At 39.7% G+C, this 143062-nt stretch overlaps 9 protein-coding genes, 3 long non-coding RNA genes and 2 pseudogenes across 13 annotated transcripts; 6 read left to right on the top strand and 8 right to left on the bottom strand.

Annotated features, from left to right (window-relative positions):
• Window positions 1-10612: 10612 nt before the first annotated feature.
• LOC129355607 (leukotriene B4 receptor 1-like) lies at window positions 10613-13998 on the bottom strand (the record flags this gene model as incomplete). The annotated part of the gene is given in 5 exon segments (XM_055025193.1): window positions 10613-11339; window positions 11983-12256; window positions 13547-13895; window positions 13898-13929; window positions 13931-13998. Coding segments are annotated over 5 exon segments (1110 nt in total), but the record flags the coding sequence as incomplete, so codon positions are not given.
• A 4094-nt stretch (window positions 13999-18092) lies between these two features.
• Window positions 18093-23896, bottom strand: LOC129355638 (leukotriene B4 receptor 1-like). 2 transcript variants are annotated; one of them, XM_055025228.1, is made up of 5 exons: window positions 23602-23896; window positions 19743-20291; window positions 19451-19651; window positions 19319-19362; window positions 18093-19009 (listed from the first exon to the last, which is right to left on the bottom strand). In XM_055025228.1, exons 1-5 carry the CDS (start codon window positions 23617-23619, stop codon window positions 18748-18750), a joined length of 1074 nt encoding a protein of 357 aa, XP_054881203.1. In that variant the 5' UTR covers window positions 23620-23896; the 3' UTR covers window positions 18093-18747. The 2 variants fall into 2 exon arrangements, with proteins under 2 accessions (XP_054881203.1, XP_054881204.1); XM_055025229.1 differs by lacking the exon at window positions 23602-23896 and adding an exon at window positions 23334-23575.
• A 1304-nt stretch (window positions 23897-25200) lies between these two features.
• On the bottom strand, window positions 25201-33225 carry LOC129355634 (E3 ubiquitin/ISG15 ligase TRIM25-like). The gene is made up of 8 exons (XM_055025224.1): window positions 33173-33225; window positions 31625-31880; window positions 30490-30855; window positions 30316-30411; window positions 29397-29630; window positions 26445-26592; window positions 26308-26367; window positions 25201-26216 (listed from the first exon to the last, which is right to left on the bottom strand). Exons 2-8 carry the CDS (start codon window positions 31874-31876, stop codon window positions 25687-25689), a joined length of 1686 nt encoding a protein of 561 aa, XP_054881199.1. The 5' UTR covers window positions 31877-31880; window positions 33173-33225; the 3' UTR covers window positions 25201-25686.
• Window positions 33226-34342: 1117 nt separating this feature from the next.
• LOC129355633 (uncharacterized) lies at window positions 34343-42142 on the bottom strand (annotated as a pseudogene).
• Window positions 42143-48610: 6468 nt separating this feature from the next.
• LOC129355637 (GTPase IMAP family member 7-like) lies at window positions 48611-51832 on the bottom strand. Its single transcript, XM_055025227.1, has 4 exons — window positions 51602-51832; window positions 51294-51512; window positions 50874-50931; window positions 48611-50494 (listed from the first exon to the last, which is right to left on the bottom strand). Exons 3-4 carry the CDS (start codon window positions 50905-50907, stop codon window positions 49410-49412), a joined length of 1119 nt encoding a protein of 372 aa, XP_054881202.1. The 5' UTR covers window positions 50908-50931; window positions 51294-51512; window positions 51602-51832; the 3' UTR covers window positions 48611-49409.
• LOC129355606 (uncharacterized) lies at window positions 51472-54001 on the bottom strand. The gene is made up of 5 exons (XM_055025192.1): window positions 53548-54001; window positions 52672-52793; window positions 51962-52204; window positions 51602-51836; window positions 51472-51512 (listed from the first exon to the last, which is right to left on the bottom strand). The coding sequence occupies exons 1-5, from the start codon at window positions 53747-53749 to the stop codon at window positions 51472-51474; spliced, it is 843 nt and encodes a 280-aa protein (XP_054881167.1). The 5' UTR covers window positions 53750-54001.
• A 2574-nt stretch (window positions 54002-56575) lies between these two features.
• On the top strand, window positions 56576-57461 carry LOC129355641 (uncharacterized). Its single transcript, XR_008605293.1, has 3 exons — window positions 56576-56625; window positions 56820-56866; window positions 57363-57461. It is a non-coding gene; the product is annotated as an uncharacterized LOC129355641 (long non-coding RNA).
• Window positions 57462-61866: 4405 nt separating this feature from the next.
• LOC129355640 (uncharacterized) lies at window positions 61867-63290 on the top strand. The gene is made up of 3 exons (XR_008605292.1): window positions 61867-61952; window positions 62879-62929; window positions 63228-63290. It is a non-coding gene; the product is annotated as an uncharacterized LOC129355640 (long non-coding RNA).
• A 552-nt stretch (window positions 63291-63842) lies between these two features.
• Window positions 63843-64710, top strand: LOC129355604 (GTPase IMAP family member 7-like; annotated as a pseudogene).
• A 5883-nt stretch (window positions 64711-70593) lies between these two features.
• Window positions 70594-74467, top strand: LOC129355636 (GTPase IMAP family member 7-like). Its single transcript, XM_055025226.1, has 2 exons — window positions 70594-70699; window positions 72868-74467. Exons 1-2 carry the CDS (start codon window positions 70693-70695, stop codon window positions 74040-74042), a joined length of 1182 nt encoding a protein of 393 aa, XP_054881201.1. The 5' UTR covers window positions 70594-70692; the 3' UTR covers window positions 74043-74467.
• Window positions 74468-76090: 1623 nt separating this feature from the next.
• Window positions 76091-77126, top strand: LOC129355639 (uncharacterized). Its single transcript, XR_008605291.1, has 3 exons — window positions 76091-76180; window positions 76313-76440; window positions 76613-77126. It is a non-coding gene; the product is annotated as an uncharacterized LOC129355639 (long non-coding RNA).
• Window positions 77127-87196: 10070 nt separating this feature from the next.
• Window positions 87197-89206, bottom strand: LOC129355603 (GTPase IMAP family member 7-like; the record flags this gene model as incomplete). The annotated part of the gene is made up of 1 exon (XM_055025191.1): window positions 87197-89206. A coding segment is annotated over one exon (1212 nt), but the record flags the coding sequence as incomplete, so codon positions are not given.
• Window positions 89207-103097: 13891 nt separating this feature from the next.
• On the bottom strand, window positions 103098-107427 carry LOC129355631 (myeloid-associated differentiation marker homolog). The gene is made up of 2 exons (XM_055025221.1): window positions 107329-107427; window positions 103098-104454 (listed from the first exon to the last, which is right to left on the bottom strand). The coding sequence occupies exon 2, from the start codon at window positions 104344-104346 to the stop codon at window positions 103498-103500; it is 849 nt and encodes a 282-aa protein (XP_054881196.1). The 5' UTR covers window positions 104347-104454; window positions 107329-107427; the 3' UTR covers window positions 103098-103497.
• Window positions 107428-111008: 3581 nt separating this feature from the next.
• Window positions 111009-134339, top strand: LOC129355630 (rho guanine nucleotide exchange factor 11-like). The gene is given in 47 exon segments (XM_055025220.1): window positions 111009-111057; window positions 113118-113132; window positions 113385-113467; window positions 113572-113676; window positions 115433-115482; window positions 115575-115632; window positions 115707-115906; window positions 116016-116087; window positions 116168-116272; window positions 116393-116441; window positions 117039-117076; window positions 117195-117241; window positions 117243-117285; window positions 117604-117672; window positions 117774-117878; window positions 118915-119013; window positions 119179-119221; window positions 119317-119413; window positions 120229-120351; window positions 120775-120798; window positions 120890-121016; window positions 122223-122316; window positions 123094-123142; window positions 123144-123224; window positions 124024-124085; window positions 124088-124226; window positions 124378-124394; window positions 124397-124424; window positions 124653-124801; window positions 124891-125031; window positions 126026-126102; window positions 126319-126444; window positions 126584-126701; window positions 126962-127110; window positions 127195-127270; window positions 127347-127529; window positions 127617-127698; window positions 127822-127893; window positions 128009-128049; window positions 128313-128426; window positions 128429-128461; window positions 128542-128766; window positions 129035-129064; window positions 129067-129153; window positions 129269-129630; window positions 130516-130648; window positions 130763-134339. Coding segments are annotated over 47 exon segments (4305 nt in total). The 5' UTR covers window positions 111009-111022; the 3' UTR covers window positions 130813-134339.
• The last annotated feature ends 8723 nt before the right edge of the window (window positions 134340-143062 follow it).

The following is a 143062-nucleotide window of genomic DNA, read 5'->3' as shown; positions in this document are numbered from 1 at the left end:
CCCTCCCAGCCCATCCCCTCACAAAACAAATCAAAAAGAAAACCAAAACAAGCAGGTCAGCGCAAATCATATCAATAACAGTTTCACCGAGAATTGGCATATACAAATATCCTCAATGTTCGCAGAAATAACCATAATAAACAGGTTTACTGTAAGCAGCATTTTCCAGAACAGCAGTTCGTCAGACGAGTTTACTTGTCCAAGTTTTGCATGAGAGAAAATAGTTCCAGGATTTCTTGAAGTTTTCTACGTCATTATTTAGCTCAGCCAACATTTGTTCATATGACACCATTTTCAACATTAATCCCAACCAGCTGTTAACTTTCAAAACAGTTGAAGATTTCCATAGTCTGAGGATTATTCTGGCGGCTGTGACTGTTCCCACCTGCACCACGGTGTTTGGGTGTTTTGATATATTAGGCATCAACGTTTGATCCCCCAATGAACACAGACTTGGTGACATGGGTGTCCCCGCACCTATTCACTATCCAATGTGTTGTAGTACTGCTTTCCAAAATGTGGAAATGCATTTACATTCCCATATGGCATGTCTAAAAGTTCCTGCTTCTGCTTTCCATTTCCAACATAGATTATTGGTGAGCAGGCCCATTCAATGGAGCCTGGATGGGGTGAAATAAAATCTATGTACAATCTTATAGTGTGAGAATTTCCCTCTCGGTTCTTTAATATATTTCCCGTTATTTGAAATTACTTTCAAACATTCTTCATTACTAAAAATGCAGCCAAGGTCCCTCTGCCAGACAGTACCTAGACTTTTACATAAATCCTTTCTCATGCTATGAACTTTCAGAGAAGAAGAGCTTCTCCTGGTCTTCAGGCTTTTCATGCAAGGCAACATTTCCGCTCACATAGTCCAGTGGATGTCCACGTTTGTGTTTTGGTGTAAAACCAATCTCTGGACTTGGAATGAAAGAAATTCCAGATTTTCTGACTCCACTTGGATCTGGGGCCGTTGTGGAGTTTGCATGTTATGGACTCGCGGCTCTTGACCACCTTGAAGAAGGAGAGACACTGGAGGTCCTGAATGCCTGTGGGTTTCTACAAATGGACCGGAGAAAGGAGAAAGACAAGAGCTTGGCGATGATCAAGGACATGTGGGACAAAGGAACAGGATGTGATATAACAATACTGGGGAGAGATATTCAGGTAAGATGATACATCTTCCAGTTATTTGTTGTGTACTCCTTCCTACAATTATTTCCCTGAACTGACCAAACATTCTGTCAACAATAGACTTAATGAATCATCTGCTGTCCTTTTAAAAAATAGACCACCAGTGAAGTGAAACTTTATATATATATAAACATATATATATATATATATATATATATATATATATATATATATATATATATATATATATATATATATATATATATATATATATATATATATATATATATATATATATATATATATAAACCTTTTTTTCTTTTAAGTTTTTTTTTTCTGAACCTTATATACAGTTTTCTTTAAGACTGGTGTTAAGTAATTTATACCTCACAGGAAGCATAATTACCTTTAAAGTCATTTTTTTACATTAAAAAAAAGTGAATTTTTAATTGCAAAATGAAATGCAAAATTAAAGTGATCAAAAATTAATCCTTTGCTATACTTATGATAATAATTCATATTATTATTAATTATATTTAATAATTATTATTTCATAATGATGAAATAATAAAAACTTTGTAATAAGTGTTAAATATAATTAAATAATAACTACATCACAATAATAAAATAATAATCGATATTACTATTATCATAATGATACATATTATTAATAATTTGTCAGATTAATAATAACTATTATTGTTATTATTACTTTAATTAAAGCAAAACAATGAAAATATTTTCATTGACAATCATCTTTAAATCATCCAAGGTCACCTTGAGAAGCAGAACTAACACGAGGTGAAACTATAACAGCGATGGCGAATGCATAATACGTCAGTAGAAACTGCAGAAAAATCCAAACAGGAATTGATGTTTGAATGGAGTAGGGAAGTTTGAATACGCATTATTAAGCAACATTTAAAAAGTTACGAAAATCCTAGAACTGCAGGATTCTAGCAGAGAAAGGAAGCGCTGCATGAGGTAAGGTAGCTATTTTTAGTTTGCCTATTTCCAAGATACTGTAGCTTTCGCTATGTGAGACTACCAGCCAGCACTGATATTATTGATTCAGACTTAATTGCTACATGTGAGGAAATAAAATATTTTAAACATGTTAATAGGGTTCTCTTAAAACGGTTTCTGTGTAAAATGAATTACCTAAATTTAGAGGGTTGTTACTAAATGTTCTTGTTGCTGTTTCAATATTTAGAACTGATTTTGGGGGAAACAAACGTGATTAAAAAAAAAATGAGACAAGATTCTTGTAAACTGACCCACTTTCCTTATGGCAGCCGATCCGAGGGACGTACAATTGATGACCGAAGAATGTAACATTAGGACATGCTTTTACTAAATACTTAGATATCTTAAAGTATGAGATCAACAGAGAGGAGTTTAAGTGAAACAGACAAGGTGATTCTCAGTAAAGATAAAAAAATAAGATGTTCTTTTGTGTGACCTGATGATTAATCTTTACAACTGTTATTATCTAAAATAAGATATTTGTGGATCCGAATAGGCAGAAGAGTATAAATCAGCTTTCTCTTTTCTTTTGTGCAGCCTCTATGATTTAAATTAGAATCATTAGAAATGTTGTGACGACTTGCAATAGGGGAAAAGGTTGGATCTGAATGTAAGCGAGTGCATCAACCTTCTATAGAAACTTCTGTTTGTAAATAATGGCATTGTTGAGAATAAAACGGTTTTAGGATCACAAGGTGAAAGTAGTTCTTCTCTGCCGTCAGGTTCTGGTGTTGGTTGGAGGAGACACTGTTGAGATGTTTCATTAGCACCTGGCTAAATTTGTGGGGATGATTTGGATGGTGCATGTTTTAAAAAGCAGCATCAATTGACCCGGCCGTTTTGTGGACCCGCCGGCTCACTCAGTGCACGCAGGGCACCGTCAAGAGGTACAACAAAACCTCAAAATTGCACAAATTGGAGTTTGCTGAATGGAAGACATTTGCGGAATGGAAACGTGCCCATTTTGAGAAAAACAATCACATGTTTCGATCAAAAGTTTTTGCACTAAGACGAGGTGGATCCAGCATGGATTCAATGTCCATGCTCTCCACATGACAGTGAATCAAGCACAATGATCAACTAGTCATCATGACAAGCAGGAAAGATTGTATTATAGTGAGAATTCCTGGGCAAGAAGGGAAAAAAATTGGAGTTTCTAAAGGTTCATACACAGAACATGAAACTTGATCCTCATCCTGCTATGTGGCTCATGCGCCACTAGGGGGAACTGCTAAGCAATCAAAGGAGCAAAATGGTCCACAGCTAAAACTGGCTACCTATGCCATGCAATACATTTTGTGACTGAAAGACTAGTGACTCTTTCACACGCTGACACTTTTTCCATTTATGTTGTCGTCTTCCCCTGCAGGTCGGCTCGCCCCCTGGAAGCGGCGCTCCGTGGTCTCGCTGCAGCCGAACTGAACGCTCAAACCTGCATCTGATGCGGCTGCGGCTCCTCGCTGTGGACCTACCACCCTTCTCTCGGCTGCTTTCCCAGAACTCCAGGAAAGAAGTGCATGAAGGAACCAAGGCGACACTCCACTTGTGTTTTTAATGAGAGAATAAAATGAGAACTTGATGTAAAAGCTCAAACAAGTTGATTTGACATGACGCTGCCCCTTTAAAAGAGAAAAATTAGACTAAACACTGCATGTAGCAGTCAGGTATGGGACGTGTCTCACATCAGGACGGCACTGCTGACTGACTGCTGCCATGGCAACCGGTATTTCAACCGGCACTGGGCAAGTTCTGGCGCTGACGGCACCGACCGTATGAAGGCTCACCACAAAGGGCCCGATAATAGAGATTGAATCTGTGTGAGCCACATGTGGGCCGATTGTGGGCTGAGCAACTTGTGCTGCCCACAACCTGCATGTGCTTATCATGAACCTTAGAGAATTCATTTCTACTTCTTTTTTTGTTTGTACCTTAAGTTGCAGCTCACCCAATGAGGAAGAGAAAACCAAACATTGTGGGTTTTTGCGTGGGTGTCTTCAGTGTTTGTGTTTTTCATCAAATGTCCGTCTGTGATCTGCCGTAGTTATTTTTTGTGCTGCTTCTGCTTTATTTTAGATCCGTCTCCCCGGCTGTTTGTTTACTCACGTCTACATTTCCTTTTGTTAGTCATTTCTGTCGCTGTTAGATGATCTGAATGGTTCGTGTTTACTCCCAGGCTTATTGTGACACGCTAACTGACAATGTGGCTTTGTGAATGAACGTCGCTCTTCTTTAAAATTTGTGGGAAACACCACAAACCTAATTCCCCCAGTGCCTGAGGGTTGCTTCAATACATGCTAACCTGTACTGTAAGCGGTTGTTGCGTAACAAATAGAAGCAGTGAAGGAACTTTGGGCTCTTTGGAGAGAGAACTTGACCTTCAGGACGAAGCGCTCGCTTCCAGGATCCATCCAAATTATCAATTTTTGAAAATGTACATGTATTTTCTGAGAACACGCCATCATGGTGTTTGTGGGTGAAGTTCACAAACAAAGTTCCATCATCCGTATTAAGTGACAGAAACAGTTCAGGTCGCTCACAGAGCCGCCATGACACGTGACGAAAACACACGGGTCGCAGCTGGAGCTCACAGATCAAGGCCTTTTTTCTATTTTCTTTTGTCCATTTCATGAATTCACTGATTGAATGGATACATTTTTAGCTTAAATTGAACAAGAAGAGCTGCTGCAGTGTGTGTGGAGCTAACTGAGACTCGAGTCCTGTCGTCCTGCTCAAAAGGGTTGGATCGCTCGTGAACGTCGCCTCGCTAAATGGCACCGTCTTCATTTTTGCTGTCACATCTGACTATTCAATTACAAATAAACATTTGTGTCCGTCCGTGTTGGGGAATTGTTAAAACTCTATTAGAAAGGCTTCATTAAGGGGCACACCTGGCTGACAGCTGGTTCCCCTGCTGAAACTGTTCTGGGCCAACAAAGAGCCACCATCAGCAAAGCAGATTTAGGCCACCAGAGAACTGTTTTCTTCGCGGTATGTCTGCATAGTGTACTTTGTGGGCCAGAACTGGGCCAGACCACTTTTCCAACATGACTGGTGCCCCAATGCTTTCTCAGCTAGTTGAGTGAAAGTAGCTGATCTGTTAAAGTACGGGTGAGTCTCTAACCCCCCACACGCCTCTCTGAGGCTTCACCATCCATCGCTGTTATTTTCATAGACCACCTGAACACAACGAGAGAGCTTACGGCTGCATTTATACCAGCCTGTTGAGTCCACTTTCATCGAAATCTGGTTTGTTTGGGGAATGGTGAATGCAAAAAAATAAATAAATAAGAACGAAAAAAGAATCAGTCTTGTCTGTTTAAAACTGGTTTGGGTTCGAATAAATCTGTGACCGTCCAGCTGACCAGAGACCGCTCCTAAAGCACGAAGCAAACTGCAGCGCAGGGCATTCTGGGTAAATAAAACTAAAGCAAACACTACGTCGTTCCGCATCAAATTTTGACTGTTCTCAAAGCCCTTTTCTTTAACACATCAGTTTTGAAGACAGAGATGTTCAATAGTTGACCAATATAAAGTATAATTCCAAAATGAACATATTAAAAGCATCATCTCAATGAAGGGGTCATAATATTATGCCTTGTTGGAGTTTGTTCACTCTAAACCTCAGTAGAAAACATAGACCTGAAGTGATAATATTGAGAATTTAAACTTTAATTGCAGATGAAGACTGAAAAAAATCAAATTATTCCTCTTGACGTTGTAATCAACAACAATCTGTCCTTCAAAAACTAATCAGACAACTGGATCTTTGACTATCTTAAATGAATAGTTGATGCTATTTTAATATGGTGAAAGGATTTCATACTGGGTGAAAAACTCTACACTATGAAAATGTTACTTTTTCTAAGGCGCAGAGCGATAGCTTGGTGGTCGCTTTCAAAAAAGGAAAAAAAAAAAGATGATTTCGAAATAAGATACTGCATCTAGTTTAGTTTTTGGAAAACTAGATAGAGTGAGGTGAAACTTTTCTCTTGAATCATCTAATGTTGGTTCATTTGTGTGTCATCAACTTTGGGACATTTGAGGTTTGATCTGGGCTTTGTCACAAATTTATGAGATGTCTCATTCATCGGGCCACACGTGTGGGCTGCACAGTGGCTCTGTTGCCTTGCTGCAAGAAAGGTCCTGGGTTCGATTCCCGGGGTCTTGCTGCATGGAGTTTGCATCTTCTGCGTGTGCATGCGTGGGTACCTGACAGTCCAAAACCTCAAGGTGTGAGTGTGTGTTCTTCAAAGTTTAAGCTATGAACGGTACTGGAATATTGCGTGCAATACGACGGTACAAAAAAAGTTTTACTTGGAATAAGAGCTTGTAACAGAAAAAAAATACCTGAGTGTCAAAATCTAAGGACATCATCACTTTTGTATAAAAAGCTTTCCAAAAGCTGAACCACTTCCTGTGAATGTTGCTAAATGAGATCAGACAAACCACAGTTGTTTTTTTTTTTGTTGTTAGTACTGTTTTGCATATGTGCCATGGCCTATTTATTGAACTGTGCGCAGTCTTAAGTAGCGTCTTGTTATGAGTAATAGTCGTCTGCTGGCTTGAATATGTTGACCTTGGAAAAGAAAGCATTTTTATTCTTCACATAATGTAAATGCTGGCCACTTGTTTTTTTTTTTTTTGTTGTTCTTTGTCTTTTCAGAACATATGTCAGACAGGAACTGCTCGGCATTTTGGCCGGGATTTTTCATTCATTCATTTATTTATTTATTTATTTTTACATTTATGGGTCAAAGTAATTTCCTCAAATGTTAAATTGCAAAGTTACACGTGCAAAAAAAACATCAAAACTGTGTCACTCAAAAACCACCTTTCTGAATTCTCTTGACAGCACCAGTGAATTCTGTGGATTTCCCATTTTCATGCGTTTCGTCTTTTCTGACAACACGCTCGAATCTGAGCCGCGAGGTTTTAAAGATGCCCTCAGATGTGAGTAAGTTTGGTAAACACATAACGATTCATCAGAGTGTACTTTCTGCCATCGATTGTTCTTAGAGCCGTACTAATTTGACTTAGAAATGATTCTTCTTCAGGTTTGTTTTGCAGCAGTCCAAATACTAAACGAAAAACAAACTTGTAAAAATCTATATACCAGTAAAAATAAAAATAATGAAATTGACTAACGGGGGAAACATTAAGAAACATACAGAGTATATGTAATCTGAAGTGAAGTGACTTCAGTTTATTTGGTAATAACTCAAAAGAGAACAAGGAACATGGTCTTGCAACAGTGTTGCAAGACCATGCAGGACTTTCATGACTTTCCCTTCTATCTATTGTGAAGTGTAAGGGACGCATTTCTTTAAACGGTTTACAAATGAAAATCTGAAATGTGTGGAAAGCCTTTGTATTTTGTATTGGATGTAAATTCACAAAGTCATGCTGTTTTTGTGGTTTTTGGGGGTTTTCTTTTTTTGTTTTTTTTGGGGGCTCGCAGTCTTTACCATAGCAACCATCCAAAAAAAAAATAGATAAAAAGTTCAGTCCTCCCAACTGTTCCATTAACTTTCAACACTTTCTATTTGAAACTGGCACCTTTATTTAGAGAGAAATGTTTTTCTCTGCTTAAACTTTGTCAGGCCTTTGCTGGATGCAACTGTCCCGCCTGCATCTCACAGAAGCAATAGTTTCATTTCTTTATGCATAAGTTGCATAAAACTTGTCATTATTTGCTATATAAACTACAGCATGTCGTGAAAGGTTCGTTGTTCGCTGTGAACTTCTATTGGCTCCACTGAGGATTCATGATTCAGGAAGATTCCTGATTATCTTCTGGTTCAACACATCAGAAGATAATTACTTAAACATGAATTGGCTGCGGTCCACATTATGATATATTAATATACTGGCTCTTTCTAAATTAATGAATCAATTTGGTATTGGATGAGTCAGTGCAGAAAGAATGCCATAAAAACTGCAAGGAAATTAATGAGCCATATTTCTGACCTAGCTTAACACTATTCGCTATTTAAAAGCTCACAGTTGGGCAATAATGAAATTATATGTAACCAATACTTCTCTACTAATAAACTAGTACTTGGAGGCATATAAATGGCACATTTCATAGAAGAAGTCCGTAATATGCAAGACTTTTCTTATTACTAATGATGTGAACATGTTTAAGTAAAGGAACGCATCCTGTTTCCAAAACTAATCCAACTCATAAGACCCCAGTTTCACTGCAGCTGATGAGTTTATACCAAAAGATTTTTACGCAAAAAAGAAAGAGATTTACTCATCAGGTCGTGGAAGATATTGAAATAATTGATAAATTCTTCTTCTTTCTTGGTGAGTCGTACAGCTGCAGGGAATGTCTGGTCTTGCAGACTTTATTGACAGAGAGTCAAAAACAGAATGTCATGATTTTCCGCTGATGACAGCAGTAATGGAGGAGTACCTGGCAGTCAGTATCAATTATCTCGTCTGTTGCGTATGTAGCTTGTGTGACATTTTACACCGCAGCAAAAACTGGATGATGTCATCAAGCTAGTGAATCCATGACAACCTCTAAAAGCTCTGTCCCCACGTAGTGCTTTTTACACACTCCCTGGTTTTGTCAAATTTAGCTTGTTTTCAAATTTGACTTGGCTTACAGCTGTTTCATATTATCTCCGGCTCACATCTCTTTAACCACAGCACAACCTTTTGAAGTGTTTCTGTATAAATACCACAGATGCTAAAAATAGCAAATGGCATCTCCAAAGCACTGCATTGCAGATGGCAATGGACATTCTTGTCCATTGCTGAATGTCCAGCAATGATTGGATATTCTTGCTATGTTCAGTCATTGCTGCAGCATTTATTCCAATGTGTATTTATTCCAACCTCAGACAAAGCTGGCATTGGAACCTGCAACCCAGCGGTTGCAGGTTGAACTCCTTCAACCTTAGCCACCAGAGCCCAACAACAAACTGTAATGTATTTTATGTAACAGAGCCAAACACAAAATACTCTGTCATGATATATGTTATGATGGAGGATCAAAATGCAGAAAATGCAGGCAGAAAACTTAGAACGTCAAATGACCAAAAATAATTAAAAAAAAAAACAAAACCTATTCAAGTAAACCTAGAGGGAACACAGGGAGCCAGGGCAGGACAAAAACAGGAATCCAGGAGCAAAACAGGAAATCAGCAGGGAGATAACAAGGTTCAATGTGATAAAACAGTATTAGACAGAAGGATCCAGCAAGGAGAAACTGGGAATGAGTAACTGAACAATGAACGTCTGTTCATTGTTCAGTTATGAACAGAACCTCCACTCGACAGAGCACTGCCGTGTTATTGGTCAGAATATCACTGTAGGCCATCGTTGTGACGACGTCCTGAGGGGGGAGTGCTGGAAAGGACTGGGTGGTTCAGAGACAAAGGCCAGTATCAAAGTGTCAACTGTAACTGATTAGAAATGAGTTACAGGATTGAGGGGAGAGAGACAGATTCAAGGGACTAAGAAATAAATCTAAAACTTAAGAATAACTAGACCGAAGAGGAAAAACAAAGTGTTAACATGAACAATAAGCATAGCAAACTAATCACTAAGGAAGAATTGAACATAAAACTGAAAAAAAAATTGTCTAATAAAAAGGAAACCAAGGAATACAGAACAAACATCAAAACAACATACGATCATAAGAAAACAACAAGGAATACATTACTTTAAAAGCATAATCAGAAATACATTGAAAAAAGAGATATTTTTGACAAATAAAACAACTTTAAAAAAAAGCTGGCAAGCAATAAATGTAAATTTCTTTGGACAAGTTTCCAATCGTCAGCTGTTAAGCTGCACATCTGAACTGGTAACCCCCGGAAGCAAAACTATTCCTGATGTCTTTGTCATCAACAAGCGTGACTGATGAGGTGGGATATCATAAATCTTTTTTTTTTTTTCTCCGTTTTGAGTGTCGGATGTATTTCTAAGCTTCGGTACTAAATCAGCACTTGGAATGTCGGGTTTTTGAGACCGCTTCATGAATGTGACTCATGTTTCCAGTGAAGTTGCTCCATTTTTACATCTGTGTCAACGGGTCCACCACAGTGTGACAGCAGCTCTGAACATCGGCGGAGTTTAACCACAAGGTGTAAGCAAAACGAACATCTCACTCGCGTTGAGAAACAGAGGGAAGAGCGATGTATCAGAACGATTACGGGAAGGATGGTTGACGAAACGATTCTTGTGCAATGTTCTGTTTGTGCAGCAGAACGTCATGAATCAATCGGACTCTTACCAATATAGATGCGTAAATAGATTGTGAAAAAAATCCAGAAAGTCACCCCAAAAAATCTCGACACAGATTTATTGGTATTATTACTATTTAAATATGTTTAAAATCTATTTTTTCCCCTTTAAAAAAATCAACTCACGTACTTGAAGAATATACAACTCTAAAGTTCTGATGTTTAAATTATAATAATAAATACAGAGAATAAGGTGTTGGGATGGTAGTTTAATATCAAAATGTTTTTCTTTTTAAATAATAAAAGTAATTTCAGTCTTGTGTACACAGTTTGATAAAAAGAAATATACATTCAAAGTTTGAATCTACTGCTCTGTTACTGCTATTTCACATGAAATCCTGTTGCTAATGCATAAAAAAGTTCATTACAGCATCAATGTTTATAACAACATTTAAATAGATTATAACTTACGCTGTTTGAGGCACAGTAATATTTAACAAAAAACAATGAAACTCAACAACAGAAGGTTTAATTTTTTTTTTTTTTTTCAAAGTTACGTTCCTCTTTGTAGTATAATGTAAAACAGCTCCAGTGCTATTCTAACTGTTCGACCATGGCAAGAGTTTTGAGCTCTGGTTCGTCAGCTTCCTTTCCCGCCACGCTGCTGCTTCTCTCCTTGCCCTTTCCTTTGAAGGGCTTCCCGATTTTGGTCGACAGCGTGTACAGGACGGAGCTCTCGTCCGGCGAAGAGCCGCTGCGGCCGCTGCGCGTGACGGTGGACGTGGTCCTGCTCTCCGAGTAGGTGGCCTCGAAGAGCCGGCCCATGAAGCTGAGGCCGGCCTGGCGGATGTGGGAGCTGCCGGCGAACACGTAGAGGATGGGGTTCACCGCGCTGCTGAAGTAGGCGAAGGCTGTGACGTTGGGCCGAGCGCTGGGAGTGCAGCGCATCCCCGGCTTGTCGTTCTTCAGCAAACAAGCCACCTGAGGAAGTGAGAAGAGAGACATTTCTCAAATAATCCATGCCAACAGGAGGATGTGGACTTCTTTTAAAAGTGGGCTTCTATGAAGAAGTTTGGGTCTTCATCCTAATTTGGAAAGTGTTTCTTCAATATTTAGGAAACTGTTCATGAAGAATTCCAGTTAATCGTCCTGTAATGCCAATCAGCATGAGAGGCATCCTCCACTCGACAGAGCACTGCCATGTTATTGGTCAGAATATCACTGTAGGTCATCGTTGTGACGAAGTCCTGAGGGGGGAGTGCTGGAAAGGACTGGGTGGTTCAGAGACAAAGGCCAGTATCAAAGTGTCAAAGAGGGCTAACGATGTATACAGCATTTTCAGAACAACTGTAGGCAACAGTTTGATTGTTCGATGGAATGGCGCAATGTCCCCGGAAAACACATCACGATTAATTGAATTTGTTTGACGTCGCACTCTTTGAAAATTTCACTGCTCAGTTCTCAGAAAAAGTCACAAAGGAGTTTTGAAGGCACTTGCGCCCGACATGTTTGACAGTTCGAAGCGTCAACTGACCTAAACGCATTGAAAACCAAAAATAAACAGAAGTAAATGTTATACAGCGTTTTCAGATGCTACAACTAACAACTGCATTAGCAGAATCACCTCAATGATGTTGACGATGTGATAGGGAAGCCAGAAAATGGCAAAGGTGACAATGATCAGCAGGATGAGACGACTGCCTTGTCCTCTGCGCTGGAACTTGGCACTTTGCAGTCTGCATATGACGGAGGAGTAGCAGGTGCTGATGAGTGAGAAGGGAACCAAGCAGCCCATGATGGTCTCAAACAGGTACTGGAAGACCGGGTGACCCATGCTCCCCCAGTGGTATGCCATGCAAATGTTCAAGCTCCTGTTCCCTATAGGTTTCTTTATAATACTGTGAAAAAGACACAAGCAGAGAGAATGAGGCGCCTGGATACCGTATACACAGGCTATGCATTAGGTATGCAACATTCAGTTGCTGATTATATTATTGTGTCCTTGCTGATAAAAACTATATAATCAGTGATTGTTTCACTTACATTTTTTGTGAAGTCAAAACTCTACAGTCAAAGGTCTATGACAAGTTGTCAAAAGTATTTCATGAAGCATTAAAATCTTTCTAAACTTTAAAAATATACATATCATTGGCAGATGATTAATAAAGCGACAAAGATAAATATTAGCTTTCCTTACCTCTTTAAAACTTAAGGTTTGTTACATGAACAAAGAGAACAAAGGTAATTGGTGGTGCAACTTGTTGAGACCATGAAAAATTTTACATTTTACCCAATAAATTGAAGCTGATTGAGAAGTTTCCCCAAGCTTTTGTACGTACAATGAAATCTACAGATTTGTTTGATTCATAAAATTACTGTATGAAATTAAACAGTTTTCATTCACAGAAAACATTTAATTCAAACAAGATCTTAACTCCACAACAGAAGACCAATGATCATGCGTTGTCAACTCAGGACTGATTGAAAGACAAATGTAGGGCAAGTTATGCAATGTGTTTTGTTTTGTTTTTGCTGGAATATTGCGTAATTTTGAATCATGGCAGACCAATAATTGCTGTTCTGACAAATGTCATTGTCACTGTTCCCTTTTCTGTTCTTTGAAGTTGTAAAAATGCTATTTTTTTAGTTCAATCTGTATAAAATTTATCGTACTATGGCCTTTGATGATGAACTCCAAGTCTTTGAGATTGGCATCATCCTAATGTTTAGTTCCCTCAACATTATCTTCAGATTGACATTACGATTCTGAAGGTTTAGAAACCTGAACCTTCTTTAGGTTTCTGAAACCTTGTTTCTAAAACTGGGTTCAGTCTCTAGGGTGGTTAGTTAGGGTTGCCCTAGAGACTCGATTGTGACGGCCCCTAAACTAGTCTCTGAAACTAAACTAGTCTCTGGATGTTAAAAGCTTGTTAGTCTGTAAACTAGAGACTAGTTCGTAGAGACCCTAGAGACTAAAGTACCCTTGAGTAGATTAGTCTCTAGGGTTTTAGAGACTAAACTTCTTGGAAGTCAGTTTAGTCTCTAAAAACCCTTCGAAAAGGGGTTTTAGAGACTAAAAAATGTTTCCAACATTTTGAAACATTTCCAAGGGTTTTTCCATTGCGTCACAATCAGAAATACCTCATTGTACCATTGCACCAAAATACCTTTGTCTGTGTTGGTCTTACCTGCGATAGAACGGCATTGGCAGAGACAGGAGGAAAGCCAACACCCAGACCCCAAACAGGAGGACCAGAAGGGAGCGCTTGGTCCTCATTCTCTGAGACACAAAGGGCCTCGTGACGGCCAGCCAGCGGTCCATGCTCATGAGACAGATCAGGTAGATGGACACGTACATGTTCACGCTCGACAGGTAATGCACCAGCTTGCACGCCGCCGAGCCAAACTCCCAGTGCAGTCCTGCCGCCAGGAACCGAATGAACAGCGGGGCGCTGAGGAGCACGAAGCCGTCGGCCAAGGCCAGGTTCAGCACCAACAAGCACGTCACCGAGCGCTTCTTACCCCGGCAGAGCAAACCACAACAAACATGTTACCAGGGAAGCCCAGGAAGGAAGGCCAGGATGGCGATGCCAATGCGAGCCGAGACATCGCTGGGAGGAGGCGAAGAGACGGCGGTAGTGGTTTCATACTGGATCCCAAAGAAAAAATCCTCTTAAGACTGGGAATTTGGCTTCAGCTCGCATGAAACCGCCAAACCTGTCAGAAAGGGAGGAAAGGGAGGAAACATGGTGTGCTGTTTATCCTCACTGCAAAAAAAATATCTTACAGAGTATTTTTTTTTTCTCTACGTTCCAGTGCATATATCTTGAAATAAAACTTACAGGTAACTTTTTAGCAAGATACAGGAGCTTGTAAAAATCGAGTGATGGCGTAAGATTGAGTAGAAAAACGTGCCACTTCCACTGGCAGATAATTTCACTTATAACATGGGAAATGTGTTTTAAGTGAAAAAATCTGCCAGTGGAATCAAACATATCGATCTTTTTTTCTTTTTTTCATTCAATATTTAGCTTCTATGTCTTGCTTAAAAGTTACCTGTAAGTCAGTTTTGTCTTATGTAATATTTGGTCGAGAAAATAAACATTACAATAAGCTATTTTTAGTAATTAAAAACTTTTTTTTAATCTATTCAGGAACCTTCTGTTTGCTTTAAAGGCATTGAAATGAATGAAATAAGAGGAATAAAAAAGAAGTAATGAAATCATTCCAGCCCACCACCAAAACACACAAGTTGTTCAAAAAGTAAAATTAAATACAAATAACAGAATAAAATAAAACAACACACATGGTAAAGCTTTCAATTAAAAACTCCATACTGTACGTTGAATGAATAGCAATATCAAACCTGAGCAGCCCAACATTTTTAATCCCTTTCTCAAAACTTCAAGACTGAAAATAAGGCAATATTAATCAAATAATTGTCTGCATTTCAATCCAAAGGTCAAAGTATCAATCTCATGAAACTCACCTGGAAATGATCTCTTCAATTCACCACCATAACTCCACTGTATTCTGTCGTTATTCTCCACTTGCATGAACTTTGCTGCTCTCTCTCTCTCTGTCTCTCTCTCTGTGTCTCTGACTGCCGTTTCTGTGATGAGCAAACCAAGCGCATTGCGAAATGTTGGTCACGTGACGTGAGGGGAAAACCATTAACAGGAAGCCAAGAGAAACCCCAACTGGATTTCTATGTTGTCCTTGCTCCTCTTCCTCCTCCTCTTTTCATTTTGCTCAGACAGTTTTGGATTCTTGCAGGAAGATGCACCTGATATCTTCCTGCACTTGATATCCGATAGCGCCGACAACTCCAGACTGTTGGCATGCGAATGAAGTAGGTCTCTGTCAAGAAGTGTCTGTATGGCGCAAGAAAGTAAAGTCCAATCATAATAAATGAATAAATTCCAGTCTGGTTGAAGCTACTTTGCCTTTCATAATTTCATTCTATAAAAGTAAAAGAATACTTCAAAATGCCTAGTTTATGGCACAAAGGCAATGGCCAGCTTGAGATGTCATCATTTGGGGGAGAAAATACATGAGGGAGGTGGATATTCCAGTAAACTGACTGACTTGTTCGTACACGAGTTCGGATCACGGAGCATTTGTATTTTTTTTTTTTTTGCTGTTGCAACACAGCTTCCCCCCTTCTTTCCACATCTGTGTAAAGCCTATGGACAGGATGTATTCAGTTTCATAAGCATCGGCGATGTGTCAATTGTGTCATGGTTTGCATCATACAATCTACTTTTCTGTCTGAAACTGCTCAGTTGAGGGTTTTGTTGTTTTTTTTAAGACATTCAAAGTCATTTTTTTAAACAAGTGAAATGCATATATGTGCTTAACTCAGCTTTCAGTCCTAGAAAATAATTCTTCCTGCTATTGAGTTAAGAGTATTTAACTTAAACGGCAGTGGACTTTTAAATTTGCGCACGGCCTGTTGGATAAAAATACAGTGTGTGATGTCAAACCGTTTGGGCCTTAACTGCTTTTTTTTTGTTTGTTTTTTTAAAATAATAAACAACATCTCCTGCCAGAACCAACTTCTTGTCAAACTGGGCCGAGTGAGAAGAGGATTTCTGTAACGTTAAAAGTCCAAGAATGCCTGTCGCAGTTCAGCCCCTTTCCATTGTCACATTGTCATAACTTTTGGTTTAGTTTCTTTCTTTCTCTCTCTCTCTTTTTTTTTCTTTTACGAAAAAATGACCTCTTTATTAAAGCTAAACCGCCAAACTACAGTTGCTCTGACCCCGTTGTACCCCAGCTCTAGCTACGTTAGCATTGAGGAAAGTACCGCTTCGGAAATGGGCGGAGATTGCCGTTATCAGCTACAGGCAAACCTGTGTGTGTGTGTGAGACTGCATTTGCTTTACCACACAGCGTTGGATAACATCGAACTCGTGTTCACCAGTAATTCAATTCCAGTTCTGATTGGTCAATAGAATATCGAGCAAGTTGAAGGCTACATATACTGCTAGGTACAATTCAGCAGACAAGCAGCCAGGCCAGCTCAATCGGAACAGCGACTTGCTGGGGGTTACAGAAAGTGAGGTGAAACTGGGCCAAAAGGTTTAGCGACGGCAAAAACCTGGTTTGAACCAGGGCCTTGACACAGTAAACTTCCTGCCACAGACCTTTTGCTATGTGCCTGTGTGTTCCTTTACTGTCTTTTTAGCTACCTCAAAATCAGAAAAGAAATAAAACATAATGCCACATAGACTGTTTAAATATTTGAAGCCAGCATTAAGTGGTTCACAGCAGGAAAAAAAATTGAAAATCAATCTACTAGAGCTACTATGAATGTTATGTTCTGTTTTGTGGGAAGTGGCTAAAATGGTAGGGTTGTCATTCACTCTACCAAAAGCTTCCTATATTACCAGATAATTATTTGATTCAAAACTGACAGTAGTCTAAACGTTTTTAAAATATGAACAGAAAATAAATGACCATTGTCAAACAGTCATCGTTACTCATTAGCAGGTCTATACTAAGAGCCATTAACTCATCCAGGCTAAGACGTTTGGGGTTTGGACTGACCTACTGAGAAATGTGCAGCGTCCTCACATTCCAAAGCTGCAGGCTGCCATATAGGGAGACGCGCCTGGCGCAGAGCACCGCTTCAAGGCTTTTGTGTACACGAGTGAGGGTTTAAACATAAATAATGACAAAAATATTAAACTGTTAGAGTTGTGCTTCCGCTTCTCACAGAGCCTAATCTATCTGTCTGTCTGTCTGTCCGTCCGTCCGTCCATCCGTCCATCCATCCATATTTTGTTAGATCTCAAGATACCTTGATATCAGCTAGTGAGACCACCAGTTATCTTGATATTCAGCTCACAAGGAAATAAGGAAACAAAAAAGATTGCCAAAGGAGATTTCTGGCTGTGGTTCAGCTACATTGCAAAAATACTTTGGAGCATGAAGGATATAGGTGTATTTCAACACACACACACAGTTGGGATCTGATTTCCCAGATCAGTTTCAGGGAAATATTTCTTTTGATGGAAATCCATGACTCGGTGCAGTTTTTCAGTCACTTTGGTGCATTTCTCGCATCTGTATGAGCATTTCCTGTTCATTTCTTAAGCAATTGCCATAGCTGATGACCTGAAAACACCACGACACTTGCTGATCAATCCTAAAAGGCAAGCATTCATGTCCATGACAGCATGAGCGTCGTCAAAAATGACTTTTTCACGATGATATCTAACTCTGTTGGTGTATTCAATGCAGAAGAATCAGATCTTGATATTCGAGACAGAACCATGCACCACTAGCACAGCTGTTACTGTAAGCTGCAGATTGTTTCTATTTAAATGAATACCAAGGACTAAATATATATGGTTCACATTGTTATTGCAGATATTTTTGGGGTATTTTAATTTGTTCACAACATTCTGCAAAAGTAAAGTACAATCATATGTACAACAAACACACTTTGGCTAAAACTGTAGTGCATAGCTATAACTCAGTGAAAGTTGTGAGAATTTGAATGGCATTTTCTTGAAAAAGATGATAAAGAATTCAATTAAATTCACAGATATTCATTAATGCCACTTTTTTAGAAAGAAAGAAAGAAAGAAAGAAAGAAAGAAAGAAAGAAAAGAAAAAAGAAAGAAAGAAAGAAAGAAAGAAAGAAAGAAAGAAAGAAAGAAAGAAAGAAAGAAAGAAAGAAAAAAGAAGAAAGAAAGAAAGAAAGAAAGAAAGAAAGAAGTGGAAATGGTGACATCTAGTGGCATGTATTGTGAAACTAAACATTATTGTCCTGGAGAGGGAATTACAAAATCATGTTTGGAACAGCCATGTAGTGCAAACATGAGAAGGACGCTAAAGTGATACCAGTACTCTCTTTCAATGTTTTGATATGATGAAGCACACAATATTCTTTTTTATACAAAAGCTCTAAAAATTCACATCTATTTCAATGACTTCTTAAAAATGGTTTTATGCAAAGATAATAAAAGTTGATGCCCCAGGAAAAAGACATCAGCAAGCAAATTAATAGCAGACAATGTATTTAAAAGCACGTAGAAACAGAATGTACAAAGTTAGAGGACTTGAATTAGACTTCTTAGACGTCTAAGCATCCCAGGCTATGACTCTCAGTTTGTCTGATATTCCAAGGTTCATATGGGTGTTGGGCCCGTTTTCAAATACTTCTGTATGTATGAAGCATCACCATCTTAACAGGTTTTTGTCTGCAAATGTATCCAAGAGTTCGTCTTCGGCGATCCGCTGAATCTTTCTTGGTGCTACAGACTCTTCAAGTCTTTGTAAAACTTGTTTTTTAACATTTGGACGGAAGAAAGATTTCAAGACCGGAGCGGGGGTTCACTTCTATTTTTCCGTTTTTGTTGATTTGATGTTAAGAGTTTCAGGTTGTGGAAAAGTCTCCGTCCTTGTCTTGCAGCACGACCTCTGCGTCTTTGTCCTTGTCCCGGCTGTTCTGGCTGTTCATTCGGCTCTTCCTGGAGAAGTCCAAGCCCGTGCCCTCAAACAAGCGAGCCATGAAAGCCACGCCCTCCCGTCTGATGTAAGACTTTCCTGCGAAGAAGTAGAGCACCGGGTTGGCACAGCTGCTGATGAAGGCGACTGTGGAGGTAACGGCACGAAACTTCTTCCATATTTTCTCCAACCTTGTCGGACAAGACATGAACAGATGAGTGAGAGTTGGGAAAGAAGAATGAATTATTAAAAAACTCACAGCCAGAGTTCTTATTTTTGTCAGAAAATCTGAATATTTTTTAATGGCTCAATACCCTGAACAATAGGGCTGGAGTTATAGTTCATGAGAGCCATTCTTTAAGCCAATCAGTTTCTGTCTCTGTCCTCAGTCCTTTCATTGGTACAAAAAAGGGTTAATTTATCCTTGGAGGAAAATAGCTCGGTGCTTGTTTGAGTTGTTTTTCTAAGATGAGTGCATTTGCAGACAGAGGATCACTTACACTACTCTTGTTGGTGAACATCCTGGAAGCAAAGCCGATGCAACCTGAGGGGAATACAAAAACGACATGATTATTAATCCGCTGACTGAACTTATTCAAAATCATATCATGCTCAGAAGAAACGTGACGTACTTGCACCATGTTGATGATGTGGTAGGGTAACCAAAACAGGCAGAAGGTCACCACGATGGCCAGGATTAGCTTTTCGCTGCGGATCCTGCGGCGGAATCTGGTCTGCCGGATCCGTCTCAGGATGCAAATGTAACTGACTAAAATGATTCCGTAAGGTACCACGAAGCCCAACACAACCTCCAGCATGTACTGCAGAACTGCCTGGGATACAGGTGGGCAAAAGAAGGGAGGAATTAAAGAAAGCTCACATGTGTTCACAGAGCTAAGAAAGAAAGGCATTGTCCAAACTTACATCTGGGTCTTTGTCGTGGAATGAATCACAAACCGTTCTGTTCCCTGCATTAAGCCTCGCTTCTCGATAGATCAGCGCAGGAATTGATGCAACCATGATGAGCAACCACATGACAGCCAACACACGTGTAATCGTCCTCTTGCTGGTGACCGCGCTGATGCGCTGGGGCCACACAATCGACACCAACCTGTAAATGCTCATCAGCATGATCAGGTAGATGGAGGCGTACATGTTGGCCAAGCAGAGGTAGAACAGAACCTTGCACATCACAGTCCCCATTTTCCAGTCCATCATAGCCAGGTAGACGATGAAGAACGGGGTCAGAGCCATCAGGGAGCCATCCGCAATGGCTAGGTTGAGGATGAGAAGGGTCGTGACGGATTGCTTTCGGGCCCGCGCCAGGATGCTCCAGATGACGAAGAGGTTTCCGGGGAATCCCAACAGAAACACCATGGAGAGAATGAGAGTGCCCGTCACTGTGGCAGCTGGAGTACTTACAATACTCTCCTTGGCGACACAGCTGCCATTACTGTGGGGCATCTCCATTCCCTGGTAAAGAGGAAGTATTGGAGAGTAATTTGTATTAAGGGTTGTTGCGTTTATTCCTTTCCCATAAAAAAAGAACCACAAATTAGCAACTACAAGAGTGGGAAGGTTCTTTGATTCTATAGCACCGTTGAAACAAGCACCTTTTCAAGATTGCCTGATGGAAGAACAGGACCTCAATGTTTTTTCTGCTGTGGGCGTGAGATTCATAAGTATGAACTGCTTGCGCTGACGCGTATTAGAGCGGCACAAGTGCGACGGGTTTTAACTGGGACTGTTAATTCCTGAGCAACGAGACCAGACATGAGTATAGCGCACCGTTTAGCAACAACTGCTTTCAGGACTGCAGCGATGATTTACAGCTAGTTTTTTATTTGCATGCCTGATGAGACAAAACGTCCTGCATCATTAAAAATCCAAAGCAGAACTTCAACTCAACATTTTACAGGAAAAGGAGAGGGAAAAAAAAGCAACACCGCAGAATATGACAATATCTCATCCTGCAGGAATGGAAAACAAATAAGAAACTGAAAACTGTGGTGTGAAAAAGTCAGTACTTTGTTGAACCACCTTTTGCTTCAATTCCAGCTTCAAGTCTTTTAGTTTTTGTCTAGTTTGCACATCTAGTGACTTAAATTTTTTTGTTCATTCTTCTTTGCAAAACATCTCCGGTTCGGTCAGATTAGATGACGAACAGCAGTTTTCAGATCTTGCCACAGGTTCTCAAATAGGTTAAAGTCTGGACTTTGACTGGACCATTCTTACACATGTATACGTTTTGTTTTAAACAGACTCAAAGCGGTTTTCTTCAATGATTGCCCTGTATTTGGCTCCATTCATGTTCCCATCACCACCCACCATCTTGGTCTTCTCTTCCATAAACAACGCAGTTTGTGCAGTGCATGACTAAAAGTTTTCCCGTGAACAGATTCCTCCACCTGAGCTGTGGATCTCTGCATCTGGTCCAGAGTCACCATGAACCTCTTGGCTGCATCTCTAATCAGGACCCTGATTAGAGATGTTCAGCCTGGAAGTTTGGCTGGACGGCCTCGTCTAGGCCGGCTTACAGTTGTGCTGCACACTTTCAGTTTCTGGATGATGATCTGAACAGAGCTCCGTTCAAAGCTCGGGAAATCTTTTTATAGCCATGTTTCTCCCTGTCCTGTCTGGTTCGTTCCTTGGACTCCATTATGCCATTTGCTCCCCAGTATTCTCTTAGCCTTTGAGGCGTCACAAAGCAGCTGGATTTATAGCAGTCGTCAAGTAACTTCTGGAGAAAAGGGGCTTGAACACGTTTGCACACCACACTTTTCATGTTTTTTTGTACGTAACATTTTGAATCTTGCATAATTTTTCCCACCGCTTCACACCTGTGCACTTTGTGTCGGCCTTTCACATAAAATTCCAATGAAACATATTTATGTTTGTGGTTGTATTGTGTGAAGGGTATGAATACTTTTGGAAGCTGCATACCTCAGCAAGTATTCATTTTCCTAATGTGACTGAAATCAGTCGTCGAAGCATAAGAAGCAAATAGAAACTGCGGCAGCAGTGAGAGCTGCCATATTAGCTGATGAAAACCTTCGGCTTAAAAATGAACAGCTATTTAATGAGACCGCTTTCGATAAGTTACACACTGCTTCATATAAAGCAGGAATAACCTGTTAGTGCAGCCGAAGAGCCTAAGAGCTTCTTTCCAACGTAATCAGTTCCATCATCTCTATATTCATTGCTTTCAGATTTTACATTTCATGTCAGTTTTCCAGCTGACTTGTTCAGTGACTCAGGAATTACTGTTTCTCAATCAGACAAGCATGTGCAAAGCACTAATGGTTACACTTCGATTAACGCTCACAGAAGGCCAACTCAGTCTGAAAGAACTCAACCTACAGTGATTTACTGGGAATTTGCTGAGGAAAAGTCTTAAGGGCAGCGACACGCAACAAACCACAACGCTAAGAAAAATTCTGAAAAATAAATTTACTGGAATTAACTTGTGACTTCATTCTCGTCATACAACGACTTTATTCTTATTCTTATTTAAGTAGGGATGCCATGCATATGTATGAAGTCTTTTCGACAAAGCGCAGAAAAAAAAAAACATGTAGACCACAATAGAGTAGAATAGAATAATCCTTCATCGTCCGTCAGTGGGAAAGTTCAGGTGTTCCAGCAGCAAAGAGGTGGAATCAGACAGATTTGTACAAAAAGTAAATAAAAACAAAACAAATGAGATAAAAATAAATAAATAAATAAATTGCAGCATGAGAAATATACGGTATAACCATACTAAGATCTTTAAAAAACGTGCTGCTGGTTAGGAAAATAAAACGCTTTATATTTGTAAAATTCAACTGTAGAACAAGTAAATGTAAAGGCGGGAAAAAAGCAAAAAGAAACTTTGATTCATTCTCAGTACTTGGTCTGGTACATGCTACATCTTGACTTGACAATATTTCCCAACTCTAACTCTGCCTGGCAGAAGTTCTTCAAATCAATCAGATCTTACCTCTTCAGGTGAACACAACAGATTTTTGATTTTTTATCATCTTTTTTTAAATTAAACATAACTCAAACGCATGATGTATAGGCTACATTTTGTTTCTTCAGGCAAAATGTCATTCTCTCTACCAGCAGTTATTTTTTTCTCCAACCAAGATCTCGTCTCAACCGGCTTCGTTGATTTTTTGATTAATTCACCATCATCACAGATGATCGTGTGAGCAAATCAAATCACTGTGTCCTTGGTTTTTGGAGACAGACTTTTCAAGTGCACTCAGAGATGCAAATGCACCTGAGAGAGATTTATCGCCATTCATTTTCAAACAGGTCCCTGACGGATGCACACAGTCCAAAACGGATTCCACAGGGTCAAAGTCAACTTTGAAGTGACAGAAAGTCTTATCCATTTCTTTCAACCCTATGGCACCCTTGCTGCTGGCCATCAGTAATGACTCAGAAGGTGTGTTTGTGTACATTTTGACAAAGAGACATGCCTTCAGAATGACAGCTGCTGCACCTATGGAGGAAAGTCTACACACTCACCCGAAACTGCACCTCACGTGGAAGGCACGGATTCAGCTGGACAGGATTTGTTTGGATTTCTTTCTCTCTCTTTTGTTTTTAAAGTTCTTCATCAAGCGTCAAATACCAAATTTGTTCGATCCAAAGCTGACTTTGACATTTCTTTAGAAACATTACAGCGGTATTACAGCGTTCGTGTGCGCGTGAGCACGTCTCGAGATTCTTGTCGCGCGTAAAAACTCTGGGGGGAAAAAAACAAACAAAAAAAAAAACACGGACGCGTACTCACCGAGTGAGAGGACCCCATGAGCGCAGGCGAAGCTCGACCGGTTCTCTTTCAGGTGAACGCTTTTTCTCCTCTCCTCCTTTTACCTTTCCAGTTTGCCCACGCGCTCCGACCCACCCACGTCCTCTCCGCGCTTTTCTACCCGCGTCTCACGCCAAAGGCTTGCTCTTCTTGCTTCGACACGTTTTGACAGAGGATGGGTGTGTCCTGCTTCTGTTTGCCTTGACGGTCTGATAATGTTCACACGTCTACGGGAACATATTTCTCCAGTTAGCGGTTCGAAGTCGTGGTTTAACCGTTAACCAAAATTCTTCCCGTCAATTGCTTAGAGCTTCCGGTTCCGAAAATAGGGTTCGAGTCAAGTCTGTTTGTAGCATATTTTAGCTCCAAGGTAGTTTAAAGTGGGTTACGTCGTAAAAACGCAAGAATATTTATTTTTGTTGTCGCTGTTTTAATTTACTTGACTGGTCTGGTTTTAGCAAATATCATGCTAGGTGTTTTCCAGCGCTAGCATAAACCCGAGTTAGCTATTTTTTTTCTTCTGATGCGTCAAACACGTCACAATTGAAAAGGCTTGCAGCTGCATTGCTTTCTTTGGTCCAATACTGATTCTAGCACAACGTTCACTAATTAATTACAGTCCACACGCTGCATGTAAATAGGTTGCTTGAGCTTTTTTTTAATTATTATTATTCGTTTAGTTCATTGAAATGTCTCTCCTCTCCAGCTACAGTAACAGGTAATGTACTAGCTTGTACACTGTTCACCTTTTTCACAGGGACAGGGGTTAAAGGTTATAAGTGGTATCGGGGCTAGAGCTGCTGCTGACTTACTCATCTGCTGTTAAGTGTGTAAAGGGTACAGAGACAAGTTACATATATGAGTATGTTGTTAAATTATTTCCTTAATTCATTAAATGCTAGTGAAATGGAGGCTAACGGTACTCTTTAGCTAAGCTAACTATGCTAAATGTTAGCATAGTTAGCTGATCTAGCATAAAACCTGATCTTGCTCCAAAAAGATCAGGAACACGTCGATCTTTTTGGAGCAAGAGCCTGGTACTTTCGTATCGACATCATTGTGTCGAAACGTCAGGGTGTCTCCTGAGCATTCTAGAGTCCATGGTTGAGAATCTCACAGTCTGCCCACCTCTGTTGGAGAAAAACTGGGCTATAAATTGACACTCAGGTCTTTTCTCTCTCATTTTGAAAATCTGACTTGATAATTTTTCTTGGCAGCATAGTAACAGCCACAGTCGTTCTGGTCTTCCACTGACTGCTGCTGAACACCGTCACCATCAAGCGCACTTATAGATGTGCTTATAGGTATAGATAGATGTGTGTTTTGGTCTGGGAGTGGGAATATTTCATTTATACTGTTAAAACCATTTTAAAACACTATGTGATTAATTTTGTGACTGACAGGGACCCCATTTTTTTCTATTTCCATAAGAAAATTTAAAACAAATTTTGTGGGTGGGCCCCATGTCGGTCAGGGGGCCACCAGGATAAGAAAATAACAGATAACTGTTATTAGGTGAATCATTTCTGAAAGCAACAAACACTAAAACTGTATTACCAATAACCATGAATACATAACACCTTCAAATTTGTTAAAAAGATGTTTATTCCCCCAAGATCAGTTTTACATATTAAACACCCAGAGCAACTTGACTGTCCAGTTATATTCAAAACTACAAAAGTAGAAAATCCAGTGCCAGAAAATCTGCTCTCTGCATTTCTCTGATGGTGTGTGAGTTGGTTCCACCATAGACCGATGCAAAATAAAACTGATTTCACAAGTTCAGGTGGATTTGCTGATTCTTCTCTTGATGATGGATTTTGCAAGAAAAACAACATGAACGAATCAATGAAATTTTGGCGAATTCAAAACACATCAAATCAAGTGAAAGTACTTCCTCATATTTTCCTTCCACCACAGAGTTTAATTACTCCTCCCCTTTCACCTTTAGCTTTGGAGACTTTCCAAGTTCTTGACAGAAATTCTGTTACACGGAATTGTTTTTGCCACACCTGCAAACCGCGACTCACTAACATTTTCAGAATTATATTCTGTACGAGTTCTGTACTATTTCAATTTGGCCAATCCTGCAAATACTCCAGTATCATACCACTCATAGTTCAAACCAATACCAGGATAAAGAGGCTCAGTGAACGTGGTCTGGACTTCAAAGATTTGCAGCATTTGATCAGAAGCTTGATAAAATCTCAAAATTCCTGCCTGGTAATCCAGGAACACGCCGATCTTTTTGGAGCAAGAGCCTGGTACTTTCGTATCGACATCATTGTGTCGAAACGTCAGGGTGTCTCCTGAGCATTCTAGAGTCCAAGACTTGTCGTTTCTCCCAAACTCTGACTCGTCCGAAGTTCGGTTGGCGTCTTTGTAAGCTACAGCCGCAGAGAGAGTGCGAGCGTGCCACTTCACCTCCCAGTAACACCGCTCTGTTAAAGCCTCTTTGCAAAGGACCTGTGGGAATTTTATGAATCTGTTTGGATGAGGAGAATAGGGGATGGGTGAAGGCCTCATTTCTTGGTTGTTGTCCATGAGGGTTAGCTTAGGGTAGTTTGACGTATCATCCAGTGTTAAGGGACGCCAATCTTCCAAGCAAAGAAGAATTAGTCACCACAGTAATAATTCTGACAATATTTGTGACCACATAAGAAAGATATTTGTAGTTTGATTTCTTACAACGCAAAAACTCCTCTCTGCTGTTGGGTGCAGGTGAAAGGGAGAAGTCAACGTAAGAGACTGTGAGAAGACACAACAGTCATTTTTAAGCGACACTGGAAGAAAGTAAATCTTATACACACAGAAACTCTACTTACCCGTAGTTGAGATCTTGGGCCATGTCTCCTCCAGCAAAATGTCTGCTTTGGCTTTCAGCTCAGTCACACAAGCAGTCACATCTGTGAAAGAACGTGGAGGACCGGCACCCGGTGCAAAGTCTTGAAATGCGACGGAAATGGGGTTAAGCTGAAAAATATAGAGAGAAAGTAATTAAAACTATCCAGGTAGAAACCAGCCTCTCACTCTAACTTTTGTCTCGTTCAGAGAGTCTGGATCCTCGGAGACTGAGAAATGATTCCTCGTTGGAGGCATGGATTCTGTTGTCCATGCCTGTTTCTGTCTTAAATTTGACCCATTTGCTAACGTTTGGCCGTGATGTATGTGATGTGCCAGTTCAACGCTGTGAAGCTTACCATCCTCCACTGTGAATTGAAACATACCGAGTCAAATAAGATGGCTGTTAATGTTAATTCAATATTTGGAAGAGTGGCCAACACGGACTTAAGGGGTTCCTTCACTTCCTCTAACATCATTGCCAAACTACAGGCAGACTACAATTCTAAAATACAGTGGAAAACTTCTTTTCTCTAGAAATTCTGCCAGAGAAATCCAGCACAATGGAAGAAAACCCAGACAGAGCAGTGAGAGGAAATTGGAATCAAACGAACAGAATTGTGTAGGACAGAAAGTTAAAACAGTTAAAACAATTGCTCTTTTACAACCTTAGGGAGGCAATAATATTATTTGAAAAAGTCCAACACTCATGATGAGTGTTCATTGTAATCACAGAGGTTTCATTTTATTCACTGGCACATCTTAAAGAAAAGCAATAGCATCTAAAACCATTTTGATTATCAATAGAAAAAAATGAATAAATCTTTGTTGCTGTAACAGTAACCAGACCCCAATTTCCGACCAGATGGTTCACTTTTCCACTTATATTTTTTTATGTGTATCTTGGTTAATATACAGTTAGGGCCAGAAATATTTGGACAGTAACACAATATTTGTGAGTTGGGCTCTGCATGCCACCGCATTGGATTTGAAATGAAACCTCTACAACAGAATTCAAGTGCAGATTGTAACGTTTAATTTAAAGGGTTGAACAAAAATATCTGATAGAAAATGTAGGAATTGTACAGATTTGTTTACAAACACTCCACATTTTAGGAGCTCAAAAGTAATTGGACATATAAACATAACCCAAACAAAAAAGTTTTTTCTCAATATTTTGTTGCGAATCCTTTGGAGGCAATCACTGCCTTAAGTCTGGAACCCATGGACATCACCAAACGCTGGGTTTCCTCCTTCTTAATGCTTTCCCAGGCCTTTACAGCCGCAGCCTTCAGGTCTTGCTTGTTAGTGGGTCTTTCCGTCTGAAGTCTGGATTTGAGCAAGTGAAATGCATGCTCAATTGGGTTAAGATCTGGTGATTGACTTGGCCATTGCAGAATATTCCACCTTTTTGCTCTCATGAACTCCTGGGTAGCTTTGGCTGTATGCTTGGGGTCATTATCCATCTGTACTGTGAAGCGCCGTCCGATCAACTTTGCAGCATTTGGCTGAATCTGGGCTGACAGTATATCCCGGTACACTTCAGAATTCATCCGGCTACTCTTGTCTGCTGTTATGTCATCAATAAACACAAGTGACCCAGTGCCATTGAAAGCCATGCATGCCCATGCCATCACGTTGCCTCCACCATGTTTTACAGAGGATATGGTGTGCCTTGGATCATGTGCCGTTCCCTTTCTTCTCCAAACTTTTTTCTTCCCATCATTCTGGTACAGGTTGATCTTTGTCTCATCTGTCCATAGAATACTTTTCCAGAACTGGGCTGGCTTCTTGAGGTGTTTTTGGGCAAATTTAACTCTGGCCTGTCTATTTTTGGAATTGATGAATGGTTTGCATCTACATGTGAACCCTTTGTATTTGCTTTCATGGAGTCTTCTCTTTACTGTTGACTTAGAGACAGATACATCTACTTCTCTGAGAGTGTTCTGGACCTCAGTTGATGTTGTGAACGGGTCCTTCTTCACCAAAGAAAGTATGCGGCGATCATCCACCAATGTTGTCTTCCGTGGACGCCCAGGCCTTTTGAGTTCCCAAGCTCACCAGTCAATTCCTTTTTCCTCAGAATGTACCAGACTGTTGATTTTGCTACTCCAAGCATGTCTGCTATCTCTCTGATGGATTTTTCCTTTTTTTCAGCCTCAGGATGTTCTGCTTCACGTCAATTGAGAGCTCCTTTGACCGCATGTTGTCTGGTCACAGCAACAGCTTCCAAATGCAAAACCACACACCTGGAAACAACCCAGACCTTTTAACTACTTACTTGATTACAGGTTAACGAGGGAAAGGCCTTTTGAGTTACTTGCAGCCTTTGGAGTCCATTGTCCAATTACTTTTGGTCCCTTGAAAAAGAGGAGGCTCTGCATTACAGAGCTATGATTCCTAAACCCTTTCTCCGATTTGGATGTGGAAACTCTCATATTGCAGCTGGGAGTGTGCACTTTCAGCCCATATTATATATAAATTGTATTTCTGAACATATTTTTGTCAACAGCTAAAATAACAAAACCTGTGTCACTGTCCAAATATTTCTGGCCCTAACTGTATGTCTTTAAAGTTGGAAGGCATCCTTGCCATCACCTTAATCTTTACCTTTCACTATATATTCTCCAAAACAAGTAGTCACTTGTCTTTTATGTGCCTTTGTTGTAGAGAAATTCCTTCTTTTCTGATTTGTCACCATTTAATTTGCACAAAATGATTAGGTGGCATTAGAAAATGGAAACATGGTAAAGTGTCATTAGGAAGTAACACACACAAAAAAGAAAAACAGGGAAGCATAAAGGAAGCCTAAATTCTTCCAAATGTTTTGACCTGCTAAACAGGTTGACGGAGCATTGTTGGTAAGCCGGCTTTATTCAAGTCAGAAGGAAAAAAGAACTTCAGCAAGTGCACACAAGTCCAAACGGCGTCTATACCTGTGTTAGGTGGACAACGTCATCGCTGCTTGAAAGCCGCAGCAGCTGACCTTCCTTCCCTCTCAGCTCGCCGAGCTCATTCTCCAGCCGCTGCTTCAGCTCCCCAGCCTGAGCGAGGGCGCTCTTCTCCTGGGCCTCAATCAGCTGCTCCAGCTTACTGCATCTGTTCTGCACAGACGAGATCAGCTCGGAGAAAGCCTTGGCACAGTCTGCCTTTGAGGTCTGGGCACTGCTCTGTGGGAACAAACGCAGCTGTTAATTAAAGCGTGGTTACATTTATAAAAGCTAGACTATATTCCCTTTAGGGAGATTCAATCAAACCTGTGGTTATTTTGTGTTCAAATTAAAATGACAATTAATTAAAAGATAAAAACAGGCTTTTGATGATTTTGCTTCGCTTTTGCCAGCGAATACTGCGTGCACCCAACGTTATGTTTTGGATTTGCTTTAATAAATGAGTTAAAGTTGCAATTCTTTTAAACTCAAATTGGCTGGCAGGTTGGATCATCTCTTAGTGATAACATTAGAGTCTATAAATTGTTGCGCTTCAGAAGAATTTTGAGTTTTTCAGCTCTCAACGTCTGGCTCCGACCTTGTAGGATTTCTCTCTGCTGCCATCAAGTGGCGGAAGGAAGACATTGTTACCCATAAGACTCGGATGGAGGTCTGGCACCATATCAGACAAACTAAATACTTAATTAAATTCCAGCTGAAAGGTTTCAGCAATACATCACTGAGTCACATCCGGGGGAGACGTGCTGTTCCTGCTTAAACCTTTGATCCTTACATTTCACAATAAAGATCAGTCTTTTGTCACAATTCTTTACTAGTACATTCAGTTTTACTGATTACATCTCTTGAAACAAACAAACAAAAAAGAAAGTCAATTTTAATTGTTTTGTTTTTTATTAGACTATACCTTAACATTTTTCTCAGCTTGTATGATCGTCTCCAGCTCTTCTTCTCTTTGCTGGACTTTCTCTTGCACTTGCTTTCGAACTTTCTCCAGCCGTTCCTGGAAGAAACCAGAAAGCTCCCATTGAGTATCTTTTTAATTGGACTGGGGAACTTTAATTACATCATTTGTTTTTACCTTTGTGGTCTCCTTTAACTCCAGAATAGACACAAACTTGTGACCTTTATGTTTGTCCATCGTGCACTTGGTGCAGATGAGCTGCTCGTCCGTCTGGCAGCAGAGATCCATCAACTTCCGATGCTCGGTGCACACCTTGTGCCCTATTGGCATCGTAGCTGAGATCAGTTCATGCTCTTGCAACACGGAGACAGTGTAGTGAGGCTCTACATGTTCATTGCAGTAAGATGCCAAGCACGTCAAGCAAGACTTGGTGGCTTTGTTTCCTCCGAGACTGCAAAAGTCACAGGCGACATCTGGCGGGGCGGCCACGGTCAGAGACGGAGGCGGTGGTTGGGGATATCTCATCTTAAACTTCTTCACAACCTGAAGAAGCAGGAAGGGAAGTCAGTTTGGACAGAAAATTTGATTCTTAAGGTACCCTAGGGACCTTATTTTGCATTGAATTGCTCTTTGTTTACCAGGCTGTGAGCTTGTCAGTTGCTCTTTATGGTATTTGGCCGGTAGAGTTAAGTTTCACTTCCCAGAGAAATTTTCCGTTTCCATTTGTCAAAATTCACTTACACAAGGACCACACGTCAATACTAATAACAGCAGAATGCCCAATAATAGTTTCTTCTCATATGTTTTTTTTACAGTCGTGGATATTTTAAAACAAAACTGAAGGTTCACTTACGTCTCTCAAGCTTCTTACAAAAGGTGTCTATGTCGCAACACAAGAAAAAAGCAATCTTACTGTACCTTTGTAAGATCTATTCAGAGCAGTGGAGTCCAAACGTTTTGTTAAATGTACATAAATTGTTAAGTCAAAAGTATCCAACAGATCCAAAACTAGAAAAAGGAAACAGTGTTTTTCACACTTTGCTGATTAAAAGACAGAAATCCAGTTTGGACCAGACTAAAAACATAGAGGAAAAATATTCTCAGTAACAAGAACACAATTCGGGTAACTGCGCCCCACTCTTTGGAAACCACTGGGTTAACCTAATGCAGATAACTAAATTACCACCTTAAATTCTCCCAGTTTGTTCATATCTGTTGAGTTTATAAATGCAGAACACCAGCTCCTCTTCGAGACTTTGCAGGCTAGTCCAGGTTTAGTCTGATTAGCTGTCACGCTAGCACTCCTCCTCACCTCAGCCAGCATGTTGTTTCTCTTCAGGACAGGCCTGGGATGGAAGGTCTCCCTGCACTGGGGGCAGCTGTATTCCTCCCTCTCACCCTGCCTGTCCCAGCTGCTCTCGATGCAGCTTCGGCAGTAACTGTGTCCGCAGTGGATGGTGACGGGCTCATTCAGCAGATCCAGGCAAACTGAGCAGCAGAACTGCTCATGGTCCAGATTGACTACGTACTGGTTGTCCTGCAGATCTTCCTCCTTACTGGTCATTTAGCTAAAAATGATAGCAACACAAAAGGAACGAATCAGAGCGGTTTTTGAGGTTTGAGGTTTTGAATTGCTGGAGAAATAAATGAGAGAGATTTCAATGTCCAAACTGCAATAACCATCTACTGCTTGTGCTGATAAAGTGTGGTGGGCTGATGGAGGCATTGCAAGTGTAATCAGTCTAAGATAATGTTGATCATAAACGACTTCTGGGGAGATACATAGAACAAATACAGCATTCATAAAATTGAGAGAGTAAAATATATTCTGATAAGGTATACTTCTAATTTTCTGATTCTGCAAGATCAAACAGATTCTGAAATGCTTTTTTTTTTTTTAATCTATGAACTACTTGCTGATTCACAGTTATGAAATCTAAATTCTGACAAATTGATTGAAAGCATTCCAACTAGACACATGTTTTGGTCTGAATGTGCTCAAAGAAAATGTTATTTTTTTTTAGCACAAGTTCTTCAACAAAATTCAAACGGCATAGAAGAAAATGTCTAAGACATCGCTAGAAAACGTGGAGTTCTTAAATGATGGGAATGAAGCAAAGTTCCTGATAGCCATTCTTTGACCAGAAGTTTATTTCCCAGGAAATTTGTGCATCTTTATGCAAAACAACAACCATTGTCCATGGTAGATTTTACAGCCTTCTAACTTTACTCAGAGCTAGTAAAACAACAGAATCAGAATTTTAATGTTTATTGTGATTGAACCGGGCATTATGATCTATATATTTAAACTGCAAAACAAAAAGAGAAACAAAACAAATTAGGACAAATACCTGTATACCTGTATAGTACTTAGTACTAGTTTATTTAGTATTTAGTACTAGTACTCTAGTACTGAGTTTTAGTACTCTGAGTACTAAAACTATGATGTTTCCACCAATTTCAGCATCATTCTCTGGTTCTACAGCTGTGTTATGCAGTGGCTTTGGTTCGAGCAGCACAACCAGGAACTGCAGTTTGTATTTTTGGATGGTATTTTGCATTGAATTGCTCTTCGTTTACCAGGCTGTGAGCTTGTCAGTTGCTCTTTATGGTATTTGGCCGGTAGAATTAAGTTTCACTTTCCAGGAAAATTTTCCGTTTCCATTTGTCAAAATTCACTTACACAAGGACCACATGTCAATACTAATAACAGCAGAATGCTCAATAATAGTTTCTTCTAGTATGTTTCTTTTTACAGGCGTGCATATTTTAAAACAAAACTGAAAGTTCACTTACGTCTCTCAAGCTTCTTACAAAAGGTATCTATGTCGCAACACAAGAAAAAGCAATCTTACTGTACCTTTCTGATTTTTGAATGCTGTAAACGTCAGCAGCCACTTTTGTCAGTGAATAAATAATTAAAGACTATCAGTCATTATCAGTCAAAAAGCACCATTAAGATCGATTGCAGTCTCCTCCGCAGGACCGTAGAAAACTATCAGTGTTGCCAAAATGAACAGCAACACTGGACGGGTTTCCACCCAATGGGTGGAGATTCTAATACACATAGTACATTAAAACTGTGTTGGAACACGTATTCAGAAGCACGTATTCAAACATGCCCTTGAACACGTTTGGCTGTAAAAAAGTGTTCAGAGGCTATTTTTGAAATAGTTACTGTGTGACAGAAGAGTACAAAACTTTTAATAAGCTTTGTTATTGCACTAATTATTTTTGAACTGTCCAGAAAATGAACATCCACGTGTCCTGACACGTGGGCGGTTGTGTTACTAATTATGTTGCCTATTGCGTCGTCAACCTTTGATCCAAAGCTCCCGGGAAGATTAAGAAAGATGAATGTGTCATTTCCATCATATTACTTAAAATACATATATATGATTTTTCAGAGTTAAACTGAAAGGGAAAAAAAACTATAAAAAGCAAACAAATGGAATAAAAATGAAAATCAACAAGACAAAACAGAACAGTGTCAGCTTACTGGAGAACCGATAAAAGAGGACGAAATATGTGCACATCAGTCCATAGAGCGTAATCAAGCATACTTTAAAAATATTTGGAGACCGTTTTTGAAATGATTGTGCACCACTGGTCTAACCAGTGTAAAGAAATCTATAAAAAGAATGTTTCTCATACTTGAAACAAACAATGGAAAGTTACAGGTGATTAGAGTTATCTGTTATACAACTGATTAGGGTGATGTGAGTTATATGTTTATATTGTTTGTTCTCCCTTCCCCCATAATCCCTTTTGACAAAAGTGACTTAGGTCATTAATGTAGGAAGGCGACAATATGCAACTGTCGTGATATTTATTTCCACCAATTACGTTGAAGTATTGGAAAGCCAGCTCACGTTCAATTTAAGTAAAAGAAATATCAAACTCCCTTTTTCAGGAAAATAACACCCCACTTTTGAAGTAAATAAGCTTAAAAATCATTAGCAGTCAAAAAGTACCTTTAAGACTGATTGTAGTTAAACAGTGAAGCAGGCGGATGGCATGCTTTTATTTTGTAGAAACTTTATTCAAATGGTATGTACTGTATGTTATTTCATCAATCAACAAACAGAATAAATGTGCAAAACACCAAGTCAAAATCTTTTACATTATGTATAGTTACAATCATTTTACACAACAAAATGTAATATGCAAAACAGAGAGTGATTGACACATGTTCTTATATCATGACAACTTTTGCAATGCTTTTATTACTACTAGTGGTTTAAGTCAAACAATGACATCAACAGACATTTTTGTGTCTCTTGAAATACATAAATTTAGTGCTTCCTCAAGTTTTTTGTTTCTCATAAAGTCTCACCATAAAGTTTTGGTTGAGATAAAAATGTGCTTTCAGTAACAATCTTATTGGAGAAACAAAGCAAGAACAGCTTGAATTACGAATAAATAAGAGAACCCACACCAAGTGTCATTTTTACAAAGAAATTAAATAACGTGCAAATCTTCGAACAAGGTAACAGTGACGACAAACCCTGTCCGTCTTTAAAAGAATGTCCTGTTGAAACAAATAATACTATCACCAAAAGTGCATCAAAAATTAGAATGAAAAGAGTATTTAGAAAAAGCAGCTGTAGGATTTGTAAAGTACCTTAAAAAAAACAGAGGATGCCCCTAGTGCCTCGCCAATACAGGCTAAGAGTAGAAATTCCTATAAAAAGTAGTTTGTTTGGCGCAGCAGCACAAACCAGGAATTTGTGCAGCGTTTGTTCTAAAAATATAGTGCTATCTCTCATCATCACTGGTTCCACAAGATGCTATGTAGCTCACATGAAACATTCCTTTGCTGTTCTGTGTCTAACATGATCATTTCTGCAGACCTGCCAGCTACACATTGTTGCTGTAATTTCCATACAAGGCACTCAAAATGCCTCAACAGGGCAAAAAACTGATTGTTTAAGATAAATGCAAAGAATAAAACCATTACTCAAAACTTCAATCTTTACGATTGCCAATGCCAAATGTTAGGTTGTTTTACCACCTTATAGTCCAGTACACTGGGTACAATTGCACAAAGAGTTATGTTTTCAGCTGGTGCAGTTTGCTGATCTGATCTGTGTCAAATGACCTAAATGTTTTGAAGAACCTTGCCTGTGGTGGCGTTACACCAAGAGCCACTGAAAGAAAGGGCACAAAAACTTTAGAAGAAAACCATTGCACCTACATTCTTCACAAAATGTAAACCAAAATGGAGTGGCATCAGATTTTAGTGGTTGTAGGATTTCTTTTATTTCTGGTGGAAGACCATGAGCCATTTCTCCTTGTACTTGCTAATTTGTTTTTGTTCTACTGACCCAGAATGCCCTGCACTATAATTTGCTTCCTGCTTTTGGAGCAATCTCTGGTCTGTTTGCATCCAAAACCATGCCAGAGTTCAATTTAAGCAAACTAAAACCTGCATTTTTAGGCGGACCAGAGTTTTTGGTTTGAGTTCAATTGTGCATTCACGGCTCCCCAAACAGACCAGATTTTCTAGACAAACTATAGTCGGATTAAAGTGGACTCAACAAGAGCTGGTTTGAACGCATCTTTAATTTTGTGGAAGCATCCTAAATTTACTTCTTTCCTTTATAACAGCATCAAAAGTCTTCTCGATTGCCTCCATCGGAGTTTTTGCTTCCTTAGATGCTTCCTGACCAATACCAACACCTCGTACTCCTCCTGCGGCAGCTGCGGTTACTGTGGCCACGCCTGCCACCACTCCAGTGGCCACGACTGCCACCTCACTTCCCGCTACAACCGCTGCAGGTGCCATCGTTGTTAGGGTTTTCACGCGCTTCACGATTTCGGTGGGATTTTTCACAACTTTCATTACAACTTCCAATAGCGCTGCCACTCCAAAAAACGCCCCCAACAAAGCACCGGTGGCAGTACCCGCTAACTGGATCAGAAATTCATCAGACACGAAAGTTTTAGCTTTCTCCCTGACCTCCTGTGGGGGTAAGTACACCTCCATCTTTCTAATCTCATTTTCTTGCTTCTGGATCCTTTCTTCTACATGCTGCAGAACGTCATTGGTGTAGTAGGATCCGTTTTTTTCCACCATCATCTTGTCTACTGTTTGAAGGAATGCCTCTAACTGGACCTGGTTGTTCCTGTAATCATCTTGCCCGTCCACTCCAGTGTTTATTATCAAAGACATGGCACCGACCTCCGCACTTCTTCACCAGATTACTCAGATTCTGATTCTTACTGACAAACTCCTCGATTTTCATCCCTTTTTGGAGCTGCTCGCCGTGAGTGAACACGATCACAGCGTATTTCAGAGCATCCTCTGAGAAAAGATCGCATATCTTAGTGATAACCTGCTGCTCTTGCTTTGTGAATCTGTCAACTCTAAGTAAAATGAGAAAGACGTGCGGTCCAGGTGCGCACTCCGTGAGGCAACGCATTATCTCCGGCTTCAACTCCTCTTCCGATTTGTCGGTGTCGAAGAAACCAGGCGTGTCGATCAAAGTGAGGCGCCTCCCATTAACTGCTCTGGTCTCTGATTCACATCTTCCTGTTCCTGCATTCGGAGAATGGTAAGAAGTAAAAACTTCCTCCCCCAGAATGGTGTTAGCCAGGTGGCTTTTCCCAGCTCCAGTTTTCCCCAGCAGAACCATCCTTGTTGGACTGGAGTCTGAAAAGATTCAGATTGAAAAGAATACCGAATTAAATGTCGGAAATTTTAGTAATATTAATTTTTCCGTTGGATTTTTTAAATAAATTATTTTATCATATTTTCACAGAAGGGAGAAAACAACAGCACAACTTCATTTCAATCTTACAGGTTTCCTATTGTCTATACTGACCCTGATGTCGATCAATTCCAGTACATCGGTTGTACTTCATATCTTCTTGGACAGATTTGAAGTCCTGTGTAGGCAATATTTTCAAGTTTAATACAAGTCCAAACATCCACCACTTCAATACAGATAAATACTGAATTTACTAATGGGTTCAATTGCATTTACACACCCAAATCTATTGACATCATATTTTTATTACAAAGGTTACAAAAACTGTTGCCCCATCTTTTTCAGAAAAAATATCCATTGGTTCTTTCAGGAGGACTGTCTGCAATGTTTAGACGTACATGTATGGTAATTGTTTTTTTTTACTATTTTATTAATTAATTTGTTATATCAGACACTGATGTTGGACTGCAAGGTGAGCAGTATTTCAGTGTGAATAAACCAAAAAAATCTACAAACAGGCATGAATAATTTGGAGTTATGTTCCACAAAAAAAAAAAAGTCTGTGAATAGGTAAATTGTGAATAGGAACTGCGGATAGATGGGGTTTCACTGTGGTTAGGACTCAAAGAATGTGGCTGTCAAGAAACATAAAATGCTAAAATATTACTTTACATAGTTCAGCTTAATATGTCCACTTTTTAACAGTTAAAAAGCCCCTTTGTTGTGAATCATTTAAGGGAAAAACATGTTTATTGTACTTTACCTCCACATCCTCTTGGTCTGGTAGAACAAGGAGAACTTGAACTGGTGCGCTGGTCGTTCTCTCCTGTTCAAATTTTGAGATCTCCTCCAGTAAAACCCTGGCTACCAGAGTGACTGGAAATTTTAGGGCAGAGCCAGCCCCAAGAGCAGGAAGGGCTACAGATCCAAACCCTTTGCTCTCACAGGAAGTCAGAATTTGGTTGATGCCCAATCGGAGAACCTGTAGAAATTTGTATTAGAAACAAGCTGAACATTATTTTTAAACGATCCGGACAAACTAATTGTGGTAAAAATGCTCAGCTATCTCACCTGAACTGCGGTTCCATTGTCTTCTGCATCCCACCGAATCAGGTTGAGGAAGAACACTGCACCAAAAGGAGGTCCAGTCAAATCTTCCTCTAGTATGAAGTCACCAGGCCCCATTTCACTTTTTGACTTTCGTTTAACACTTTGAGTCACTTGTGAACCAATTGCTTTACTGAGAATGTTTCCAACACAAGTAGACAGAGGATTGTTGAAGACCATTGGAGATACCACTGCATCTGTCTAAAAACAGTTCAAGACCAAAGGTTATCAACTTGCTTATGCTGACAGGCAAAATAGTTACATATTAACAGTGGCATACACTGCAATAATCAATCCACTTTAGAGAAAATAAACTTAAAATTAAGGAATTCTCACCTTCTGGCTTTCAATGGTCCCCTGAACAATCTCAACCAGGACAAGACCTTTGGGAGCTCCAGCCTTGACTATGTTTTGTCCAGCAGACTCAAACTCCCTTCCAAGTGAATCTTTGTGTTCTGTAGGGTGAGCAGCACTTTGTCCCAGAAGATGCCTATCACATGCTTCCTGCATGGCCCTCACCACCTCTCCTCTGTCATCTATCAGTGTGAAATTGTCTTAAGACTCTTTCCACCGTGGCTACAGAACTCCTTGACAGCACACACAATGGCGTCGGAGCAAACTGTGACGGGAATGCCAAACACTCCTGAGCCGATACACGGCATGGCGATGGACTTGAATTTCATCAATTCTGCCAAATTCAGAGCACGCCGAATAGTTCTTTCCAGTAACATCCTCTCCTCACCAGCTGCTTTTCCAGCCAGAGGTCCAACAGCATGCAGCAGTCTTTTGCAAGGTAAATTACCCCCAATGGTCACTACAACTTCACCTGTAGGGATTTGTCCTTTACGTTTCCTTAAAGACTCAATCTCAAACTGTACGTCAGGACCCCCAGCCTCACTCAAAGCAGCAGCAATGCCTTCACAATGATTGAGATCCGCATTGGAAGAGTTCACCAGGGCATCAGCCCCAAACTTGGTGATGTCTCCCTGATACACCATCAATTGAAGATCATCAATAAGGTTGTAAGTGGCTACTGAAGTTTTTTCAGCCACATGCAAAGCTCCCAAACTCTCACTTAAACATGGCTTACCCTCTGTATCTAACATCTCTGATTTCACCAGAGCACTTTCCACAACTGCTGTCCTCACTCTGCTGACTTCATCTTTGTAGTGCTGTGCTGCAACCTGATGCAGATCTTTATGAGAGTAGTCTGGAGTACCATGACACTGTTGGTCTTCCTCTCCTTCCCAGTAACTAACTTCACCCACAGCGTCAGTTTGAGATAATCGCCTTACTAAAGTCCCTTCCTCCTTTTGGTAATGCTCATTAGGGTAAAAACCAGAGGTGAGCAGTTCCTCAGCATCAGGCGAGTCCTTCAGCGCAAGAGGATTGTGTTCTTCTGGTTGTTCTTCAACTTCTTTACCACTCAGTGGGGCAGTTATCTCAGGAATGGACTCCTGGTTCTGATAAAAGCACAACAATAACAGCGTTTACAAATATATATATCAGGGCAACATGTTAAAATCTTAGCAGGTTCCTCATTTTCTGACTTTGCTTTCAATGAGAGTAGTTATATTTCAAACTGTAACAGAGGTATAACATTCTATGTATCTGAGAAGTTTCTTCTTTGTCAACATCTTCCTTTTGCCTTCTCTATATATCACTTTTCTATCGACATACTGCAGAAGACAGCAACAATACAGCAAACCTCTAATACAGGCTTTTACAGCATTACTCAACAAGTTGGGTAATTATGAACAATCAATCAATTAAGTTGATTGATTGATTGATTGTATAGTGCATTTCAGCAACAAGGCATTTCAAAGTGCTTTACATCATAACAACACAAAAACATCATTTTTGTCAAATCATCAATGCAAAGATGCTGAAGGCTGTTTTTCCATGTTTGGTTCTGGTTCTAGGGATGCAGAGTCAGAACCTATCAACCTAACAAACTTCAGTGATTTACAAATTAGCAGTATTTTAAAGTCTATTCGCTCGTCTAAATACATCAGAACTGGGGTGATGTACACCATCTTCTGATTTTAGTGAGACTGTGAGGAGCAGCAGTGTTTTGGATCAGCAGCAGGTCTTTTATTTATTTATTTATTTTAGACCAACCTCTGTAGACACAGCAATCAGTGTGACTAGAGATGAAAGTTTATTAGTTTAGGATTTTTCTACAGTAAATGTCAAAGATCACTTTTTTATGTAACCTTTTCCAGGTTGTCATGGTCACGTGTAAGCTAGGTATTTGTTTGAATTTAAAATCATTATTTTGCCTACTTGTTTTTCCTTTGAGCAATTTACCTAGATGTTTTTCTGTAAAGAGAACTTCTTTATGAATGGCACTAAAGAAATAAACCTGCCTTGCTTTAGCTTAGCCATCTGTCATGCTCAAAGATCAAGAGTTTTAACTCTTCAGATATTACTGTACCAGTGCTAAATACGATGCAATATGAGCAAAAGAAGTGCTCATATAGCATATGAACAGCCTGTATCTTTCAAAATCGCTGATACTTTTCAACACTATCTGAAGGAAAAACATGAAGAATTGAGTTGTGGATCAGATTTAGCAGATAATAAAACATCCCTGAACAGGAAACCCAGAAGGAAATGTGCTGACCTCTGCAGCGGTGGTGTCATGTGACGAGCTGGGAGGTGGCAGGTCACTCCTGACACTGAACACCAGACGACCATCAGTGAGCTCAACGACATGCTTAGATCTCTTCAACACTTCCTGTTGATCTGTGGCACAAAGCATAACAGGGGCTACCATATGAATATATATGCACATATACACAATATAATATATAAGAATTTGGCTTTTACTGTCAATCTTGGACCAGCTCAAACATCTGTTCAAATAATCAAGATAGTTTTATGGAAATAACCATGCAACGAGAACAGGGCACCAGCACTGAGTTTAATGTGAAAATCTGGAAGCTAAGATTGTAACCAGACTCCACAGGCAACAACTAATATTTGTCTATGCAAACAAGGAGTTGTTGACATCTAACTGGCAGATTTTACAGCCCAATATCTTCACCGGAGCTCCACCTATAAAAATTCCTGAACTCTCCTTTGAGGCTAATGACTGGAAAGCGAAACCGAGATCACTTCTGTGATTGAGTTATACTGCGGTGATTCCCCACCTTTGTTACAGTGCACCACTTGACCACACACCAGTTGATTTTACTTTATCTTCTTGTAGTTATTAAAAAGCTTAGAAGCTGGACTAACTGAGCTAGGAATATATGTTGTCAAATATTTCAAGCCGCAGAGAGTTTTAGGACACTGGATTCCGTGTACATTTATTTCAAACCATCACAGTGTCATATAGAGCCCGCTTTAGTGGTAACCTAAGCCAAATTATGCTACATTTTTACTGAACATTTTCAAAAGTGTACCAAATAACATGCAAATACGATTCAGATGGGATATTTTAAGATTTGCTTGAGATTATGATCTGGCTTCTAATCTCTAGTTTTGAGTCAAGTCAGGTTATTTAATGATTTTTTGTTTTTGTTGTTTTCCAGTGCATTGCTCCTCGCCCCTCTGCCAGCTTCCCAGCTGCTCTTCATGGCTTTTTGGTAGCTCGAGTTAAGTTTCACTTTCCACAGAAATTTCCCGTTTCAATTTGTCAACATTGATGTTCCTCCAGGCTGTGTCATCCCAATTATTAACAACAACAACAACAGTAACACTAACAGTAACAATAACAGTTTCAAAACTTTTATGGTGTTTTGAAAGACATCTTAAAGCAACATAAACATAAACTCTTTCTGCACCTTTCTGGTGTTTGAACGCCACGCTGTAGACGTCGTCAGCCGCCGTGGTCAACGGACCGCAGTCTCCTCCGCCGGACCGTCTGTGGACGCGGAAGTAGCTCTCGGTTTCTTCCTGTCCTTTTCCACTAGAAGCTCCCGGCACTGGAAATAAACGGGGTACGGGTAGTTGTCCCCCATTTCCGTCGCTTCTCGCCCGGACGCCAAACGTGAACGTTCTGCACTTCTTCGAGACGCGACGAGGCGTTTTTTAATGTAGTTCGGAGCGGCGCCCCCTGGCGTCAACAACTGAAAACAACAATCCGCATTTTTTTTTCCTTCTTTGTTTTCTAAGCCTTAATCCAGAAGTCAAGTAACGTTTGGTCATTTCCGCCATCAAACTATGTTGTATATTATCTTAAGTTAAAAATAGTTGTTCCTAAAAGTTGGGGTTATGGATGCAGAAGTCTGGATTCTTCTAAAATGAACCCAAATGCTAAAAATAAATAAATAAAAAAATGAAATGTGTATTTCACACAGAGCACAGATTTGTGTAAAAAATGCTTGTTTGCTCAGAGTTGGGGGTCCTGATGAACCGCTTATATTATTTGTGGGCGAATAATTTGGACTAACTATAAAAAGGGACAAACCTAAGCTTGGAATTTTGAAAAACTAAAAGAAAATCGCTCAGTTCAGAAAAAGAAACTCATTATACAGATCAACTACAGAAAGTGAAATATTCCAAGCCTCTTTGTATTGTTATTTAAACAATAATTGCATACATGTAGTGAAAACCCATAATTGAGTCTCTCAGAAAATGTAAATGCTTCATATCATCGACAAAGCTGGATGTTTCATATGCACTGTATTCTTGCTTCGTACTCCTTCTAAATGAATTACTGCGGTCGTGTGGCGTGTCATGGCAGCGTACCAAAACCACCCAGGTTGTTTTCATAGCAACCATAAGGTAATCTGCATAATGGGTCGGCTGACTCACCTTCCTCTTGACAATCAGGTCAGGCCAGTTTGCTGCCCTTTAGAGCACAATAACACCAGGTCATTTAGTCATTGAGCAGTTCTTATATTTTTAGCAGTGACCTGTTGGACAATAAAAATCTGAATTTCCATAAACCCCCCCCAGCAGAATGTTCTGCATTAACTGGACTTCAGAAAACAGTCGACCAACACCAAGTCACTGCCGACTGAAGAATTCACTTTGGATATTAATCAATGCTGATCCGTGTCTCTCTACTCTTGAAGATTCTGGACAGTGAGTTTAAAGTAAAACGTCAACTATGCTGTCTTTTCAGAAAAGGTCTTTGGACCACAGAGCAACGATCCAGTTTCTTTTCTCCTCGGCCCAGCTAACGCACCGATTGTCCTTGTGTAGGATTCCCCTGAGTATGAGTTTTTGATGCACTGATGAATTTCCATTGTAAATGTACGCCAACCTTTGTACATTTAGTTGAAAAAAAAAACATTTCGCAATTGTAGTGTTTCCATCAAGTAAACACAAAATCACACGTGGTTAAGTTAATTCACTCGATAGGTTATTAAAGAACATGTCCGGCTATTTCCCTCCAACCACTCCCCGACGTCGTCTTTGTGGTTTGCGCCACATCCAATAATTGATCATATGACTTCCATTGCAGTTTTGCGAGGTTGAACCAACTTTGATCCAAGGAAAAAAAAACGTCTTATTCCTGCACCAAAACGCTTCGATCAACAAAATTTGTCTTATCAAAATTTGGACTTGCACTCAACTTTCTATAAATATGCATCTTCAGCGATAGGTTTTTATGGCCAACCCTCCATGTGACTGACTTCTGGACATTTGTCCAGTCTTCCACTCGATTGTGCAGCCTGCTGAACTACCTTGACCATTTTGTGTTGCAAAAAACTTTGCAGGAAATCAGTGAAGACGTTCATATTGAGGTGTTCATATTGAGATTTGCTTGGAAAAGAAACACCTATTTTCAGTGAAAAAACTGCTGAAGTAGCTAAAAGTAAGCTGCAAAACATTGTCGGTTGTCATGATGTAATGGGATTTTCTAGCAAATTTCAAGTAAAGAATACAATAAATAAAAACAGGGAGTAGTTGGTTTTTAAGTTACTTGAACTTTATTCAGACGTATCATTTTAGTTGTTTTGTACGTTCAAAAAACAAAACAAAAAGAAAATAGCTGCTCAGCTATGCGTCAGCATGAAAACTTCCTCAGTTTTGCTTGAACATCGTCCTTCAGCCCAAGGCCAGGATAGAGAGGTTTAGAACATGGTCTCTCTGTGGAGCAGCACCATCTCTTTGGAGATGCTGTAAAGCCAGGGTACCTGCCCTGTAATCCAGGTACACACCGACCCAGGAGGTCAGAGGACCCGACACGACTTTCTTCTCAGAACAGTCGGAAAACGTAGGTATTCTTGGAGCACTCCAAGCTCCATGACTTGTCATTGTATCCGAACTCTGAGTCGGACGATGATCTTCTGATGTCTTTGTATGCCGCAGCTACTGCGCAAAAGGAACCTTCCCAGGTGACCTCCCAGTAGCAGCGCTCTGACAGAGCCTCGCAGCACAGCACCTGCTTCACACTCTCAAACATGTTTGAGCGACTGACATAGTAGGGGACGTAGTGGGACACACTGACGTCGTGCGGTTGCTCTTGGGAGATGGATAAACTCCTGTGGGCGGTTTGGATGTCGAGGGTGAGGTCACAGCCATCTGCAAAAACCCCAAAATGAGCACTAGCCCTCATCAGATAGCAGGCATTTCATTTAAAGTCTTATTAGAAAGTAGGAGGATTAAACACTTTGCTTACAGAGTAAGAACTGCTCTCTGGTTTTTGGCAGAAGTGGCGCACCACGTTAACAGCGGACACTGCCAACAGAAAGAAAATGCTCAATCCCACACAGTCCAAAGGAAAACAGTACAACATATAAGTCAAAATTTGTATGCAACAGTGAAGTACCAGTGGCAGAAAAGTTGGACCAGGAGTCCTCCAGGATACCCTCTACTTTATTCTTCAGGTCATCTAAAAAGCGAGATGCAGCTGCCATTGACTCACGAGGGCGAACAACAGCACCGGGCGGCAGGTCTGGAGATTCACAGGAAGTGGAGAGAGCTGGGAAAGTCTGGAGGAAGGAGATCAGATGATCCATTCAAAAGAAGCTCAACCAGGACATCAGATGTTACCAAGTGCAATTTCTGAATTACTAGAGCTTCTGCAGTTAACAGTGTGAACTTTGGCCGACACTTTGAACCTTAATGCCTTGTTTTCCTCTAAAAATGATTATTTTAATCATTACTCAGAATAAAATCTGATTATAAATGCATTTTGTTCCATGCAGATTTTTATGTAGATGAAAAAGTTCAAGCTCGTACGCTACTTTGCGTTGGGCAGCCGCATTAAAACACATTTCTGACATGTTAAATCATCGGCAGAAAATTTACTAAGGGCTTCCGATGTTTTTAACGCGACACTTTACACAATTCAAACTTGAGGTACCTGAATGAAATGAACGTGGTCGCTGGAGAGAGAGCTTGTAAAGGTCACCGTTCCGTTCCGCAGCTTGGTGATCTCCTCCTGTAGCTGGAGTTGCAGCTTCTCAGCCTCGGCGACCGCCAGTTTCTCTCTCGTGCTGATCATCCGTTTTGCCGAGACGCGTCTCATTTCGATGGGGAAATCAACGGGTTGATGATCTGGTCGACGCTGTCCACTGCAGTCCGGCCACAAGCCTGTTGAACTGAAGTTGTCGGCGCTCTTCTTTGAATTATAGATAGCGTCAACAACTTGGAAAGCCTAAATATGCTCTCATTCCACCCCTTCAAAACACAAGGCAAATTAGTGAAAACAACAAAGGTCAATGCACGGTTGAGCGCAAAATTATTCATACTGTTGACAAATTTAGAAGAAAGTTTTACCACGCTTCTTTTGACAATTTCACATTTCTGAGCAAGTCACTTCAGAATTGAGAGCAGGAAGTAAAAAAAAACTGATTAGATGAGGGAAATGATGGACGAGGATTTCTCATCTCAAAGACTTTGAGATCTTCACCCAAATTAAAAAGAAGAAATTGTCAAAACAGAAGTGGAAACAAGTAAACTGTTAGCACTGTAGCAATCTAACCTTTAGGAATGGCTAAAATATCTTACTTATGAAAGAATAGTGTTTTTTTTAACATTTCTTTTAATAAATAAAAGTGGCATTGTTTTTCTCAGAAACCGCTACTACTAAATGTAAAAGAGCAAACATTTTGATATGGACGACACGGCATATTTAGTTGATTTGTCAACTTGATTTGACTTAATTAATCATCAAGTGCATTCTTTTTTTTTTTTAAGCAGTGGCAATGACACCGTCAAAACTCACCACTGTAGCAGTAGTACAAAATTTTATGGGACCCTGATAAAATTTTACGTAAAGCCCCCAAAAGCTAGAAACAAATCTGCATTTTTGTTCTTAACGCCTTAAAAGTGAGAATAACCACTGCTGAAGATCGTATGGGAACAGAAATCTCATCAAACATACATTTTTTCATAAAGATTATGACAAGTTATGCCGTTATTTGTCACGCTTCTGGTGGAGGCAGGTCTCAAACATCACTGCAGGTCGATACGGTTACTACATAAAACTGAAATTGTCTTGATTTTCCTCCCCTACCTTGAAATCCTCCAGCGCTTTGCCCAACTCCTTCAGCTCATGCTCTCTATTCTGCAAACTCCTCTGGACACTGAGTTGATTCATATTCAGCAGCATCTTAAAAAACATCAAATAAAAAGAATAAATCAACTTTGAGTTAAGAACTATTGACCTTCGTTAAGACTTTTAACTTCTTTGCACCTCCCTACTTTGTGCCCTCTGCAGAGTTTCTGCTGCTACCTGCTCTGTGGCTCGTTCTGCTGAGGCCGGGACGGTGAAGTGTCCCCGGTGTTCATCTATTGTGCACAGATAGCAGATGCATCTCTTGTCAGAACGACAGTACACCTCCAGCAGCTTGTTGTGCTTCTTGCACAGCTTCTCCTTCAGCGGGACCGTGACGGACACCAGCTGGTGAGTCTTCAGCGCGGGAACTGTGTGGTGAGGCGCCAGGTGGAAACCGCAGTACGACGCCAGGCACGTCAGACAGGACATGGAGGCCTTGTGTCTTGTGGCCTCGCAGCAGAAATCACAAGCAACGTCATCTGGGCGCGCAGCGCTCACTCGGCAAGAGAGGGGTTTCCTCAGTGCAAGTCACCTTCAGCTTCCCCATGATCTGAATCAGATCGTCGGTTGAGAGATGGGACGAATTAAAAAAAAAAAAGAAGAAATTGAGAATGGCTTAAGTAACCAACTAGCAGATTTCCTTCTAAAAGCAGTCAAGTATGTTTGCTTTTAGATGACATAACTATCTTTTTAACCGACAGTACATGGATTCTTTATGGATTTTGCATTGCAAAGAATTAACCCTTCCCCAAAGACTTGTGATATGTCAGGGGTTCTCCCAGTATATTATAAGCCTGGCAGGCTGCCAGGCTTCACTTGCCCCCTCCAGTCGCATTTAAACAATTGGCCTTTCTGACCAAGTTAACCTAGAATTTGACTGCTGGACCTTTAGTCAAAGTGAACCAGTGTCTGGTAAAACACGCCGTGGGGAAGTTGCAAAAATGTAAAACTAAACAGGTTCACCTTGTTGGTGAGACTTATTTCAAGTAGATGGACTAATGTACAACTAGTTTCAGAATTTTACTTTAAAAGTAAAAAAAAAAAACTACTCATAAAAATCTGTTATCAACTGAGGTACATTTCTAAACTCAGCTGCATGGATTTCAAACGGCATTATTCTCCAAAAAAACGACAGTTTAACTGTGAACATGCCACCTCAGCCAGAGTGACGTTTTTCCTCAGTGCAGGTCGAGGCCGGAAGTCCTCCCTGCATTGCGGGCAGCTGTAAGGGCCCTCCGCCTCCTCGTCGCGCCGCCAGCAGGCTTCAATGCAGCGCCTGCAGTAGCTGTGACCGCAGGGGACGGTGACGGGCTCCCTGAACAGCTCCAAACACACCGAACAGCAGAACTGGCTCTGGTCCAAGTCGAGGTTCTCCGCCATCTCGAAAGAATCCGTCGTGCGTCGCTAACCGAGCAGCGCGCGCGGGCTTTCTTCGAGCATCCGGAAGCGGGAAGCCGCGAGAGCTTTCCTATTGGTGCTTCTCACCTGCTCGGAAATAATGTTTAAGTGTGTGGCAGGGATAACCAATAGGAAAGCATCTTGTATGATATTATTTTTTTCTTAACTCAGCTGAATTGTTTAATTGGACGAGTGCAGTTATGGGAAACCTCACGCCGCTTATTGTTTTAATGAACACTGATCTATAGAGTTTAATCATTTTGATTTGTAATTGTGTTCTGTAACTTGTCATTTTTTTTCTGTATGTGAGTCTTTTTATGATGCAAATCACTTTGAATTGTCTTGTTGCTGGATTGTGACATACAAATAAATTGATTGATTCAACATGAAACATTTTTTAAACTGTATTATTTACACACACACACATTTTCTGAATATATATATTCATTTTCAAATATAAAATAGACAGTTCTTGTGAGTTCAATAATGTTTCTGTCTGGGATGTAGACATTCTGGTGTTTCTGTCTTATGATTAAAAATTTGGCTTCAGTTCTTATGGTATAAAAAGACTGTACACCAAGGCAGACAGATTCAAAATAAAACCTCAGTTTATGGTTCATATTTTATTGTGGCAGATTAAAACAGTGAAAAACAACCAGAAGAAAACACTGTTAAATATAAAGGGAAATAATTTTGTAAAATTGTTCAGCACATTTTAAGGTTTGTGTCCAACAAATAAAATAACTCTTGTAAATCAGTGCAAAATTGAGAAATTCCACATATGAGAAATAATATTAGTGTTTCAATAATCGTTTCAAAAGAGAAGCTGTAAAATATTTCATATCTGTATGTGCATATCAGCAAACTGACTAAATATTCAGTTGTATTTTAACAGAGAACAAAGCAGCTAGTTTTAACAATTTTTTTTGTTGTTTTTAAGGGAGCCTTGCAACAAAATTTTGCTCAATATGTATACTGTGAATGTGCAGCAGAATGACAAAGTCTGTCTAAAACAAGTAGTACTATGAACTACCTACATGACGAAATAAAGTGTCTTTACAAAAGCAGGAATTTAAAAAGATAAGCGATAGAAGAACTAGGGCCCCTTGAACTTGCTAGTTTAGTTTAAAAATAGAACTTTTTACATAGAAACAAGTAAAGTATTTTTGACAAAAATAGTGTTGGTTCTAAAAATATAGCCTTATCTCTTATTGGCACTGGTTCCACAAGATGCTATGAAGCTCACATAAAACATTCCTTTGACATTCCAGTGTGTTTATGTCAGCAATATGCACCTGTTAGCTGCACATTGATGCATCAAAATGCTGCGGATGATTACACAAAATATTGTACTTTTATGGAAAGTGAAAAAAAAGACTGACAGTGTAATCATTAGGATTACACTAACAACAATATTATTTTTGTGACGGCATCTTGAACATATGTCTTTTCTTCATGACAGCGTCATAACTCTTCTCGATTGCTTCAATCGGAGTTTTCGCTTCCTTAGATGCTTCACATCCAATAGCACCACCTTGAATTCCCCCTGCAGCAGCTGCAGCCAGCACAGCAACACCTGCCACGACTCCACCAGCCACGACCACCGCCTTGCGTTCGACTCCTGCAGGTGCCATCGTTTTTATGGTTTTCACGTGCGACATCACCTGGGGTGTCTGCACAACTTTCATTACAACTTTCAATAGCTCTTCCACTCCGAAAAATGCCCCCAACAAAGCACCGGTGGCAGTACCCACTAACTGGATCAGAAATTCTCTAGACACAAAAGTTTTAGCCTTCTCCCTGAACTCCTGTGGGGGTAAGTACACCCCAATCTTTCTAATCTCATTTTCTTGCTTCTGGATCCTTTCTTCTACATGCTGCAGAACGTCATTGGTGTAGTAGGATCCGTTTTTTTCCACCATCATCTTGTCTACTGTTTGAAGGAATGCCTCTAACTGGACCTGGTTGTTCCTGTAATCATCTTGCCCGTCTCCACTCCAGTGTTTATTATCAAAGACATGGCACCGACCTCCGCACTTCTTCACCAGATTACTCAGATTCTTATTCTTACTGACAAACTCTTCGATTTTCATCCCTTTTTGGAGCTGCTCGCCGTGAGTGAACACGATCATAGCGTATTTCAGAGCATCCTCTGAGAAAAGATCGCATATCTTAGTGATAACCTGCTGCTCTTGCTTTGTGAATCTGTCAACTCTAAGTAAAATGAGAAAGACGTGCGGTCCAGGTGCGCACTCCGTGAGGCAACGCATTATCTCCGGCTTCAACTCCTCTTCCGATTTGTCGGTGTCGAAGAAACCAGGCGTGTCGATCAAAGTGAGGCGCCTCCCATTAACTGTTCTGGTCTCTGATTCACATCTTCCTGTTCCTGCATTCGGAGAATGGTAAGAAGTAAAAACTTCCTCCCCCAGGATGGTGTTAGCCAGGTGGCTTTTCCCAGCTCCAGTTTTCCCCAGCAGAACCATCCTTGTTGGACTGGAGTCTGGAGAAATGTTGAGATTTTTGGACCTTTTTTAGAACTGTCAGTTTTTTTTCTTGCTTTCTAATGTTTATTTGATAATCTTCAATCTGACTAAAAACAGATTTTATGGTAATTTATTTGAAGGGTTGTGCATAAGACTGTCATAAACATGACATAACACCTGTTGTGAACATGAAGGTGGTCTTCATGAATGTTTTTGACTGTTGTCATGAAGTGTCTTTTGGTAAATAATGACACTTTTAATGCAAATTTACATAAAAAGCTGTATTGAAAGAGTCAACTTTGCACAGTTTATGACAGTGTCATGTTATGCACACCTTTTCAAATAAAGTGTTACCAATTTTGTTTAAATCTTACTATCCCCATATTGTCTACCCACCATGATTATTTTCAGTGGATCTGTTGTACTTCATACCTTCTTGTACACACTTGAAGATCTGTAGAGAAAAGATATTCAAATTTAGTATCATTAACAAATTACAGGAATCCTCTGTGCAATACAGACATTAAAGCCATTTTCATTTACACACACCTAAATAGAATGACGTCCAATATTTATTTCAAAGGCTGCAAAATAATTTGTACCACCTTTTTTCAGCAATAACCACCTCAGTTCTTTCAGAAAGACTGTCTCTGATTGTTAGACGTGTCTAAAGGAATGTTTGACCGATCTTACGCCAAAACAATTGTGCGATCAGACAAGAAGGTGAGTATTGTCCTCGATGTGATCGGCAAATGAAAAAAATAAACCCCTTTGTTGTGAATCATTTAAGGGAAAAACATGTTTATTGTACTTTACCTCCACATCCTCTTGGTCTGGTAGAACAAGGAGAACTTGAACTGGTGCGCTGGTCGTTCTCTCCTGTTCAAATTTTGAGATCTCCTCCAGTAAAACCCTGGCTACCAGAGTGACTGGAAAATCTAGAGCAATGCCAGTCCCTAGTGCAGGTAGGGCTACAGATCCAAACCCTTTGCTCTCACAGGAAGTCAGAATTTGGTTGATGCCAAATCGGAGAACCTGTAGAAATTTGTATAAGAAACAAGCTGAACATTATTTTTAAACGATCTGGACAAACTAATTGTGGTAAAAATGCTCAGCTATCTCACCTGAACTGCGGTTCCATTGTCTTCTGCATCCCCGAACCAGGTTGAGGAAGAACACGGCACCAAAAGGAGGTCCAGTCAAATCTTCCTCTAGTATGAAGTCACCAGGCCCCATTTCACTTTTTGACTTTCGTTTAACACTTTGAGTCACTTGTGAACCAATTGCTTTACTGAGAATGTTTCCAACACAAGTAGACAGAGGATTGTTGAAGACCATTGGAGATACCACTGCATCTGTCTAAAAACAGTTCAAGACCAAAGGTTATCAACTTGCTTATGTTGACAGGCAAAATAACAGCATATTAACAGTGCAATAATAAATCCACTTTAGAGAAAATAAACTTAAAATTGAGGAATTCTCACCTTCTGACTTTCAATGGTCCCCTGACCAATTTCAACCTGGACAAGGCCTTTGGGAGCTCCAGCTGTGACTATGTTTTGTCCAGCAGACTCAAACTCCCTTCCAAGTGAATCTTTGTGTTCTGTAGGGTGAGCACTTTGTCCCAGAAGATGCCTATCACATGCTTCAGAATGGACTGGACCATCACACTGATGGTCACTAGCTTCACCCGCTGCATCAGTTGGGTCAGGAATGGTCTGCTGGCTCTGAAAGCATAACAATAACAGAATTTACAAAGTATACATATATAGGGAGGGTCCCATGTAAAAATTGTAGCAGATATATAACTAGATTTTCTAGTTATATTTAAACTGGAATAATATTTTAGCATCCTGGAAGTCCTTTCTGTGAGCATTAACAGTTTTATTTGTCATTCTTCTTCCATACAACTAAAATACAGCAAACTCCTAACACAAGACCTTCACCCAGGCTTCAGACAGACAGAAAGACAGATTTACTAATGCAAAATACCACTTATTCAATGCTTATCAAACATCAATCTAACCAAATGTATTTTTCAAAACTGCTGTGCTGGTTATTTTTCAACTCGTCCTGAAGGAAAAACATGAAGAATTGAGTTATGGATCAGATTTAGCTGATTATGAAACATCCCTGAAGGGCCTGTTGCATGGTTGTTTTGTGGAACAGGAAACCCAGAAGGAAATGTGCTGACCTCTTCAGCGGTGGTGTCATATGACGAGCTGGGAGGTGGCAGGTCGCCCCTGACACTGAGCTCCAGACAACCGTCAGTGAGCTCAACGACGTGCTTGGATCTCTTCAACACTTCCTGTTGATCTGCGTTATAAAGCATCATAAAGTCATGCATGCATACAAAATTGTATGTGTATGTGTGTGTGTAATACAAAGATATCATTGTGGACCTTGGACGAGCTCAGACTTCTGGGAAAATAATCACGGAAGTTCCATATGGAAATGACCCTCCAATGCAAATAGAGAAGCAGTGCTGAGTTTCATGTGGAGCTCCAGAGACCCAAGACTGATTCATGGGTGAGATATAACTTAGTTTCAGTCCTGCTCTGAGGCTTTGTAATTGGTCACAGGAGGATCAGACTCCACCTCCAGCAGCAACTAATCTCTATTTGTCTTTACCAACAGAGCAGATTTTACAGAACAGCACCCAGAACTTCCCTACAATAAATCTTGAACTGTCCCTTTAAAACTAATGACTGGAAAGAGAAACAAGATTTCCTCTATTATTGAGATATACTGGCTTAATTATTCCCAAGCTGTGTTAAAGTAAACTGCTTTGACAACTCAATCTTTAGTTTTATCTTCTTCTAGTTATTTAACAGAATTTTGCTGTGTAGAAACTGAAATAATGAGAGTACTTTAAAACTACTAAGCACATCAGAATGAACTTTTATCTCTAATAATCGACTGCAGCGCTTTAAGAGAACAAACCAAGTCGGAGAAAGTCAACATTAACAACATTAACGTCATTAATAATAACAAACACAACGTTTAGGGGGACGCGTTCCGGGTCTCACGCGCTTCTTAAAGCGAATCTACGTTACAAACGTTTCTGCACCTTCCCGACGTCTGAACGCGATGCTGTAGACGTCACCAGCCGCTCGAGTTAATGGACCGCAGTCTCCTCCGCCGGACCGTCTGTGGACTCGGAAAAACCTCTCCGTTTTCTTCTTGTCCTCCCCCGAAAGAAGCCCGCGGCACTCGAAGAAGACGGGGAACTGGTAGCTGTCCGCCATGGTTATGGCTTCAGGACGGAACATAACAGTCTGCGCTGCCCGAGGAGACGCGGAGGAGTCTCAGCTGTTCTCCAGAGCTGCGCCCCCTGGCGGCGACAACGGAGGTAAACTGAGAGGTTCCACCCACCTGTTCTCTTGTCTTTTTCTAGATAAGAAGTTCAAGGCCTATTAACCCTTAATGTCGCAGGAGGAAAACAGCCTCCTGATAAAAATTTCATAAGATCTTGGATTATGATCCAAATGGTTCAGTAAAAACCTCTGGATTCAAGTGAAAGTCACAAACAGTTGTTCCTACAGTTCTGGTCATGGATATGGAAGATCCCATGTTCTCTTCACGTCCTCTCCGAAAATGAGCCCATACCAAAAAGAGAGAAAATAAAAATAAATTGAATTTATTGAAACATGTTTCTAAATCCACAAAGCAACTTGAAAACAAACAAGGCAACATATAAGCCTATATGCAAGACCGGTGTTGCATTGCAGATTGTGCACTTTTCAACCAGTTTCTGTAAAAATGTTTGTTTTTAATCAAGTTTATTTTTATAGCACACTTCAGCAACAAGGCAGCTTAAAGTGCTTAACATGATAGAAACGTGAAACACAATTTGGCAAGTGCTGCCATCACACATCAAAATATTGGTCGGTTTCATTTATGATGGTTAAAACTCATCAATAAACAGATGAGTGTTTAGTCTTGATTTAAAGGCAGTCGGTGTTTTGGCCGTTTCACAGTTTTCAGGAAGTTTGTTCCAGATTTCTGGTGCATAGAAGCTGAGTGCTGCTTCTCCATGTTTGGTTCTGGGGATGCAGAGCAGAACCAGATTTATGAACTAAACAATATTTTAAAGTCTATTCTCTGAACTACAGGGAGCCAGTGTAGGGACTTTAAGACTGGTGTAATGTGCTCCATCTTCCTGGTTATAGTGAGAATGTCAGCGGCAGCATTCTTGATCAGCTTCAGCTGGCTGATAGAATTTTTAGGCAAACCTGTAAAGCAAATATGCAGCAATGTGACTTTTCACCTGCTGCCTTTGACGTCCTCCATCATCTTCCTTGTTTGATATGTGCACGGACTTATAGGACGTGTTTACCATTTTTTCAAAATTAAAGCCAGAAATTATTATTATTATTATTATTATTATTATTATTATTATTATTGTTATTATTATTATCATGAAATGTGCTGTTTTCTAAGATAGATAGATAGATAGATAGATAGATAGATAGATAGATAGATAGATAGATAGATAGATAGATAGATAGATAGATAGATAGATAGATAGATAGATAGATAGATAGATAGATAGATAGATAGATAGATAGATAGATAGATAGATAGATAGATAGATAGATAGATAGATAGATAGATAGATAGATAGATAGATAGATAGATAGATAGATAGATAGATAGATAGATAGATAGATAGATAGATAGATCAAATTCATCCTGCTTTATTTTCAAATTTGTCTTTGATTGGAAAAATTGGAAATGAACTGTTTCTTCCATTTAACAACATGCTACTTTGTGTTAGTCTGTCAAACAAAGACAAAGCAAGATACATTGAAGTTGACAACATGCCTTCATTAAAGAAACACAACCAGTATGATCACTTTGGGAAGGAGCTGCAACAATAGACTGCTGTGTGGTTAACTGAGCTCCACTCCTTCGTATTGTTTTAAGGGTGGCAAGTATTTCTCTTGTGCGAGGTCAAACACCTTGAAATGAGTCATTTCAAACCAATTTATTTGTTTCGCTGGTTGTTTTGCTCAAAGGACACATCTGTCTAAACAAAAGCAGAAGCAATAACCCTCCTGAAATTCAGGTGTGACAAAATACAAAGCTGGACGTTCAAAGGTTTGTTTTCTGAAGTGTTTTGTAACTCTGTGAAAGAATTTCAGTTGTTAATACAAGGAGATAAACATTTTAGATAAACAGAACAGAGCAATTCTTCAAATTATCATCAAGAATGTATATGTTATGCTTGTTAGCGACTATAATGCTTTGTTTGGCATTCTGTGCATTCAAAGAGGGACATATATCTTCCATTTTGAAAAGTTTTGTGCGATTCCCCTTTTCGTCGTCAGCAATGTGTTGCTTTCTGTTGTTCAACACTTTTGCCTGTGATGCAACAACATTGAGATTAAAAGTTAATACAGAGTTTGAAAAACAACAAAAAACAAACAAAACAAAGAAAACCAAGATCTATCTTTAGCTTAGTCTTAAACCTTTTGTTGTGTATTTGCTGGCATAAGTATCCATGAGGTCACACAGATTAACTCCACTTTTAAAAGACATTAAAACACGCCCTCCTGTTCTCCTGACTTTCTCTGTTGATGCCTTTTTAAACTAATTTAGGAAAAAAACACAAAGAAGCTTCTGAATATCCTCATTTAATGAGCATTTGCAAAGTAGTGCAGATATTTTCAAGACAACATATGAGATGCAGACTGAGTGCTATCAAAGAAAAGCTGGAATTGAATCTGAAATTGCTCTGTTACCAACCAACACTGTCACAAAGCCCTGACTTCATCGTCGTCTCTGTCCTGCAATATATAAACGGTTTATAATAACCTGTGTGAATCCTCTCCAAGGGAGTTAGTGGCTGAAATGAATATAAGTACAACTTAGTCGAACATCAATGATTACATTTGAAGTGGAATTATGAAATATAATAAAAAGGAAACTGTTAAGTTGACCTAAACATTTTGAGTTGCTACTTTTATTTCTTAATCACTCTTTTTAGGTTGAAAAATGGTTCTAGTGTCCACAAGAGGGGGTGCAAGAGCTGCTTCTCGTCATAACAGAAAGTGAAAGTGGTCTAGATCAAGCTGTTATTGCAGCAGAGAAGAGTTATTCCCACCCTGGACCGTTACAAGATCCACATTAAATACCAGTGTTGGTAAGTTATGGTCACTTATTTGCAATACATTACATTTACTACTAGATATGAAGACTCTTGACTTAAACTAGAGGCAGAACAATTTGTTTAGGTCTCTTTGTGTGTAAAGAATGAGTGACGTCTAGTATAAATGCAACTTGTTTACCAGTGAGGTGGAAATTTACAAGTTTCACTTTCTGTTTGCTCTCTTTCAGAGAGGTGCAGAGAACAATACACTTTCAAGACTGACATTTTTATTGAGGTAAGCTCTCATTCTGCTCCAACTGGAAACTATAGAAAGAGTATTTACCTTATTTCAAATGGGATTAAACTCACAAATTCTGAAGAAGACGAGGCAAAGAAGTTTATTTCACTAAGCTGATATTCTAAGAAGGAAAGAAAAGACAAGATGCCGTTGAAGAATAGCAGATTTATGATGATCTCTACATGTTTGGAAATATGGCAATGCTCACTTTAGCTCAAATCTACAGTTGGAGAGACAGAGTACACAGTTTAAACTGTGACTAAACTTTATCTTTCCACACCACAAATACCAAAAAAAAAAAAAAAAAAACACAAAGAAAGTGAAAACAATTCCAGGATTGACTGGTAGAAAAGGGAATTTTAAATGTGACACCACGGAGTCATGAGAATAAACCTTATCTGCTTTATGTGAGAGTTTTTGTAAGATTCCCTAAATGGATAGCTAAGGCGATCCCTAACTTTTTATGTTTCTTACTGTGCTATATAATTTCCAGGAAGAGCAGAGGCTGAATATATAGGTGAAGATGGTAACGCACACCAACAAAAGAGTACCTGCCACTCCACTGACAATAAGGCCGACTCCTGTGTCCACAACAAAGCATGGATGAAAATAACAGGCCCTGCAGCTGCGTCGCTTGGCGACGTTTTCTTTGGATCGAGTGTTGTGGTTCAACCAGAAATCACGGCTGCAGGAAGAGAAGAAGAAGTTGAGGTTCAAAACATCACGGCTGAGACTGCAGAAGAACGCTCTGTAAATCTAGCTGTCTATAAAGCAGCGGGGTCAGCACCACAAGGACAACAAGCAGCGGGAGTGAAAACAAAGACAGGTAAAGACCCTTAGTCGTGGTAAACAGAAATGTGCAATTATCTTAAATCCATCCCTGTGAAGCTCAGGGACAACAAAGCAATAAACAGTGTAAGAATTGTCTTATTCTTTATAATTTTCCTTCCCTGGTGGCAGCATCAAAGCTCATCATCAAAGGAACAGATGGAGTTCAGAAGTGCATCAAAGGTAACTTAGAGATCACAGTGATTTGCAGTTTTCTGTTATCCTTCTAAATGAACATGATGATTTCATTTTCATCATTGCTTCATAGTGCTGAGAGCCTACAGGATCGTCCTGTTGGGAGAAGCCGGGGCTGGGAAAAGCACCCTTGGAAACTCCATCTTAGGAGAGGAAATGTTTGAACCTGGCAAGACGACCGACTATCAAATTCAGTCCAAATCTGCCCACGAAAGAAGATTCACTGTGTTGGACACTCCTGGTTTCTCTCCTCTTGACCAATCTGAGGCAGAGCTGAAGGATGAGATAGCGAGGTGTACCGCAAGGTGCAGTCCCGGTCCCCATGTTCTTCTGATTGTGCTGAACGCAGAGGCGTCCTCAAAGCAACAGTCGGCTGCACTTGACAAAATCTTCCAGTGTCTTCCGGAGGAAGCATTCAAATATGCCGCAGTTGTTTTTACTCATGGCCCTGATCGGATGGCAATTGAAAAGCATATCAATGAGAATCAACGTCTTAAGGATTTGGTAATGAAGTGCAGTGGCCGGTATCATGTAGCTGATCATCAGAACAGCACAACGGGTGACGAAAACGATTCCCAAGTGTCCCAGCTGATCAGCATGATGGATGAGATAGTGATAGAAAACAAAGGAGGGTGTTACACCAACGAAATCCTCCAGGCACATCAGAGAGACAAAAATAACACAAAATCAAGTAACCCAGAACAATCAAATGACGACAACAAAGGTAATGCCAACAACAACTTGTGGATTAGCTTCTCAGGTCCTGGGGGGAACTTGGTGGCAAAAGCTTTCTTTGGGTCAGATGTGGCAGTTTGGCAAACAGCACAAACATACCCCAAAACTGGAGAATGCCCCACTAGAGACCAGAGAGAAGATCAAGAACCATGTTCTGAGCCAGAAGAGAGACCTGAAGAAAAGGTCTCTGAGGAAGAAACTGATGAAAAGATTGATAAAAAAACAAATGAGGCATCAAATAGGTCAGGCAGTAGGAGTAAAACAGCAGCGGCAGAAGATAAAGGGTCGGAAAAAGGAGGTTTATGGGAATTTTTAGCTGGTTTCTTTGTGGGAGTAATAGGAGGTTTAGGGGCATCTTTAACTGGTTTATTTGGGGGAGGAATAGGAGGTTTAGGGGCAGTTATATCAAGTTTAACAGGGCCACTAACGGGAGGTTTAGGGGCAGTTGGGAAATTTCTTACTGGGGTGGCAGAGCGAGTTTTAGGGGCAATTAAAACAGGTTTAACTTGGTTGGCAAAAATAACTGCAGGTTTAATAGTGTTGGTAGTAGGACTATTGTTCAAAAAACTGTATGACCTTTATAAGATGATCAAGAAGAACATCTGGGTCGTCCTTCTGATTGTTGCGTTTTACTTCCTCCTGTTCCTGTCGTTTTGTGACAGAGTACCAATGGCTGGAACCATTTTCCTATTAAGTGGAATATTGGTGATGTTTTTGGTCATACTGTTGTTATTTGTTGTCATTATGAAACGACGATAGTTTGAGACTCTGTCCCCAGTTTAATGTATTTTGGGAATTGGACCCAAAATCTAAAGATATGGAAACGTAGCCGTTGGATTTTAAGACGTGTAATCGTCTTCAGTGAATGTGGAGATTTTAAAAAAGATCTCCAAACTTCATTCCAAACATTTCTGCTTTTTGAATGAACCCATAATCAATGCATCTGTGTGTTCTCTTCATGAAACGTGATTCATGGGTTAAGAAGGAGCAATTAGTCTTAGCTGTTTTATCTAGGAGAACTTTAGTGCCTATTTATATATCAGTAGATGTTTTAATCCTTCTCATTACCAATAGTTTGTTTCTGTTAATTGCTGGACCCTGTCATGTTTCCCCCTCTGTCTTCTTCTCTGGTCATGCATTTGTGGACAGAATTTTGAACTGTTGTTGGTTTTCAGTTTGGTGTTCTCTCATTCATCATAACATGAGAACTTTGAACGCATTCTGGATTGGTTTTTTGGTCACATGTAAAACGAAGAGATGGATTTTTAGGGGATGGTGCTGTTGCTAGTTTGGTTGGCTTATAGCAAGAAGGTTCTGGGTTTGAGTCCAAACATTGGGGTGTTTCTACATGGAATTTGCATGTTCTTCTGGTGCTTGTGTGGGTTCTCCCCAAGAGCTCCAGCTTCCTCTCCCATAATAAAAAAAAAACACGATTGTTGGGTTAATTGGTCTCTAAATTTCCATTAGGCATGGCTGTGTGTGTGTGGTTGCGTGTCGGAGATATTTTAGACATATCAAACCACAAAGTACTCTCTGAAATATATTTACATGAGACTAGCTATTCATGTAAACTGCTGGTATTTGTCAATGGAGGAAAAATTTAGATGAAACTCCCAAGACACTTTGAAGCCACTGTAGTTGTGTGTGACGGAGGAGCCGCCACGAGTTAAGACCTAATTAAAGAGTCCGCGTTAGGACGCCCATACACATACACAATCGCTAACTTGCTTTTTGTTGCAGCTTAAACTGGCGCGGTTCATTGTGATAACATTAATCCTTATCTGCCATTTTGAAACATTTTCCCGGCTTTATTTTCAATTGGCTTGTTTCCGGATCGTGGCGCACCGGGGGAGAGTTGCGTGATGTGGTGATGTCATCAGAACGTACTGAGTGTTTGCTGTTTAATTGATTATTGTATTTTTTTAATTACAAGTTTATTTTTTCTTATTAATTATTTTGTATACTTTTAAGAATTTATTTGAGTTAGGAGTAATTGCTTAGTGTTTGTTTTGTTTTCTTGATTGGACTTTCTGTGGGAGGAGCTTGTGGCTTTAAAAGCTGGGTTCTGTTCAACAGGGAGGCAGTCTGCAGCTAGAATCTGGAGAACTCACACTGAAGGTGATACATGCTGAACTAAGATGCTGCTGTGTTGATTTTAACCTGCCTTGGATGTCTTCTGTATATACTTTGCACGTGCCATCTTTGTTCACTGAATAGATAATAAAAAATTCACTGAAGTGATCTCTGGCCTTGAGAAGTCTTTTTTTTTGTGGGTTGCCCAAGTCATAAAAGAACCCTGTCACATTGTGATGCCAGGCCACTAGATGGCACTGTGGCCAAGTTAAAGAGGACAACACGGCTCAGTGGTTCACAAAATGTTCTGACTACTTTGTCTAAATATGCAGCTATGTGTGCAACAACCTTTGGCAAAGCAATAAGGTGTAAATAAAATGTCATTTTATTCATTTGGTTTGTGGTGTGAAGTTTCCCAGTGCCCAGCTTGTTTATGGAAAGTGATGTCTGTTTTTGTGACAATAACAGTCTTGTCTTTTATAGAATATTGCGTCATTTCAGCTCTGCATTTGTTTCATCTAATTTCTCATTTATCTCCGGTCTGGCTGCCATTTAATGTTTTCTAAATAAAAGTAGGTAGAAACACCAAAATTTTCTTTTTATAAACAAAAAATGATAATACTACTAATAAAAAACAGATGATTTAATGTTCTGGTTCCTAATTATTTCCTTAAAGAAATCGCTTCTAATGAAATTTAAGGTACTAGATTTAAGATGGGAGCCATCAGCAGATCAACGGAAAGTAAAAGTTAAAATACTGATCGACCATCTGTAAATACTTAAGTCCAATTCATCGAGATTATGAAGTCAATATTACCTTGATTAAAACTAAGGTACTTTTTAGTTATTTATTTGCTAATGTTTCTTTTCTGCTTCACAATTGTACACCACTTTGTGTCAGTCTATCACATAAAATTCGAATAACATTTATGCTTGTTGTCGTGTGTCATAAAAACGTGTTCTAGGGGTGTGAATACTTTGGGAAGCCACTGCGGCTCCGATGTCTGACAACATCTCAGTTGTCTTATAAGACCAATGTTAACTACACCCTGATTTTATGTTAAGTTTATGCTTGTTGTGTCAAGTTTGCTTGTGTTGCGTAACCAGTAATAAAAACAAAAGTGAAATCAAGCACTCACCTAATTTTGAGTCAGACCGTCGACGAAAGAAGCCAAAGAAAAAAGTCGATTCGCCTTGGTGAGAGGCTTTTCTGAGGGATTCCTAAGCGATTCTTTCTTCAACATCATGGAAGGTGAGATATAATAACTAATAACAAATGTTCACTCTTTTTCGTCATCTAAACTTGCTGTTTTTGCTTGCAGTGTAGATTATGCTTTCTCTGACATTCTAACACAGAGCAGAAGTATTTCTAACATGTAATTTCATTGTGAGAACGACGAATGAAAACAATTTGAAGTGGTTCAACAACGTTTGGGATATCAACTCAATAAAAGAAATAGAGGCGATCTCATGTTCACAATTTAGACTTGACAGAATAGCAAAAAAGGGAAAGAAAAATCATCTTTCTGAGAGATTTTGTTTTTGATGTCCATGTGCGATGTGTGGTGAAGTAAACTATGAGCACAAGAGGGATTTTTATGTTACTGCAGAGAACCAAATAGTATAACTTGGTTTTATTTCTTGACATTCTTAGTTCTGCCTGTTTATAAAACTATTTGCATGTTTAGGCTTGCCAAATTTCCCTGGGGCTATTATGAACATTTTTGAGTCAGAATCCCCAACTGGAATCTAATAGAGAATCTAATAGAGTCCTAAAGATGAGAAAACCCACTGCTGATGATTTCGACTCATTACTAGTACCATTTTTTGATTTGATGTATTGAATCATTTTACAAGGTTGTAATACAAAAAAAAAGGTTTGAACAGGGGCAGTCGGTGATATGGGCGACACGGGCAAGCGCCCAGGGCTGCATTGTGAAGAAGGGCGTCTTCCGTCAAGTTCAATCTGATAAATTAATGAAGTCGCAAAGAAAATGTTGCATCTTAACGAGTGTGGATAAGACATGTCTGTGATAAAACTGTAGTCATTCAAGCTCAAAAGAGTGATCTCATCCATTACCGTTATTTGCCATTCTGTTTCAGAAAACACCAAAATTTAAGCTGCACTTTTGCTGCTTTTGTCAACCGGTGTCTGATCTGTTTCTCTCTCATTTTCAGGCTCTCCAGCGGCTTGTTGTGGGTTGGGAGCAAGACAGAACAATTCCCAACGTAGGTCTTTCTCCACCATGTCTAAATGAGTTTCTGCAATTTATGACAAAGCAGATGTTGTATGACAATTCTAACTATGAATAAAATAATGATGAATAATATATATGACATAAAACAACTTTTAACTGGAAATTCGTATTGATAGGTTGCTGTGATTTCGAATGTCATGGCGTTAGTAGCCACGTTCCCCAGCTTTAATTTTTCTTGAGTTAGATTCGATAAATATGATGCTTCTTGAAGAGAAATCAACAAAAATAAATGTTTTCTCCTTGTCTGAAAAAAACTAATTCTCTCTTAGTGCCTAAAAGAAGAATTGCCATCATTGGACCGCCTGGAGCAGGAAAAAGCAGCCTTGGAAACACCATATTTAACCCTCCTCTTGTCTTCGGGTCATTTTGACCCGAAGACAACAGGAGGTTATTCTTATTTTTTTCGTCAAGTTCACATTTGAATTGCTCCAGCAGAAAATTCCATCTGAGTTGTGAACACTGTAGGTCTGATTCAGGACTGTTAGATTTCAAGTTTCTGTATGCAGTTGCAATTAAAAAAATGTTTTATAAGGGCTTGTCCTCGGGTCATGTCAACCCGAGGGCAACAGGAGGGGGGGAAATTTGAAAAGATATCAGTTTTACGGAGATCAGTGATGCCATTCCATACTGTTTGCCTGTCCAGCTGTAATTTCCTTAGTCTTCCGGTCAGTCTGACCTGAGGCCTGGGTTTGGTTATCTTTATTTCTTTTGTAAAGTTCACATTTGGATTGCTTGAGCCTAAACTTCCCCCTGAGTTGTGCACACCGTAGTTCTGATGCAGGACTGTTAGATTAAAGTTTCTGTATGCAGCTGCAATTGAAAAACATATTTTTTAAGGGCTTGTCCTCGGTCGACATAAGCCGAGGACAACAGGAGGGTTAAAGAGAAGAAGTTCAACGTCAACCATGACGAGGATCCCGGGATGAGAAGATGTGACGCCAAGACCAAACGAGTTGGTGGGACAGAAATCACTCTGATCGATATGCCCGGTTTATTTGATCCACAGAAAGACGAGAAAGAGCTGAAGGCTGAGTTACTGAAAGGGATCACAGAGTGTTCGCCTGGGCCTCACGCTTTCCTCATCGTGCTCAACGTGGAGAAGTCTGCAGATGAAGACGACGACATCGTCAGCAAAATGAATGAGCACCTCTCTGACGAGGTGCTTAAATATTCAACTGTCGTCTTTACTCACGGTGATCGGCTTCCAAGACGGCAACGAATCCAAGGGTTTGTGAAGGGAAACAAGTCCCTTAGCGACTTCATAGAAAGTGTGGAAATCGATGCCACGTCGTAGACAACGATCGCTGGAACAAGCGATGGAAGTACGGATACAGAAGCAACCGCTATCAGGTGAAGAAGCTGCTCAAGTCAATAGAAAAGACAGTGGAAGAAAACGACAGAAGCTTCTACACCAATGCCATGCTGCAGAAAATAGAGGAGAGTATTAAACAAGAAGAGGAACACATTGCAAAGTCTTCCAGGAACATACCATTGGAAAAAATCAGAGAGATGGCTAAAGAAAGGACGTATGCTGATTTCTTAAACAAGCTAGCAGGCATCACTGCCGGTGCTTTGCTAGGAGCTGCTTTTGGTCTAGCAGTAGCTGTGTCAATGGTTGTTGCATTGCTGGCAACAACTGTTAGAGTCATCACCTCTGCAACCAAATCATGGAGTGCAATGTTGACAAAACGAGCTCTGGACGTGACAGAGCAGCACCAGACAAAACAAGGGAAGCAGAAAAAGAAGCGGTAGAAACGGGAGAACCACCAGCAGCAACAGCAGGAAAAGAAGCAGCAGTTCCAAATGTGACAACAGCAGAAGTAGCTCGGAGAAGTGTCTTCTCAAATAGGAGGAGTGTTAACACGAGTAGTAGGTGTGGCTACAGCAGCAGCAGCATTTCTGGGGGGTGACAGGATATAGCAGCAGAAAATACAAAAACTCCATGGGAAGCAGCAAAGAAGGCGGCTCAGGCTGTGAGATCTTCAGGATTTACAGCCGTAGAGAAATCTCAGAATTTAGCGTCAGATCTTGTAAAAGCAGTACTTAAACCACTGAGTCTTAAAGTAAATGATTTAGTTCAATACTGTTCAACAAGTAATTGTGATTTTTAAAGGGATTTTGTGTAAAATAACCATTACAATAATAAACAAATGTGGGAAAATAGTCAGTGTTGCAAATTTTATGCAACCTCTTATTTGTGTTAAAAGATTAAATAAATTCACATTTGATTTGAAATAAGTTGCCACAAATTTGCATTTTAATGATTGAATGACATAATTAAATAATTTACTAAACAGTTGATTCATTAATCATTTATTTAGTTCACGATCATGGTACATTTTACTAATGACATTATGATATTAGGATATGTTAATTTAATTTTGTCCCTTTTAGCCCTCCATAGAAGATTGCACCTATCACAATAGCAAAAAAATCTATATAAATATCGAGCAAATACAAAAAAATATTTCAATAAACAATATGGAGGAAATAATCTGACTTTATCACAGCACATAAACCTGAGTTTATGACAACTCAGACATAAAGTCAACTAACAAATTTGGAGTTCCATAGGTTTCCAAAAGCATTGCTGAAATTTACTCTTATTTTTTTCTTGTGAACCGATGATAGTGTGATGTTTCATCCTATTAGCTGGATGAATAACCTCTTTATATTCAGAGAACACTCACCTCAAGACATTCTATATGTAGATTTATTTTATGTAATCAGATCCTTTTCTTGGACTAACCAGTCTCCCAGTTGATGATCATGATGACAGCAGGTTGTTTTGTCTTCAGCTGTTGGGAAAAATCTTCAGGATTCTACAAATGTAGTTGGTTCTGAGCACATGGCTTGCCAAAAGCACACTGAACTTAAACAATGAAAAATTATGGCAGTTTTAGATTTATTGGGACTTTTGACTTCTTCTTAGAGATATATTTTTATAATTTGCTGTTGAGATTTTTGCCTCACATCTGATTTTTTCCCTGCGTGTCCAGTCTTTGTCATTCAAGGATGAAGAGGTGAAGAAACCAAACAGGCAATAGAAGCACTCTGACAACAGCCTGCATGTTGCTAGGGATCCAACCCAAGCCCTTTGTCCTTGGATGTTTCAGGTCATTTTACTGTTCAGTTTAAGTTATCTCAAACAACGTCAGGCTGCTTGTAGCGAACTGGGCATTTAGTCCAGCATCGGGCAGCCTAATTAAGTTAAAGTCAGAAGTTTCCTCTGCAGCCAAAGCATTTCTGTGTTTTGGGGCAAGTGTTTTTTTTTTTTTTGTTTTTTTCGTCCAGCCATGCAGAGGACAATTATAAAAACAGTTTTTCTAACTTCAACATCACACCTACATTTTTATTATGAACAGGTGTATGTTGAAAAAAAATTATTATCGTCTATAATTTGATAGTTAGAGGTGCAGATCTGCCCCCTTCCACCTTACCTGAACAACATGGAGGCAGAGGAACAGAGCATCCTCAATCATTATTAGACAGAGGGCAGCCAGACTAGTTTATTTTGCTTAGTTAGTATTGTTGAGGGGCACGAGCAGGCCTCCTGACACTCAAATAATTTAAAAACAACTCAAAGGGCTTAGGGGCATGAAGGATAAAAGAGACAGGGGCTAAACCAGTATTTAAGTATCCTTCCAGGAGGTCAGTTTGAAGGTTTTGTCAGTTATGTTTTTACTTTTGCATTTTGAGTTGACCTCTATTATTGTCATGTCCTTTTAATTGCTGTTATGTTAATCATTTTTCATACTTTTGGGGGTAAATAAATACCCACTTTTTTTTTTAATTCAACGCCTGTGTCCTCCATTCTGTACTGCTTGGTCCCTGACAGCATCTAAAGTGCTGTTGAGTCCACCAACCTCTGCTGGGGCCGTGGAGAATCTGCTGCTGGGAGAGTCATAAGCTGGTGGTTTGTCTGTGACAAGAAAGCCCAGCGGACCTGAGAGTAGCTCTACCGCGTGCTCACGTCTCCTCAGGGCTTCCTTTTGGTCTACAAAACCGATAACAGTAACTATTTTGAGGGAAACATGAAACAATTTCAACCATATAGACAGAGAATAGTAAATATGGTTACTACAATAGTTGATCCAAACGTGAAGGTATATATATATATATATATATATATATATATATATAGGTATATATATATATATATATATATATATATATATATATATATATATATATATTATATAATATATATATATATATATATATATATATATATATATATATATGCTTATATATAGATATCTATAATAGATATCTACATATAGATATACTTATTGTAGTCCTTCATGTGTTCATACATCTACTCGAGATTTAATAATTACTGTTATGTTAAAGCTATACTTCTGTTCAAATTAATCATAAAATATCCTCCACACTGTCATTTTTAAAGCCTGAAAAAAAAAGAAACATACAAAAACTTTATTCCCTCTTTTGGCTATTTAGAAATTTACAGATGAGACTCTAATTCTTAATCTTACTATATGAAGACCTTGAAGCTAAGAAGGTATTTTATGTCACCAGTACCTACTTATCTCTGCTATTTCTAATGAAACAACACAATTTTTCTTCTAACAAAGTAATTCCAGACAAAAACGTCCTTAATTTTGACTGCAGTGCTGGTAGATCTGTGCCTTTTAGCTCTTTTATCACATTTTTTTTTCTGTGCTCTTATCTGTAACTGGATGCTTTTCTTTTAATTTTCTCACATTACACAAATGGGGACATTTTGACATACATCTATGCAAATGAATCAACGCAATTCTTACAACCGGTCAAATATGTCAAGAGCCTGACAAACCTACGCCACGGTCAGAAGCTTCTGTAAGCTTAACTGTTGTACGCAAGAGATGTCAGTAAACAGCAGAACTGACACAGGCAATATATTTTAATTTTAGGAATTTATTTTCATAATTTCTTATGCAAAATCTCTGTCCATCAAAATTGTGTCTAACTTTTCAAACTGGATAAATACATACATAAATTGTTAAACTAATGTGATTGGAGTCAAACATACATAGATGAGATTGTTAAATCTCTTGTCATGTTACTTTATTGTCCAGCTTATACATGTTTCCATGTTTTCTGGAGTCAATCTAACATGACAAGAGGTTTAACAATCTAATCTATGTATGTTTTACTCCAATCAGATTAGTTTGACAATTTATAGTTAGATTTAATAAATGTTCTTCCTGCAACAGAAATTCATGTTGGACGTTCAGAAGATACTTTGGTTCCTTTATGCTTTATGAAATGTTTCATCCTATCTGATGATTGATCTGAATATCTCTACGAACAAATGACGTAATTTGCCAGGAGAAAATTGTAAAAAAAAATTGGGTGATTGTATTATTTATTTTCTCACCATGTGAGCTCAAGCAGACTCGTTGCCATGGCAACCAATAAACAATAGCCCCAGGAGCTCAGAGGAAAGATTACGTTCAAGTACATCAGAAATCAATACTAAAAAGAAATCCCACAAAAACATTTCCCATACAAAAAAAGTAAAAAAAAAAAAAAAAAAACACAAAAGACAAACAAACGGAAAACGGAACATTCCGTTCATTGCAGATTTATGTTTCTGAATTTCCATTTTGCATCATTAGGAAGTGATCCCAAGAACACTGGAGATGATTGATTATCTAACTTAAACCACTGCACTTCTGATTATCTGTAAAAAAATCTGTGTGGGTAGCCTTATTTTTGCAAACTGTGCAGCAAGAGCATGTTAAAGTGATAAAAGTTAAGCTATCATCACTAACCTATTCTCCACTTTCAATATTTTTTAAAAGCTTTTTACTGACCTGTGAAATGTCTTCCCTTTGGATCTTATTGTCTTGCTACCGTAGTGTTGACAATCAATATAAAAACCTTTTGCCCCCTTCTCATTTCCCCAACCACAGGTATTCCTCACTCAATGCAGAACGACAACTCATACAGCGCACAGTAAGTGGATTGGACAGTGATGTCCAATTGTACAGTAATGTCCAATCCACTAGATCACTAAGCAGCCCTGTCTCCCCCACTGAACTCCCTCAGACTAGCTAGCAGCAATTAGCAAACACCTGGTGTAACTGCACATCAGCTGAGCTTGTTATAAGATTTGATGGTCAGTTAATCTGTCAGACACTTGAGATCAAAGAAGGTTTGAATTTAGCGAATCAAATAATATTGGTGATTGTAATTAAGTCACAACGAAAAACCTTTGGTTGGATTTAACTTGAGACAGAGATTAAAAAATATGTGTTTGTCTGTAAATAAACATGTTAATTTACAGACACAAACACAAACATTGTATGGAACCTGTGATTTCGTGCATTACAGAGAGCAACACTGACAGCTGAATTGTTTCCAGGGTATTTGTTGGGACAGCTCCATTTATTTACATATTTTTATCATTCTGAGTAAAAACAAAAGTGAAAAAGAGAAGAGCAACACGTAAATAAAGTCACATGAAGCAAGTGCATCTATGAAGCTTATGAAAATTAGAAAACAAGAAGTATATTGGTTAGGATACTAAATAACAGAAATGTTTGGACAAAACTTACTCTTACTGTGACCTGATAATTCACAAATGTGCTTGTAAGGTTGTTAACATTAACACGGAAAAATAATTATTCTTTTCTCAAAACATTTTCAGTGAAAGTAGAAAGTGAATCTCTGAGCCCTTTTTATGGAACCTTTGCTAGGTCAATAATACAACATTAAATGTTAAAAATAATAAGGAAGCTTCTTCTAGACCAGATAGTTTCAGCCCCAAGTTAAGGGCCTGATAGGCTAGTTAGAGTGCTAATCCCAAATTAGCTGCTTTGTAGTCTTGGACTGTTTTATAAAATATCTCTTCATTTGGAGAGATTTAAAATGTCTAATTTATTCAATGGAATTACAGCACTTATCAAAACATTTTCAAATTGGACTGAAATGTGAAACACAGGCACCACGAATAAAATCAGGCAGAGTAAGAGGGTGTTTCAGATTTAATTGAGGGAATAAAACTATTCTGATTAGTAAATATATGCAGCTTCCGTGTTGGAGACACTTTTTCTTTAAAATCTACATTCTAGAAATCACTTTATTCTGTAATAAACATTTTGTAATAACATGGAAAACTCGTGAGAACATTTTATCACCCTGAACGAATAACTCACCAATAAATTGCTAAGAGTATTTTATTAAATATATATCTTAGTTTCTTTATCCTATGTGTTAACTGCATAAAACATGATTTATTCAATTCTTCTTCAGGATATTTCTAGTTTTTAAAAGAATCAATATATTAAGCACACCCAAAAACCACACAGGAGTTGTTTTTGAGATTAAAAACTTCTGATCTTTGTCATAAATGATACAATGTGGTTTGTACAGAAACATCTGCTTTAAGCGCAGTAGCTCTGCACAAATGTGTGGTTTCAACCCACTAGGTTTCTGTTTCCTCTCATTGTGCTGACAAAGAAGAGAACTGTCATTCTGCAGATAAATTCTTGCTGAAGTCTGAACATTGTATAGTCAAAAAACTGACAGAGAGAGGAAGGGTTAGAGGAAGTTCAGAAAGAACATGTAAAATTATGAACACACCCAAATCTGGGCTTGGCTGACTGCAGAAACAGAAAATACATCAAAGCTACTTGAACATTTTGTCTCAGACGGCAAATCTCTAACAAAGGACATAACATCTTCATTTTAGAAGACTGATCCTGCATCTGAACTTTGACACTTATCATGGATGGTGAGTAAGGTTTACCTTAAAATCTTTTACAGTCAAATTTTAACTATTTTAAAGATAAGGTTTCACTCTTTGGGACTGTAATTTATAGATCCTTTTAAGGCACTTTCCTTCTATGCATTCACATTTTCTAGGACTTCCGTTATACTTAAATGTGACTAAACAATACTGAACTCTTCTCACTTGTCTCTGTCAAGATCAGAGATCAAGATCAAGCAATAAGAAAGAGTCTGGGCAAAATGGCATCCATTGCATGTCTCACATTTAAAAACCAAAAACTTCTTGATTACGGTATACCCTAAAACTTAGCGCACATTTTCTGGGGAGTGCATAAGGAATGTGTGTGTGTGTGTGTGTGTGTGTGTGTGTGTGTGTGTGTGTGTGTGTGTGTGTGTGTGTGTGTGTGTGTGTGTGTGTGTGTGTTCGCGCATGTGTGTGTGCGTGCGTGTGTGTGTGTGTGTTCGCGGATGTGTGTGTGTGTGTGTGTGTGTGTGTGGGTGTGTGGGTGGGGGGGGGGGGGTGCGTGTGCGTCTATTGCAGCTTGACATCTGATGTTAAGCTGCAATAGAACATTATTGCTAGCCATCAAACCAGTCAGGCCGCTTCCCTGTTTCAGTGTTTGACATATTAAGACGACCAATCAAAGACAATACTTACTGTAACTGCACAATTGCCCCAGAAGGAAAAGTCTGACGTACAAAGTGGGGCTTGGATACCTCTTTGTGCAATTTATATTTGCTTATTGGCTTCTTATTTTAAAATGAAGGTTTCCCTGTCTTCTAAGTTTATCAGTTTATCAGATTCTTTCAGTTCAACAACACTCTTGGCAGGCCAGTTGGGATTATTGTTAGTTTTGTCAACTTTTTATCATCTTCTTTACTAATAGTGTTTTTGTGTTTGTTGTATAAAAATAGTTTTTTATGCAAAATAATAACCAGTATTGGGCAAGTTACTTTTGAAAACTAGTTATATTTTCATAAAAGTAGCTGAGTTAATAACTGAATTACTATATTGTAAAAGATACCAATTACCAGGGAAAGTAACAATTTTATTACTTAAATAACATGCTAGAATATGTTAAACTATTTTGGATCTCCTCTTATTAGAACTTTAAAATATATGTTCAAATATTTATCATTAAACTTAATTAATAAATGTAATCTTAGGAGAAGGAACTATTACCAGGAAACTCTGTCCACAATGGCTTGGCTGCATGTTGCAACATCAAGCTTAGACTGGTTGGACTTTAACCACCTGCTTTGTTCACCAAAATTATTTTAGTTTTACTTTAGACTGTGTCTGTTAACAGCAACACATCCATTCATGGTGACCAGTTTTGTTGCAACATGTGATGTTGAAAGGAAGTTTGTGAGAGTCAAATTGTTTATAATATATAACTGTTGCTATGAGGGCAAAAATTACATGTCGCATTTTCACCTTTCTCTTCTAGACTAACATGATATATTCTGTCCATGAAAGTAATGAACAGAATCAGTGACAAAGGGCAGCCCTGGCAGAGTCCAACCCTCACCGGAAATGAGCCTGACGTACTGCCGGCAATGCGGACCAGACTCTGACACGGGTCATATAGGGACCTGACAGACCGTATCAAAGGGCCCAGTACCCAATGCTCCCAGAGAACCCCCACAGGGCTCCTCGAGGGACACGGTCTATCAAACATTTCTAAATTGGTACCATAAAATTTGCAAATTTTACTGCAAAGAAAACAGTAAAACAATCACAAAATCCAGAAGGAAAAGCTATTTATTGACATTTTAACAATTGAATTGGTTTTATCCATTGTGGTACAACCGGCCCTTTAAGAACATTCAAATTTTTGATGAGGTCCAAAATGAAAACGGGTTTGACATCCCTGGTCTAGATGAACAAACATCCAAACTTTGTAGAGGAATTGAATTGGATGATGATAAATTAAGACATTTCTCTCATTACTTTCCCTCTTCATTCCAATAGCAAGAGTGGGTGTCTGCATTATGTCTATTACACTTTTAATTAGGACATTTTTGTGAGTTTCTTTTTTTTAAGTGTTATGGATTTTCAAGAAATCATGCATACATGTAATGTTGAAAGCTAAAGATTCACAATTTTCACACGTACAGTGTACAGGAAGCAAAATACAATTAATGAGCATTACTCTCTTTTGGTTGCAGCACCAATTAGAATGGTCCTCCTGGGAAAAACCGGATCTGGTAAAAGCAGCCTGGCCAACACAATATGTGGAGACCAGCTGTTCACGATCAACCACACAATCAACTCTGAAACAAGCCACTGCGAAGCCATCACCAGGTCCGTCGGTGGGAGAAACCTCACGGTCATCGACACCCCGGGTTTCTTTGACACAGACCGGTCGGAGGAGGCGCTGAAGCCTGAGATAGTGAGGTGCATCACAGAGTGCGCTCCTGGGCCCCATGTGTTCCTCATTGTGCTCAAGGTGGAGAAATTCACAGAGCACGAGAAGGCTATTATCGAGAAAATCTGCACGTACTTCTCTGAAGATGTTCTTAAATATGCCGTGGTGGTGTTCACTCATGGCGACCAGCTGCCTGATGGGGAGCAGATTGAGGAGTTTCTCAGGGGCAATAAGCTTGTGAGTGAACTGGTGAAGAGGTGTGGCGGCCGCTGCCACGTCATGGACAACAAGTACTGGAACAATAGGCAACAGAAAGAATACAGGAGCAACCTGTTCCAGATGGAGAGGCTTCTTGAAACTATTGACACTTTGGTAACGGAAAACAAGGGCAAATGCTACACCAATGACCTGCTGCAGGCGGCCGAGGAAGAAATAAAAGAAGAGGAGGAGAACATTCGACAGGTCTCAGGAAACCTGCCGGAAGCAGAGATCAGAGAAAAGGCCAAGAGAAGGGTTGCTGATAAACTCTTGATCATGTGTACGGCCCTTGGTGTCGGTGTTTTGTTAGGGGCGATTTTTGGTGTGGTGGTCATGGTTGGAGCAGTTCTTACTGTTTTACAGGAATCTTCAGAGCCAGTAAAGCTGAGGAAGGCGGTTGGGAGAACAGTTGTAGCTTCAGCAGGGATGGCATCAGCACTAGTGGGCGGTGTGATACCAGCAGCGACATCTCTTAGCGTTATAGCACCTGCTGCAGCAGTAGCTGCAACAGGTGCTGTTAAAGGGGCTTTAATTGGGTGCGATGTGGCTGAAGTAGCAGAGACTCCAAAGGAAGCAGCACAGAAAACAGCAGAGGCTGTGAAGAATGAGGCTCAGGTTCACTTAGATAAGATTCACCAGGGCTGGAAGAAATTAATTGATCCACAATGTGAAGAGTCACAGGAGGAGAAGTCATTACTTGGTGACACGATTTATTGAAATCCTCTTTAGTGGCTGTGTGGATCATTCTGGTTAACATTTAAAGTGTTTAAACTTCCAACATGAATTTCTGTTGCAGAATGAAACTGGACAAGAGGGATGATGTGTCATTTATTGGATCTAACTATAAATTGTCAAACTAATCTGATTGGAATAAAACATACGGAGATGAGATTGTTAAACCTGTTGTCATGTTACTTCCTTGTCCAGCCTGTACATCTTTCCATGTTTCCTGTAGTCATTTCAAATCTACATTTATCCAGGTCAAAATGTTCACTGTTTTGATGGACATATGGACATTTTGTGTAAGAAATTATCAAAATGAATTACCAGTACTATAAATAAAAATGTTGCAATTTACTCGGTCATCTGATGTGTAATGATAGGTTATGTTAATTACAAATAAAAATACGTAAGCACTGAGAGCTCTTTGTTTGCTTTGGGATGCATGTTTCTTTTGTCTCTGGAGGAGCAGAAGTGACAAATGGACAACATGTCATGTTGGAGTCTAGGTTTCTAGCCGACATGCAGAACACAACATAGTAGAGTAGGTTTAGTGAAAGTGAATTTATTGAAAAACACAATAAGTGGAGGTTGTGAGGTGTTGGGTCGGGTCCAGGAAGTCATCTAGTGGCTGAAAAAAGGAATAGCGGCACAAAAGAAACAGTAAATTTCGCAGTGTTAAATATGCTGTGTTAAAATTGATTGACTCTTTCAGAGCTAATACAACAACAGACTGAGTATAATGCCACCTAGTGTTGGTGTAAATTTCCAGAGTGTATTCACGTCGTGTCAATTTGACTCTGACAAGCTCCGCCCACCTCCTCCTCTCAAACCAACAAGTCTAACCGTTGTGTGGACGCCATTTTTCTCCTGCTTGAGCGACTGCAGTAAGTTTCTTTTTATAAGATAATAATACAATTTGAATTGTTTTATAAGAATATTTTATTTGTTCCCCGGTATATGAGTGGGCTAGATATCTAAATACTTAGTTTTATACGGCTAACCTGACCGAGTGAATGCCTAGCTTAAAATGTCCGCCTAAAATCCGTGTCCGACTAACGGAGCCGAATCTGAAGGAGTTTTTGACAGCAGGTAAGACACTGGGAGCTTTACACAGGAAGCTCTGAGGCGCTTGTAATGTTACTTGACATTGTTTATTCAAAAGTATTGTTCCAGAATTTATGTGCACATGTGAGTATTAGAGCAACATAACCTCATAATTGTGGTTTAGACAAGCATTTGTCTTTTTCTCTAGCATTTGTAAAATTTGGCCTGCCAACTGTAACAGAGGGCGTGAAGGTTGTTGACAGTTCAGGGACTGAGTTGGATGAAGATGTTGTTAAGGATCCTTCTGCTGGAGTCCTAACCATCGAATATGAAACTGGTTTGTTATATTTGTAATTCATTTTAGTATTTAATAAGCTTGCTATTTCATTGTGATTACTGTTTTTTGTCTTTCATCTGCTTCTCTTATGGTTAGAATTTGTCTCCATGATGGAATCGCCTGAGGAATCTCAGCCAAGCTCATTCTTGTTTTTGTAAGTTGAAAGATTTTCTTATTTTTACTAGCATCATCCGAAGAAGGATCTTGTCAACAAGGGCTTGGAGGACCAGCTGCTAGACGAGACACCAAGTTTGTTCCAGAGACTGTCCTGAGTGAAGAAGAGTGCAAGGAAGCCATCGCACTGATTAAGCATTCAGCTGATGAGGACACAATCAAGAAGAAGATGAAGCTCACATTTGACTTCCGGCGCAACATGGTCCTTGACCCCCAACGGTCAAGCAACATACTCTCTGTCTTTCCACGTTTCAAAGATGTCAAAGGCTTGGTAATTATTTATTTTGATAATTTTACAGTCATGTAAAAATAGTGTATTTTTGTGACAAGTCAAAATGAATACAGTTAAAGTGGCTGGGAAATTTTTTAAGCTTTTTACTATCTACATCCTAGGTGGAGCAGGATTTTGTCCTGATGTTTGGAGAAGATGTGCTGGCAAGTTTCTGGAAAAATGGACGACCACGTTCAAGAGAAAGATCATCCAACTGCAGGAAGCTTCCAACCACCAGTGACCTTGAAGAACTTCTCCTGGCAGCTGATACTCCTGAGGATAGCACTGAAGTGGATAATGACATGAGTAAGGATGACTTTCAACAATATGTAGAATTTAATTATTGTGTGAGCTTCACTTAGTGATGTACACCTAATTTAAATTGTGTAGTCACTAGGTTTTGATGGTCAATTCAACATCAAATGTTTCTTATCACAGGTTGGGACAGTGACCTCTCATCGATTTTGCTGCTGCTACACCTGATTCCCCCCTCTGCCTTGGGTCGTAAGAGACCAGGGAAGGTATCTGCCTCCCAAGCAGAGAAGCGTCTTGTGGTCTTCAAGAAGGTTTGTATTTGTTGCAAATTTTATTTTATGTTATACTCGAGGTTGTTTCACTGGGAGAATTTCAGTTTTACAGTGATATCACATAGTTAAATGCTGTTTTTCCATATATCTGTTTTTTGTGGAACATTGCAGCTTTGTAATTATATTGTTCTTTTCTTTTTTCCCCCCACAGATAGGAACCAACATCCAAGAACATCTTGATGCCATCACGACGAGCACACAACCCTATCTCCTTGCTGTGGACGGAGGAAGAAAGTAGCCCACCAGTTCTTCATCATCCTTGACAAGAATGCCATTGCTTGCAGGTCAACATCCTCTCTTGGTGCTTTTGATGAACTGTTTAAGGCACATTACGTGTTTGCCACAACATACAACCCCATACTATGCAACATGTTCACATTCATCCAGACCACTGTGTACAATATAGACGTAGGTAAAGTGAAAGAAAGTCCTCGTGTGGCAGAAATTCGGGCTAGGTTGCTTCAGTAGTACTTGAACAAATCTGTTTGGCATTATGTGTTTTATTTGTTGGGCAGAGTTAAGTTGCACAAATGCACTTGTTTGGTATCTACAAATAGTTCGTTCATGGTTACTTGGATGGAAAAACTCTTTGCCTTAAATGTACTCTGTCAACTTCGAGCCGTCAATGGGATGTACACCATGTGATGTTACTGTGACAAAAGTTAACAATGGATATCAAACCTGCTTTAATTCAATAAATAAGTTAAATGCATTTCTGTGGTAATGTGATTTTTATTCAGTTGTACATTTCACTCTACAAAAGTGTAAAAATAGCACTTCATATTTATCTGTGCAGAGTTGTTTTTTCACAGCTAAAGAGTAAGTTATCTACACAGTGGAGTGTCAGTTTAACACTCATAGGAGTTATATGAGCCTCCAGTGTAAACTTTCAATAACTCGATGCAGTGTTAAATAACATGAGAACCAGAGTAGTTTTTTCACCATTATGGAGTAACTTATTAACTCTGATTAGAATCATATTTACTCTTATCAGAGTTATTTGACTAGGAGTGTTAAGTTTTATTAACACTGCACAGTGTTAGCCAGTGTAAATTTTTACTCGATTTAGAGTTAAATTTAACTCTGAAAATGTAACACTGTTGAAAGAGTAACTTAACACCAATTCCGATAGGGAACATATAGACGGAAACAGTGTTAAATTCGACTCTATAGGTGTTGCTTTAACACTGCCAAATTTTCTTTAAAGAAAACAGTGAACCCCAGAACACAACACAACAGATGCCAGCCGCCTTGGGGTGAAGAGCTGACATCTACTGGGATGAAAGGGTCATTAGTTTATGACCCAGAGTCCCGGTAACTGAAACTTATGACCAGAGGGAGGATCATGAGAACTGCAATTTTACAACCTCAGATATGCAAAGACAGGAATCTTCTTTGTAGTAGAAATAATTACAACTGTGTGTTGACAGTTGTGTTTTCTGTTTGTCTTTCCCCCTACGCAAATGATTTGTAACCTAAGCAACGCCTCAATTGTAATAAATATGCAATTGCAAAGGAGTGTGGCAGAACTGATTTAGAGACAGACAGAAATGTCTTTGGGCAGAATTCTCCATTCAGTTGGATTGCATTTGGGATTTCAGCCGTCTCGCTGTGTTCTTATCAATGTCGAGTCAGAATGTCAGGTTATAGATCTGATAAGCTTTCAATCATTTCGGGGCCTGGTGTAAATTTTTCATGATCATTAATATTGATTCATGTGTTAATTATTTTGTTTCTGATCTATGTCAGAACATCATAATTTGAGTAATGTGAGAAATCAAAAGTAAGGAATCATTTTATAGTTGAGAGCGTGGAAAAAAATGCTAAGATAACAATTGCTGTACTCTAATAAAACATTTACAAGAATTTAATGGCATAAGTAGATAAAACCTACATAGAGCAGTCAAATTGAAGGACACTTGTTCAGTTTTTTGAATGAAATTACTTTGATGGAAGATTTTATTTCATTAGTAGAGATAAGTAGGAAGTGACAATAAATACCATTAATGTTCCAAATGTACATACGGTATGTACCTATTTCTGAGGTTGATGATGTCCATCCACCTGATGACTTTGTGTTGCAAACAGAAAAAGTCAAGAATGCTTTTTTGTGCGTGAGAGATATTTAACAGACATAAAAATGAGTGAAGCTATTTAGTTTTTGATTTTATTGCTATTTTTCAGACAATCACTTGCCTTCCCAGACATCCATTGATATACAAATAAATGATTACATCAGTCAAGGCTGCATAGTGGAGCAGTTAGAAGCACTGTTGCCTTGCAGTAAGAAGGTCCTGGGTTCGATGCCCAGCCCACATGTTCTCCCTGTGCGTGGGTTCTCTCCAGGTACTACGGCTTCCTCCCACAGCCCAAAAACATGACTGACAGATTAATTGGTCTTTCTAAATTCTCCCTAGATGTGAGTGTGTGCGTGGTTGTTTGTCATGTCTGTCTCAGTGTTGCCCTCCAACAGATTGGCGGCCTGTCCAGGGTGTACCTGGACTGTCCAGGTACACTGGCGACCTGGACACAGTCCATTAGCTGGAGAAAGGCACCACAATAACTTCTTGTCCTTCTGGGTACTCAAGGAGTCCAGTTAACTTAAATCCAGAAGCAAAGTGGAAGTCATCTATTGTTAGTGTAACCCAGTGTTAAAAACACAAGTGAAAGTTAATTATGTTAATTTGATGTCTTTTTTTTCACAAGATTTGTAAAGTCTAAATAGATTTTGTGTTTTGTTTTACTTAGAAAAATATATCAAAAAGTGCTACAAATCTTTAAAAAGCTGTGAGGTAGGCCTTTAGTGATTGTTTTGCTGATGGATTGGGCAACCAATAGCTGGCGTGGTCTGATATTGAGTCAGCCAATGGGGTTGATTGTCCCGCCCCTTTCACTACTGCGCTGTGTTTCTCCTCAGTACGCGTCAGACACGGTTGAGAGCTAACAGCTAACCGTTGTTTCCGTTAGAGCCTGAAGAGCTTATAAAATCTGGACAAACGGTAAGAAAAACAATATTGGTATAGTTTCTCAAATATATAATTGAAAATAGTAAATTCGGTTTGTTTTTTTTTATCCCTGAAAGTTTCCATGAGAGCAGCTGAGACTGAAAAAAAACAAAATCTCCGTTAGCTCAAACACCATCAGAGCATCGATGAGTCACCGCACGCGCTCGGCAGTTGGCTCAGTAAATTGGTTGAAAATTGGCAAAAACACATAATATCTGACCAAATTTAATAAAAATAAAATAGTACTGTAAGATTTTGTATTATTATTGTTATGTATATTATATTTTTTCTGTGAAGTTGTATTTATTTTTCTTTTAGTACATGTCCTAATAGTTCAACGGTTCTATTTTAGTTAAGTGCTTTTTCAGTTAGCATTACAAGAAATTTATAGTGTATAATGTACCAGCACTTTTAGATTGAAATATTATTTTTTTATTATTTTTCTTTACCACATATTAAGCTAATTTCTTTAGTTTTACTGATGTGTAAGTAACATTATATTCTGATAAACTGATAATTTTTGTACAACTTAAAAAAAAACTTGAGCAACAATGGAAGGTCTCTGAATTATAACATAATAACATATATCAATACATTAACCACGATGAGTCAGCGTTAGAGCCTGAAGGAAACTAAAGAAAATCTGTAAAATAGCAGAATGAGTTATGCGCAATTGTGATTTGTGATAAGACATGTTTATTTAAAAGCAGTAGAACGTCAGTGGTTTATTGTTTAGAAACAAAACTTGTGTATGGTGACGAGTTAAGGACACAACATATTTTTTTTATGTGTGAACATCTATGTTTATTTATGCAAGTTAAGCATGCCCAACAATTATGTATCTTTTTATTTCATGCTACAGTTTTCACGGTGTCTACGACAAGAAAAGTCAAGGTTAAACTGCACCCGTTTGGAACTCCCTGCATTTGGCTGTTTATTCCAAGAGGCCGCTACAATTATTGCAACACATTTTCTGTTTTTCTTCAGAAAATTATATGCATTATAATTGTTTTAGTTTCCCCTCCCATGTGTAGTTAGGTTTAAATAGTCCTCTACTCTGAAATCAGCTTTTAAAACACATATACATGTGTGACTGAAAAAAGAAACAGACATACATGACCTTATTGTCCATCTTGTGGCCATTTAAAAATTTAGGGATGACAAAAATCTAGTTAATCATACTGTATGTACATCTTGAAAGCTAAGAGGGTATTTTATGTTACCAACTTATCGCTACTATTTCTAATGAAACTACCAATTTTCCTTCAAACAAAGTCATTGCAGATACAAATGTCCTTAATTTTGACTGCATTGTGGTAAATCTAAGCCTTTTGACTCTTGTAAAGGTTTAGAGGACAGCATTGTTCTTTTAGCATTTCTTTCTGTGCTCCCATCTATAATGTGATTTCTTTCTTTTCATTTTCTCACATTACACAGATGATAAAGTTCTGACATAAACCAGATGCTAATGAATCAACACAAATTCATACAACAGTTCAAATATTTTATGAGCCTGACAAACCTATGGTGAGGTCAGAAATGATTGTAAGCCAAAGTGAACACACCATATGAGTATGTAAACAAAAGTACTCATAGAATATTTTTTAATTTTAGTTATTTATTTTCATAATTTCTTACACAAAATCTCTGTCCATCAGTATTGTGGCCAACTTTTCAACCTGGATAAATAAAAGTAGATTTGAAATGACTACAGGAAACATTAAAAACATACAGGCTGAAGAATCAACCAATAATACTGAAGTACTTTTGAAAATACTCTCGTAATCAAAACAAATTATATTTTCTAAAATTATTTGTATGAGAAAATTACAAATTTCTACAGAGCCTTGTAACTTCCTTAAACCACCTGATGATGTATTGACATGTCGTAACACCACAAAACTTCAACAACACCCGCAAAAACATCAGCATAAGAATATCACATTTTTTCTTTGGAACCAAAAACACAAAAAACCCAACCTGAAAAAACAAAGTAATTGAAACAGTGGCAATTCCATATAGTTTCCATAGGACTGGCCAAATCTGCAACAGAAATTCATGTTGGACGTTCAGAAGATACTTTGGATGTTAACCAGAATGATTCACACGAAGGCTGGAACATTGTGCTGCAAGTTGAAGAGGAGCGTGGAGGAGGCATGGAGGCGCTGATGCACCCATAGTTACTGGAAGACCTTTTCTTTTCTACCGCTAAGATTAAAGCCAAAACCTCTATGTGAATGCCTCACTTTCTTATTCAATAAATTAAGATAAACGTCCTACCGAAACCAGGATTAACGAGATAACCTTTCAAAAATAATCTTTAGGACGTATTAAACATCCTACGAAGTATAAATATGTTAAAACGGAAGTAATCTAATTAATCTATAGAATGTCTTCCACTTGGTGAAAGAACTGCTGATAAAGGAACTTTTCAGTCATTTTATAATTTATGGAATCGGCCTGTATTTGCTGAATGCCTCCCTTCAAGTGAAAACAGTGAGTTTTTGATTTAGCACACAGTTGCCTTTTATTGTCTGAGTTTATCTAGCGCTACAAACAACAACATGAGATTCTGTAACAATCAAAATGTTATTAAACATTTCAAAAGCAGAATAAATAACTTCTGTGCAACCAAATGAATCCTTATCCTAACCCTACAAACTTTGTATTTTTTAATGAAGTGATTCTGACTCCACAGCTGTTTGGCTAAATGTTTTGTCCTACTGACTCACACAGCAGATGAAATATGATTTAATAAAACAAATAATAAAGATGCAAAACCTGTTTTGGGTGGTTGGAGCGATGGATGAGTAGAGTGACCATCGATGTTACTGGATTCTATCAAATGTGGCTTGCTGAGATGCTGATATGTAATATATATATCTATTGTCTCTGCTAATAAATCTATAGTTTGATTTCTGTCAGTTCTAGAAATAAGAGAGAATAAAGCAAATCTGTCTTTATAAAGGCCCACAATTTAATTTTACTTTACAGGAGCCATGATTTAAAATTTAACAAATATTTCATCCTATCTGATGATTGATTGATATTTCTGAATTTCCATTTTGCATCATTAGGAAGTGATCCCAAGAACACTGGCGGCGGTTGATTATCTAACTTAAACCCCTGTACTTCTGATTAGTTGTAAGAAAATCTGTGTGGGTCGCCTTTTTGTGTTAATTGAACCGAAATACTCCGAACTGTGCAGCAAGAGTCCATGTAACCCCTAACCCTAAAGTGATAAAATACGCAAAACCTTTTTTGGATCTGGTTGGAGCAATGGTTGCTTAACTAACCTATTCTCCCAATTTTTTAAAAGTTTTTTACTGACCTGTGAAATGTCTCTTTGGACCTTGAAGCCTCGCTACCGTAGTGTTGTCAATCCATATCAAAACTTTGTCTCCCTCAGATTATTTGTTTGATTGCGTCATTTCTCCGAGCACTGATATTAATCACTCATTATAAAGCAACAGCGCCTGTGGCGAATAGTAACGTTTTACAAAGAAATTTTAAAAAGCGTTACCTGGCTGTTAATGCTTTGAATACAACATGCAGCTGCTGCCGAGTTACATAGATGAAGGTACATAAAGAAATAAAGGTTGAGGAAATATTGCTGGGGACATGTCCACACCAGCCTAAGCTTACATTGGTCAATCACCCCAATTTACATCACAACCTTCTTGCTTTCCTCACAACAAATTACCGTTTTTTTGTTTTCACAATCTGAACTATTTGCAAAGTCAATTTTCTAGAAATTAATGGTACATTTCTTAAGGACAATGTACATTGTGTAAGGTTACATTATTTTCTAAATCTGTGGTGAACCGGAGTACCAGGAGAAAACCCCACACTAACACGGAGAGAACAGAGAAACTCCCACAGAAAGAGGCGACTGGTTGAGAACAAAGAAATGTAATTTGGGGTTTTTGAAATCTGGGGAAACCAGAGCACTTGGAGAAAACCCATGGCCTTTTTTTGGGGGGGGGTCTAAAATAACATGTATTTTGGGGTTTTGGAAATGGTTCTGAATCTAATTGGATTTTGTTTTATAATTACTATCCTCAGAGGTCTTCTTGCTCTTCTTGCACCTTTGAGGTTTTCTGATTCCCAACCTGTGTCTCATCTGTTTCCACAGGATTTTTGTTTTGCGACTGTCTCCTCTACTAAATTATTTACCCGCCTTGGTGACGCATTAGAAAACTCAATATCCTCTGAGGAGGTTTCGTCTGACACATTGGCTGGATCCGTGGATGCAGAGTCAGAGATCCACGGATGTATCTTGTTTTGTCCTGGCGGGCCTAATTGTAATTGATGGACAGCACTAAGTTGTTTCAAGAGACCGTCCTTCTCAGATTCAAGGTCATAAATAATCTATTTTTTCTGAATAAGCCTCCAACTGTTGATCCATATTCTGCTTAAATATTACCGCTTGCTCTATGATAGCAGAAATATTACCTTCTGACTTCACTTCAATATGATATTCTTGACAGCTCCAGGAGACATTGAAGATGTTTAATTTTCTTTGTTAATTCTTCATTAATGTTGTCCTTTTCTTCGACCAGCTTGTGGTGCGAAACCACCATCTGCTCCAGCTCACTCTTCAGTCTGACCTCTGTCTCCTTGAAGCTGTCAATCTCCTGGGCCATTTTGTCTTCAGGTTGTTGCTATATTTCCTTCTGCAGTTCCCCCCTCAGATTTAGATTTAAGCTCCTCGTAGCTAGACTTAATTTGGTCCAGTTCTTCCTTTAAGGCGTTATTTTTTTCTTCTTCTGCCTTCGTCTTTGATATGGAGATAGCATAAGCTACCTTCAATGTCTCCAAATCGTCTTGTAGCTCCATTTTCGATTTCTCTCTTATCTCACTGTACACCTTTGATGCAATTACAGCTTGGCTGAGAGTATTTGGATCACTATATTTTCTTAAAGTTTCCAACTCTCTCCTCAACTCAATACATTGATGAATAAAAATATCTTTGAGACTTTTCTGTCTCTCCAATTCTTTTTCCAGCTCGCAAAAACTCCTCATCCCACCGTTTGAATGATTCGGCATTTCAAAAGACATAATTCTGTGAACTATTTTAAATAGTTAACTTAACTCTTTGACATGGAGATAATGTAAGCCACCTTTAATTGCTCCAAATCGTTTTGTAGCTTTATTTCAGATTTGTGTTTTATCTCGCTGTAGACCTTTGACGCAATGACAACTGGGCTCAGAGTATTTGGATCACTATATTTTCTGACACTTTCCAACTCTCTCCTCAACTCAATACATTGTTGAATAAAAATATCTTTGAGACTTTTCTGTCTCTCCAGTTCTCTTCCAGCTCGCAAAAACTCCTCCCACTCATCAAATTTCTGACATGTAACATTATGTTAAATGTCTGTGACATGTTGAATGTCTGTGAAGATGCATTTAACATTATGTTAAATGTCAGAAATTTATGTTGTCAGTTATGTTTGTCAGTTATTTTTCAGTTAAGTTTGTCAGTTTGTTTATGATGTTGTCGGTTTGCTGTATTTGCCTGTCAGTTTGTTCGTTCTCTGTTTCAGTTAGAGGTTACTGTTAAATAGTTTATTAGTTAAATTTGACTCCTGTCTGTGTTTACTTTTCTGATTTTATTTATTTATAAGAGAAAGATTGTATGAATTTCATTTGAAAGTTGTGCTGTCAATCAAAATCCACTATATGATCACCTGTTACAAAAATGTATTGTTAAACCCGATTGTAGTAATTATTTGTAGGACACGGTCTTTTCAGCACTCTACTCTGGACTCAGAACTATTGGACCAGTAGGGAGGCTCACTGTGCTTTTTGTTGTTGACACTCATTACAGAAGTTCACCCAACTAGTCTCCGCTGTGTGCTGTACGTGGGGGAAGAAGTCATACGTATTCATGGCAAAGAGGTGTTATTTTTACTACTGGGAAATACTAATCATCATTTCAAAAGTTCAAATAGTGAACTACTATCACCTGTACTACAACTGCAAATCTCATGAGACTTGAAAGAAAGCTTTGTGGAAACAAAGCAGAGGAAAGTTTAAAGTTCTTCCATTATTTTGTAATGGACAAGAATCATATCCCCAAGTCCAACATCTTTCTGCCCAGCTTTCAAACCAAACAGTCAGAGATATTTACAAGGAAGCAGCCTAACCATAGAAAAAGGGTTAAATGATTGTAAGCTTATGTGTACACACTAGATGAGTACTTAACCAGCAGTGCTGAGACAAGCAATATTTTTAATTTTGGTTATTTATTTTCATAATTTCTTACACAAAATCTCTGTGAATTATTTAAACATTTATTTAGTTAACGATTATGGTAACTAATGACATAATAATATTAGGATATGTTAATTAAATCTTGTCCCTTTTAGCCCTTCATAGAAGACAGCACCTACCACAACAGCTAAAAAGCTAAATATCAAGCAAATATAAATACTTGCCTAACTAGCATAATAGTCATACCATTAGAGTGACTGCATTTGCTCATCTCTAGATCAACACAAAAGATGTAAAAACCTGAGTCTATGACAACTCAGACATAAAGTCAACTAACAAATTTGGAGTTTCATAGTTTTCCAAAAGCCTTGCTGAAATTTACTCTTATTTTTTTCTTGTGAACCGATGATAGTGTGACGTTTCATCCTATTTGCTGGATGAATAACCTCTTTATATTCACCTCAAGACATTCTATATGTAGATTTATTTTATTTAATCAGATCCTTTTCTTGGACTAACCAACCTGCTATTATGATAATAACAGGTTGTTTTGTCTTCAGCTGTTGGGAAAAATCTTTTTGAGAATCCTTTCTCAAAAAGAAGCTAGCTAAAAGCACACTGAACTTGAACTACGTATGTAAAACTATGACTATTGTAATTATTTTTGGGATTTCAGACTTTTTCTTTGAGATACTTTCCTAAAATTTGCTGTTGACATTTTTGCCTCACATCTGCCTTTTCCCCTGCATGGCTGGTTTTTTGTTGGTCAAGGAGGAAAATATGAAGAAACCAAAGCAGACAGTATAGAGACAATAAAATAAGCTTGTAAAGGTAAAACTCTTTATCTTCGGGTTGGATGCCTCAGGTCGTCATCCTGCTCAGTTTAAATGATCTCAAACAATTCAGCTCCACATGTTTTTGATACTTGATATTTATTATATGCTCTATCTCTTCAGGAATACAGAAAGACAGATAAATAAAAAAATATATATAAGGTGTGGTACAGATATTACTCTGAAAACCAATTAAATTCAGTATGAAGTGAATCACGTTCAAACAAAATTCAAAGAATAAGAAAAACTTTGTGCCTTTTAAACCTGGCAACCACTGAAATATAAGTACAAAAAAACCATAAAGGATATATAAATGTTATATTAATAATAAAACCCATTAATGCATAATAGAAAGTTATGAACAAATGCACCATAAACACTTTTATCTTAAGCAGGACAGAGAGGATCTGGAACTGGATATAAAGTTACTGTAGTAAAATATCACAATTGATTAATTGTGAAGAAAATAATTTAAAGATGAACAAATACATAAATCATATCCCTACATATTCAATATAAGCAAAACATTAATATATTAAAGCAAACTAAAGTCATCCAAACTAATTATCTATGAAGAATTGAACCAAAATAAAATTGCTTAAGATGTAACAATAAAGCAAGAAAATTAACCAAATGTAGATCAGATGTCATTGAGCTTTAATATGTCTGATGTACTTAATGAACTTCTGAAGCATTTAGTATTAAATATAAAATATAATTAATCATTTGCAATAACAGATCATCTCTTCTGTTAAACCAGAGATTCATACAAGGGCTACCATTTGTGATTCTATCAAGTTGATATATTTAGATGTCATAATTTGTTATAAAATTACATTTTATGAGAATGAATCAAAATTTTTATGCAATATTCCAACTGGATACTGAGGTAGAGGCTCACCCCATAAATAACATATCAAGAAGGGGGCGCTGTTGCTAAAAAGAAAATTCAATGTGCCTTTACATAGACCTGATCACACTGGGATGGGGAACATATATACATTTTAAATCAGAACAGAAAGTCACCAAAACAAGTTTTGTGGTGACTTTGGAAAGTGGCAATAGAGGACTGAAATGAAAAACAATCAAACAACAAAATCCTCTCATTTCTCAGAATCCACTGATTGGGGCAACAATCCTTGGTTTGATGCATGGAAGGTCAACTTGAGCTTTTTGGTTTCAGTTCAGTGTCTGATGTCAGAATAAAAATCATTAAAAAAAACAGCTGTAACTGAGAAACCACTTGCTGATTACAAAGCAACATTTTATAAATGTATATTTTCCTGAGTGAAATGAGTCCAGTATAATAGAAAGCACAAAAAAACAAATAAAATGTCAACATAATGTTTGTACTCTGACTTTTTCAAATGTATTTTTGCCAAATTTATTGGTAAATCAGGTGTCTGAAGAGAAATGTACAATTAACTGTGAACCTTATTTAATGATTACATTGTCTTTCAAATGCTTAAGGTCAATTTATTGCTGAGCAGAAGGTCTAAAAGTTACTAGTGCACCTGCTGCCACTGTGAAACTAGCAACAAGCATTTCATCTGAAATATTTATTCCTGCTGCTGCTGATTGAACCAGTTGTATTGTATCTATGCCTTCTGGGTAACCTCTAAGTTTCAAATATGCAACTACTGCACTAACTGCTACACCAAAAAGTGCTGTCAATAGTACATGTGATTTAATACCTTTTACTGTCCTTAACATCTGCCACACTATTTTTTTAGCTCTCTCCCAGATTCCTTGTCTTGCAACTTGCTGTTGTTGTTCTTCGGTAAGAACAACAAGATGTTCTTGACCAGCTTCCTGTGCTTCTTGACCAGCTTCCTGTGCTTCTTGACCAGCTTGCTGTGCTTCTTGACCAGCTTGCTGTATTTCTTGACCAGCTTGCTGTGCTTCTTGACCAGCTTGCTGTGCTTCTTGACCAGCTTGCTGTGCTTCTTGACCTGCTTGCTGTTCTTCATTAACCACTGCAAGTGCTACACGTTGTATCATTTTCTCCACTGTTTGCAGAAACTCATTAGTATAGCATTTCCCGTTGTTTTGCTTCACCGTCTCTTCAATTGATTTGAGTATTTCCTTTACCTGGTAGGCGTTGTTCCTATATGTGTCAATAGAACTATTGTTCCAGCATTCATTATCTACAACATGACACCGACCTCCACATTTTGCTACTATTTTCATCAAAGATTCGTTTTGGCTAATATATTCTTTGATATGCTGCCCTTCAGGGAGCTTCTCACCATGAGTAAAAACTACTGTTGCATATGTAAACACTTGGTCAGAGAATTCAGTAATTTTGTGAATAATATCTTTTTCCTGGTCTGTGAAACGTCCTAGATTAAGTACAATGAGGAAGGCATGCAGCCCAGATGAACACCCTCTGATACACTTCAATATTTCATCCTTCAGGATGTCTTCAGGCATATTTGTGTCAAACAAGCCTGGTGTATCAATCAAAGTAAGTTTTCTCCCATTGATTGATTGAGTTTTTGCCTGACATGGACTTTGACAAGAGTTAGGACCAGGGCAGACAGTGAACTTGTCTTCTCCAAATATGGTGTTTCCGAGACTGCTTTTCCCAGATCCAGTTTTCCCGAGGACCACAACTCTTCTCAAATCGGAGTCTAAAAAACAACAATGTCCCTCATTACTATAATAATGAAAACATGTCAACAAAATAAAGATAATTTACGCTTGGTGAACAAAGTCAAACTTTGATTTGAAAGCCGAATATCAGATACAGACAGTTGTTAAACATTGTAGTTTGGGCCTGGAGGTAACAGATCCCAACAATCCTAAATCCTTCAATTTAGTCAGAGATAATAATCAGATAACTAGATATTTAATCTTAACATATACTCAACAAACTCAAAGTGAATATAGATTTAGAATTGACATTCAACAGGATCATTTCAAAGAAAAACAAATGAATGGACAAAAGTGATGGTAATTCTCCAGTTTCAGTTTCTCCTACAGATGTTCAGTTGGATTTAGATCAGGGTTCACAGTAGTTCAATTCTTGGGAGTTTCTAGTTGTGTTTTTTGGTAATTATCCTGTTAGAAAGCCTTTTACCTACAACTGAGACCACACTTTCTGCAGTGTGGTCTCACACTGCAGAAAGTGTGAGCAGTGTGTCACACTTTCTGCACATTTCTCTCCAGAATGCCCTGACAGTCTTGAGATTTCATCGTACCCTGAGAAACTCAAGACACCTGGTGCCAGATGCGGCGATGCAGACCCAGAATATTACTAACCACCTCGGAACACTGTTTCTTTCTTGCTATGCTTAATTTTTGCATCTTTAACAGAGATGATGTGCCTTGAAAAAATCTGCCGGTGTTCTCTCATCTGTCTATAGGACATTCTCCCAGAAACTTCATGGTTTCATGGCCAAACGTTCCTCCTGTGGCCCCGGCCAGGGAAATTGGCTCCAGTCTTGTGGACTTTGAACTTCTGGATAATATGTGCAAGTGCAACTGTTGTCACAGGAACTTCATGCTGCTTAAAGATGCTCATATTGTCATGATTCTGGCTCTGTTTTCCTCTTCTGCTCTCACCTTTGCAATAAGGTCATGAGGTCAACCTGCAGGCTGCTGCTGCAGTGCAATCAGGCTCATGTCATCCACCTGTTCACCAGCAGTCATATCCAGCTGTCGGGCAAGTGTAGTACCTAATTTTTAAAAGTCTAAGTGTAAGTAAATATCTGTAGATAAAATGTGATGCCAAAAAGTGGAAACAGTCTGCAAGCAAATGTTTTGCCTAAAACACATTTTTCCAACACTTTTATGAAACAGTTGTAGCTGAAATGCTAAACTCTGTGTAACGCTGTAAAGTAGGGTTTGGTCTCCTTTTCCTTTTTTACTTTACCTAACCCCTCTCTCAGAAATGTCTTTAGAGATCAGAGTCTATTGGGTGAGTTTACAAGACTTTAGTTTTTTAAACCTCTGACCTTCAAATGTCCTTAAAAGTTTCTAGAAAATAAATGAGAGTGACTCACCACCAGGGTCACGTCCAGAGCCAGAGCTGATCCAGTCCCAATTGTTTTCGTTCGACACAGCTCTCTGGTGTACAAATGGTTTGTGTGGGGGAGGAAAAAAATGTGTCTTAGTGATGATGAAAATGAGACGTACAAAGATGTCAAACAGAATTTCGCATAACTTAATGCTGTGCCTCTAAATTGTGCAGTTTTAATACACACCACATATATGACATAATACACAGGACCATTTTTCTCATCACTTCCTTCATGATTTTCACTTTAAGAACTGATTCTTTGGAACAAACTTCTACTGATGGTTTCAGTGTTATAGTTGAATGAACAATTAAATTATATTTTATCTGTTATGATCTGTATAGTTCATCTGTATAGTTCAAACTTTTTAATTATTATTATAATAAACCCTATAGGATCAACTGTTCACAATGTCTGGACGTCTGTCCTGGTCATGGCGGTAAAAGATTTGACATTGAAGAAAGAGGATGCATCTGAAGTGCTGTTGAGTCCTACTGACCTCTACTGGAGCTGATAGAGGTTTGTCCATGACAATTAAGACCAGAGGACCTGAGGACAGCTCCACTGTGTGCTCACATCTCCTTAGGACTTCCTGTTGGTCTGCAACAAAATGGATTGCAATAATTATTTTTGAATTTAAGGTATACATGGAACAATTACTACAAAACTTGATGCAAACTAAAGAAGAATAATAAAAAATGTGCAGAAAATTTCAAAAATACTAATTTCATCTGCTGATCAAACTTAATTTAGAACAACAATTAAATGGGAGGTACGATGTGTTTTCCAGGCTCATAACCCTACTTTATATTATAGAGTGGCACTATGCATAAATCTTTCACGACAGCGTTGGTCTGTTATCTCAATGTTTTTACCAGTGATGTACTTAGAAGTAGCTTCTATGATGATGTGCAGTAAATGTGCAGTTTCATCAGGTATTACTGTACTGCTCATGTCATCCACCTGTTCACCATCAGAATTAAACATTTCCATAAGCACATTATGTGCCTAGTGGAAAGTTCTTTCATCTATTCTTAGCAGCAAATTCAAGAAGCAAAACAAATTATAGCAAAACCCATAAAGCTTATTTGAGTATTGGAGGCTTTGGATCCTGGTTTCAGTCAAGTCAGTATCAGTTATTTTGCATAAAATTTCAATTGCTTTTACAGTCAGCGTGCACATGATGCCAGGGGGTGTGCATTTTTTTCAGCTTTGGCCCTGTGTACTTCTGATAGACTCACAAATCCTTTGTGCGACAGCTCTGGCTCTGTAGGCATTGTTAACGTATTTTAAATTACAAAGTGGGTTTCATTTTTGTATTGCACCACTAAGCATTTGTGACAAAGGGATAGTTTCCATGGGGACTCCAGTGCTCACTTGGGCAAGGACTGAGACCTGGAGGGGTGTAGTTGGGAGAAATTAACCCCCTGATCTGAACCAGAGTGGTGTTTTGTTGTTAGACTTCTGTGCTCTACCATGTTCAGGGATTAGGGTGCTCATATGTGCTCTTGGCACCAGGACACCCTGGGCTGCAGTTCAATTATCAACTTTGTTGTCACTTCATCTGATCTGCAACTGAATAGGCGAAGAGAAGTGCAGAGGTCCACTGACCAATACTTGGTGTAGAGTTGCCTTCGATGGTGGGGGCGGACACAATTAACCAATTGCTGCTGGTTAATTTACCTTGTTCACCAGCTGTTTTATTCAGCTGTCATGTAAATATTGTGCTAATTGCTGCTGGCTAAGTTACCTTGTTCACAGGTAGCTTCCTGTGAACAAGGCTCGGCACACAACGCATAACAAATGAGCAAAAGATGAAATATTTCTGCAACAATTTGTCATCTTTTATTTGTTGCATCTCTAGCCTGCATGTTCATATATACATGTACAAGCTGGACATTTCACATGCACACACTACACCAGTTCTTCACTGGAAGAGGACAAGCAGACTCCACAGGAAATGAGTGGAGAGGAACATTTCTAAGTTAACGTTTTAGACATAATGACTTCCTTTAAACTTTCCTGCACTAAGTAGACATACCATATGGCAAACAACTAAAGATTGTTAAATGAAGAAAAAACCCAAAAAGAACCCATACAACATCTTTGCTCATTGGTTATTGTCTCTGCCATCTTTCAAGTTGGTTCAGCAAAATAAACTGACTTTAAACATTTCAAAATGAGGTTCTGGATTTTACTTTACCTCTTTGATGTTTGAAAGCTATTCTGTAGGTCTCATCGGCCGCAGTTGTTACTGGTCCACACTCTCCTCCGCCTGACTTGCGTATGATCTGAAAATAATTTTCAACTTTCTTCTTATTTTCTTCGGAGAGAACGTCAGAACAATTGATGAAAACAGGGTATGGATACCGGTCCTCCATATTCATGCAGAATGAGAACTGATGTGGAGTTGCTTTCGGTTGCACCCTTTATAATGTTGTTTTTGTAAACACACAAATGGATTTTTCCATGATGACATGTAACATGATACACTTTCACTTTCAACTTCTCCAGGTTCCCAGTTCCTAAGAGTCAACCAGCCATTCATGATATGGTCATTTGCCTGCAGCGAAACAGAAAAACTATTGTCAGGATTACCCTCATCATAAGGTTCATTATTTCCTGTTCCTTTTGAATTTGTTTTATTAAAACAAATATTCCATATTCATCATTGGCAGTTTGCTTCCAGTACTTTTTAACAAATTCACAGAGTGGCAGCCTCCACATTTCAACAGGAGACAACAAAGTTACAATGTTTGATTGTCTGTCCTTCAGGTAGTTGATCATATCTGGGTGAAGACAACCACAGAATCCACTGATTAGGACAGCGGCCCCTTATCCAGGCTTTCCCTTTAAACGCAGAAAATCTATTTGATGAAGCTTGAGCTTTATGGCGCCTGATGTCAGAATAAATAACATCATTAAAAAAAGAAACAAACAAAGGAACCACATCCTGATTACAAAGCAACATTTTCTGAATATGTTTCATCGGTTCTAGATGTGTTTCTGTGAATGGGTCAATGAAAATGATACAAAAAACTTTTAAAATGTCAAAAATAACCTCTTTGGTTGACTGTTTTTAAAAAAGAACAAATAAAAGGTTTTTACCACATTTCTAATAAAATTGGGAGTCTGCAAACCAACTGGCAATGCTAATGATTACATTATAATTACAAAGCTAAAGACCGGGTTATTGCTGAAAAAGATGAAGGTATTTAGTAAAAATGAACTGTTATTTCTCTTGTATTGATCAACTGAATTTTTGTATGACATGGACTTTATGTGACGTTAAACTATGGCAGACAATTACAATTCTTCTCAAATGAGTCACTAAAAGACAAAAAGAAACATAAAGCAAACAGTTTTTTGCTTTATGTTATCAATTTAATACTTCTCTTTCCTGCAAAGAGATATATTAAATTAATGATCTCTTTCCCTGATATTTCATGGATTGTTGTCACACAGTGATGAAATCAAATATTCTAAAATGTTGTAAGTTTTAAATCTTTTATTTTATGGTGAAATACTAGAAAATAAATCTCAGCTTAAAAAATAAATTTTTATCTGACATACTTAACTTTAGCATTTCAGCTTAGATTAAGTAAAAAAACAAACAAACAAACAAAAAAAAAAACATGGAAAGTGTCAACCGGCAATAAAAAAATCTGAATCTTTTCTGCATTTATTATCTGAATGTAAAGGTTTGCAGCTTAAGACTACTTTGTCTGAAATTACTCGTTTTAGTCTAAAGACCAGGTTTCAAACGGTTAATCTGAGCTTCAAAAAAAGAAAAACATGGGAGATTTTATAATGTTCTACTTTTTACAGAGGATGCCGCAAAACTGAACAACTATGTCAGAATTATGATATGGTTCCTCTTGACTATAGTTGAGAGGAACTATATAATATGGTTCCTCTTGACTATAGTTGAGAGGAACTATATGATATGGTTCCTCTTGACTATAGTTGAGAGGAACTATATGATATGGTTCCTCTTGACTATAGTTGAGAGGAACTATATGATATGGTTCCTCTTGCTGTTAATGTTTACAGCCTTGGGCCCTGACCAGCTGTCAGGGCCAAACTCGTCTATTTTGATGCGTTCCATTATCCATCCATCCATTTTCTAATCACCCTTCTCCCTAACGGGATCGGGAGTGCCTGGTGTCTATCTCCAGCTGCATTGCGGGCGAGAGGCGGGGCCAGGTCGTAGGTCTGTTGCAGGGCAACACAGAGACAAACAGGACAAACAACCATGCACACAATCAACCTGACAGTCAGCCGGAGAGAAATCACATGCCAACTCTGTGCAGAAAGACCCCGGGCGGGAATCGAACCCAGGACCTTCTTGCTGCAAGGCAACAGTGCTACACTGCGCAGCCCCGCTTTCCATTCGTCTCCTTCAAAATGTTACTATGGTGATTTTAAAAGTTAAAACCAAAAAAAAATGTTCACACACTCGCAGTTCTAATAACTCTTATTTAAAAGACTCCAATGTAAGACACAAGCAAACAAAGAAAACAATCAGAATGGCTCATCATTTAATGAATACCAGGTCTCCACAAGGATCATGATATGTAGTTTCATCAAGATGTTGCTTGATATGCTGTTGTCTGACTGAACAGTTTTGTTTTGCTTTCACTTCTCCACAATGCAAAATATGTTTCCAGTAAAACAGATTTTATCCAACCCAGAACTGGTTGTGTCAGTAATTAATTACATATGAATAATTTTTTGTCAGAACATTTTGTGCCATTATGTGCCAAGTGGAAAGTTCTTTCATCTGCTCTTAGCAGCAAATTCAAGGAGCAAAACAAATTATAGCAAAAGTCGGAGAGCCTTTTACTATTGACGACTCCTGTTGTGACATCACAAACCCCTAAAGAACAAAACTACTGATGTATAAATTATTTTTTATTTATTTCTTTTCCTACCTTTTATATGCCTTAAGAAAAATAAATCCTGACACAAAGGATCATAATTCATGCATGAAAGGGTTAGATTATTTTAGGGTAAGTGTAAGTGGATAAAATGTTGATTATGTGCAAATGTTTGAGTTGTTGTACTTTTGGTTTAAAGGGACTATATGTCCTTCTTAATGTAGTGTAAATGCAAGTTAGCAGCATTAGCAACAAGATAAGTTGTACTGAAGCTTATAAATAAGTAATTTTACATTGTAAATGTCTTAAGTTAATCAAATTTATTATCATTAAACCTGAAAGTTATCAGCAAAGTGTTACCCATTCAGGAGAGTGTCCTAAAACTTGCAGTTCCCTTAGATTTTCTCATTATTTTTGGCATTTAACACAGAAAAGAAATGCCAGTCCTATTACACCTAAAACAAAAAATGTTTATTCTCATTGAATCAAATAACATGGACAAAAATACATTTGTCTCATTGTATGTAAGCCTCTAGTTTAAAGTGTAGTTCAGGTACTGCTTGGTATGTGATGGCATTGAGTATTTCTACTCATATTGAATATATGAGTATTTCTACTCATATTGAATATATGATTATTTCTACTCATATTGAATATATGATTATTTCTACTCATATTGAATATATGAGTATTTATACTCATATTGAATATATGAGTATTTCTACTCCTATTGAATATATGAGTATTTCTACTCATATTGAATATATGAGTATTTATACTCATATTGAATATATGAGTATTTCTACTCCTATTGAATATATGAGTATTTATACTCATATTGAATATATGAGTATTTCTACTCATATTGATATATGATTATTTCTACTCATATTGAATATATGATTATTTCTACTCATATTGAATATATGAGTATTTATACTCATATTGAATATATGAGTAATGCTCAGATTTATACTCAGTATGAGTATAAATATGAGTATAATTTTTACTCATATAAATTATAGGATATATATTCAATATGAGTATTTATACTCATACTGAATATGAGTATATTGAATATGACTATACTGAATATGAGTATAGTCATATTCAATAAACACTCATATTCAATGAGTATAAATATGAATGAATATGAATATGAGTATAAATACTCATGTTTCATATGAGTTTTTATACTCATACTCATATTCAATATGAGTACTTATACTCATATTGAATATGAGTATTTATACTCATATTCAATATGAGTAATTGTACTCATATTCATATTCATTCATATTTATACTCATTGAATATGAATGTTTATTGAATATGAGTATAAATACTCATATTTATACATATGAGTATATGTATAAATACACAGGCAATATATTTTAATTTTAGGAATTTATTTTCATAATTTCTTATGCAAAGTCTCTGTCCATCAAAATTGTGTCTAACTTTTCAAACTGGATAAATACATACATAAATTGTCAAACTTATTTGATTGGAGTCAAACATACATAGATGAGATTGTTAAACCTCTTGTCATGTTACTTTATTGTCCTGATGTTTCCATGTTTTCTGGAGTCAATCTAACATGACAAGAGGTTTAACAATCTCATCTATGTATGTTTTACTCCAATCATATTAGTTTGACAATTTATTCTATGTGAATGCCTTAATGTCTTATTCAATAAATTAAGGTAAACATCCTGATCAGGCTTACGAGATTAATCACACCTTTCAAAAATAATCTTTTAGGATGTGTTGTACAAATATGTTAAAACGGAAGTAATCTAATTAATTTATATAATGTCTTCCACTTGGTGAAAGAACTGCTGATAAAGGAACTTTTCAGTCATTTTCTAATTTATGGAATCAGCCCGTATTTGCTGAATGCTTCCCTACAGTTGATATTTTTTGAGAAGAATTAGCACACAGTTGCCTTTTATTGTCTGATTTTATCTAGCGCTACAAACATCAACAACATGAGATTCTGTAACAATCAAAATGTTATTAAACATTTTAAAAGCAGAATACATAACTTCTGTGCAACCAAATGAATCCTTATCCTAACCCTGCAAACTTTGTATTTTTTATTGAAGTGATTCTGACTCCACAGCTGGTTGGCTAAACATTTTGTCCTGCTGACTCACACATAGCAGATGAAATATGATTTAATAAAGCAAATATTAAAGACGCGAAACCTGTTTTGGGTCTGGTTGGAGCGGTGGGTGAGTAGAGTGACCATCGATGTTACTGGATTCTATCAAATGTGGCTTAAAGCTGAGATGCTGACGTTTGGATATGTAAAATATATATATTCTCTCTGCTAATAAATCTATAGTTTGGTTTCTGTCAGTTCTAGAAATAACAGAGAATAAAGCAAATCTATCTTTATAAAGGCCCATAGTTTAATTTTACTTTACAGGAGCCATGATTTAAAATTTAACAAATATTTCATCCTATCTGAAAATTGATTGATTTATGTTTCTGAATTTCCATTTTGCATCATTAGGAAGTGATCCCAAGAACACTGGCGGTGGTTGATTATCTAACTTAAATCCCTGTACTTCTGATTATTTGTAAGAAAATCTGTGTGAGTCGCCTTATTTTTGTGTTGACTGAACCAAAATACTCCTAACTGTGCAGCAAGAGTCAAGGTAACCCCTAACCCTAAAGTGATAAAACACGCAAAACCTTTTTTGGGACTGGTTGGAGCAATGGTAGCTTAACTAACTAAATCTCCCAATTTTTTAAAAGATTTTTTTAAAGATTTTACTGACCTGTGAAATGTTGTCTCTTTGGACCTTGAAGTCTTGCTACTGTAGTGCTGTCAATCCATATCAAAACTTTGCGTCCCCCTCACAGATTATTTGCTTGATTGCGTCATTTCTCCGAGCACTGATATCAATCACTCATTATAAAGCAACAGCGCGTGTGGCGAACAGTAAATCACAGAAAGTCCAATCCAGTAGACGACTGAGCGGACTTGCCATTTACGTTTTACAAAGGAATTTTAAAAAGCGTTACCTGGCTGTTAATGCTTTGAATACAACGTGAAGCTGCTGCCGAGTTACATAGTTGAAGGTACATAAAGAAATAAAGATTGAGGAAATATTGCTGGGGACATGTCCACACCAGCCTAAGCTTACATCACCCCAATTTACATCACGACCTTCTTGCTTTCCTCACAACAAATTACCGTTTTTTTGTTTTCTCAATCTGAATCGTTTGCAAAGTCAATTTTCTAGAAATTAATGGTACATTTCTTAAGGACAATGTACACTGGGCAAGGTTACGTTATTTTCTAAATCTGTGGGGAACCGGAGTACCAGGAGAAAATCCCACACTAACATGGGGAGAACAGAAAAACTCCCACAGAAAGAGGCGACTGGTTGAAAACAAAGACCTATTTTCTGTGAAGATGCAGCGCTAACCACTGCATCACCATGCTGACCTTTTGTTTTCGTCTAAAATGTGAAATGTAATTTGGGGTTTTTGAAATCTGGGGAAACCGGAGCGCTCGGAGAAAACCCATGGCCTTTTTTTGGGGGGTCTAAAATAACATGTATTTTGGGGTTTTGGAAATGGTGGAGAATCTAATTGGATTTTGTTTCCTAATTGCTATCCTCAGAGGTCTTCTTGCTCTTCTTCCACCTTTGAGGTTTTCTGATCCCCAACCTGTGTCTCATCCGTTTCCACAGGGATTTTTCTTTAGCAACTGTCTCCTCTGCGTCACCAACCCGCCTTGGTGGCGCATCAGAAAAATCAATATCCTCTGAGGAGGTTTCTTCTGATACATCGTCTGTATCCGTGGATGCAGAGTCTGAGGTCCACAGATGTATCTGGTTTTGTCCTGTTGGGCCTAATTGCAATTGATGGACAGCACTAAGTTGTTTCAAGAGTCTGTCTTTCTCAGATTCCAGGTCATGAATGATGGTCTGGTAATTCAGTATTTTTTCTGAATATGCCTCTAGTCGTTGATCCATATTCTGCTTAAATATCACCGCTTGCTCTATTATCGCAGAAATATTGCCTTCTGATCTGACTTCCAGCTCCTGATATGATATGCGTGACAGCTCCAGGAGACATTCCAGATGGTGAATTTTCTTCGTTAATTCTTGATTCATGTTTTTTTCTTCTTCTAGTTTTTGGTGGGAAACCACCATCTGCTCCAGTTCTCTCTTCAGTCTCATCTCTGTCTCCCTGAAGCTGTCAATGTCCTGGGCCATTTTGTTTTCCAGTTCTTGCTGAATTTCCCTCTGCAGTTTCTCTTCAGATTTAGATTGAAGCTCCTCATACCTACTCTTCATTTGGTCCAGTTCTTCCCGTAAGGCATTATTTTTTTCTTCCTCTGCCTTTTTGATGCTTTCCAGCTCTCTCCTCAACTCAATGCATTGATGAATGAAAATATCTTTGAGACTTTTCTGTCTCTCTAGTTCTCTTTCTAGCTCGCTACAAGAACACCTCATCCCACCGTTTGAATAATTTGGCGTTTTAAATGACATGTTTCTGTGATCGATACTATTTTAAATTATTGTTTAAACGCAAATGATAGATTGATGCTGTGTGCTGTCTAAACCGTTCGGTTGTGTCGCAAGGAATGACAAGAAGGTAGAAGTTTGTGACATATCTACAGTGCTGATGACATCACAAGCATGACTCTAGTTGTGACATCACAGAGCTTTTCTTCATCTTTGAAATGATGATGCGAGTGTTTGAGAACTCTACCACACTGACCAACAAGACTCCTCCTCTCCCCCATATTGAAATAGGGCTGGATGAGGGCTAATGATTGGAGGGTTATACAGTGTTAGGGTGACTGATTTATTCTTTCTGTAGATTTTTGTTCATGGTCATTTTTTGTTGAGGACATTGTCCTGTCTTTTTTGCTCTTACTTTTTTAGTTTCGCATAGTTGGAACGATGCGTATCCATAGCAAAGACGTGCTATTTTTACTACTAAGAAATACTAATCATCATTTCAAAAGTTCAAATAGTGAACTACTATCACCTGTACTACAACTGCAAATCTCATGAGACTTGAAAAGAAAGCTTTGTGGAAACAAAGCAGAGGAAAGTTGAGAGTTCTTCCGTTATTTTGTAATGAGCTAGAATCATATCCCCAAGTCCAACATCTTTCTGCCCAGCTTTCAAACCAAACAGTCAGAGATATTTACAAGGAAGCAGCCTAAACATAGAAAAAGGGTTAAATGATTGTAAGCTTATGTGTACACACTAGATGAGTACTTAAAACAGCAGTGCTGACCCAGGCAATATTTTTAATTTTGGTTATTTATTTTCATAATTTCTTACACAAAATCTCTGTCCATCACAATTGTGACCTGGATAAATAAAAGTAGATTTGAAATGACTGCAGAAAACATGGAAAAACATACAGGCTGAAGAATAAACCAATGACAACAGGTTTGACAATCGCATTAATATGCTTTATTCAGGTCAAATTAGTTTGACAACGTATGACTAAGTTACATTAACTACACATCATCCCACCAATCAAGTTTCCTTCTGCAACAGAAATTTATGTTGGATGTTCAGAAGACACTTTAAACCAGAATGATCCACACAGCCAGTAAAGAGAATTTCAGTAAATCGTGTCACCAAGTAATGGCTTCTCCTCCTCTGACTCTTCACATTGTGGTTGTATTAATTTGTTCCAGCACTGGTGAACCGTATATAAGTGAACCTGAGCCTCATTCTTCACAGCCTCTGTTGTTTTCCGTGATGCTTCCTTTGGAGTCTCTGCTCCTTCAGCCACATCGTACCCAGATAAAGCCCATTTGACAGCACCTATAGCAGCTACTGCTGCTATAACGCTAAGACATGTCACTGCTGGTACCACACCGCCCGCCAGTGCTGGTCCTCCTACCCCTGATGCCATCCCTGCTGAAGCTACAACTGTTCTCCCAACCACCTTCCTCAGCTTTACTGGCTCTGAAGATTCCTGTAAAACAGTGAGAGGGAAAGTAATAAAATAAATTCATTAATTCATCATTATCCAATTCAGTTCCTCTACAAAGTTTGGATTTTTGTTCATCTACACCAGGGATGTTGAACACGTTTTCATTTTGGGCCATATCAAAAATTTGAATCTTCTTAAAGGGCCGGTTGTACCACAATGCAATAATAAACCAATTCAATTGTCAAAATGTCAATAAATAGCTTTTCCTTCAGGATTTTGTGATTGTTTTACTGTTTTTGTTTTCTTTTTTGCTTTTGTTTTTAAGTCAAAATTGCACATTTTATGGTGCCAATTTAGAAATGGTTTGATAGAATTTTTTACAATGCTTGCACAACTGTATGACGTTAAACGTGACTTTTTTTATCACGCAATGTTTTTGACCAAATTTAAGAAAATTTGCAGTGAAATCAGAAAAAAATGTGGAGATTTGTTGATTTTGAGTGAATTTTTTAGACTTGTGAATTTGGGAATTTGGAGTCTTGGAGGCCACATAAAACGCTACGGCGGGCCAGATTTGGCTCTCGGGCCTTGAGTTTGACACCGGTGATGTAGAGCATACAGAGATACGGTTTTGGTTGGTGTGTGTTAGCAATGCTCAATAAGTGAATTTGAAGAAATTGCCTTTTCTAAACTGGGACTGTATCTAGTTTATGTACTCGAAGTGAAATGTGAAGTGTGTGTGAAACGTGGAGTCAAATTCAAGGTCATCTCCTCGACTAATAAAGTTTAGCACAGATTGACTCATCAATTGGAAAGTTATTTCCAACCCACCAATAAAAATGAAAACCATATATTCATTCCAATGTCATTAATCTAATGTAATAGGAGCTTAAGATAACTAAAAAAGATCCACACATAAGTCTGAAAACTAAAGAAAAACTGAAACTGTATCATAATAACATTTCTTCTTTTTCAGATAAAAGACCTGAAAATGGACATTGGGCGTATTGCCCGTTCCTTTTAAGAGCCTTTCTTTCTTTCACAGCATTTAGCTGATCAATGCCCAACTTCACTCAAGCAACTCTTCCTTGATTGAAATAATTTCCCTAAAATTAACTAAATAAATTCCTTAAAAATAACAATGACAGCCATGGTTGCTGAGTCAATCAATAAAGTCATAAAATACTCAAGAAACTGATTGAGAATTAATAAAATCAGCTGGTCACAAAGACTCAAACATTGTTTTTCCTTATACCTGTGTGATACTTAAGCTTATTCAGTTACAACACTAAAATTTTTTACAGAAAATAGCTTCATATCAGCTATTTTTCAAGAGAAGCTGAGGACTGAAGGACCGGCACGGCAGGGGGTGTTTGAATTAGCGTCATGTATTCTGAGAAGTGGCAATGGTTTCACTTCCTGAACTCGCACATAAAGCAGCTTCACCATTGTCACTACTCACAGCTCCTGTGACGGCGCACGAACCGATCCAATAAACAATCTTCTTCTTGACTTAAAATGTCTTGCTTGCTTATGACTGCAGCAAGAGCTTGAAATGTGTTTTAAAAATCAGCCAGCATCTTTCAAGCAAAACACTCATTTTAAAAAAAAGTGTTTCTTCAGTAAGAGGTTTTCCTGTTCTCTCTTTCAAACCGGAAATATTAAAAAGCACTTTGACTGCCTGCAGCCCTGCAGAAAACTCTTTCCACCATCTTTCAAGCAAAAACAAAAAAGGCAGTGGCCCCAAGATTTCCGTCACGTTACTTTATTTTGATCAGCAAACATAAAGTCACAAACATTTAAATATAAAAGGCAGTAACAAGTATAACAGATGAACACTGCATGGTTATGATAAGCGTCCAAACGCTGTTGGTATTCCTTTGTGTTCCAGTGCGTTGACCCTTTTTTTTTTCCTTTTGGTTTCACAGTGGAACAAAAACACACTAAATGTTTCATGTTTGTGTGATACTTGCTTCAGACACGATAGAAATGCATCAGAAAATACTGGAAGGCAGCAATGTGATTATGCAAACAAACACGTTTTTGGGACTTAGAACAATCTAACATTTAGAGGACTTATGTGCCTTCTGTCATGAATTCACCATCAGTCCCCCCGACTTCTCCCATGTGTCCTTTGTCTCCGATCTGCTCAGGTGCTGACAAACACCAGCCTGGCGCTGTAGGCCAGATCGGCAAGGTACAGCAGGAAGTTGAGACCAGTGAGGATGGCCACGGCGATCAGTTTTGTCTGGTCTCCCCACCTGCTGTACTTCTTGTCGAATTGGAAAATGGGCCAGAGGATGGTGGCCGTCAGGTACATGATGACGGCCAAGAGTCCGTAGGCCGACAGGAACTTGGAGAAGGGTACGGGGAGGCAGCCAGTGCACTCTCCCACGCACAGCACCACCACGGCCATGGAGAGGATGAAGCAGATGCAGTACACTGCCATGCACCACTTCAGGGCCGGGTGGTGGTCAAAGGACACGGGGTCGCTGACCAGCATGAAGATAATGCAGGCCACAAAGGTTTGGCACACCTTCATCAGACCTGGAGCAGTTTTCATGTAACCCGCCACTTCTCCTGGCCTGGCCTTGGACAAGCTCACCTCCACCATGTAGGCAACTGTTGCCAGGCAGGAGAAGACCGTGGACGCGATGCGATGATCGCTGATTTCCTGGGTGAGATACTGGCCCCTGAGAAAAAACACAGGGAAAATGATAGAAGCCGAGAGGCAGAGGAGGGAGGCGTAGCAGGCGACTGTGATGGGGAAGTTGGACCAGGAGACAGGGATTCGGGACTGGAGGCTGCACTGCTCCACCAGCAGGACCAGCAGGGTACAGGCGAAGCTGAAAGCCCAGCTGAAGATGCACCAGTCCGCCATACCTCCGTGGGGCAGACTGCCTTTATGTGCTACAAGACTGAAAGCGGTGCAGGTGAACAGCACCGCAGCGATGCGCACCCACAGCAGCTGGGATGTTGGGAACCAGGTCACCGGCATGGTGGGTCAGTCAGGTCTATGTGAGTCTAGGACCGCAAGACGACTTTCAGCTGGGTCCTGTGCTGGGGTCCTGTCAGGCTCTTTCCCTCTGTTGGAACGTGTCAATCTCTGCATACAGAAAAAATAAAATCAGAACCAGCTGACGCAATTTGGTTGCATGGTTTTCTTAAAGTCTGAAAATAAATCCAATGTCACTATGTTGATGTTTTTGACAAGTGTCCAGAGTACAGTAGCTTGAAAACCTTTTGGCACAGCCATAAACATTGGTAGATTTCACTAGTAATACATAATAGAACACCAGGCAAGTAGCTCTGACTCAGTGGGATGTGTAGTTAGAAAGCTTTCATTTGAATTACAGTGCCCTCACCGCCACATGTCAACTTGCCCCTTTTGGGTCGTATCACATGATATCAATTGAATTTAGGCTTGGTCTTTGACTTTGTCACTCTAATACATGAGTAAGCTTTGATTTAAAACATTCCACTGATTTTCTGGATGTGAGTATGTTTGTTTTCCCATTGGAAGGCAAACCTCTGTAGCAGTCTTAAGTCTTCCCCAGCCTTTAAGCTTCTCTAACTGAATTCTCCCATATTCTTCTCCTCAACACGAACCAGCATGATATTGCTAAAGCATGTTTGACAAAGTGATTCTCATATTGGGCCGAAAATGCTCATTTGCTTTCAAATGACTAGACAATATTTCTCCATGTTTTGCTGTGTATCTGAAGAACTAAAAGTTGTCCTTTAAACCGATAGCTCTTCCAAGGATCTTTTAAACGTTTCCTGGATTTATGAAAAAATGTTCAGTCCTTAAGACCCAACTTTTAGATGGGTCTCTTCTCCTACACACTCAAATTAAATAACTAAACGGCCTCACTAGCATGCAGTCGAGCTCTACAAAGCTCTGCTAATCAGCTAATATTGTAGCCAGGTGTGCTGAAGGAGAAAGACATCTAAAAGTTGTGGGACACCAACTCTTAAGAACTGGAGTTTGAGACCACTGTTTTAAATGTAGAGAAAAAGTATAGCAAAGTAACTGAAGGCATATTTAGTTCTTAAGGGTTGAGATATTGGAACTAAACCCTTAAGATGTCAAATTTGATGTAGTTTCTTATCAAAACAAACAAAAACAAAACGCCTCAATTCACAGTTCAAATATACTGTGAGTTGCTACGTTCTTCGCTGCACGACTTCGGTTCGACCCTGGGCATGTTGAAGGAACAGGAATGAGTAAGATTTCCTGTTCGTGAAGTAACACGTTCACACAGGAAGCTGAAGTTTGGCTGCTAATGCTTCAAAGAGCTGGAAAGGCCCTCAGATTAAACAACAAGGGTAAGAGCAGTGAAGTTTCACAGGGTTGACTCTACTGCCCTCTTGTGTCCCTTTTGACTGGAGGCAAACCTATAAATTGTCCAAAAAGAAGCAACGTTGCTCAAAGAACTACTTTATTTTCTCATTCCAGACCCGAGTGTATTTGATATAGAAATTAGCTGTACATAAAATCAAATTGTCACTTTTTTTCAGGTTGAAATTTCCGTCTTAAACTTTAATAACATTGCCACGGGCGACAAAATCAAAGCCTACAAACAGCTTGTTCTATGACACATATGTATATGGGTAATCTTTTGTTTGTTTTTCTTTTGATTCAGGCTAATATCTCAATCAAAGAACCTGTAGCAATACATATAATTATTTAATTAGAACAATTTTCATACAAAAATAATGTATTGAGTCACCTGTGATTAATCTCTTCCACTTTACTGCGCGTTGGTTCAAATGAAGAACTCGGATGTTTGGATTGTATCTCATATCATCTCTCGTTTGACTCGTGGATTTAGACATCATTTTCTATTTCCTTCTGGAATTTTTAATATTTTTAAAACATTCTGAACATTTCAAATACAAAAAATTTATATAAATATCTTAAATTTCAGAAATCATTAAAAAAAACTTTTGGAGGGAAAGGGGTTCAGTAATCTGGGCTGGTTTGGATGAGCGAATTTCATCACTTGCAACTTTTGACATATTGATACTTTATTTATATTGTTTCACAGACAAACAATATAAAAAAATAAATAAGTAGTATATGGTATAGTTTATCTGCACTTTCGTCCATATTTGTAAACTTTAAAAAAAATCTGATTGTGTGCATTTTTCCAGATTTAAAAAAAAACTTGTCTAGTGAAACGTGCTTGTTATTTCTCTTCAGGAAGAAGGCGTGACCCTTAAGATGTCTGGCAACAATCTCTGTCGCTTTTGCCTGAACATTAATACCTTCATCAGCCATGAAATGCCGTCATAGCTCGCTTCCTGTCTTCACTTAGCAACACTAATACGCAGGAAGCTGATGCTGCTCTGTTATTGGCAGGAAGCAAACAACAAATCGATACCAAATTTAATTTACTCTAGAGTCAGCCCACGGGCTTGTTAGTTTGTTTTCTCTATGCGCCCTCGTTTTTTTTATCAAGCACACGGTTATTTATTTCTTTATTTCTTGAGGTTCTTGGGGTTTGACGTCAAAACTGCAACCCACAGACCATCACCGGTTTCCGAGCTGAGAGATGTGGGTTGATTGAGCGGCGGTGAGAACTGCGGCCTCCGTGACAGGAAACCCGACTTTGGGGTTTGACTTCTAGGTTTCCAGAGCGAACTAGTTTCATTTTGACAACGACAGTTTCACACTGACATTGTTAAGAGTCCGAAAATATCAACTCGGTGGACGCCAGGATGGAGGAGTGAGGCTTTTCCGTGCTCTCTGTCTGAATGCATACAGTAGTGGACAGCCACACAAGCGAGCGTTCTCAGTTAATAAGAGGTTCCCCCGTGTGTATCCCTCCGCGCCCATCACCACTGCAAACATCCCTGCTCCGGCAAAAAAAAAAAAAAAAGAAAAATAAAAGCGTCTTGTTAAATTTTCCCCAGTTATCTTGACGAAGAAAACAGGGGGAAATAAACACGTGACTTTAAGGGAGATTCAGCTTACCTTGGTGGGTTCTGGTCTCCCAGCTCGTCCTCGCCGTTAGGCAGAAGTTTCCGTGAATGTATGGGCGTGAGTCCCACGCCCCGCGGTGGCCATATTTGGTAAAAGTGTTCAAATCCTCCGCCCCCGCCCCGGGCAGCGGTTTTAGGTCACTTCCCCATCTGCGAGTGTTCATGCCTCGGTTAAAAATAAAACAAAAATGCCAAAAGTTGAGAGAGCGAGCTCATTGCGGGTTCATAGCTGCTGCAACTGGTTCTTATGAGGGATGACAACATCTGGCGTCGTGTTAATCGTTTGAATGCAGAAGTAAAGGCTTTGGTTTACAAAGAGTGCTAAGACAAAAGCTTAAATATCACCTCAGAGAGCAGAACGTTACACCAGAAGCAGGTTAGAGGTAAAAGGAAGTATACAGATTAAACCAAAGGGGTGATAAAAAGTCATTATTAATTGTTATAAATGCAAACAACCTCAATTTTTTTCCTGTAAACTTAAATCGGAAACGCATCTTATTTTGGCTGTAATATTTTCTAGACTTTGCTACAGGTTTCTGGAGAACATTTGTTGGATTTGACTATATTGAACCAAGGAGTTCAGCGGCGTTTCTGAAGGTGGGAGCAGGGGGGCCATGGCCACGCCTGAAAAAACGCTGACCACTCCGCCGAATAAGTCATCCCTACAATTTGGTAATGTTTCAACACGTTTTGTTAGAGTTTGTCACCCCCATCTAAAGGAGGGCTTTTAAAGCTACAAAAAAAAAAATAATAAAATTGCATGAATGGGACCCTATTAACTTTGGCCAAATATTTGTCGTACGATTTGTCATCACTGTGATGTTCACGTTTTGTGAAACGCAATTTTCCCTCATCTGCTCAGTATTGGAGAATTATTCTGTTTGCCGTCACATTTCTGTTGCAATGAAAAAGAAAGCACAATGAAACATTCACTTGCAAATCTGGAATTTCATCTTTTATTGAGGAAAAGAGAGTGATGGAACGGGTGTGAGGAAGCATCATCTGGGGAAACTTGTTGATGGAGGCCAGGGAGGAGGAGATCCGGTGTAGGGATAATCAGAAAATAGTGCTGATGTTGTTTTTTTGTTTGTTTGTTTGTTTGTTTTTTTTATAGAAGCAACTTGAAGGAAATAATTGGTTGTGTTGGAACACAACAACTGAAGTGTTTTTTTTTATTATTTAACTCATTTTCTTTATTACATAGTACATTAACGCACACCAGGTGTTAACCACCAGTTAATTAGAGTAAACTGCAACAGTAATGGAATATCACCATGCAACGTTAAAACTGGCAAAGCAGGCTCGTCCCAGCTTGTGAATCACAAAACGAAACGCATAGAGACGGTAAAGAAAAGTCACCTTAGTCCCGCCTTGAACTGTTTTGTGAAACGGATTAGAGACGAGTCACGGGAACGTGACAGCCAGTTCTCCGACTTCCAGCTGTGGTGTGTTCAGAAGGCAAATTTCATGAGCTTTCTAGTCAGGAATATGTCAAAAACACTCCCTGGAATCAGATTTTCAACCTGCAAAGTTTTAGATCTGCAGCAGATCCAAAGTGTGTGTTGCCAGCATGAAACATGCCGGACTTGTCCTACATTGTATCATATTGTACTGTAGGTAGACCCACACCAGCGAACAAATCTCCCCTGTCTTGCAACTTGCAAATCCAACTTGCTACTTGGATGTAACATCAATTCCATATCCGGGCGTTGATTTCTGAGACAAATCGAATGTGCGTGTGTGTGTCCTAGTTGTACTTTGATGTATCTCATTGAACCATTGTTACAACAAAACAAGACACAGTATCGGGAAAATGTTCCTTCTCGGGTCTGATTGAATTAAATTGAGGGAAAGGCGTTGTTATCGTCTTGTAGTTATCTTCTTGGTTTTCTGACCTACCATTGGAATTTGCTCCTCTTCTGTATTTGGGTGTGACGTCACTGCTAGATCCAAGGTCCAACCTTCAAGACAAATCTGGAGGAGGCAGAAATTTCTCAAATGTTTGTTTGTACTCATCTTTTGAAAGACTGTTGCAGAGGATGCGGTCTTCTGCTGTCATCCGTTGAGGTAGCAGCTCAACATTCGATTGCTTACACTAACAGATAAAAAGGCTGGATCTGTTCTAGAACTTGTAGAGTTGAAAGAAGTAAAATAAAAAACATTCTCTTCAAAAGACTACAGCAAATGTCTTAAGTCCTCATAACCTATAATGACTCTATGATGAAACCCAGATAACTTTTCCCAACAGCAGTAAAAACGTAGTTTTATATTTCAACCACCAAAATGCACTGAACTCCGGCCATTCCTCAGTCGTTTCCAGCTGCAGGTCGCCATTTTTCCCACATGAGGTCGCTGTTTCAACTGCTTTGGTGCTCGTGATCCTTGAAGATATGCTGGGTGATCAGCAGTCAGGACAACAAGATAACAGCACAGCAGGGATCATTATTTTTAACAACTGGGACTGCGGCGACGGCGACGGATATCACAACTACGTCTGGATTTGTCCTCTGCGTTATCACGACAGGGAAACACGCCTTTGATTAAATCAGTTTTTTTTGATGGAGAAAAGGACCTGCTTGGGATTTGGAACTCCTGTGGAATAACGTCCAGCTATCCTCGCTAACATGCGACTCTGCGTCTGAAATAGCACCAGAACGGGACCCCTGGATGTACCTAGCAGCATAGACACACACACACGAAGGAGTCCAGTGCGTACAGACAACCGCGTACCCTAATGTTGCCAAAGCTATGCGGCGCTTTCGTTTTGCGGAGCTACCCGGTTAGCTAGCTAGCTCGTCGGCTCGTTGGTGCTGCTGCAAGCCGGGGACGCGGCCCTTAAGGTCGGCGTGCGCGCTCACGCCATGCCGGTGGTCGGAAGGGCCTTACTGGCAGTGGCAGTTTCCCTCAGCTATCTTCGGCTAGATGTAGCGGGGCCCCGAAAGTTCCACGTATTAGATTAGTCGCAGGGATATTTTGTGTTTAAATTTGAAAACAGCCATGCGATACAACTGAAAACAAAACATACGGAGAGGATTGGTTAGATCGGAGCATCTTCTGCAAGCTCCACATGTAAACAAGCCTGGCAAGTGTGTGTGTGTGTGTGAGAGAGAGAGAGTCTGTGGTTGAAGGCTAGCACTAAATATTCGAGTTAATCCTTTGTTGTCTGTAACACTAGTTCTAGGTGTTAAAGTTGAGCTCCGAGTGATTCCGTTCAATTCAGTAATGGGCTTAAAAGTCGTGGATGTTGTTGATCTGCAGCGCTGTCAGACATATCAGCCATTCATTCATGATTGATGACCCTTGAGGAAGCAGACTGTCTGCCATCCATTTCCACCACAGCGAAACCACAACGTGAAGCCACTAACACTTTCTGTGCCTCCAATGTTGTTGGGGGCACATTTTCAGGTAAATAACAGAGCATTTTTTTTTAGAGGGGCGTAGTTTGTTTCAACAGCACTTCACTTTTAAAGTCCCCACTGACCTCACTGGAACTCCCTACAGTGTATGGGAACATGAGGGACTGTCTGTTTGATCTGAACCAGCACCCAAGGAGCTTCAAGGACTGATCAAAGCCCAACAGAGAGCCCCATTGTGTGGACTACCAACTGAACGGGGAAAGAGATGGTGATGATAAGAGAGGCCCAGTGACTGTGTTTGATCCCACCAGGAAGCAGAGGAGTGCAGACATGAGCCTCCGCCAGCCCACATCCACCCTGGACAGGTACGAGCCTGCCGTCCTCTACGTCCAGACGGGGGTCCTGGTATTGGCATCTTATCTCGGGTGCCTTGCGTGAAAATGCAGTGCTCTCTTTTTGTATCAGACCGAGGTCCGGTTTGGCTGAGGGAAAAACAGGTCAGACAGGTTGACTTTAGGGATGGTGAAACAGCCTCCCGGAAGAAGAGGGGGCACATTGTGTAGACATGTCAATAGTTTTACCGCCTCCTTTCATTTGCCCTCCCAGTCTGCACCCTACACCCCCGTGTCCTGCCGTGGATTTTTGCCTTTTTAATGTCTTTCCATCACCTGCGCTGTGTTTCTGATCACCTTTGTCTTAATCATGTGTGTTTCCTGTCTCTCTCACTGTTCACTGTTTTCCCCGGTGTGTTCTTATGCTTTCATCCAATGCTTCCCACTACCTTCTTTGTGTGTCATGTGACAGCAAGGTGGCCAGTGAAAAACACACCCACCTATTCAGGTAGGACTACTGCCCAGCAGTGAATGCTCGTGTTTGGGTGTGTGCGGACGATAGTGATGCCCACAGATTGTACCAGGAATGCATATTTGTAAAAATGACACAAAAGTTGACTCTTCCACAGAGTCAAATATATCCATTTTTAAATATGTACAATTATGCGAGCGGCAGGTCACACACAAGTAACACCTGTGTGGATATTCTCTTAGTCTACATTGGCGGTCTCCAGTGCCACTCTTTGACATCTATTGTCTCCAACTTTTTAAGCTCTACTCTAAAACATCTCACTCGAATGGCTCAGTCACATCTTCAGTATGACATTAGGACTGGATAATGCCAGGTAAGGAGCCATTCATTTTATTGAGGTATATTTGAACAGGCTTGTATCTAAAAGTTGATGGACAGCAACTTTTCCAGACTGGAGTTGGAGACTACTGGCTTAGATCATTTGAAAGAATGAGATCGTTGTCATTGGATCTTGTTGAGCTTTTAGGAATGAAGGTACGCTTTTGGTAGGTTGATAATTTTTGCTCCTGTTGGCTGAAGTGAAATGCACTAGCATTTTTCATTCTCTATTCTGATATGACTCGATGATCATTCGGCTTTCTTTAGGGCTGCTGAATGTCTCTCAAATTTACCTTCATCGTGACACCGGTGTGTGCAATGATAATGTCACAAAAGGCTGTTTGGACTGCTGTAATTGTTGGCTAATAGATTTTGTTAAGAACTTGTATTTCACATTCCTTCTAGATTCCACACCTGACAAAAACGAGTCTCCGATATGTTAACAATAACAGAGTTTTGGGAGCACACACGAAAAAGCCAGATACTGTAGCTAAAAGGATGAAAATGTCAGGAAAATCGTACTTAAATAGTTGAATAGTATTTTAGGTTGACTAGACCCACTGTAGTTACTATATAAAGAAGGATACTGGATCAAAAGGTGCCTAAAACAAAGCCTTCATCCAAGTCTTCACTGCACAAACACAACGTATTTTTTACATAAGACAAAACAAACTTAAAAGAAACTTTTCAGCAAGACAAAGCAGCTTGTTAAAAAGTCCAATAATTCTTTAATATTGATTAAAAAGTCCTAGACCCACTGGCAGATTATTACTTATAACCAGACATTTGTCCTCTTCTGCTCTCTGCCCGCAATCAGGTCGGTATGTTAGTTTTCCACTGATTACGTGATTGGACATTGCACAGCTGCTGCTGCTTCCTACTGTCTTACGTCGGTCCCTTCAGAAAAATAAACACTGAGATCCCCCCTCTACCCCCACCTCGGCTCAGTCATTAAACATTAAATTGTCCCAATAACTCTTCCAATATGCGGGGGAAGTGCACACAGCCTGCAGTCGTGTTTTTAAATGCTCTCTGTGAACCTTGACCCTTAAACATGTGTATACGCTGTTCTTTTCATCACTTTTAAACTGAAAGTCCTGACTGCTCTCGAGTGTTTGCAATCCGGAGGAAAGGGTCTGGTTTGAAAAAGCTTTCCCTCTTCTGGCCTGTTCAAGTCTCCATGTTTGTTGTTCTGAATCTGTTTCTCTGTGTTTCCTTCTTTTTCGTCATGCTTCGCTTTCAGCCCTTTTGCTGCTTGGTGAGTTGTTTGTGCCCACTGTTTTCTTGTTGGTGTCTGTGTTCAAATCTCATGTGAGATCTTCTTTGCATTGTGTCTCTTCCTTCACTTGCTGCTTCTCATTGCAAGGTTTGCTTTGTACTTTGTGGTCTGCTCCAGTCTCTTCTCATTTTTCTCTTGTTTATCGGTTCTCATTACCTCCAGACTTCTGTCTTTTACTCTAAATTGGTGTAAATGCTCATTTTTTTGTTGTTTTTTGGTCTTTAAACTCAGGCTCAACAGTTTCACAACTGGCGATTCGGAGCGCAGAGCCCCTGCCAGCCAACAGAGAGAGGTGACTATAGACGAGAGTTCAAGTAAGTACACGCTTACTACTCAGGCTCGTGAACAATCTCTTGGCTGTAGCACCGTAGTTATTTTCGCCTGTCGAGCTCAACCGTGACTTTCCCCTCGCGGCCAGGTCCTGGTCTGGTCCACAGATGTGTGGTGGTGCAGAAGGACCAGCTCGGTTTCGGCTTCACCGTCTGCGGAGAGAGAGTCAAGCTTGTGCAGAACGTCCGACCAGGTGAGAATTATTTTTAAGGATATCCTAGTGCTTCATGCGGATTCACTACCACAGCATATCTAGGTGTATATATATCAAGAAATATATACATCATCTATGTATGTTCAGAATGAAAACAAAGATTACCTAGCTAAAACATTTATCGTGTTGTTTCTAAGTGAATCAGTCTGGTGTTTTAGAGTCTTGTGCTTTCGGTTTTGTTTCATTAGTTCAGCTCGATTCAGAGAAGCAGAGAGCAGCGATTTGACAAGGAAGTGGAATCACAAGTTTCACCTCACCCTTCTCCTTTCCCTGTTATCGTCCTGCTGGCTTTCTCACAAGTTTGGTTAGGCAACAAAGTCCACTGCTCGGGATTGTTTTCCCAGCTCTGAACTCTACTGCCTCCCTCTTCAGGGAAGAAAAAAAAATACAGGAGTTGCTGCAGACATTCAGCCAACTTCACCAAGCCCAGGAAAGATACAAAATGGATCGATTTTTAGTACCTAAAGCTGGATGGAGTAGGGAGACAGAGTCTAAGTCAAGCAAAAAATCATTTAAAATAAGGGAAGGATGACCATAATTATGTAAAGTTTGGATATTCATGAGCTGGATCTGAAGACTGACAGCGTTGTCAAGGTTATTTCTCAAACACTTCGAAAACACCCGCTCCATGCCATTGATGTCGCTTTCACAGTAGAGTTGCTTTAAACGAACCAAAGTGTTGACCAAACATGCACCCTGGTGCAGTTGGTTTACAATGGGAAACAAAACACTTTTATATTCAGGGAAACCAAAGAGAGGACATGATGGGTCTTATTGTTACGGCTGACACACAAAACGAGGATCTGAAAACGTTTAAATCCTGGCAATGACTCCATCTGCATCAGGACACACCCCTGGCTTACTGATGTTACTGGGAAGTGGCTTTACACAGCTCCCCAAATGGACAGGTGGTGTAACTGCAGGATGCTGTCCTGGAAGTAGGGGTGGACCATACGGACTTTTAAGTTTTCATCACGATATTCTGTGGCACTTTTACGAGATGACAATAAAAGTGACTATTTATTCCTCCTTTGTCAGGGAACTGTATGACTGTGATTGCGTGTCACATCAATTATAAACCCACAGGCACAAACAGTGCTCTTGAGAATTGTTCCCATTTGCTCACAGTAACTTCATTTAATCATGTTTTTAAGTGTATTGACATTTACTAACCTCTTATTGAACAAGCAGTCGAGAAAATGGTAACTAACAATTCCAGCAATACTGATGGTTTTGGATGGTTTTAAACATTGTTAATTTGGAATTTATTGTTAAAGCGATAAATCTAAATTATCGCCATAAGAAATTTACCACGATAAATGTTAATCGCCCAGCTTCGATTGAAAATTTGGATTACTTTCACAACTTCAACATGAAAGTGAACCAAAAACAAAAATACACCTAGTAGATCTGGACTAAAACTGAGAGACACATGATTTACTGTTTCCCTTCGAAAAATAACAGACATGCGAATGCAAATTACACTCATTTGGATCCCACAGTCTTTTTACTCTCTGCAAAGTCCGGTGGACTGTGTGTGTTGTTACGGGAACTGACGGTCTGACAGGACAACCCCACCGCTTCCCCGTTTTCCGACCATCACATTTGCCGCGCTAAGACAGCGAGAGGGTTAAATAAGCTTTATAGTTTTTTGTTGTCATTTGAGGTCATTTGACCTACGACCTCCTATAGTTTCTATTCATTGCTTGACTTGCATGCTTGATCTCCATTTTAGGTGGCGCTGCAGTCAAAGCTGGGGTCCATGAGGGGGACCGGATCATCAAGGTTTGCATTTCTCCGTCTGAAACTTGTTTTTTTTTTTTTCAATCTGGAAGTGTTTTGAGATTTTTTTTCTTTGTGTGGACTTTGCCTCTCAGGTGAATGGTTCACCGGTCTCCACCATGACTCACCAGGAAGTGGTAAAGCTCATAAAATGTGAGTTTGACCAGCTCCGCCGGATTGGTGTTCGCAGACTCAGGTTTTATTAAAGCCGTCCTGTTGTCCTGCAGCCGGACCGCACGTCGCCCTAACACTACAAGGACCGCCCACGTCTGCCACCTCCGTGCCCTTGGAGCCTCTCCCTTCAGACCCTACGCCCAATCAGAGGTCTTCCCTGGCTGGGGAGGGTCCGCCCCCTCCTCCTCCACCTCTACCCTCCGGACTGGGCAGCACCCCATCACAAAGAATCACTGGACCCAAACCGCTACAGGTGAGGGGAAAACCTTTAAAAGTCCCTTTTGAATTACATTTGTTGGTTTAAAAAAATTTGTCAAACATTCTTTTTTTTTGTCTAAAATGGCTGCTGAATGTATTCGTAGGATCCAGAAGTGCAAAAACATGCAAGTCAGATACTCAGGAAAATGTTGGAGCAGGAAGAGGCTGAACTCCAGGTAGGAATTCTGACACAGAAAAATCCATTTAATTGTTTAAAGTCACAACATTTGCGGCTTTAAGCTGCTTGTTTCTGCAGGACTTCATGGAGGAATTTTCGAAGAACCCGTCGCCGTCGCTGGAGGAGCGGATCGAGAGCGCCAAGAGGAGAGCTCACCAAGTCCGGGTCAAGATTCAGAATCAGGTCAGCAGAAAAGAAGCAGCGAAAACAAAAAGAAAAGGTTAAGTAACAAGCTATACCAGGATGGGATGACTACGTCGATTACTTTGTTTCCTTTTCTTCTTCTGTCTTTTTCCTCCTCAGGAGGGAACGGGATCAGAATCTGTCACAAACTACATCCAAGCAGGAGAAGGTTTGTCTGCTTTTAAATGATTAAGTCAATGTAAAACTTTAATTAAAATAAAAAAATCAATATAAAAAATAAGAAAACAGACCAAATTGATTTCCCATTTTAATATATTTATTTTGTTTAGAAAAATTTTAGATTAGTGTGAGAGGATCAGGAAACCATAAGACCTTGAATTTTCCTCCTGGTACGTTTGAACAAATGTAGGACTGCATGCTGATGGGCATAAATATTTAGTTTATCATTTTTTTCAGTTTTAAATTTTTATTGTCTGTTCAAAATCAATGAATTAATCTCAGAAATTTTCTAGAAAGAAACTTCCAGCAAATTTTTGACTTTTGAAGCTCAGAAATTTCCCAAGTTTTTTTTGTAGAAAATTAGATTAATCTCAATTTCTCTTTTTTCTTTTTTTTATTGAAGGAAATTTTCTCCTCCTTTTCTTTTCTATTTCTTTTTTTCTCTTTCTACCTGTAATGTAGAAAGAGAGAAGCATCTACATCCCTACCTTGTTAGGGATACAGATGCTTGCCAGACTTCAGATTTGCACAAAGAGAGATGATGTTTTTGCAGGAAGTTGTTACAGATCTTCCTGTTCTTTCACAGGACGGCTGTCGATGGACTCCAGTGAAGGAGACTTGGAGGTAACGCCCTGTTGCTGTGGGTGTGTGCGTGTGCATGTGAATGTCCACTCATCCCGTTCCACTCATCCTGGCTCCCTCTACCCGCCCTCGCTCTCTCTTCCCCTCCCGTTGCCCCCAGGCCTTTGAGAGTCCCAGCTCCTCCCCCTCATTACCCTTCAGGACCCCGTCACCGACGCCAGAACTCGGACACACACACCCTGTCTGACACGGTGAGACAGACACATATTCGCTTCCATTTTTGTTTCCTCTCTCTCATTCATTTATTCATTCATTATTTACTCATTTTTTGCGACAACTGTTGCTCTGTCGTTTTACCGAAACAGGAGCGTTGTCACGCACTCCGTTTGCAACACTTTGATTCACTCGGCTTATTCAAAAAATCTGTGTCACAAAGGAAAAGTAAAAAAAGTGTTTCAGACCGTTTAGGCTTGTCGTTTTCTGTCTAAATGCAATGAATAAATAAAAGCAACTCTTGATGCGTTTTAGAATGCAGAATTAAATTGTTCTTTAATCTGATTCTGTCTCAGGGTGTCAAAGCCCAGATCATCAGCCCTGAGGATGAAGATGAAGATGGTGATGGTTATGCCTTCAATGAGGTGTGTGTGTGTGATTTTTATTATTTTTTTTCTGTTTAATTTTCCCCAAATCACTTGACCGCTTTCATCATGACTTTGCTTTCATTTCTGCCCGTTGATAGATGGACGGTCCCTTCCAGGACATCGAGTTGTTGAAGTCACGGCCGGCACACATGACGGTGTTCATGAGATACGTCTTCAGCCAGCTGCTGGACCCAAACCCTCTGGTCAGTTCAGAGCTAAAGAGATTTGCTCTAATTAACTAATTATATATGACCCTCTCTGGTTCTCTTGGGGCTTTTTTCTGTTCTAAAATGGTTGAAATTTGAGTCAGGAGTATGTGTTCTGGCTCTTTTCTATTAGATGTTGCTTTCTTAATATGCATAAACAGGGATTTAATTTAACATTTTTTCTGTTTTATTCTTGGAGCCAACGTCCGTTTTACTCTTTAAGACGTCAGAAGTAAAGAAAGGTGCATAAAAGGGCAAAAAAGTGATTGCGTTACAGGAACAGTCACCTTGGATACAAAGTACAGAGCAGAAACCAAGAAAAAAGTAGCAAGGTCTCCAACCAACATGTCTCAGATGAAAAACAGGTTGATATGTTAATGTTTCCTGTGAGGAAGAGGAAGGTTGGAGAACAGAATCTTGGGGAGACGTAGTAGTCTGGCACCAAACCCAGGAGCTTAAAAGCTCACTAGCATTAGCCCTGTCTGCTGTAATTAAAGAGCTGTTATGTAAAATGGACATTTTTGAGCTTTACATTATGTCATAATGTCATTCCCTCATCACAAAACATAAATGGAGTGCTGCTGTGACTCTTTCAAGCATGTCTGAGAGCTGCGGTTTCCAAGCTTGTGGCATTTGACTCCCCACTCAACTCCTTCAGACTAGCCAGCAGCAATTAGCAAACCCCTGGTGTCGCCGGACATCTTCAGAGCTCATCAACGGAGCTGCTTCTCAGTGAAACGCCGATGGAAATGTTGTCAAAGGGTTAATAGAGCAGCCATGTTGTGATAACTTCATGAAGCCAAAGTTTCAGAAAGAGTAGCTAGTTTTTAAAGAGACAGAGGCTCAATTTCAAGGCGTTCAATTACAAAGTAAAACTTCTTTCAAGTCATATTTGACGTATGTAACATATTTTTTTTACACAACTGAAGGTAACACAGTGCCATTTTAAGGCACATAAAGTAACAATGTGCCTGGGAAACACATCATCCAAACTGTGATTTAGTTTCTTCCATTCTCCTCCTCCCCTCCACAGCTGTTCTACCTGTCTGTAGAGGCGTATTTAGGCTCCTCCCCTAAAGACGCCCGCGCACTCGCGCCTCAGATCTGCTCCCACTTCCTGGATCCTGATGCTGTACGTATCCATGTATCAACTAATGTTTTCTCTGTGATAATAAGAGATTGACAATGGTAATAATGTTGTTTCTTTTTTTTTTTTGTAAAATGTGTAAATAAATGGATCATTAAAATTTTAACCATATTGTCACACCTCCAACTCATTCCAACATTTTTCTCACAGCCCTTGAAAATCAAAGTGCGTGAGGAATTTCTAACAGAAATAGGTAACATTAATAATAATTCATTAATAATCTGTTGTGATGCCAGTTATTTTTGTGCATGCTTTCATATTCTGTCATTAATGTTTGTTTAACGTCAGAGAACCGCCTTCACGCCCAGGAGGACATCAGAGGGCCTCTGTCTGAGCTGCAGCAGCAGGTTCTGCCGGACATCCAGGACCAGATTCAAGACTACAGGTGCGTCATTCGAGGATGCTGCAGTCCGAAACTCAACACCGTTTTCCGTCCATCATGTCTGCTCTGACTGAGTTCAAGCTCTACAGAGTGTTTGTTTTGTTGCTTTCGATCAATGCTACAGAGTGGTCGTTGATCATGACCCTCACTAAACGTTCGGTGAGAACAAGAGCGGTTGCAAAAACGCTGGAGGTACAAGTCTGAGTCTGAAGGGCATGAATTCAAACCCTGCAGATTCTTTGTCGGACTCAGGCTTTGAACTTCGTCTAGTTCCACTGTCTATCTAAAGGTTTAGTAACATTTAAACCTTCGGAAAAATTCAGAGAAATGCAACAGTCATGCCAACTTTAACAAAGGTGAAAAAAAATATCTTTTTAGATATAATTCTGCTTCTTAACATTTCAACTCTACTCCTTCTCTAAAGACTGAGAAGGAATAGATGGAGAGAAGTAACAAAGCCAGCTTGATGTAATGGGCACAAAGCCGGGTTTGCAGTTTTTGCTATGCTTGATTGTAATGCAACAAGACCCCAAAACTCCCCCATGTTTAGATATTGTGTTTTTCAGCCTTAAATTTTCTTTAAAGTGGCATTAAAAAGATCTTGTGGAATCTGAGGCCGGCAGACTCTCTGCCTCAGTTGCTTTTGTAACTGGATCTTCAAGCTTGTGTGTGACGCTCATTTACTGCAAGTTGTAAAACCGCTACATGTATAGGATTCTGTTTTCTGTTTCCTGGTAAAGAAACTCTTTATTTTATAGCCATTTTTTTCTTGTTTTTGTTTTGTAGCCTTTTGAGTTTGTGTTCATGTCTCCTGGCAGGAACAAGCAGATGATCGGTCTGGGCTCCCTGTTTGGAGAAGGAGATCTGCTTCAGCTGGACGGAGACCCCCTGAAGGAGAAGCATGTGGTGGACAGACAGGTCGCCGCTCTCTGGGAGATTCTGTGAGTCATGAGGCTGCCTTCACGAATGGCGGTCCGTGGTTTTCCACTTTGATCGGCTCACTTTGACGTTGAGAAATCCTTTTTAAAGAGAGCGAGAAAAAAAAGACGCTTTTCTCTTGGGAGCTGAAGTTGATTTTCTGTCTCTGCAGCAGATCCACCTGCTCAGGTGTTTATTGAGTTCTATAAAATAGTTAATCACAAAGCAGCAGCAGCAAAATGAGCATAGCAAAGGTCGTTGCTCCAGACGTAAAGCCTGAAAGCCATGTGACACTTGCGCTTTCGGCTTTTTACACACACCGTCAGATTCTCTGTCACATGACTGAGACTTGCAGGGCTTCTGTTTCTGACGCCTGTGGATGTAGCTGAACCGCTGCAGATCCAATCAGTAACCTTTTTTTGGTTCTGTTTTTTTCCCCGTTCCAGATCAAAGCATGAAGAGGACAGAAGGTAAATTTGCGTTTAACGGCTATGCGACACTTAAACAGCTTTAAGTCTCTTCATCGGCCTCATCGCGCGGCTCTCTCTCCTTTCACTGTAGCTCTCCTCTGGCCTCGGCTGTCCTCCTCTACCTGCGACACTCCGGCATCAAGCTCAGAGACTCCAAGGTCTTCCTCGGCCTGAGCACGGAGAAGGACAAGTGGCTGGCTTTTCTAAAACCCAAAAAGGTAAAGTCAGGGCCGGATTCCTATCTGCGCTGGTAAAAATGAATAAACAAATAAGCGTCTGATTCGAGAAAAGCAGTCGCTGCTGCACACGTAGTTCATTTTTAACCACGGAAGAAGCGAGTTTTTTCTTGTTTTTATAGCTTTGGCCCCTGAAATTTAATGGATGTCTTAACTTGAAAGCCTTGAAAACTCCAAGCTGTTTGGTTTTCAATAAGCGCTGAACTCTGGTCTCAGTCAGCAGAGTGTTTATGTGCACTGCAGAAACACAAAATCCCACCGAGGATTTTTGATCTGGTTTCTAGCTCAAATATCTTAGTACACTTCAAATAAGACGAAACTAACCGAAAAGTAACGTTTTAGCACAGTGTAGAAGTTTGTTTTAAGTCAGCAATCCCTCAATATTGATGAAGAAGTCCGAGTTGGCACATTATTGAGCTGAAAACAAAATATAAGACCATCTTAGGGCAAAATCTAAGCTTTAAAAAATTGCAACTTTTTGAAAAAAAGATGCTGTAATATCAATAATTTTAGTTCTGCAACATCCTGGAAGGACTGGATGGGGATTAGCACAAATTGGCCCTATATATTCAAAATCATGCAGGTTCTATAACATGTACAAAAAAAATTTAATGAATTTAGTGTTCCACTTATCACCTGAAAGTTTCACCTGTGAGGTCTGAATAAACGGTATGAGCAACCGATATGTCTAAATACCAAATAGTTTTCTCTTAAATTGCTTGTTCAGTTGCCGGTTGTAGCCTTCCTTCTGCAGTCACAGCATCCACAAAGAAGGGTGTTAAAGTAGGCATGACTCGGCGCTTTCTCACGGTGCGTTCACTGCCCGGAAAAAGGCTGGAGTTTATTAGAGTATCAGTTTAATATTAAACCATGAACAATATGAATTTTATCTGTGAACAACAGCACACTTTGCAACTTGTTTTCCTTTTGTTTTCCGTGTTTTTCTAGAATCCTATTGGAATATCAGTTCTTTTTGCCGTCTTTATCCCTTTTAACATCATGTAACACGAATGTGAAACATGATACATGAGACTGCTTCGAACTGGTTATGGTTTTTTTCAATGTTTACGCTCAAGAAAGACGGGGGAAAAAATCCCTCACTGAAGTTTTTGCCGTTTTAGTACAGATTTTGAGCAGCCGGATGTAGAAAAGAAAAAATATGTTTACAATCAATTTTTCTTATGGCAGACAAGCAGCACGAAGAAAGAGAAAGATGGAGAGGATAAGAAGAAAAACCCCATCCTGAAGTACATCGGCAAACCCCGGAGCACATCTCAGTCCAGTAAAGAAACACACACACACACACACACACACACACACACACACACACACACACACACACACACACACACACACACACACACACACACACTATATGAAGTGAACCTCATATAAATATGAGATCGTCTTTACAGCAAATGATTCATTAAAATGATCCTGTGACATGTATTTTATACAGAAAAGCAACAAATATTTCTACTAGTAAACAAATAATACATTAACTTATACAGTTGTTTTCCTAAAACTGGAAATATGTTTTATAAAATCGATTTCTGTCTTGAAAAGTGCTGTAGCCTTCTTTCAATCAGCTGACCTGGCAGTGTGCAGCTATAGGTTGCTCTGCTGATCTGTGTTCTATAAAGTTTTAATATCTTGTTATTTTTAATTGTTTGCAATAACTAGTGATAGAAAACACCCTGAAACTCTCCTTTCCACTGTTCATGTCCAATCATAATAATTTCATTTTGGTTTTTGTTCACCATGTTGTTTCACTTTTTTTTATTTTCCTCTCTCTAATAATTATTAATTGACTCATGATTTAATTGTTTCTTTTTCGGCTCATTTTTGGTTTTGTAGCATTCCACGTCCGTTGTCACCCACAGAAGGTACATTATTATTTTTTTCCCTCTTGTGTATAATTTCACTTTTGCTTTTTCAATGAAAAATCTGTTCTTCATCAGTTGATTATGAGGTGGCACTTACTGTAGACTTAATTCCAAACCTAGTTTCTGTCTTTTTGTTGTTTTGTCGTCGTGCTGAACCGAGATGTGTTTTGCAGTGCGTTCCGGCAGCGTGAGGAACATCATTCAGCAGTTCGAGAACCACACAGCTTCCAGGAGAGGAGGACGGGGATGCTGTGGACCCCCAGAGGTTGTCCTCCAGCAGCCTGGGAGAGGAAGGCATGGACAGGTGACTGTCCCAAAATGAATTACCTAAAATCAAGGCATTAATATGAGAATAAATGTTAGTCACAGGTCTTAAATTTGGTCATGGAAGGCTATTTTAATTTTTTTTTTTCTCAGCTGACTATTCTGTCAGGCAAAAGTTTGAGTAGCACACAGGCTACCAGCAGCTATCTGCTAATGTTCCCTTGCTAGCTTAAATTTTGTAGTGGCAGGACTATTTGATCTAGTTTTGTTTTTTTCTTATTCAGGGGACTTTTCTGTTAGGTGAAAGTTTGAGTCGCATGCAAACTTCTTCATTGCATTCTGTGACTCAAGATAGTCAGGCTAAAAGCAGCTAGCAGCTAATATACTGTTGCTAGCTTAAATTTAGTCATGGCAGGAGTATTTAATGTAGGTTAATTTTTGTTGTCAGACTAATTTTGTCAGGAAAAAACTTTGATTCACACGCAAACATCTTCATTACAGTCTAAGTCTAGGTGGTCAGATAGGCTAATGATAGCTAGCTGCTATGATTAAATTTTGTTGTGGCAGGTGTATTTAATGTAGTTTTATTTTCTCGCTGGTCTTTTCTGTCAGGTAAAAGTTTACATCTTCATGGCATTGTGACTCAAGGCGATCAGGATTAGCTAGCTCCTTAGCCAGCTAGCATTAGAGTTTTTGTGAACCTTGATGGTAGTGCAGCACAATTCCTCACCATCATATTTTTTCTGTTTAAATTTCATTCAAGATGGCATTACAAAGGACTTAATTTTAACTTGCTGAGACCGGCATGTACCTTGACGTTTCCTGGTTTTCTCTCGCAGTCCCACGGTCTTGGTGCGTCTGGGGCGCAGCGGGTCGCTAAAGGCTCAGGGTGAAGACCGCCGGCGGGCACTGTCTCCAGCGGGGACTCGGTGCCCCGCTCTCGCAGCGACGTGGACATGGAGGACTGCGAGGAGAGGGACCAACCGGGCCTCCGGCTGCTCCAGCACAGCGCCTCGTCATCCGCGTCCAGCAACTCCGCTAGGTAAGGATTCTCGCAGTCAGACTTCTTCTGTAGTCTTTTTTTTCCAGTTAGCAGCTCTGAGTCCAGGGTCTCGCTCAACAGCCGCTCACATTCCCCTGATCTGGGTAGCTTCTTCCTCACGCCATCTCTATTTCCACTCTCCCACACTCAGGTCTCTTGAGAACCCTACACCCCATTCACCCCTCGGTCCAGACGCAGGTGAGTCAGGATTAACAAAGGATCACCCAGAATGAGGGAAATTAGGAGCCCAGAGGAAGAAATGGGGGCATTTTTGTTCATAATGGCCATCATGGCTTTAAGTCATGGTTGACTCTGGAAATATGAATCATTTCAAATAATTGTCTTCCTGTTCTTCTCTTCATCCACGTTGTTTTCTTGTTGTTCCTCCACTGTCATTTCTCGAACCCCATCTTGACTACCCTACAGGAGTGTGGACTCACAGCTGGCCCTGCTGCCAGACGCCGCGGTGCTGGAGGACGAGGTGTGTGACGGTCAGAACTGGAGGGACACGGTTCCTCCTGAGCTCCTGGCGACCCTCAGCCCCAGGGAAGTGGAGCGGCAGGCCGTCATTTACGGTACGGTTGGGCGTTCACCGAGATTTACGACAAAAAGATGTATGGTCAGGAATTTATTTGTCATTTTTGACTTCCCTTGTTTCAAACAGAGCTGTTCACCACTGAGGTGTCCCACCTTCGGACCTTACGGGTTCTTGACAAGGTTTTTTACCGGAAGATGAGATCTGTGCTGAACTCAGAGGAGCTGGCCTGCATCTTCCCAAACCTGCCTCAGGTCTACGAACTCCACGGTCAGTCGGGGTGTCAAAGTGTCGTCAGGCTACAGTGCTAGAGATATTTTTATGGAACGGAAAACTCTCATATAGTCACAGTTTTATCACAGTACTATTTTAGAAATACAAAATTATCTATAGGACTCGAAGCCATTTGTAAGAAAACGTCTGGAAATGACACCTTTTTGGATATTTAATCTCACTTTAACAGTCAGCGTTAGTGTTGTACTTACTAGAACTGAACCAAACTACTGAATAAATTATCTCACATGTTACAAGCTGTTTGTAGAGCAACTTTTCTAAAATGCAAAGTCTTCAATTTCAAGTCTGTAACAAGTGACATGTTCTTGTGTCTCAAATGTTCTGCAAAAGGTTGCAACTGCAAATTGCAAAGCAGTAAAACAGTGATTGAAATGACTGATCAGTCATTTAAGAATAGGCATTTAACCTTAGCGCGAGAACATATCAAAAATTACACATCAAATCACAGTCAAGGTACATTCTGCTAAAGATGCTATAAAGTCTGATGAAGTAACTGGTTCACCTATGATGTTTCTGCTGGAGAGCTTTTCATCAGCTGCTCCTACATGCTAAAATAATTAAATTCTATGTTGTTCTGATCCAAAAATTATTTTGTTACACATGAATACACACATGCGACTACTGTAAGATGTGCTGCTTCTTCTAATAGTTTTCATCTGAAGCAGTTTGCTGAGACGCTAGGTTAACGTTAGCGCGTCTACTTTCTGTTTTGATAGGACTCATTGATATTCCGATTTGTAATACATTTCTATGCGTTTCCAGTTAAGACAGAAAACGTTCTTCTCCACTTAATAATCTCAGCGTTTAGCCTCGAACAGTGTAACGTTTAACTACTGTTTCAGCTGCTCTCTGCAGAGTTTTTAACTACATCTAGAGACGACTGTGGAGTCAGTTTTATGCTTCGCTGTGACTAAATGTCCATGCTGTATTTCTGCCCTGATGTTGATGTTTTTTTTTTCTACCTACTTAGCGAGTCTTTGTGAGGAGATGAAGAAGCGAAGAGAGAGCCCCATCGTTCAGAACATCGGAGACGTCATGCTGGCCAAGGTGAGCCACTCCTGCTGTGTTTACGAAACTCTCCTGGGACTTAAGCTGAACTAAGACAGATTATTTTAATAACAAACACTCCAAGCATACAGGTTTAGCATCCTTTTTTTCTCTTCCAAAAGTGGCCGCTGAGTTATGCTCCCTTTGAAATACCAGGGGATTTCAAATGGGAATCTGCTGATCTTTCCTTTTCACTGACCTAACCCTGCTTTTCAGGTTGAAGGCGCAGCTGGGAACGAGTTCCAGGAGCAGGCGTCGCAGCTGTGCTGCCAGCAGACTCAGGCTCTGGAGCTCATCAAGAACAAAAAACGGAAGGATCAACGCTTCGCCCAAATCATCCAGGTCCGCACGCCCACTGACTCCAGAACAACTGGAAAAAACCTGTCTTGATCCTCAGACATGATTTAATGCTTTAAGAAAACATAAAGAAAGACTGAGGTTTGCTTTCGCTGACGTTTTTGCTGACATGTCTCCGGCTCAGGAGTGTGAGGCGAGTCCTCAGTGTCGGAGGCTGCAGCTCAAAGACCTGCTGGTGTCTGAGATGCTGAGACTCACCAAGTATCCTCTGCTGCTGGACAAGATCATCAAATACACAGAGGGTGAGGGAGACTCAGTGGAAATAATCTGCGACTCTAAAAGGAAGTCGAAAACAGTCGTACTAGCATTTACTTATAAAGAGTTATCTTACCTGCAGTTGTATGAAGATAACGACTTAATTTACCTGCTGTTTTCTCAAGATAAGTTGATTTGATGGAAAAAAAATGTGTTACATTTTTGGGAAAAAGTTGATGCGAGTACATTCACTCTCAGCTTCCATTGAAACCTGCTCATATCTAGTTTCTTGTTTGTTTTTCTGCAGGCGGGTCATCGGACCTCCCGTCGCTGCAGCGCGCCCAAGCTTGTTGCCGAGGCATTCTGAAGGCAGTCAACGAGGACGTGAGGGAGACGGAGCATCGTCAGCGCCTCAGTCAGTACCAGCGCCGGCTGGACGTCGCGCCGCAGTTGAAGGTGGCGCCAAACGTTTTTAATGCACCGCCCTGGTAGCGTCCTCCGTTCATCAAGCTCCGTTTAAAGCTTCTTCTTTCCTCACAGAGTCTGGACCTCACCGCGAAGAGAATGATTCACGAAGGTCCTCTCGTCTGGAAGATCGGCAAAGACAAGCAGATAGGTCGGTATTCCTCCCGCCGATCGGCTGACGTCGGCCGTGGCGTTCGCTTCATCTCGTGTCTGCGCTCGTTCCTCAGAGATCCAAGCGCTGCTGCTGTCGGACTGCCTGGTCCTCCTCCAAAAAGGCCCCGACGACCGGCTGCTGCTCCGTTATCCGTCCCGCTGGATGGGAGGAGGAGGAGTGGTCATCGCCGACAACAAGACCTCCTTCAGTCCCCTGGTGAAGCTGGACTCGCTGCTCGTCCGCTCCGTGGCTACGGGTACGGTCTTCGCTAAAGTTTGGACGTCCTTTACTTTTCCCTGTCTTTTTTTTATGACAACTTTTGGGTACTTTTTTTTTTTTCTAGACAAAAAAGCGCTGTACATCATCAGCACCAAAGAGACGCAGATTTACGAGCTGGCGGCGGGGTCGCCGTCTGAGAAAGACACGTGAGCAGATTTTTTTTTCTGTTCAAGAAGACACGACATCCTTCTTCTGTCCACCTGTAGAAGTCACATTTTGCTTCACTCTGTCTAGGTGGTCCGCTAACCTTTTTGCTATTTGATTCACAGCTGGAAGGATTTACTTGAAAAGACCATCAAAGCTTTAGATCCACAGAGCAATCACGGATCACTTCCTGTGTCGTGAGTATATATGTCGAGAATAAGAAACCAGGGAAAAAAACAGTCCTTCATGTTCCTAGTTTTAGTTAAATCGCATGTACATGTATTCATTCGGTATGTGTATTGTTTTGTCCAGTTCTTCCAGCCTACGCAGCAGTTCACCAGCCTTAACTGAAGGTAAAATATCTTGATGGAGAAGGGAACAAAATCTTTTAATATGGTGTTTTCCTGCTATTCTTACAATCTCAGATGAACGGCAACACTTAAAACACATTAGTGTAGCTGTTTTAGTTAAAAAAGAAACCCAGAAAAAAACAATTTCAACTGGTTGGCACCTAGAGTTCCGACTACATTTGTTTCTAGGGACAAATACCGTAGAAAAAGTTCACATTAAAATGCTAATTTCTTTAAAAAAAATTTATTTGTTTCTAATCCACCAGTCCGTTCTGCAGAGGAGCAGTCGGAGTTTATCGGGAGCCACGGCACCGCTGACGACGGCATGCTGGGTGACCATCTCGCCGACCAACCTGAAGCCAACAGCAGCGAAGAGGAGCGGCAGCGGGCGTGGCCGAAGCGGCTCTGCACGACGGTGGGGAGAAATCGGGACGCAACACAGTCAGGAAGCAGCATTTTTAGTTGATGTTGGCCTTGCTGTCGATTCTCCTCCAGTGGAAACGCTGCGGCGGCTCCTGCTGCCGGACGTGGACGAGGACCGGAGGAGCCACGATACGGACGACACCCCCACCAACACCATGAGCAACGGGAACGCCGACAGACGACGGCAGGACTCCCTGGAGACCGTCCTGGACCTCTGCCTGAGTGAGCCGCGGCCCAGGCAGCCGGAGGCTCCGCCCCCAGAAAGCAGGCAGACCAGCGCCAAGGTGGTCCGGCGAGGTAAACGGATCGCAGGGAGGACGAACGTCCACTCCGATCTCTTAATCCTCACTTGCTGATGATCAAACCGAAGGCGACGTTTGTCTTTGAAATCTGGGTGTCTTTGCATGTTTCCTTTCAACTTGTGATTATAATTTTCTTTCTCTCTCTCTTTTTTTATCATTTGCTTGCAACAACAAAACCCCCCACAAAACTTGCTTCTTATTCCTCCCCTTCTTTCACCCTTTCACACACTTTTCCTTCACACACACATCTATCCTCTGCGTAGCTGTGGTTGCGGGTGCTCCTCCTCCTCCTCCTTCTCCTTCTGCCCTGATGGCACCGCCGGCGATGTTAGCCTCCCCTCCGATCTGTCGTCACAGTCTAGAGGCGAGGCCGACACGCAGGGTAATGGAGACCGAACCTGCTTCAGTTGTCATGAGACCACTCTCAAACATAACCAAATATAACCTTTGACTCGGGCGATGGCGGTCGAGCTAAAGTCGCTTTTGCGCTCTCTTAGGGAACCTCTTCTACCTGGTGATGCCGATAGACCAAGGAGAGAGCGTCACCGACGACCTCCCTGACCCTCCTACACCCACCGCCAGCCACTTTCCTCAACCTCCACAGGACGTGTCGTCATCACAGACTCAACCGGATGAGGAAAAAGAAGAAGAAGAAGTAGTGGCGGCCAGCTGCCCGGAGTTCATCCAATCAGATTCAGAAACTATGCAAACGGAGGTAGAGTTGGAGGAAGGCGATAATGACAATGACGGTGAGGATGAGGAAACGGGCCCAGCGGCACAACAGAGTCACGTGATCAGAAACGCGGATGAGATTTTTCTCACCATCGAGGGCTTGATGAGCAAGTTGCACAAGCTGAAGGTGAGTTTTGCTTCTTCTGTTGCCCCTGTGGAGGAACCAAGACGATCCGGTTCAAACGGCAGCGTTCAGAAGCTCAAACTTTTTCAGTTTACAACCAAAACATTGAGAATTGAACTGGTTGGGTTGGATTGCATTTAGGTGAGGTTGAACACATTCACCGATTAAGCTTTTTGTTGTAGAAACAGTTTTTTTTTGCCTCTGCCTTAATTTAAAATTTGCCCAAATTTTGTCATTTGCAGCAAAGAAATAAATAAAAGTTAAAGTATATGCTGAGATTTCAGGATATGCTGTAATCTGAGGAGTACTATATTGGGTTATTAGGATGAAATATGATTTTCATAATCTCAGTGTAGAAAATCTTGGGACAGTGTTGACATAGGAAAATAAATTCCATTTAAACTGTATTTTAGCGAGACATAAACTTTATAGTGCGGGACCAGAGACGTGTCGTAACATTTCAAGGCTTACATGAGTTTTAAGTTGGACAAATTCTTCTTGAGGGACATTAATTTTTACAGATTTTCCTTGTCAGTTGCAATCGAACTCAGAGTAATATTACCAGTGTTGCTGTAGGGATTTTAGTTAGCAAAATCTGAAAACTTGACCTCATAATGACCTACTGCTAAATGTATCTCATGCAACTCCCCCAATAGCTAGAATTAAACTATTGTATTGACAATAAATACCAGTAATATAAGTTAAGTTGAAAATATATGAAAGATAATGCAGTCTGAAAGTTCTTTAACTTCCTCATGTTGGAATTTCTTCTTCTCTGTGTAACGAATGAATGTGATTCTGTTTAGATTTTGGGTTCGTTTGCAGAAAGGCACTTAAGAACAGTCCCCGATGTTTGCGTTGAGTATTGATGTTTCGATTCCTTTGCAGGAAATCGAGAAGGCCCATCACAAGCTGCTAGACTCTCTCAGAGATCCCTCCCTGAGCCAGGAGTCGGAGGACCAGCCGTGTTGCTCTGCAACCGTCTCCAGGACGCCGTCCATGGACCGCAGCTCAGGAGACGGTTTGTGAGCGCCATTATTTAAATGTTTGGCCTATTTTTCTTCTTTAAAACTTATTGCTCTGCATATCTAAGCTTTTTTTTTTTTTTTTTGTGGTTGTGTTTGCACCTAAACAGGTAAGGAGGGAAACCCGGGAGATCTCAGAATCCTCTCAACCGGATTCTGAGTGGATTCGCTCGCTGTCGACTGATCTCCACACGCGTCTGTAGGCTGAACACTAAAACGGCCGGCGGACCTAAACACACATCTCATTTTACAATGGGAGACGGCACGATGGAGATAGATTATTATTTTCCAAGGATGGAAGTCTGGAGAGAGTGAGAGACAGAGAGAGAGAGAGAGAGAAATGGGAAGAAAAAACAGACAGAAGAAGGAAGTTTGAAGAACTTGAAGTTTTTGGGGGAGAAAAAAAATGACCAAGTTGGATTCTTGTGAAGGAAAAAAAAAGAGACTTTTTACGTTGTGTTTTGTAGACCTGGTTGAAGAAGCGGAGCAGAGAAGTGTTGAAATGTTAATGTAAGGAAATGTTCCTAGGGACCCGTCACCCCAGCACTTTACCCATAATGCATCTCTCCCCCCAAACACAGCGCTCCCCAGTCGCGTTCGGACCCGACCGGGGAGCAAGACGACAGTATGTTTCACGGCCGAAGGACTGTGTCTGAGTAATTCAGGTCTTTTTTTTTTTTTTTTTTTTTTTACTTATTGCACTGCGTAAGGAAAACCATAAGTCACATGAACACAAGGACCACTCAACTCACTAAATCACTGTGGAAAACCCTTTGGTTTCAGCTTTCAGTGAAGCTACAGGAAGGTAAAACTGTTGCATTATTTCACTTTTTTTTTTTTTTTTTTTTTGCTTTGTGGAAACACTACTGCTCCATTTACTACTGAAGAAACAAAAAGCAAGTAGGTTTTAATTTTCTTGCTTCCACGGCGTAAAGGGATCTCCGCAGACTCACACAGCTGCTCACATCATGCCAGGTTGCATTATTCGGGGAGGTTTATATTCATGTGTCATAACCAAATTTTGGCACCGTCGGTGTTGTATCCTACGTCTGGAGTTTGGTTTAAACATGAGGGAAAACTTTGAGTTGTTCATACTGCGGTAAAGTCGAGTGTAAAGTTGTTAGGGAGAAGCTTGGGAAAAAGCTTTGGGAGAAAAAAACTATTTTTTTATCTTCCAGTAAATACACTTGGTTTTGTGCATGTTAGCCTGTTAGCTTAAATCTGGAAGAAGTCACATGTAAAAGAAATTTGAGAAAAAAAATAACAAAATACACCCGTGAGTACCTCAGAAGCTCACTTGTTTACTTTATACAGATAATAACCCAACGCATCATAATGTGGTAGTTACTGTTAGCTGTGAATTTCAGTACATTTTCAACAGAACTTGCTCAATGCTTTGCGTTAGCGGCGTGGTTCTGGTTTTGTGAAGTAGGGTTCTGCGCAGTCGGTACTTGATGCAGACTGAAAACAAGCCTTTTGGGTTTTCATATTTTTGATAAGTCATTGGTAGCAGATCAACTATTGCACTTGCAAATGTCAAACGCAAAAGTAGCAGCTGTTTAGGTGTGAGCAACAACCGCTACATTTTTGAGATTCTGGTTTTTATATTATGGCGGGAATTTACTTTAGTCTACATCCATCTTTGATTAGTGTTTGGATCGTATGTGACCCAGCTGCAGGTCGGATACTGACCACTCATAACTGCTTCACATAACCCCCACTGAAAAGGGAAAAAAATGGCTGACATTTTTCTACACAATTATACAAATATCAAGCTTGAAGCAGTGATGATTACCAGCATAATTATTATTTTTATTTGTTTATAATTTTTCCATTTTTTGGCGTGTAACTAATACAAGTTTGAGCAACCTCCTGCTAAAACGTTTCCTCATATTAGCATTTCACATCAAATTACACTTTCGCCATTTTCACCCATTTTGGTCTATCCTACTTCCGGAAAACCACAAAAAAAAGACATTTCATACCCATATAACTAAAACTATATATCGTTTTATTTATACATAATCTTAAAAATGATCAAGTCAAAGAGGGTACGAACTGACACAGTCAGTAAATGGAAGTGGGGTGCATAACTAAAATTAAAAACTTAGGAAATGGCGAAGAGGCCAAGCGACAAGCACACGTCAGCATGTAGCATCTAGCTACATCCAAGTAAAATCCGACGTTAGCATTTAGCATCAAGCTACATCCAAGTAAAATCCGACGTTAGCATTTAGCATCAAGCTACATCCAAGTAAAATCCGATGTTAGCATTTAGCACCAAGCTACATCCAAGTAAAATCTGACATTAGCATGTAGCATCAAGCTAACGGTGAGCTTGCTGAAGATTTATGTTGTTTACCTTTATATGCCTGGTGTAAAGACAAAAACTATTCCTGGAGCTCCCTTTGGAGTTTTTTGTTTTGTTGTTATTTTAATTTTATTTAATATATGTAAATAAAATTAAATTAGTTTGGTACTGGGTGAGACCTGAACGCAACATCAAGAGACGCTAAATCCAAGTGCTTTTCTCCTTTATTATTTTAATCAAATCTCACTAATACATGCTACATATTCTTTTCTTACTAATTTATATTTTTTCTTTACATTTCTCACAGAGGTTTATCCAAAACTCACTGGAAGGGTTTATTTCTGAGCTGTTATTATTATTGGAAGTGATTTGCATCTTCCAAACAGACACTGCAGCGTCCTCCAGTGTGTTGTCAGAAATTGGTTTCCTTTCTGGTGGCGTTTACACTCTCTGAAGGAAGAACAGGAAGGTGGTAGCATGTGTATACATATATGAAATGAAGCTGAAATAGAAAATTAAAAAAAGAGAGACAGAGACAAATTTTTATTGCAGCTGATCCTGAAAAAACTTGCAAACGGAAATGTTGGAAAGTGATTTACCAAAGTGAGGTGTTGAAGGGAAAAAATTTTTTTTACTTACCATTTTTGGCTGCTGGGGATTTTTTTTTCTCTCTCCAGCGTCACATACCAGCAGTGGGATGTTTTTGTCAGACCTCAGTTTTGAAAATTCAGCACAAAAACACCCCCCCTCAAGAAAAAAAAAAAAAGAAAACCCATGATCCTCGCTGGTCTGAATCAGCTGAATCTGGATCAGTTTCCATCTAAATATCTTTCATTTCGTCTTTTCTCCTCTCTGTCTCTACTACTCAACTAAAGTGGTTGTATTTCCTGTTTCTACCTCTACACTTTGTATCTTCCTTTTCATTGTATTAACTTGTACATTGACATCAATGTTGTGACCCTAACTGGCTGAATTAAAGACAGCTCAAACTGATTACCTTTTTTTTTGAAAAAAAGAATATATGTTGCACAGATAAATTTCCCTGCACAGTGCAAACTACTGTATGCATAAACACATTATTAATTTCCATATCATTGTCTTTATTTGGTCTCATCAGTCATGTGTAATATAGAGAAATCCAAACCACTTCTTTTATTATATTTTTTTCTGTTCTGTAAAGCCTTAGTTCTTGTATTTGATTTTATTTTTGTAGACATGATTTTAATAAAAGGATGTATAATTATTTTCTGTTTTTTTTCCCTTGTTTTGTTTTGAGAGATGGATGAGTTTGTTAGCTGCACAGAAGGCAAGCAGATTTTTGTTTCTGGTTTATGTGTTTTTTGTGAGATTAAAATGATGAAACTGGAAAAAGAACATTCCTTGTGTGAATTCCTTTTTTTCATTGGTTAAAAAAAGGGTTTTCTTTTAATGAAAAAAATATTCCTTATGCTTTTAGTCGGTGCTTTTGCAGTTGGCACATAAAAGAGCTGGGGATGAACTGGGTGATGTGCTCAGCAGAGCAGAAAAGCGTCCATCTTCAACCAACAGTCCAGAAAGAACCGGATATGCACCTTCAAAATAAAACCGAAACGTTTGCGAAGGACACAAGCAAAATTAAAGCTGCAAGCAGCCTCGAGCGGCCCTCGCAGCCAAGCGCCGCTCCGGCCTATTGCCACCGCGGGGTACGAGCAACCGCCGCATCACGCCAGCCACCACAGAAGCTCTCACGCAGTTTTCAGCGCCTCCGCCCGCACCGCGGAAGCTGTTGCTCAGTTTACATCAACGCTGCCCACGTGCTAAGACAGATGTTGTTGCGCAGTTTCTGCGCCCGTCCACCAGGCGGTACGCATCTGTGCGTTCGGCGGCGATCCTTCACGATGCAAAAAAATGTGGTATAGATTCATTGGTTTAGCGAGGAAATATAGTTGGCGGATTAATGTAGGGGCGCAGTGGAGCCAAAATACATTTCAATGCTGTTTTGCTCTTTAGAGGTCAACAAAGTTCATACGTATTCAATTTGGCGCCAGTCCGATGATCCACGTGTCATTTAGAGCCGATCATATGCACATGGCGAAGTAATGCATTTAATCATTTCTACACCCCAATGCGGTTCGGTCAGCAGCCAGCATTCATAGAGTTCATCATGTTATCGTTTTTAGTCAGTATTCACATGATGAAACCCATATAAATTATAGAATAACAGTAAAACATACAGCAGAAAAAACATGTGACTGCCTCTTAAAAGTGTGCGGGGCTACAGTGAGGTCATCAAGTGACCATGGAAATGTGTTCAGGGCTGTTCTCTAGAAAGACAGAGGAAGTGTGATGATGCAGCTGTGATCTTGCATTTGGAAGTCATTTAATGTTGATGTTTCATGGTAAATAGTGAAAGTTTTACACTAAGCCACACCCACATGCTTGATGTGAACTACAACTGAGATGTAAATGCAGTGCAACTTTAACGTTATCGTGAAATGAGTCAGGAAAATGGTGAAGGTTAAGATGTATCAGTTTAATAAACCGCACTGTTCAGTAATAAACCAAGGGCAATGCACATTAAGAGAGCACAGTTAACTTTCAGCACATTAGAACAATAGCACAGGCTGAATCACATCCATTAATTAGGTATTAATCACAGGAAGTGCTGCAACTAAATATTACAACCCAATGGATCGGTAAAAGATACTTAGCATTTTGTCAGAGCTCTTTGAAACGACATTTTAAACATCTTCTATACATAATAACAAACAACTCTGAATTTATGAAACTGGATGTATCACACACACTATTCAGTTTATTGAATTAGTAAACGCTTCGTTAGCATTAAAAACGTTGCAGGCCTCAGGCATTGGGTTAGCATCCTCCTCAGAATAACTGTTCCAAACATGACGGCTTCCAGAACCAGCAGGAAGGAATAAATTACTCACCGCACCGCGAGTTACGACTGTTTAAACGAACAGCAATGGGCTTTTTGCACCTGCCGCGCTGACGTCACAACTGTATACCCGAATGCGGCTCTTTATTCCACTTTCAGAAACTATGACTGCTATAAAAGACAAAGTCGTACTTAAGACACAAATAAAACAATACTATGTACTTTGTTTAAGTTTTCATGGATTTCCAAGCCATCCTCAATTAAGACAGCTTGTAAATATTCGTTGCTACAAGTTAAAGCTACCACTTGAAGCTAACGCCGTACACACCGCTCTAAACACCGTCTTAATGAGCCATTCACAACAAGCATGCAAAAGTAATAAAATGAAATAACACAGAAATCGGCCATATTTTTCTAAAAGTAATAACTCTGAATCTGAAGTCAGCTGAACTAGAACTCCGATACAAGAGTAAGCTCTGTGCTCGTTTTTGTTCTTCATACTTCAAGCAAAAACTCTGAACTGTAATCTGCCCCCCCCTGCCCGCTGCTTTATTGTCGTTAACAATAAACACACGTAATATGCTTGAAAATAAGGCACAAACAGTGTCCGTTAGAATGGCTGAGAAATCTTTAGATAATTAAATAGCAGATTTTTACTAGAAAGCTAGCAGGCTTGTGCTAGCAGTTTAAAGAAAATAAAACTCACCTTCATATCTGTGAATGTATAACGAGGCGAACATCTTAAAACCTTTCTTTGCCTTACTTGTTGGGGTTTCGGATCGATGTACATTATTAATTGTTACCTTGGAAAAACATTTCAGCCGTTTTTTCCGAACGTGTAAGCTGAGGTGCAAATAGCCTACTAAACTTCTCCAACTCCGGTCCAACAGAGCCTTCTTGCTCCAAAGCGTGGTTCGTATTTGCAACTCCAAAATCCAAGCAAAATGTTGACCAGTTCTGTGGCTCCAAAAAGCAAGCAAAATGTTCAGGAAAACTTTGCAGCTCCAGCTGTCGCCAGCTGACTGTTATTACGTAGCGTCGATCTGTTTTCTCATTGATGGAGTACCACTGCCTCCTGCTGTCGCAATACTGGTATTGCACTAGCAGTACCAGTATTTCTCCACAAGGTGCCAGTAGTACTCCATCAACACTGACCCCAGTGTGTTCTTACTTCGCTGTGTCATAAGTTTTGCTGAATGACTTTGTTTGTATTATTTCTAGCAAAAATGAATGAATGTTTGTACTTTAACCCACAAAATAAACTTATATATATATAAAAAGTTATAATAATGTATATTTAAATAATTAATAACAACATAACCTATGGGCTGCTGTTTTCTAGGGGGCGCTATAGAGAAATTAGGCCACGCCCTACAAATATTGTGATGGATTCCAGTCGGGGAGTGGATAAATATTCATCCTTGTGAGTTTGCAGCAGCTGAGCCCGAAAATGTGGTATTGAGAGCCAAACGTATGGCGATGGCGTTACAGGTAACTTCGCCACGCCGCCATGCCCACCTGCTCTATCGTAGCTGGTCGGGGTTGGAATCCTCAATACACCAACATGTGTTCTGTGTCTTGGCACAGTTTCATGTTGATGAGGTAAAAGGGGTCGGATAGCGAACGTTCACAGTAAAACATTACACTTCCTGTTCTCAGGGGGCGTGGCCTAAGTGATGTCATCATTCGACCATAGGGTAATGTAGGAGACCCGATGATGATCAATCACAGAAACTTTGGTGCCTCTGTGAGTTTCTGTGTAGGAGATATAGCAGTTTATGTTTTTATGGCGAGTAGGTGAACTTTGACCCCTGCTAACCCCCTTCAGCATACTCAAAAACTCACCGTTTAGATAACTTTAGATGAGACATGCCTTATGAACAGACTGACCAAGTTTGAAGCCGATCAATCGAATCCCTAGGAGGAGATAGATCAAATACGAAGGCTGTAAACGGCAAAAATGGGGTCAAAAACCGAACTTGAATCCAAAATGGCTGACTTCCTGTGGGGTTTAGACCATGGCTCCAAGAGACTTTTTGTACGTCCTGACAAGGTACACATGTGTACAAAGTTTCGTATTTGTAGGTTAAAGCATGGCTTGGGGCTGATCATTTAAAGTTTTCTAGGGGGCGCTATAGAGAAATTAGGCTACGCCCACCAATATTGTGATGGATTCCTGTTGGGGAGTGGATGAGGGTCCATCCTTATGAGTTTGCAGCAGCTGGGCCCGAAAATGTGGAATTGAGAGCCAAACGTATGGTGATGGCGTTACAGGTGACTTCGCCACGCCACCACGCCCACCTGCTCCATCGAAGCTGGTCGGGGTTGGAATCCTCAATACACCAACATGTTCTCTGTGTGTGGGCACAGTTTCATGTTGATGAGGTCAAAGGGGTCAGATAGCGACAGTTCACAGTAAAACATTACACTTCCTGTTCTCAGGGGGCGTGGCCTAAGTGATGTCATCATTCGACCATAGGGTATTGTAGTAGACCCGATGATGATCAATCACAGAAACTTTGATGCTTCTGTGAGTTTCTGTGTAAGAGATATAGCAGTTTATTTTTTTATGGCGAGTAGGTGAACTTTGACCCCTGCTAACCCCCTTCAGCATACTCAAAAACTCACCGTTTAGATAACTTTAGATGGGACATGCCTTATGAACAGACTGACCGAGTTTGAAGTCGATCAATCAAAATCCCTAGGAGGAGATAGATCAAATACAAAGGCTGTAAACGGCAAAAATCGGCAAAAATGGGGTCAAAATGGGAACTTCAATCAAAAATGGCTGACTTCCTGTGATACTTGCACTATGACATTAATTGTAAATTTTGAGCGTCTTGGGGAGTTCTACAAGTGTACCAAATTTCATGTGTCTACGATAAAGTAAGTGAATAGCAGAGGGTAAAAAAGGGTGTTTTTCCAATTTCTAGGTGGCGCCGTAGAGACATTTCTGTTGCAATTTTTGCTACGACTTTAAAATACGTAAATTTTAAACAGGTTTAAGGCCTCCGCCAAGTTTGGTGAGTTTTTGAATATGATAAAGCCCCCAAAAAGCCAATTCATTTGGGTGGAAGAATAATAATAATAATAATAATAAACAATAGGAAAACAATAGGCCTTCGCAGCGCTTAGCTGCTCGGGCCTAAAAAAACACTAAAGACCCTGGATGAGTCTGATTGTGACGTAATTACGTACAGATTTAAGCCAGCGCGCGCGGCATCGATGTGGCATCTGCCAGAGTATCTGACAGTCATTCAAAGATATTGTCCATAATATTATCTTGCATTTATTCTCCCGTGGTTTTGCTGGAGCGCCATCACGACATGGCGCTGCCTCCGCCATGTTTGTGGGAACAGCTTGTTCACGGTGTTCAGTGGAAGTTCTTCAGCACTTTTACGGTATTTTGCGAACCAGAACCTTCTGTCTTGGTCCATATTGGACCAGAACCTGCACATTTGCTGTGTGTCATTTGTGAGTGGTGGGAAAACTGCGAACAGGACTTCCTTTGGACGGTGTTCATCGAGTTCACACGGAGACACGTTGACGGCCATGTTTTGTTGGGTGACGCGCTGTGACTCTCATGCAGCAAGTTTCAACATTTCAGTTTGAAAAGCACGAGCTTTATTTTCGGCCTACAATGACCAAACTTACACATTCAGCTGGCGAAAAGCAATAATAATAGTAATAATAATAATAATAAAATGGAGGTTAGAACGAGTCCAAACGTGAACAACCACTGCACTGTATTGACGAACTGATTCAGGGAGAAAGATAAACACAATGTATTTGTCTCACTGAGGCAGTGACGTCCACGACTTGCCGTAAACTTCCAAGAGGGCTTTTAATTCCAAAGCCCCTCACCGGAAGTGGCATGTGAACCCAGTTTCACCTCGACGCTGCTCCGCCCGGCGTTGTGTCGTCCACCCATCCAGACCCAGCGGGACTCCGGGACACAACAGATGCGCGAGCCCCGGGACGCGGCGCTGGCAGCAGCCTGTTGAGGCGACGTGGTTTCTTTCTACCTGAGGGACTCGGGGCAGATTTCCCTTGGGAAAGAAAGTCAACCGATTGTTGCGCTGTGGGCTTTGCGGCTCATTTGTTATTTTCTGCTTAACGTGTCGTTGGAAACTGCGCGGACTGATGAGAAAGGACGTAAACTGAGGGACAAAAAAGGTGGACGCCGCTGCTAATTGGCTCTTTGTGTCGGAGGCGTCTTTCTTCTTCTTTTATTTTGAGCAGTAAGGTAAGACCACCCTGCGGGGCTTCGAGGCATGTCTTCTCCATTTAGGCTGCTTGGTGTCACAAGTTGCAATATGAAAACTTCCCACAAGTTGAGAGTTGTCGCACGTTTTCACCTCTTTCAATTATTATCTTCGCCCTGATCTGCCAGTCGCAAACTTCACTGCGGCTGGACAAGAACATTGTTTGCAGGCGTTCTGGTGGCGCTCACTGACGCGCACTGGGTGCGCGTGGATTTGCGCACCGCGCAGTTTTTAAACGACCTTTGTATTTCGTGGGGTTTGGTCTCCACGGCGGCCGCAGGCGCCTTTCCGGCTCGGGTTTGTTTAGCGAGTGGCTGCATCCAACCGCATCACTAACACGTTGGGGTGTTTGCTTTGTCTCAAAAGGCAACTCTGCCAGTGCGGTCCCAACGCAGGGGCGGGGCGGGGCGAGGTGGGGTGGAGTGGCACCCTCGCAGGACGCACTGTGGATGGTATTCCCCCCTCAATATACACACCTTAAGGGAAGAGAAAGCATGTTTTTAATGAGTCACATAATGTTCATGTTTGTGTCATTAGGATTCAGAGAGAGCTCCTTAAAGGACTAAAGGTGGCTAAATATCTGTGTGTCTTTATTTAACCAGGAAGAAAACTCTTTGAGGTTAAAAATCTAATTTACAAAAGTGCCTGGGCTATGCAAAACAATATGAAAACAAGACCGTTTCTACAATATAATGTGATGTTTTTGTGCTTTTGTTTCTAATGCTGCCCTGGGCAACTGCCCAGTGGACTCATTTCAAAAATTGCCACTGTTTCCTACTCAGAAGGTGAATGATTGGAGCTGCATAGCTATCCCCTGGCAATAAACAAATAATTATTTAACATTGATTTCATTATTTATTTATATATATATTTTTGCAAACCTTTCTTCTTTTCAAATCTTTGAGTGTCAATATTATTTCTCTGTTTTTTGTGACTTTCTTTTAAGGTTTGACTCAAGTGTATACGTGGGTATCATAGTTAGTCATGGATTTCCTCCAAGTCACTTCAGTGTAAAATTGTACACATTCCTTCATGAGATAAATCAAAACTTTCTTTTTGCCATTCATAGAGCTCATTTTAAATAACCAACCTCCCACCTGTATGTATGTACAGCAGTGACATAACGGTGACAACTTTCTGGTAGTCAAATGAATAAAACAAACACTACTTTTATCCACACATTTTGCTGTCAGTGGACCACTTTTAATTCACTTGCATTTCGTCAAGAACGTCAGAACGCAAAAAACGAACCAGTCAAATGGAAAATCATCATCGCTGGACAATTCCTGTGTACATCTGTAAACGGCTGTGTTCGATATTTAGCTTCCGCTTTCCCAGTGAGCATTGAATGCTGATCTTGGTATCCAATGGGAATCAATATGTTTTGAATGAGCCAGGAGAGGAGAAAGCTTGCTGCGCCAATCACTAGGATTGACTCCATCGTGACTCAACGAGAGCCAGAGAGAGAAACAGAGGTGGTTTTGCTAACCGTCACTTTGCAAGACGGTTGTGCTAAACTCACGAAACACTCAGAGATCATTTCTCGCTTACAAGTACCTAACATGTCTTATTATCATGTCCTTGACCTTGAAATGCAAGTCTTTTTGTAACAGGGATAAACATCTAGATTTATTGTAGCTACTAAATGCACTTCCTGACAGTCTAATTGAACCAGTACTCCAATATATGAGCATATTTCTGAACTGCTGCAAAGCTCTAAATATAATTTCCGTGTCATTCTTGGGAAACTGGGTTCTTAGGTCAATGGCATTTCTATTTTTAGCCACAAAATAATAGGAGCACTCTGATTTGTGTGACGCTGTGCAATGGTGGAGCTTTTTTTAATCCTTTGTTTTCACCATGAAGTCCTTCATTTACCATTTTTGTCCAATTGCAGCATTAAAAAAAGACAAGACTATGAGAACTGGCTCCTAAGTTTTGTCAGCAAAGGGAGTATTGCAGGTTTACATTGAAAATCTGTTTATCGACATGCAACATCCTGCATTTTAAGGCGTTCTTCAAATATCATATTGCTTTAAAATATATATATATCACTTAAAATGGAAAGTCCTTCAGTTGTGTCTCAATTCTTCAGATTTTCTCTCCAATAAATTGTTGTAAATTGTCTATCCTCCTCCCCGATTATTCTTGTTCCTTTCACAGAAGGCAGCTGAGGTTCCATTTTGTTTTTTTGTAGACATTTCATCAATAATTCGGAAAATTTAAATTTTTGTAATTTCTGAACATAATCAGAAGTTTCAAGCTTGGAAGTCGCAGTCAGAACTATAATCGCACTGATATAGTCCTAAAGTCACTAATTGGACTGTGAAGTTGATGAGTCCTGGCCCTACCATCTAATCTACTCGATGTCTGGAACATTGCCACTTTATTATGCCAAAACCTGAGTTGTTTGGATCACGTCTCGAAGTGCGAACGGCTGTAAAACAGACGTCCTTAAAGGAACCTATTAGTGCGGTTGTTCCTACTGCAGCAAATGAACCCAATACTTTCAACCCATCCTCAAATCTGACTAAGCACTTTGCATGGGAGATAAAATGTCTTCAGGAATTGAGAGAAGTCCATTTGGCTTCTCAACAGACAAAGTCCTTTTATGAAGAGGTCTAAATCATTTGTTCCATTTTGAAGGTCTTCCAAGTCTTTTCTTGAACTGTAGCTACTTTTACCCTCATTTTCTGTCCAGTACTTGTATCTGAATGTTTAAGAGGAACTCATTAGACTTTTCTAAGCCCCCAGGCCTAAACTGTCTGCTTAATTTGAACTAGCCACCTATGAAAACCATTAACCAAAAATGAAACAAGAGGACTAAGCCGAGCATAAAATGTCATCATCAAGGGAATCTCCAAAGAGCCATTGGGATCCTGCTTCACTAGTTTTATTTTATTTTTTTGCTTCTCCTGGTGGCATTATCGGAGGTCAGATACCATAATTATGTCACAAA

The sequence above is a fragment of the Poeciliopsis prolifica genome, unplaced genomic scaffold (assembly GCF_027474105.1).
Source record: "Poeciliopsis prolifica strain line A6 unplaced genomic scaffold, Auburn_PproV2 SCAFFOLD139, whole genome shotgun sequence".
NCBI lineage: Eukaryota > Metazoa > Chordata > Actinopteri > Cyprinodontiformes > Poeciliidae > Poeciliopsis > Poeciliopsis prolifica.
This window is presented reverse-complemented; position numbering and strand designations above follow the sequence as displayed.

Coding starts and splice junctions, on each gene's coding strand:
- LOC129355638 (XM_055025228.1), bottom strand. Junction 19,652..19,742: donor TCCACGACAAAGACCCAGAT/GTAAGTTTGGAC, acceptor CCTGTATCCCAG/GCAGTTCTGCAGTACATGCT. Junction 19,363..19,450: donor ACATCATCAACATGGTGCAA/GTACGTCACGTT, acceptor TATTCCCCTCAG/GTTGCATCGGCTTTGCTTCC.
- LOC129355634 (XM_055025224.1), bottom strand. CDS start 31,876: ATGACCAGTAAGGAGGAAGATCTGCAGGACAACCAGTACGTAGTCAAT. Junction 26,368..26,444: donor GCCCAAGATCTCAACTACGG/GTAAGTAGAGTT, acceptor GTCTTCTCACAG/TCTCTTACGTTGACTTCTCC. Junction 26,217..26,307: donor CAGAGAGGAGTTTTTGCGTT/GTAAGAAATCAA, acceptor TTTGCTTGGAAG/ATTGGCGTCCCTTAACACTG.
- LOC129355637 (XM_055025227.1), bottom strand. CDS start 50,907: ATGAAGTACAACAGATCCACTGAAAATAATCATG. Junction 50,495..50,873: donor ATCCACTGAAAATAATCATG/GTGGGTAGACAA, acceptor ACATTTCTCCAG/ACTCCAGTCCAACAAGGATG.
- LOC129355606 (XM_055025192.1), bottom strand. CDS start 53,749: ATGTTCCGTCCTGAAGCCATAACCATGGCGGACAGCTACCAGTTCCCC. Junction 52,794..53,547: donor CGCGTTCAGACGTCGGGAAG/GTGCAGAAACGT, acceptor TTTATAACGCAG/ATCAACAGGAAGTGTTGAAG. Junction 51,837..51,961: donor GGACCATTGAAAGTCAGAAG/GTGAGAATTCCT, acceptor AACTGTTTTTAG/ACAGATGCAGTGGTATCTCC.
- LOC129355631 (XM_055025221.1), bottom strand. CDS start 104,346: ATGCCGGTGACCTGGTTCCCAACATCCCAGCTGCTGTGGGTGCGCATC.